Source organism: Chiroxiphia lanceolata, chromosome 18 (assembly GCF_009829145.1).
Source record: "Chiroxiphia lanceolata isolate bChiLan1 chromosome 18, bChiLan1.pri, whole genome shotgun sequence".
Lineage (NCBI taxonomy): Eukaryota > Metazoa > Chordata > Aves > Passeriformes > Pipridae > Chiroxiphia > Chiroxiphia lanceolata.
Window position 1 is genome coordinate 7,945,010 of NC_045654.1, and position 128,066 is coordinate 8,073,075.

Here is a 128,066-nt window from a genome sequence, read left to right on the forward strand (position 1 = left end):
AAGGCTGGGGAGAGGGCGGACACTTACGCCATATAAGGGCAAGGCGTCCCCGTTGCTACGCGACGAGTGCGTGGGGAGAGCTGATTATTCCCATGTTTGTTTCCATGGAAAAACGCCTTTTTTTCTGCTGGATACAGAGTTGTTGTCACCCATTCCAGGCCTTTCTGGTAAAATAATTCTTAATTCTGGCCTTAAGAGTGTCAGTAGCACCGTAACTTGGTGCTCCGCACCCACGGGAGACCATGAATAGGGAGAGACTGGAGACCAGGAATGGGGAGAGATTGGACAAAAACTGAAGGAAAACAGAATATTTTAAGGAATTGCAGGTAACTCCCCCAGATTTCGGCATCTAGCAAAGTCATAAGGCAGTTTTCTACCAGATGCTCACACAGCACATCATCACCAATAGGGAAAAATAACCTGGTTTGTCAGAAATAAATTGGGGCAATTTGAACTGTATTTCAGAGGAGGCTGAGGGGAGACTCATCAGGGTCTGCAGCTTCTCAGGGACAGGGTGGGACTGTTGTGGTGTCCTGGGCGGGGCCAGGAGTTGGACTGGATGATCCCTGTGGGTCCCTTCCAACTCAGGATATTCCATGAAGCTAAACCTTTCAGAGGATGTTGTTTCCATGGTCTCTTTGCCTGGTGCACTTCCAACGATGAGGACAAGCTACCTTTGAGTCCAAATAATCAAGGAACACTCTGCCCGTGCTCAGGTAAGAGCCCAGAGGTGGGAATGCTGTCCCAAAGCATGGCTGCTGCCCATGCACAGCCTCCTGATCCATGTGCTTCTCTTACTCCATTCTGCTTCCTCTGCACATGGAGTCTTCCAGAGAAATCTTCCTTTCCATGCTCAATTTCAGTGGGAAAGGCAGGATCCCTCTCTGGGAGCTGGGGCTCTCTCAGATGTTCACTGATTTTACCGGGACTGACAAAAGCAGCTGGATGGACTCGGCTCAACCAACATCCCAAACACAGCCTGACAGCACCTCAGCTCTGAGATCTCCACAGCAAATGGAGCCCAGGGCCATCCCTGCAGCACTGAATTCCTGCCAATTCCAACCATTCTGAGCCTGCCAGAGCCTGGAAGTGCTGGGAGGGAACTTTGGGGATAATCAGCATTTCAAGGATGAGCAAATCTCTCTTTGCTCCCAGAGGAAGCGTCGTGTGTTTTCCTCAGGCACCTAAACACAATTAGGGAATAATTATGGAGCTGTTGATGTGTTTTCCTGTCAAAAAGGGGGAGAAACACATTTAGAACCTGTTCCCCAATTAAATCTGATCCAACAGAATGGAACAACAGGGATAGCCAGGAGTGCCTGGTGTCTCATCCTGGCTTTGATGCCTCTTTGGTACCCTTGGAATGGTCCAGGCTGAGGTAGAAGCCAATCCCTTGGGAATGCCGATGGCACTGTGAATCCTTGGCATTTCCACAGCTTTTCTTAGCATGGATCCAGGCCAGCTCAAGGGATTCCATAGCCAGCACATCCTACACCAGAGTTATTTTTGATTTTATCAGGGACAGGGAAGGGAGATCCCAACGGCAGGAAGGAGAAGGGCTGTGAAACGCTGAATCTGCAGCCTGGATTGTCCCACTGGGTCACATGGATGCACCAAAGGGATTCCATCTGGAGCCTGAACCTCCAAGGGGAATTTGCATTGGAAGCAGCATTCCAGAGGGATGCTGGAAGTGTTACCATGGGAGAAAGTGTGTAAGAGCCTGAGTTTTATCCCCAATATCTGATGCCGAATCCGGTGGATTTTGGAGCAGCCGGCAGATGGCACTGACTCATCTCCTGCTCCATGGAAACATCCCAGCGGGATGCAGCCTCTCCAGGACCTTTCCACCTTCTGCCTTTAGAGGCACCGATCACGGAAAACATATTTGAAGGTTGAGTAAGGCTCTGGCTGCCTCCTGGAACTGTTTGTACTGGGATAAAAATCGCCTTTCTGTGCTCAGGAGGTTCCTGGGATCTGGTGCTGATGAGATGGAACAGCGGACACGGAGCTCGTGCTTCCCAAAGCTTGTCCTGTGCCGTGGCTGTTGGGCTGATCCTCGGGATAATCTTCCCTGGCATAAATTTGGAAGATGTGATAAGGCAGATACATCAATGTTGTTTCTTTCTGGCTTAAAGGGGAAAAAAATAATTAATTTTTTGCAAAAGGGAGGATATTTCCCCCTTTCCAGCCTCCGGTTTAGCTGAGGCTCTGAAGGTGGAGAGCTGCAGGCCCAGCATCCCTGGGAATTTTTCCATGCTGGGGGTCTTTTTTGTCTCCCCTTGCTTGGATTTCATTCCTTTTATTTCCTGCATTTGGGAAGTATCTTGCCCTTGAGCTGCTGGGTTAAACCGAGACCATGGAATATCCCTTGGGAAAGGCTCCTGGCCTGTAGGAGGGTCTTGTCATCAGGAGAAGCAACTGGATTTAAATGTGGGATTTTAGTGGATGAACAGATGGACAAGGAAGGGATGAACTGCCTGGGAAAAGCTCAGCCAGGTCACAGCAAGGTTGTGAAAAACAGATTTGACATTCCTGGCTGTGACGTTGGTGAGGCAACGGGAAACCACATCCCAAAATCCAAGTGCAAGGCCAGAGGGATTTTTAATTAAAGAGAAAAGGGAAGGATAAGCCAAAATCAGGAGCTGGATTGAGCTGTAATGGTTGTTGCTCCTGACTGCAAACGAGGGGCTTCAAGGCTATGGGAGCCACTTACAGCTCATCTGCAAACACAAAGAGAGGGAACAGAGAGCTCCAAACAAAGCCCCTGGAGGGTGAGGAACGCAGGGCTTTGTTGGATATCCTCAGGAATGATGAGGAACCAGCTTCTCAGACAGATTGGTTTGTGGCACTGGGAATAAACAGACAAAAGGAAGACGTTCAGAGCAGTGCTGGGCTGGGACAGAGCTGCTCTCACATCGCACCAGCAGGGCCCCAGCAAAGCCACTCTGCAGGGTCTGGGTATAATGAGGAAAGCGATTTAGTGGGAAAAAGGGAACAAGGAGTCCCATCTGTGTGGGAGAAAAGCTCTTTCATTATTGCATTTGCGGTCAGAGTGGTTTTCCAGTCAGCCATGTGTGGCTGCTGGTGTGAGGGTCTGGAAGGCGGTGGGACACTCTAAAGGGAGCAGAGAGTCCCCAGGCAGGGACAGAGGTGGAACTGGCAGTGCTTGGAATTCCTCCCTCTTCTCATATTTCATAGAATTACAGAATGGTTTGGGTTGGAGGGGACCTTAAAGCTCATCTCATCTCACCCCTGCCATGGGCAAGGATATCTTCCACTATCCCAGGTTGCTCCAAGCCCCATCTGGCCTGGCCTTGGACACTTCCAGGGATGGGGCAGCTACAGCTTCTCTGGACAACCTGTGCCAGGGCCTCACTCCCCTCACAGGGGAGAATTTATTTGTAATATCTAAGTTAGTGATGAGTTTTCAGTCACAGAGAATGGGGAGCAAACCTAGAAGATCTTGGAAAAAACCCAGCATATTCTGTGGGAGAGAGCACGGTTTCTCGTGGTACATCCTGCCCTTGCTGGCTGTCCTTCCTCATCCATGTGGAAGTTGAGGGCTGGAGAAAGGCACAGTCGTGGATGTTCCCAGGGTTGATGAGGACGTTTCTCAGGGATCTCAGTCCCTCACTATGGGTTTCTCAGCTGTTTTACTCAGAATCCCAAACTCTGTGGGAGTCCTGCCGTCAAAGGGAACCTGAGAGAGGGATGAGCCAAGTGGCTGCACACTCATCTCCTGCCTGTCCTTGAGGCTGAGGTGGAAATGCTGACTCTCCCAGAGTCATTTTGGACTAAGTGCCACGTAGACCCGGCTAATGGGACTCCACGCCAGGCAATCTGGAGATATATTAAACCCAGGAGCTGCTGCAGGAATGATTTGCATGTCAGTGACAGGAGGGAAATTGCCTCATTGTGTCTCTCTGGGTTTTGATCCTGTGAAGTGCTGGGTATCCCAGCTCCAGTCCGTTTAATTGATTCCCCGAGGCAGTGGAGGCCTCCTGGGATAATGAGGGCTCCCGAGGGGAAGATGCTCAGTTATCTCCTGCTTTTACCTCCCTGCTCCTTTGGCTGAGTGAAGAGGGGGAAAATCAGCTAAAAATGAAATGTGATGTTTGTTTGCTAAAATTGAAATGAAAAGTGATGCTTGTTAAGAGGGATTTAGTGGCCATGTAGGCTCCCAGTGTCCACCCCCCTGCACTGAGATTCCTTGATCTCTGACACATTGGAGAGCAGGGAAACCTGCTTAGGATCCCACACAAGGATGAGCCATCTGGGTTTCTAATGGCCACCCAGAGGGAAAGGGCAAGGGGAATGGATTCAAACTGAAAAAGAGGAGGTTTAGATGGGATATTGGGAAGAAATTCCTCCCTGTGAGGGTGGTGAGGCTCTGGCACAGGTTGTCCAGAGAAGCTGTGGCTGCTCCATCCCTGGAACTGTCCAAGGCCAGGCTGGATGGGGCTTGGAGCAACCTGGGATAGTGGAAGGTGTCCCAGCCCATGGAATGAGGTGATCTTTAAGGTCCCTTTCAATCCAAACCATCCTGTGATTCCATTATTCTATGATCTTTTCCAGGTGCCAGAGGAGCAGTGGGATCAAGGCAGCCTGGCAGAGAAGGGTGGAGACCTCTCTTGCAGCAGCCACCCTTTTGGGAGACCCCTTCATGTGAGACATCATTTAACGGTCACAACTCCTCACACTTCCCATCTCCAGGGCTGGAATGTAGGACGAGGAGGCTAAAACAGGCTGAGGGTGGGTGTGCTGTGGGAGCAGATTACAAAAGGAGCTATTTTCCCTTGTAAGCTTCTCAGCTCGCCCCCTGCTTAGGTCCTGGCAGCTGTCAGAGCTCAGCGGGGGTCCCGTGGAGATTCAGGAGGGCAGGGAAGCACACTCAGAGGTGGCACTTCTTGCTGATCCCAGGGTGGCACCGATGCCACTGACCATCCTGGAGTGGAGACAGTGGTGGCTCCAAGGCCACCTGATGGTCTTGGACAACCTCAAGCTCTTCCCTCCTTGGATTTTACTTTAAACCCCGCCCTGTTTAGATCTGGGAATGACTGGATCCTTGTTACTCTTGCCTGTGTTTTTTTTTTTCCTTGGTGATGTTCAGCTGCAGGAGGTTTTTGGCTGCTGGGAATGGATCCAGCGGTGTCCAGCTGGAGCAAATTCCTCATGGGCAGCAGTCCCTGTCCTGCCTGGCTTGGCCTGGGAGACTAGGATATCCTGGGTGTAGGATGAGGCCAGGAGAGAGCCACCTGAGAGTGGTCTGGGTCAGCCTTGTGCTGTGGAGAGATATGGAAGGAAATTCTTCCTTAAAGGAAAGGGATATTTTTCCTGCCAGGAGAGGGGACAATGCTCGGTCACCATGGCAACTGCAGCTCAGGGATGCTGGGTACACACCAGTGCCCTGGCAGAGGTGCTGGGGATGCTGCTGGAGGCCAGGATGTCCTGATCCCGGGCTAATTCCCAACATTTCAGTCAGTGTGGGCTGCCTGTGAGGGGCTCTGCTCCGCCAGGATTTGGTAAAGGGAATACTCCTGAATGCGGCCTTCAATTAAGCTCCTAAATCCCAGGAAGAGAAACAGGAACTTTGGAACAGAGACCTTGGGAACCACCTGCCACTTTAGTTTTGCTTTTCTATGGATCTAATTTTCCAGAGGTTCCCAGAGCCTTGGATATTCAAATGGCTCTTTCTATGTACTGATTGTTAAGAATCCAAACCAAAGCAGGGGGATGATCCTTTAGCAGTCATAAAGCACCTCTGTGGTTGGTAACAGTGAGGAGATCTGATCTCAGAGGCTCTGCACAACTCTTCCTTCAGCACCTGCACTTGGAAAGTTGGAAAACAGAGATTTGTAAAGCAAGTGGAAGAAAAGGATTTGCAAACCTCTGCTGTTCTAGCAGAGCTCAGGCACTGCCTTGGAATTACAAAGATAGAGCATGTGTCGTTCCCAGCTTTCTGTGGTGCTCTGCTAATTTTCCTGCATGCTGAGAGATAAAATGGATCCTCTGGAATTCCTCCAAATTAAACCCAGGCTCCCTCTCCCCCTGCCAGCAGGGAACAGCCCCTCTTTGTCACCAGCAGCGTAGCTCCACCTTTATCAGGTACTTCCAGCATTCCTCAAAACCAGGAGCTGTGAAACATCTCCCTGGATTTCATTACTTTGGAGATGGAATGTTAAATCTCTCAGCTGGGCTTTGTGGCTTCACCAGGCAGAGGCTGAGCTGGAGCAGGAGCTGTGTGTGGATCCCTCTGTGCTGCTGAGGTGAGCACTGTGAGGGAGCTCCGTGTGCTCTCCCTGTGCAGGTGCTGGGCTCCTTGTCCCTCCCTGAGCCTCTGGCTGCCTCTTCCCACAAGGAATGATGCTGGAATGGGCTGCAGCAGGTTCCTGTTTGGGCTAGGTGAAGGGATGGGAGAAGCCAAGTGCTATGTGTTGATGCTCCTGTGCCAAGTCTGTCCAGGCCTCGTGGGAATCCTGTGGGATGTGGGTGCAGCCTTTTCCCAGGAATGCAACACAGAGCTGTGGAAATCAATCCAGCCCAGCTGTAACACACATGCACGGGCTGGTTCCTCCTCTCTCAGCTCAGGTTATCCATCCAAACCTGCAGTGAGGAAACCTTTCACTGTTGCTTCTTCCCTTGTAGCCAACTCATGCCCTGTTTTCTGGCTCTCGGATCACACCCCTGCAGCCTCCCAGGCCAAGTTCCAGGTCTTCCCTCCCTCCTTGGACTTCCTTCTGTGCCTGGTGCTCATCTCCAGGGGCTGCAATTCCAGCTGTTTGTGGGTAAGATCAACTCTTGCCAGGTGAGCCCAAAGCCCAGCCCAGCACGGTGGAACCCGGGTGAGATCAGGCCCTGCTTCTTGGTTCTGCATTCCTGGACTTCCAGCTGATATGTCCAGGGGCTACCAAGGAAGGGAAAACCTGAGGATGGAGGTGGTGGGGAGGTGCCTGCTGATCACCTCACTCATTAGTCCAGCTATCAAATGAGTGACAGCAAACAGCAGCTCCCATGGGAACTTTTGAATGTTGGGACTGTCAGAGCCTCATCTTTCAGGGTTATTTTATGTGCAGGTGTTTCCCTGAGACTCCTCTGCCACCAGAGTTTGGTGTTCCATCAGCCTTGGGCAGCTTGACTTCCCAGAGGATGAGCCTGCTCCCAACCAGCTTCTGCAGAGCCCAAACTTCCCTGTGTTCATTTTCTTGTTGTTGTATTTAGTCTCTGGTGACTACCGAGCTGACAGCTGGTAAGGATGGCATGAAACTGAGTTAATTTTATTGTCTAATTTGTGCAAAGCTGAAATCAGGGTTCTGAAAGCCTTGCTTTGCCTTATAGTGCTGACACACCTGCTGCGTGCATTGGCCTTTGATTCCTGAAAGTCTGTTTTCCCTCTATTTCACTGGGATGAGCAGATCTTTGTGATCTTTTGTAAATGCTTTAACACCAGAGCTCAGAGTGCCAGGCTGTTAGGGAGCTCCCCCAGCCCTCCCTGAATCTCAGAATCATCGAATGGTTTGGGTTGGAAGGGACCTTAAAGATCACCCCATTCCACTCCCTGCCACGGGCAGGGACACCCTCCACTATCCCAAGTTGCTCCAAACCCCAACCTGGCCTTGAACACTTCCAGGGATGGGGCAGCTACAGCTTCTCTGGGCACCCTGTGCCAGGGCCTCACCACCCTCACAGGGAAGAATTCCTTCCCAATATCCCATCTAACTGTGGCCTCCAACTGCGCCACCTTCCTGCCCCTTTCTCTCTCCCGTTCTGATTTTCCTGACAAAGCCCTGAGTTTGAGCAACCCTTGGCTTGTGGAGACATTGGAGAAGTTGTGGTATTTCTTGTTTTGAAGCTTAAAATAGCCTGGAATTGGCTCTTTATGTTTCCCAGAGTCTGCTTTGCTCTCCAAACCAAAGCGAAGCCACCATGACTCGAGCGGGAATTAAAGGCCCTGGCTTGAAGTCCGTGTGTGTTTTACAGGCCCAGGACAGCTCAAGCAGGAGCTGTTCCCCTGATAAGAATTATTCTGGATCACAATAAAAGCCACACCAGCTTAAGGCTTCTCCAAGCCTCATTTTATAGTGGCTATTAAAGACTGGAGTGAATTGCTCGGGATGATTCCCCAGGCACCGCTGGAAATAGGGAAAGTGGAGGAACAAAGAAAATGAAACATGTTTTGGGGCCCTGAAAACCATTTTTAGAAAGAGCTTGGTGTGATTATTATTATTTTCAGACCAATGTTCTCTGCCTAAGTAATACCAGCGAAGTGTCTCAAGCAGCTCCCTAATTTGTGAGGGTCCCAAAGGCACAGCCTTGGGAAGGAATTGGATTTACACTTATGAAAAACAAATTACAGGCTGAGGGCTCGTTAGATGGTTTGGAATTAATTTATTGATCTGAGGCTGGAGTGGGAGGAAATAGAGATGGGAAAACAGCTGAGTGCACTTTATCCCAAAACACACGAGATTCTGTCACCAAAGGAGATCAGGGAGCAGTTTTTTCGTGACTTCTTGGGTTTGAGGAGCTCATGGAGGGACAGAGGTGATGAGTTTGGAGCTCCCATGGATCCTTTGGGATGAAGAGAATTCCCTGGCTTTGGCAGCCTGTGATGGCCTGGGAGCAGTGACAGGCGAAAGGAAGATGGCAGGAGGAAATGTTCCACTGGGAATAAGGAAAAACCCCTTTGCAGTGGAGGAGTCACCCCAGGTCAGGGGTGAGAGCGGTGGTGGGATCTCCATCCTTGGGATGCTCAGATTCATTTGGAGAAGGTCCTGAGCTGTCTGCTCGGACCCAAGGATCTCCAAGGCCCCTTCCAACCTCAATTAATCCATGATTAATCCAAATAGCTCCAAATACAAGTGTGCTTTTACTCAGCCTGAGCTCCAGCTTGTGGCCAACACTCCAAAGCCAGTGCTGGAGCACTGGAGCACAAACCATCCATGTCCTCTTGCAAAAGGCACCCAAATCCAGGCAGCTTCAACAGCAACCTTATTTTTTTGGCCAAATATGTGGAAAATAAATCAGGCATTTGCCATTCAATGTGATATTTTTATTGCTGTTTTCAGCCATCTCTGCCCTCTTTGCTCGCTCCCTATGTGTCCCAGACCTGTCACAGTGGAAAAGTTCCAGTGAAAGCTGGAAACTTGGCAAACTTGTGCAGTATAAAGCAAACCTGGTGTTTCTTTTTAGAGGCTGAAAATAAATACATTAAAACCAAGGATAAGGGAGTCTCTGGGTCCTCTCCTGGCAGGCTGCTTTCCCATGTTTATGTGATAACCTGCTGGCCAGTGCAGAGGCACCGACGGCTAAAAATAGGGAGTGAGCTGCTCCATCGGGTCTGGGATAATCTGGTTTGGAGGGATATGGTCCATCATGCAACCCTGGGAAATCACTATCCTGGTTTTTTAACGTGGAGCAGGATTTGCAGCACTGCATCCATAACTGGGTATTTATCCCAAGGCACATGGTGTGATTGCCCACACGGGTCAGTACTGCTCTTACTGGTGTTACTGGTCCTGCTCTCCCTGGGGTTGGTTCTAATGCTTTTTTTGGGATCCTTCTTGGTGGCATCGCTTGGAGCAGGTCAGTGGAACCCACCCAGCCTTGGCACCTACTGGTTTGTACTGGAAGCAGTGGGAGGGGGCTGCTGGGAGTGGCTGTGCCTGTTACAACCTGGGATGGGGGAAAGGGCTGATCCGCTGAGCCTGGATATACCTGGAGGATTATTTGCCCTGGGAGTCAGTGGCTTTGGCCATGGGCAGGGTGGGCACTACCTGGTACGAGGGGACACATGAGATACTTGGATCTGTTGGGATGAACTCTGGATCCTCCACCCTCCAGCAGCAGCGCCGCTGATTTACCCCCCATTCTCCACAGCACAGACACCCTGACCATCACCCCCAATTAACGCTAATTATCTCATTAACTCCACTCACAGGGAGCTCTGTCCTAAATAATGAAGTGAAATTTCCCTCTGAACTGGGCCAGAAGATTTTCTTCCCTTCTTTTTTTATAAATGTATTTCCCTCTTTCCTTCCTGGAGGCAGCTTTGGGCTTTGTTTGGCAGCAGCAGCCGTGGCTGTGGGATCTCACGCTCTTCCTCAACAGAAATCCTCCCAAAGGAAGAGGAAGGGGAAGGGAAATAAGCTGCTGCCATAAATCCCAGGAAACCAGGGCCATTCCAGGAGCTCTCCCATGGCAAGTGTCGCTGCCAGGGCCATTCCCCAGTCTAAGCCTGGGGGTCCTAAAGGAGGAGCTGCAGTTTGGATTAAAGGATTTGCCAAAGTCTAATGAAGAAAGAGCCTCCAGGCTTCCCTTAATTAACAAATTAGCTCATCAAGAGTCTCCCTAATTTGCCAAATATAAAGCTGCCCTATTAATTAAACAAGAGGACCGATTTTAATTTGCCAAACCTTACATGTAATTGATAAATGACTAATTTAAACCCTTCTTGGTGGAAGTTTCCAGGAGCAGTAATGGGATATGAGCAAGTGGGATCCTCCAAACAAGGAGCACCTGGGATCTGATCCACCAACGGGACATGGGGACCACCAATGATCCCACCACCTCTCCTCTTATTGACCCATCCACTAATTGGGTCTGATTACATCCAACCTCTTTCCTCTTCCCCCTAAATCCCATTAATTCATTGTTTTCCATGAGCAGAAGCTCCTCAACAGCTGAGCTGATGCCAGGCTGGGGGTGATACACTCAAGATGGGATATCCATGGAAATGCTTTACCTCTCCCTCAGGAATTATGATCCTAAATCCCTCATCTCTGGGGATCCTCTTGCCTCTTACTGCTGTGCAGTTTTATGCATCCCCCCAGTCCCACCCAGGATGGATCAGACTCTGAGGAACCTTAATTGAATCTTTAGGATAAAACCTTTCCATCCTCACAGACGATCCGGAACGTTAATCCTGGATAATGTGACATGGAACATTTCCGCGGCTCCTTGGCACAGCTTTCCCTCCTCATGCTCCCTTTGAGTCTGGATTTGTTTGTTTCCCAAGGCAAACTCTGGATCTGGCTCCCATCAACAGCACTCTTTCGACAGATCCCAAAATTTATATATTTATTTCAGTAATTCTCAGATAAGGGGGCTATTTCGGGAATGGGATTCTCGTGGCAGTCCTGGGAGAGGGTTGGATCCAGCACGGGATGAGCTTTAGGCACTGGGATGCTCAAGATGCCTCTGCCCAGAGGAAGATGCTGTGGGGGGACCCTGATGAGGGCACAGGTGCCCCCACATCTCCCTGGCACTGCCCAGCAACTCTCTCCTTCCAGAAATAGCCCCACACTGGCATGAGCTCAGGAATATTTTGCTGTTATTTTTAAAAATTCCAGAGGAATTGGAGCTCAGGGGACCTGCACCAAGGCCACCCCTGGCCAAAAAAGGCCTGAAAATGGCATTGCATTCTCAGAGCTGGCAGGAATGCTGAGGATTCCCGCAAGGAACCAGCCACTTCCCGGTCTGGAGCCGGGCAGCTCCCAAGCCCATCCCAGTGATGGGAAGCAGGATTGGCAAAGCTGGAGGGCACAGTCACCTCCAAAACAGTTGTCTCTGCAAAGCCTTGCAGTGGAGCAGTGATTTGCCTGGATGTTCATTGCAAAGAAGGTGGGTTTATTTGTTATAAAAATCATAAATAAAGCAGGTTTTCTTATGGATGTTTGGGAAGTTGAAGCCTTTTGGTTTTAAGTTTTTGTTATTGAGACAAATCCAGCTGGTGTCTTAAAGAATATTGGGTGTTTCCTGAGGGCTTTATCAGCCAGGACCCATCGATGGGTTTATTGCTTCCAGGAGATTTCAGGAATACTCATCTCTGCCTATGTTTAGTGTCTGCTCACTGTGATCCTGGCACATGGGACACCAGCTGTGGAAAAACATATCCAGAGGGATTTTAGGGTGATGCTGAAGGGTTTTAGGGTGAAGGATGAGCCTGAATTAAGCTCCAGCAGTTTTGTAGCCAGCACAAGGCCTTGGAGACCTCTCAGTATCACCTGACTCCCAGTGGGATGCTCAGCATCCAAACCTGGAGCCCTGCCAGGCTGTTTAACCCTCTTCCATCCTAAATTATCCCCTCTCCATCTGAAATCTCCCCAGGCCCAGGGGTTGGTGCTCACTGTGCCACTGAGTGCAGAGTGGGGAGCTCAGGGATTCTGCCCCCCCACATTCCTGCTCCCATTCTCCAAACCCAGAGCTTGTTTTTTTTTTCCTTGGAGCTGCAGACACCAGCAGTCCTGGCCTCCATGGTTCCCACACAAGCTGTAACGCTAAAAAAACCCACAATGAGTGGGAGAAAAAGAGATGGATGACACATTTGCTGCAGGAAAGGGCTCAGGGTGATGAGAAAACACTCATTTCTGGCAAAACTAACAATCTGGGGGGGGGGGGAACTGGGATGCAGAGCAAGGAATACCTGTGCTGATGTTGGAATCCACCTGATCAGGAACCTCTTTTAAGGATAATAAAGCACAAGAACACACAGAGCATCCCCCATGTGCTGCTTCCTCTGCCCTTTGGAACATTGGCTCCCGCCTCCACCGAGCAGCTGGGGGATAAAATTCCTTAAAATTAGATCAAGCCATGAAATGAAGGTGCAGCACCACACTCAGAAATCCAGCTTTCAGGCCCTCGTGTTTCCAAACCACACTCCATGAGAGGAAGAGAATGAAGGAGTTTGCAGCACTGTACAGACAACCAAAGGGCACCGGGGAAATTTGGGAAGGAATCCCAAAGGATTCAGCCAAACGCTCAGAGTCTGGATATTTATAGGAAAACGCTCAGGTGGGGAAGGTGCTGGGAGGGTGGTTTGGGGCTGAACCAGCAGCTCTGTGTGCAAACCAGGCAGAGGTGTCCTAACCTGCCCCTGCCAGCGGTGGGATGCAGTGGGACATGGTGCCAGCAGCCTCGGGATCACAGTGGGATCTGGCAGCCCCATCCCAGCCATGCTGTGTCCCGGGGACACGGAGCTGTTTATAAGCCCCGAGTTGCACAAGGTTGGGACTGTTTTTTTCCATTATTGTATCAAATCAGCGAAATAGGGAACATGAAATGTCTCTTTGACATCCTGTACGTGGGCTCTTTATTTTTGCAGTGACTTTTCATTTCCACTTGGATCGGGAGGCAGTGACGAGATTCGGAGCTCGGGACCACAGTGGGTGTGAAGCTGGGAGCCAGAGGGATGAGCTCCCTGTGGGAAAGGAAGGGGATAAACCGAGCCCTGAAACACTGGGATATGTGGTAGGAGCCCTGTGTTATGTCCTCTCAGCTCAACTCACCTCCTTTTCCAGCCATTCCCATTTATCCCCACGGCTCTGCCTGGGGCGAGGGAAAGTTCTGCTGGATGACGGACAAAGCTCCCCTGCAGAGGGAAAAGCTTCATGCAGTTTCTTCCCCATTAAGTGTGACATCTGTTTTGGGCTGAGTCAGGCGGGTTCCCAGCGCCCACGGGGGAGGCAGAGGAGGGCGAGCGCCTGTGCCGGCGGGGTCGGGTCTGCCGGGCTCCGTCTGTGCATCCCGGCTCGGCAGGGAGGAGCTCCGGGGGTTTTAATGAGCCTAAATCAATTTAGAGCTCTAATTGCTTTGCTCGGTGTGGGTGGCACTCGGTGTTCGCCAAGGACGGGGCGGCTGCCAAAGGCTCCGCTGGCTCCGGTGCCTGGAACTGCTGCTCCCCACGGCCGCTCCTGCAGTGCCGGGATGGTTCTGCTCCAACACCATCCCTGGGAATGGGGCGTTTGTCCTGGTGCAGGCGCTGCTGTCGGCAGTGTTTTGCTGAGCAGGCGATGCCGGAGGGAAACCCCAAACCACAGCCCAGGGCAAATGCTCGGGAGGCGACATTGAGTCCCCAGTCAGCGTGTTTTTGTTTCACCATCTTGCTAAGCACAGAGATAAGGGCCTGGGGGAAGGATCCTGCATCCTGCCTGGACCAGGGGAAGGGGCAGGTGCCCGGGAAAGGAGTAGTGCCAAGAGGATGGGTCCTGCCCCAGTGCTGTGGGTGTGCAGAGCTCAGCCTTGCTGGGAACACTGGGACTGTGCTGGCCCTTGGCTCAGGACCCCTGGGTGTTAACATGCCCCAAGACCAGCCCTTGGCAAGGCCACATGCAGGAGCATCTGTGCTCAGTCATTCCCAGCCCCACCACACCCTGCAGCGGTTTTGAGGAGCCCCCAGGTCCCACCACGTTTCTCACCCCACACATGGGGATGGTGCCACTCGAAGCTGCCTGGGATGAGCATCCCTTTGTGGCATTGTTTGACTCAGGACACACCAAAGGTGATAACATCAATTGGTGGTTAATTCTCTCCCTTGCTGGCTGGATACAGGATGGTTTGTGGCCTTAATTAACCTTAATTAATCACCTGTAATATATGAACTTCCTTTCTGCTGGGGAGAGGGTTGAACTGGTTGGGGCAAGCCCAGGGCCAGTGTTGCTTGGGCCTGTGCTGGAGCAAATCCTGCCCCTTCTGCAAGTTGGGAGGGGATAAGATGGGGGTGTCACCCCCAAGCTTCCTTGTCTTTCCAAGGTGATGCCTTTGCACCCAAACCCTGCACTGGCTCTTATCTCACTGGGCTGAGCCTGGGACTGGGATGGCTGCAGCTGGAGAGTGCAGGGACTGCGTGGGGAGGGAAGGAATTTTCCCAGTGCCACATCAAGTGTGGAGTTATCCAAACCTCCTGCTCCGTGTGGGTGGGGGCTGTGCTGCTCAGTGCTCCCAAACTGGGGCCTGCCCCAGAAAACCTCCTGTTTGGGGCCAGGCTCCCCCTGAACCCCATTCCTGCATTCAGCCTTGCCCATCCCTCCTGCCCGGGGCAACCCAGTGCCCCTCTCAGCCCGCCCTGTGCCCCCAAAGGACTTTCCTTGCAGGTGTTATTGGGGCTGTGGGGGACAGAGCTGCCACCACAGAGCCCCTGCGGGCTGGGGGTGCTGCCTGGAAGCAGCTACAGCATCCTGGTGCTAATGAAATCCATCGGGAAAGCAGCCTCTGAGCAGCAGCAGCGGTGTTTGGGAGCCAGATTTGCCGAGGGGAAGTGACTCAACGTCTTGGAAGGAGTTGGGGGCGTTGGGGGGGGCAGAGGACAGCGGTTGAACCAGGGTGGGGACAGCACGGGGGGGGGCTGGCAGCCACCTGCCTCCCGCTGGAGGAGCAGCATCCCTGTGGAGAGCTCTGTGCCCTGTTATCCCTCCTTAGGGCGGTGTGATCCCGGCTTGGGGGACGGGACAGGAAAGGAGGCCCCTTGGGAAGCAGTTGTTGCTTCCTCACGCTGGGCCGTGGCAGGATCCGGGCCAGCGTTCCCAGCTCCCGGCGTCACACCCTCTCCCAGCTGTTGCTCGCGGAGCATCCTGCTGCCAAGAAAACCCTGGTGATGGATGCAACCAGGACTCCTTCCCACTCCCCTCGCACTTAAAACCGGCGGGGAGCGGCCCCGTGCCTGCGCCTGATCCTGCCGCACCGGGATCCGCCTGGGAATGGGATCCCGCTGCCACCCTGGACACCTTGGGCACCCTGACCTCGTCCTACCCAACAGGGAACAGTGGGAGAGCCTGGCACCACACGAGGTATTTGGAAAGGTGACTGGAAGGCTTGTTGCGGGAATACTGGGAGCACTGGGGTGTGTTACTGGGGGGACTGGGTGTGTTACTGCAGAGTGGATGGGACAGGACCTGCAGCAGAGCGATGGGGAAGACCCAGCCCTTGTGACCCCTCCCCAGCCCAGGACCACACTTCTCCTGGTTTTTATTACTTTGGGAAGTGAGTGGCATTTTCCACTGTCATGGGGGCACTGCTCCCCCCGGGCAGAGGAGCTGCACCCCACTGGGGACCTGCCACAGATGCCACAAGTGTGGCACATCCTGCAGCACCCCTGGCACCGGCACCCTACGGAGCTGCTGTCCCATCCCAGGGGTCCTGGGAGAGAGGGACCTCAGCGTGCCAGTCACGAGCTGCCCAGTTGGCACATCCCCCCTGGTGCAGACGTCTGGAGTTTTGGGTCTCTTCTCCTTTCCCTGCGCTGGCCCCACTGATCTGGCACATCAGCACTTTTCAGCGCTTTTCCTCCTGATTCAGCCTCGGGGATGTTGCGACACAGCCCCGTTGTGCAAAGTGGGCCCCGGCCCCAATTCCTCTTTTTCAGCTCCTGTGGGAGTTCAGACATGTGCACGGGGGTCGTTGTCCCCACCTGCACGGGACATGATGGCTGTGAGCTCCCACAGGGAATCGCTCTCCACTGGCATCACCTGCTGATTCCAGGTCACGTTGGGCGGCAGTTTTCCAGTTGTGCCGGCGGCTCTGAGGAAACTGGGATATCTCCCTTGTGCGTGTCTGAAATCAGAAATCTCATGGATATTTGTGTTGGGAGCAGGGGCTTGCTGTGGTTGAAGTGATGCTCCGGTGCAGGTGCACAGTGCCGGCTTTTGGTCCAGGCATTGGTATCTCCCTCTGGATGGGCTCTCCTGGCTCAGGGCAGGGGTTTGTGTCCCTTCAGGCTCAGCCTGATCCGGGTCACCAGATGCACCGTGAGCGCCACCAGCAATTCCCACCTTCTCACAGGGTCCAGGTCAGGATGGCCCTTGGCTGGTGACCCTCTGCTTGGGGTCCCAGTGCAAACCAGGACAGGCTGATTCATCACTGGGAACACGCTGCTGGATCCCACCTCAACCCAGCTGGATGAACAGCTGGGAACAGGCAGGACCTGGTGAGGCAGGGACACAGTCCCTGTTTTCCATGCATCCCGGGGATGGTTTTGGGTTACTCCACTCCTGCATGTGTGAGGCCAGGAGCATCCCAGGAGTGGGGAAGGGAGATGGGGGTCCTGGGGAACAGGGATGAGGGGCATCCAGGGATGGAGAAGCCCGAGGGGACCTTCTGGCTGTGCTCAGCAGGAGCAACAAAACCACAGTGAGGGATGGTCAAACCTTTCCTGAGGGATCCTATGGGGCTCCCAAGCCACTGTGGGCAGCACAGGGTGGTGGATGGGACACGTCACTGAGGGCAGCCACTGCCACATCCCCTCTCATGTCCGGCTGAACCCACGGTCCGAATCCCACATCCTCCCACAGAGCTTTGCTTCCCCCTTCCCAGGCTCTCTGTGCTGAGCTCGTTTATCCCACCAGCTGCATGTATTTTCCTCATCCTCCCATTCCCTGTGCATGTCCCCGGAATGAGAAGCTTCCACAATATCCCTGTCAGCTCCGGCTTGGACAGCAACTGACCCAACCCTGGGGTCATTTCCATGCCAGTCCTAATGTGGGTATAGAAGAAGCAGGGATGTCTAATCCAGTCTCCAGATGCTGAAAAATCCTTGGGGATTTATCCATCTCAGGTAAACACCTCTGGATTTATATATGTATTAATTTCTTTATTTTTATAGGGATTTGGGAGGAGGTTTTTGCTGCAGATTTGCAACCAATTGAGGTTTTTTGCTCCCCTGTTGTTATAAAGTGGATTTGAGATGGCACAGGACAGTGGGTGGTAAGGACCTCTGGGATCCCTGCTGTCCTCCACCCCAAACCCCATATTTTCCCTAATTTTCCATAAAATCCCCACCTCTTTTGGAGCTGGGCTTTGCAGCCTGTGGTGATAGAAACCCTTAATGGTGGGAAAACTGCATGGAAGGGAGAGGAGCTGGATGTGAATTTGGGGGGGTGGTGTCCTTACAGTGTAGCAGTGTCACCTCAGTGGGGACAGGGAGAACAGGGGGGCTTTTCTTTCCCGTGCTGATCAGCATTCAGCTGGGAATGCCAAACACAGCTGCAAGGATGCTCCTGCAGATCCGGGGGGACTTTCTCACTCGAGGGGGCTGATTGTGCTGCCCCATCCGTCCCTCTCACAGTCACGTCCGTCCCCCAGCAGACTTATTTCCTTTTTCTTGCTTTCCTTGTTCTTTGTACCCTCCAAATCCGGAGTGATGTCCCCAAGGCTTTGTCCCCATGCAGCCATGATGATGCCCAAGCCACGATCAGGGACATCCCTCCCTGGGCTGGTGGGATGTAGCAGGGAGGATGCTGCAAAAAAGGGAGTTTTATTGCTCTTTTTATTGCCTGAAAAGTGCCAGGAGAGCCTCGGATTATTAGGAAAAAAAAGAGAGGAGATGAAAGAACTTTTATTATCTTGGAAGTCAAGTCATCTTAAGCAGCTCAGAACCACAAACTGCCCTTTTCAAAGAAAATCTTTGCCTGTGTAGGTACAAACGCCCAAGACTTTCCCCTTTAATCCTCAAACCTCCCTAAGAACAGAATGGATGGAGCAAAAGGCTGGGATTTTAGTAACAGGGCGGCTATTAACAACACTTTGTGCCAGGGAAGGATTCCTTTGCCTGGATCCTGCTGGAGTTTCACCCTGGCAAGAGCCTTTCATGACCCGATTTTTGAGGTTAAACACCAGTTTCTGCCTGGACTGGGGTGTGTTCCCTACCGAGGTGACCCCATACCATGGCTGGAGGGTATCCATGGGATCCATCCCATCCCAAGCCATCCCATCCTGCGCAGCCCGGCCGGCGCTGCCCAGATAAACACTGACTCATGTTATTCTGTCCCACCCTGGGCACAGCAACTTTTTTAAGGCTGCCTTTTCCAGCTATTCCTTTTTTTCCTGTGCTGTTCACACGGGGCGGGGGATGAAGCCTTAGCTGAGAAGTCTGGAGCAGCCGGGAATGCTGAAGGCTGCGAGTCCTGGCTCTGTGTTGGTGAAGTGGGATGTGTCTGAGTGCCGTGGATGCAGGTAGGGATCAGGCTTCCCACCCCTCTCAGCCTTGGGGAAGAGCCCTGTGCCTCAGTTTCCCCTGTGGGGACTGGCTGTGCCCCTCCCTTTGCACTGGAGACCCCCAGCTCATCGGGAGAGCTTCCAGCCTGGATTCTCACTGGCAGAAGCCTGTGCTCAACCTGCTGCTGCTTCTCCCATGGCATCCTGCATCCCTTTCAGCCTGTTGGAGCAGGACTGAGGGATCAGGGATGGTGGCAGGGCTGGGACCATGGCCAGGAGCAGCTTTGGGCAGGCCAGGGCTCAGGGTTTTGCACTGGTGAAGTCTAAGCTCCCTTTTGATGGGCTGGTGGTGGATTTACACCCGGGAGCAAATCCCAGTTGGGGCTCCATCCCGGGCATCCCGGTGGGGAGTGGGATGCTGCACAGCATCATCCCTGCAGCAGCTGTTGCCATGGCAATTTCTGGCCAAAATTAGGGGGAGTTGGAGCTGGGTCCCCAGAGTTGCTTTCCCATTCTTTTTGGTGTCTTGCTCCATTGAGCCCTGGCAATTCCCGTGTGGGAGTAGGAGCTGGATCCCGGCAGGGAAGTCCCTCCCATGTAACCCTGGGCTGGAAAAGTGTGGGGATGGACAGGGGTGGCTCCAGGTGCCAGCCTGGGATGGGGCCTGCATCCATCTTCCCTGGAGCATGAGATCTGGCCCATTGAATCCCTAGGGATGCTTGGGAACCAGTCTGCAGGGTGGGACTCAAACTCAACCAGAGCAATCAGCCCCCATGAGACTGAGACCGGCATCCACATGTCCCCAGGGACATCCCTGCCCTCCAGGCACATCCAGGACTGCACCAGGGCTCAGTGGGGGCCGGTACCAGCAGGTTCAGGGGGACATAGAGATCCTTTTTTGCCCCGTGCCCTTCCCAAAACTCCTCAGCTGAGAGACCGCTTGTTCTCCCAAACATCTGCTGGCAATTCCCCTCTCCCGGGGAGTGGGGCTGTGCCGGGGCTGCGTGGGCAGCTCCTGTGCCTCTCACCCGCCGGAGGAAGTGGCTTGGGGTTTTGGGGTGTGCTGGGAGCTCGGAAGCCGCTGCTGGAAGGAGGGAGGGAAGTGCTCGAAGGAGAAACAGGCGGAGCAGCTGCGCGGGAGGGGCGAGCAGAGCCCACCCTGACACCCACCTGCTTCCCAGGGGATTGTTCGTCCTGTCCCCGGGTGTCCCTTGCACCCCGCGGGTGCTGTGGGGGGACAAGCACCAACCCAGGGGCACCCCCAGTTTCCCCAGGGCTGCAGACTCAGCACAGGCAGGTCCCAGCCCGATTTCATTGCATGATGTGGATAAAAGTGTGATGCACTTTGACAGCTCAGGAAGGACTTGATGTGCTCAAAAGCTGCGCTGCTGTTTGATTTGATTTGCTTCTACTTTTATTCCCGCAACCTGTACCGGTTCCTCCAGTAAAAAGTCTGGCCCGCGGGCACTGAGAGGGCAGGAGGCGGTGCTGGCAGCCTGCCCATCCCTGTAAATCCCGGTGCAGGGCTCTGGCACCGCCCGTGCCCGGTGGTCCTTCCCGCCAGGGTGCCGAGCATCCCCTGCCCTCCCTGTGTCCCTGGCAGGCGGATCCAGCCGAGCTCTCCCTGTTTCCCCACTCACATCTGTCCCCCGCCCGTCTGGGCTGGCCACGGAAGAGTTTTCGCCCAGAAAAGCTGGATTTGAACATTTTCTGCTGTGCTCTCCGCTTCCTGTTGCCTTCCCAAGAACAACATCCCTGACCTCATCCGCGGGATGCTGCCCATGTGCCGCCCGTCGGGAATCCCAGCCGGCGCCCCGGCTTGGGCTCGGCCTTCCCTGGGTACCAAGACAAATACAGCTGTGGGAATGTCGGACCAAGAGGCTATTTTGGGTAAATCCTGTGCTCATTTTTGTTGAGGTAGGAGGACACAGATGAATAGACTGAAGGGAGAACAGTGGTTTTGGCTCGAGCTGGGAATTTTCATCCCGCAGAGCAGCGATGAAACACTTGTAGTATTATATGGTTTGGTTTTTTTTTTCCCAGACTTTGGGTTTTTTTGCAGTGAGAAATGAGGAGGTTTCATGCAGCTACCCTTTCCATTTTGGGGAGGATTTCAGGGAGGCAGGTGGGAATTTGCTGGATGATTTTCCAGGGGGCTTGGACTCCTGGTGCCCATCCTGCCCCTGAGCTCTCCAGAGCCATCTGGAACGTTCATGGTGGGGTTGGCAGCTGCCTGCCTGCTGCTGTGGGGTTTGGGATTGCTGCTTGCGAGCCCTGGAGACAAACCCATCCCATGCCAAATCCCATGGGGAAATAGAATCCTGATGTTGATCTCTGTCATCCTCATCCCAGCTGGGGACTGAGACCAACCTGATGCCCAACATGGCGGAGCAAAATAAATAGACAAAATAAATAATCTATTAAACAGAGCTTTGGAATGTCTGAAAGTCTTCAGGCTCAGCAGTTAAAAATAATAATGAAAAGGAGATTTTGTGTTAAAACTATATAAGTGGTCACATTGGGAAGAGGAGCCTGTGAAGCTGAGAAATTGTTCCTGCCCACCTGGAGCAGGGGCTGAACGTGGGGTCTGGGTGACCCTGTGGTGGTGAGGGGTGGTGGTCCAGCCCTGGTCATCTCCCACCCCACAGGTGACACCGTGGTGGAACTGGGGGTGGGTGGCATTTTTGGAGGTTTCTCCACGGTGGTAGAGCAAGTTCTGGGAACTTTGAGGCTCTCTGGGTGATGGGTGGTGGGATGGGACAGGACAGGATGGGATGCGATGCAGTGAAGTGGGGTGGGATGGGATGTGATGCAATGGGGTGTGGTGGGATGGGATGCAATGAAGTGGGACGGGATATGAGGCAATGGGGTGGGGTGGGATGGATGTGTGGTTCTGGGTTCTCCCACCTTTCTTTGGGAAGGTGATGACCTGAAAGCTGCTGTTCCATAAAGTAGCGACTCATTACCCAGGAACATTAACATTAGGAGTCAGTTCTGCTGATTCTGTTCCTTCTACCGGATCATCAACTTTAATTCATCTCTTGACCATCAAGGTTTTGCCAGGACAAGACCTCCTTCCAGCTCCAGCTAATTCCCAAACTTTGCACTAATACTTCATTTATTCTGGCCTCTTATCACCCCCTGTAGTTCAGCAAGCGGGGGGGTGGTGGGGTGGGATTTAACCCCTTGGCCAGGAACTTTGCAGCAGCAATGGCAGGAAGGAACAGAAGGAAAAGCCCAGGGAGAAAACAATAAGTTCCAACACAAACACTATGGGAATTTCAAAGCAGGGCTGGCGGGAGGGTGACGCTGAGGGGACGTTCGAGGTGAAATGCCTTGGGAACAGGGAGTGTCCCTGGGCGGGCAGAGCCACATCCCTCCTCCAGGACACATCCGGGTGCAATGCTCTGTGCTGGGGCTCACACAGATCCTGCTCCTTGTGCCAGGGCTTGCTCAGACTGGTGGCTTTTGGCTTTAGTTCATTGTGATGGTTCACAGGGGGTGGTTGAACCTGTTGAACAAGGGCTCCAAGTACCTGCTGGAGACTGGAGTCTGATGATGGCAAACGACACTGTTGGGTATCACAATTAACATTTGGATACACACAGGACACCAGTTTAATTGGAAAGATAACCATATGAGAGTCCAGGGTGCAAAATAGATAATGCAGGTAATGCACCTCATGCACATTTATGTCTTTATTTATAGTAACGTGGCTGTGGGGTTGATTGTCGGTTCTTTGTGAGCACCTAATGATGCTGCTCCTGTTTGGTGCTTGTACTGAGTGTACAGTACAGGATTTCTGTCCTGGGTTACTCCAAAAGCTGGTGAGAGGAGGACAGGACCCCAGCTTTGCCAGACTGGTGGCGAGGAGAGTCCCCAGGCCAGCACAGCCCTCCCAGAGGAGGCTGCACAGGGTTAAGTTGCAGCGACTGAGTCTGTTTCCTCCCTTAATTCCACATTGGAAGGTTAATGGCCTTTGTTTGATCTTGGCTTTAATGTTACAGCTCCGTCCCTAGGCCTGTGTGGAGGGAGCTGCCTTTGTGCTGTGGGACACTGAACCACTGCCTCTTCCCCGTCCTGCTGGAGCACGACCACCACACCGGAGAGGAGAGGAGAGGGGAGGTGAGAGGTGAGACAGTGCTTGGCATCAATGGGGCAAATGGGGAGGCATCAATGGGGCAAATGGGGAGCTGCCTGCTGGATTTTCAGTCTAATTTACTGCGCACTCAGGAGAAAAAAATATAGAAGAGCCATAACGTGTTGCAGATTGGAAGATCTCAAAGCTCATAATGAGCTGTTAATAAGCGTTATCCTGGATTTTCCGCTGGAAGTAGGCGGGTAATAGACATTTTCTACAGGATGAGGCTGCAGCCACATCCTGGTGGAGATGAGGGGCTGAATCATGTCCTGATGTCTCAGGGTCAGGGGGTGGGAACTTGGTGAGGAGCTGCAGGAACATCTTTCTCTGGGGCCAGTTGTGGGTTTCCCATGGGATCCCCCACACCTGTGTGCTCCCTGTCCCCTCTTGCCCACATGTGTCGGGGGCTGTGACCCTCCCGCTGTGACTGACACCATGTGTTTGCCCAGCAGAGAAACATCACCGGCTGGAGATCCTGGGGCTGCCCAGTCTGTGATTTATCCAGATAATGGCCCTTTCCAATTTGTCCAATTTCTTGGATGATGTCGACAACTACAGTGACTACCAGGATTACATCTACGAGGACGTGACCAGTGTGTGGGTAGACCCGTCCCACGACCCGAAGGACATTGCGAGGATCCTCTCCGTCATCATCTACACCGTGTCCTGCGTACTGGGCATCCTGGGCAACGGCCTCGTCATCGCCATCATCACCCTGAAGATGAAGAAGTCAGTCAATGCTGTCTGGTTCCTCAACTTGGCCGTGGCCGACTTCCTCTTCAACATCTTCCTGCCCATAAACATCGCGTACACGGCCATGCGCTACAACTGGATCTTCGGCACGGTCATGTGCAAGCTCAACTCCTTCCTCCTCATCCTCAACATGTACACGAGCGTCCTGCTGCTCACCACCATCAGCTTCGACCGCTACATCTCGGTGGTTTTCCCCGTGTGGTCCCAAAACCACCGCTCGACCAACCTGGCGTATTTAGTGTGTTTGATCATCTGGACCATCGGCACCATCATGAGCTGCCCCTCCCTTGTCTTCCGAGACACGGCACAAACCCGAAATTCCGTGATTTGTTTCAGCAACTTCTCCCTCTCCAGGAACAAGTCTTACCAAGCCCTGGCACTGATGAGGCACCGCACGGTGAACATCACCAGGTTCCTCGGCGGGTACATCCTCCCCATAACCATCATCACTTTCTGCTACATTGCCATCGTCTTCAACCTGCGTCGGAACCGCCTGGCCAAGTCCAAAAAGCCCTTCAAGATCATCGTCACCATTATAGTCACCTTCTTCCTCTGCTGGAGTCCCTACCACCTGCTGAACCTGCTGGAGACAGAGCCGGGCATGGTCCCGCCCTCCGTGTTTGAGGTCGGCATCCCCATCACCACGGCCCTCGCTGCCTCCAACAGCTGTATGAACCCCGTGCTCTACGTCTTCATGGGCCAGGACTTCAAGAAGTTCAAGGTCACTATCCTTTCCAGGCTGGTGAATGCCCTCAGTGAGGAGACAGGCCACTCCAGCATCGTTCACAGGAGCTTCTCCAAGATCTCTTCCATGACTGAGAAAGAGACGACAGTGCTCTAAATTCAACCTGGTACCTTCAGGGGGGACAAAGTCCTCTGATGTTGGCCATGCCCTCCACTGGGATGCTGGCCACCACTGTGGTGGTCCGTGATGTGGGACAAGCATGGTCCAACGCTGTCCTATAGTCTATTCCTTGACTGGTGTTGCTGCCTGGGGGCTGGAAGAGATTGGAGACCACCACTATGTGCACGTGGAGAAGACACAACCACCCTTAATCTTTGTCATTGCAAAGATTGTTGCACCAAACTATTTAAGGAAACACTTCAGGGTGTTCCTGTCTAACCTTTGCACTCTCTGACCTGGGAAGGACATTCCTGGTGTTTCCAGAGACATTGTGATGGAGTGGGGGACACGTGTGGGAAGGCACCTCCCGAGATGTGTGCTGGGTGGGCACCACCACAGGTAATACCTGCTATGGCCAGACTGGGGACACTCCTCTGTTTGGCTACTTGTGTTAAATCCTGAGGTATTTTGGTACAAGTGCAACGTGTTTGTAGCTGTTGGGAGCACTTTGCACCCTGAGAGGCCCTGGGAAGTGTCCTCATACTAGCTTTGAATATCCCACCTCAATGAACTGGGAAGTCTCAAATGTCTTCTAAGTGATCCAGACCCAGGGGGTGGGGACTGGGCTCGTGCACAGGGTCACTGATGAGGAAAACTGAGAGAAAAAAGAGGGAAGGATCAATTTGAAGTGTATTTTGAACAACTCTCCCTTTGATGGGCGCGTTCCACACGGTACATTTTGCAGAGTGATTTGATGTTTGGGACCAGGAGTCCCTGTGATTCCTTGCAAAGGGCCTGACTGGCACCAGGGAATGGGTCCAGGGGCTGGGAATGAGCTCCTGCAAAGGACCTGCTCTCCTCTCCTGCATCCAGATGTCCTTGGGAACTGGCTCCATTGACAGCAGCTCCCTGGTGGGACTGATTGGTCCTATGGGATGATTTTCTCTCTTCCAACCAGGCAGCAAACCCATCTTGGGAGACTCTGGGAGTCTCGTGGGAGACTCTGCCGCCACACAGCAATCTCTGAGCTGAAGGGTGGGCTAAGCCACTGCCTCCATCCAATTTCACACACAGTTAATCTGGGAGCTCCTTCTCCATTAGGGCTTCTTGACTATGACACTGGTGTCAGGCTTATTTACGTGCTGGTTTCTCCATGTCACCCACAGCCTCTCTCTCCCAGGTAAGTGAGGAGCCCTGGAGCTGGGTTTGGGCAGCCCCAGTGGCACCAGGGACACTTCAGGAGGTCCCCACAGGAGCTTTGTGCAGGGATTGACACGCTGGCAATTGAAAGTCTGCTCACAGGTGCCCACAAAGGCTGAAATATTTATTTATAGCATTTCTAGAAAATCAGAAAACGGAAAAAAACATGAAGAGGCAGCTCCCAGGCAGAGGCAGAGAGATATTTACGGGCTCCTGGTGGCTGCAGATCGTGCCAGACAGGTACAAACTGAACCACAAAGCCCCCGTAATTGAGCTGCTGCCCTGAGCTGCGGGAACGCTGCGGATCAGAGCAGATGCTGCAGCGGGAGCTGGATTTCAGAGGGATTATCAGGCATCCCCTCCACCCTGGCACTGCCTCCCTGCTCTGCCTTGATCTGCATAACCTCGTTAGTGTGATGGGGAGAGGGGAACAGCCACACCACGGGAGCTGGATCTATCCTTCCCTGGGATGAGGCTGCCTGCAGCATCCGTGCCTTGGGACAGGGATCCTGATGGATCTGGTGTGTTTGGATGCAGTTTTGGTGCTGCTGATGGTGTGAGTTGTGCTGGGGCAAGTTTGTTCCCAAAGCCAGGGTAGAGGGGTGACCTCCTTCCCACCACTGTGGATCCAGTCTGCTAAAAGTGGGAGATTTATCCTGAAAATTAAGAATATCCTGCCTGAGCCTCGAAGGTAAATGCAGCACGGGATGAGGTTTATAAAGGAAATTAATGGGACATTAATGTAAAATTAGTGACTTCACCTGTTGGATGCTGCTCTCACTACACAGGGGGCTGTAGGACATGCAGCACCTGGCTCCAGGTGTTTCCATATCTCCTGGGAGCTGGGAAGTAGCTGCTTCCCCAGGGAGCAATGCCACATTCTTAGGCTGCACCGTGTCCTGTGGCCAAGCCCAGGGCTACTCCCAGCCCAAATCCACATGTTTTTTTCCCCTAAAACCAGTGCACAATCCATAACCATGGCAGATGCTGGAGCAGGGATGCTCCTCACTAATTTTGGTGGCTAGATTTTGCAAGCTCATCTATTATTCCTGCAAACAGCTTTCCAAAAAAAGCAGTGACTTGGTACTTAACCTGGGGTTAAATCATCACTATAATGACAGCTTGGGAATCCCAAGTGTCCCAAATGTTTGAGTTCATCCTTGTAGTTGTTTACTTATTTAATAAAAGAACCTGTTTTCCATAAAAATACCCCGGTATGTGCTGGAGATCATTACATGGAGTGGGAAGGGTCCCAGGGTTTTCCACTGAGCAGTCACTTCCCAGTGTGGATTCCTGATCCCTGCCATTGATTTTGGAATTCTCAAAGTGGCCAGGAGCAGGGTTGGTTGGTTGAAGGGCTGGGGGTTGAGTGACTGAGATGGGAGTGTGGTGCTCTGAGCCTCTTGGATGGGAAATGTCCCAAAGATGTTCTCCGGGGGATTCCCACTTTAATTTGTCCCTGAAAAGACCAAATGGCTCTTTAGGGAAAAAAAAAAAAAACACGTGTCTGTGTGTAAAAAGCAGCTGGAAGAGCATAATTTCCCCGTGTCCACATGTGGATCCCTGTTGGATCACATCCAGAAAATGCTCTGTTATTCCAAATTGAACAAGGAATTATTAATGCCAGTGCTCAGTTGGTCCCTGTGTGAGATCTGTCTGTGGGATCTCCCTCCATTCCCCCAGCAGGGGCTTCTTCCCCATCACCTCCTGTACCCCACGACCCCTCAATGCCCACTCCCCCTGGTCCTTGAGGCTGTTTTGGGGGGACAGGGAAGCAGGGAAGGGGTTGGTTCCTGCTTCCCAGTGGGCTCCCAGTTCTCCATCCCAGCATCCACCAGACACCAGTATTGCTGCTCCATCCCCTCCTGCTTCTGGTTCTCCTCATGCTGGCAGGGTTTGGGGTGAGAATGGGGAGAAAAAAGGCAAAAATCCACTGAATTTTTGCAGCTGGGCCCTGTAACCTCCCAGATTTTGAAGAAGCCAGGAAATAGCGATAAATCCCCAGGGAATATAAGTGATTCCTGTTCCTGTGTCACCCACTGATCACAGCAAACAGATCACAAAGGGAACATTAAAAATTTATATATATATATATATATATGAACAGGACAAAAATATTTCTCCAGCAGCTCAAGCCCCTTCAGCCAGTTTTTTTCTTCCCTTTTTTGCAGTGGCAAACAAAAGCAGCTCAATATTATCCCCATTCCTCTGATATTGCCTAAATCCTGCAGGAGCAGGAATCTCACAGGGTACTGGAGGTGTATCCTGTCAGCTTTCCATTTTTTTTTTTGCAGTGCTGGTTATTTTGTTCATGGAGGGGAGGGGGCTCAGGTTGCCGTGTTGGTGAGGGGAAGGTCCAATATATTAAATTGAGGATCCTTGGATGCATCCCAGTGATCCTGATCCCCCTGGGCCGCTCAGATGGAGATGTCCTTAGCTATGAATTAATGAAGTCCTCTATGAATTAACGAAGTGCTCTTGATTAGTGACAGCAGGAGGTTAATGACCAGCTCCAGGGGGACGTGCACAAACTGGAATTAGCATCCAGGGAAGGGGCTCAGTGGGAGCTGCAGCTCCAGGGCTGGTGTCCCAGCTCTGTGCTGGCCTGAGCGTGACCACCCAGCCCCTTTTGGGGCAGAAATTGGTGAAATTGGTAATTAGGGGTGCAGAGGGTTTAGCATCTCAGAGTTTAGGGGTGAGTGGGATGCAGAGCCGCCACTGACCCCGTTAAACCTGCAATTAAGGCAGCTGTGGGGATCATGAGCTTAGGGTAGGTCAGGGCTTGTGGGGGAAGAGCAGCAGGTTTTGGAGCTGGGACACCAACCCCCATCCCAGGACCCTCATCCCAAGCCCTGGGACTCAAACCTTCAGCCCAGGACCCTCATCCTCATCCCAGGACCCCAATCTCCAGGACCCCCCATCCCCAGCCCTGGGACATCCCAGGAACACCCTGACCCTCAGCCCAGAACCCCCATTCACAACCCTGTGACCCCCCCATCCCCAACCCCAGATCCTGTTCCCCAACCATCCCACCCCTCCCTACCCCATGATCCCATGGTGCTGAGGAGCTCAGCACCCCCAGACCCAGATGCTTTTGCAGCCCACCAGGAGCCTGGGCAGGACCAGTCCTCACCGAGCACATCCCAAACCTACTTCATACCTTTCCATGTCCTCTTCCCACCCCTCCAAACCTGGGGCTGGGTCTCATTCCATGTGAGAAATGACTTGGGAATACTCCAATCCCATTTCTGTGGAGCACATTACCGGCCTTAATGACGGCTCTTTTTCACTTGGCTGTCATGGCCCTGAAATAAAGCCATGCTTTACCTCACCCATAAATCACTCCTTTATTTGGAGTTGGAATTAAAAAAAAAAAAAAAAAAAGGAATAAACACGTTACCCTCTCCCTTTCCTCAGAGCCAGGCAGGTTGGAGCCATGTTTAAATAATCTCTGCTGTATTTAGGCAGATTGTCAGCTGTAAATTTGGGGGAAAATAGCAAAGCTGATAAATAAGCATGTTGGGTTTATCAGTGATGGATGTTGCTGCTCTTGGATTTATGACACATCTCCCCATTAAGGGGCTTTTGTGACAGTGCTGCTGGGTGGTGCTGCTGAGGTGGGTGATTTCCCTCTCATTTAAATGCAGCAGTAACTTCATGGGATTTAATTTGGGAGGAAGGGGAGCCCCTTCCTTCCGAGCTGCTCTGAGCCCCCCAGCATCGCTGGGGTCATTGCCCAGAACCCCCTGAATTCACCCCAGAGGGGCTTCCACTGCCTTTGATGAGGGAGGGAACCCCAACCTGAGCTGCTCTGGTCATCATCTCCAGAATCATCTCCTGCACCACAAGGACCACTGAGTACAAAACCCACTCCCCCGGAATTGGGGGCATTGCAGGTGATTCTGCTGCAGCCGCTGTTGCAGGGACCGCTGAGCACAAAACCCACACAGAACTGGGGGAAATGCAGGCGGTTTTGGTGCAGCCGCCGTTGCCACAGCAACCGCTGAGAAACCCATCCAGCCCAGGAGGGAGGACGCTGCAGCCTCCGCCAGCGCAGGACCGGGAGGGAGGGAAACACTCCCAGGGATGAGAGATTGATGGAAATAGATGATTTTCAGTGCAGGAATCCAGGGAGGGGGGTCAGGATCCCCCCAACCCCACATGGGGCCGGGCGAGATGTTTGTGCCCACCCAGGGATTGCTCAGGGCTCGCTGGGGCTGAGTCAAGCAGAAAGATTCCTTGCTTTTCCAGTCCTCATGGAAAGGCTAAGTGTTGCCTACCCCGGGCTAATGGCATTACAGAGGCAGCCGAGCAGGGAGGCTATTAAATGTCAAGAGCTTTGCACAGGAAAATGATGCAGGAAGGATGGTTGGCTCCTCTTTCCAGGGGGAATGGAGATTTTATTAGTGCGTGCCAGTCCCACGTGGTAAAAATATAACCCGGCATTTAATAAATAAATAAAAATAAATGAGAGCATGAAGCTTCGGCTCCGTGCGTGCAGGGACAGCAGCTCCTGGCAGGAGGGAGAAGCTGCTCCTGCGTCAGTGGAATGGAAGGGAAGGAGGGACACCCCCCCTAATCCAGAGGTGCAGCCAGATGTGCAGCACACGCTGACAGGGACCTAATGACTTCCAAGTGCTCCATTTCAGTGCAAATTAAATCTAAAAAAAAGCAATTGCGGTACAATAAAGGCAGGAGGAAAAAAATAAAAGAGGGGAGTTGAATCTGCTGGTGCTCAGGGAGCTCCATCAATCCTTTTGCCGTGGGTTGGGAAGGGGTTTGTGGGGGCGGTGGGGCAGATGTGGGGTCCCCCTCCCCACGCCCCCCCTTCCTCCTGACAAGCTGTAGCCCAGGCTCTGAGCACATTGGCTGCACGCAATGCCAGCTCTTAATTGTTTTATCTCCGAGATTAATTGGCTTTTGGGGTTTAATTATTTCCGAGGGGCGGAAGGGAATGCTGCCCCTTTGGCAGCCACGGCCTGTCAGAACAAATCACGCCTGACGTGTGTCTTCATCACTGCACACCCAGTGCTGCTATAAAAAAAGAGATTTCACCAACTCCTGATCAGAAATAAGGAATAAATTGCACCGAACCTGCTCTTGCTCCAACGCTGAGGAAGGTTGGGAGGCACCAGGAATAAAGCCTGCAGTGAATCTCCCCATGGACCCCAACAAGGTACTGAAGGACACTCTAAAGGTACTAAAGCTCCCAAGAAGGAGCCCTTTTGGTTCTGTTGTCAGTGGTTTAAATACAGAAATCACATTGTTGGGATTAAAGGTGGGGGAGAGGAGCCGTATCCTGTGGGACACTCTGGTCTGGGATGGGTAGGGGGTGCTCAGGTGGCCCCACAAACACACGGGGAGGCAGAATAGCAACAAAATCTCTCCTTTAATAGCTGGATTGACCTGAGGATTTGTTCTGACCGAGGTAAACAGCCCCAGGGCTGCGGTGAGTGAAGGAGCGTGGGCTCAGCTCCATTCCCAAAAAACCTCCAGCCATTTGATAAGGGAAGAGTTAAAATCAGGGCGGTTGCTCCCTCTGAACACATTCACCCACCTCCGTGCAAAAGAAACAGGGAGTAGGAGCCCCCCAGCCCGTGTTTGCTCCTCAAGCACATTAGAAAAATATATTTTTATTTAAATTCTCCTTTTTCTCCATGGAATTTTCTTCTCTCTTTAAATATAGATCGAGTGGTGTGTCTCGATTTGACGTGTGCCTGTGTTTCTATCAAGATCAAGAGTTAAAAGCCAATTGTTCAACATCTAATCTAGAAAAGGCTGCGTACAATATATGGCTTTTGCACCTACACCCAAAAGGAACTCACAGGTTGGGAATATTGGGGGAGCTTGTTTGGGGCAAAGCCAGGACAGGGAGAGGCTGGGAGGGCAGCGTGGGATGAGGGGATGGCTGGGGATCACATGCAGCTCTGCACAAAGCCAGCCTGGAAACGGCACCTTCCTGTGCCCACGGGATCCTTTGGTTTGGGTTGGGGCTCAGGGGGGGCTCAGCCCCAGGGTTTGCTCCCCACTGCAGCTCCTGGCCCCCAAAACTGCTGCTGGGGGGCTGTTCTGGCTCGTGAGCTCCTGAAATGAGGCACAGATGAGCTCCTGGGTTGCAAAAGCTCTTCTGTCCAGGGCCAACGTCCTGCTCTTGAGCATCATCCCCGTGGAAGGGGGAGATCCCACCTTTAGCCACCCAGGTGGGGGTCATGGACTCCTCCAGGGCTGGAGCAGTGATGTCGCCTGGTGCTAGGGCAGCACCGGGGAATGCAGCCTTGCTCCAGGGAGCCAAGGGAGCCAAGGGCTGGCTCATGGGGGCACAGCCACCTTGTTTGGGGACATTACTCTCCCCAACACAGCCTTCCTGATTCCCATCCGGAATGATGGGATCCGTGGGAGCAACACCCACGCAATACCACCCCTTGGCCTAAGGCTGATGGATTCCATGCAGGGACAAGCAGATGCCTCCCAGGGCTGGCCATGGAGTGAGAGGAGTTTGGGGATACCCACCCCTGGGAGCTCAGCTCCAGTGGCACCGGGTCCATCAGGCATGGCCTGTGTCCCTGAGCCAGCCCAAGGAGACCACAAACAACCCAGGGCACTTCCAAGGACCACGGATAAAACCCATTGCACTTCCAAGGAGGGCTGTGGCAGCCGGAACAGGAGTGGGATGGAGCAGGAACCCTGTGGTGGTGAAGGCACCCGTGTCCCCTCGGCGCTGCTGCCTTGCCGGGGTCTGTGATGGCCAAACAAGCTCAGCGCTGGCTGGGGACCACTCGTCGCTCATGCAGGGAGTTGATCAACAGCTATAGCAGCAGATGGAGAATTAAAAGCAGAGCCACCCACTGGGTGGAATTAGGCAGAGGCCGGGAGCAGGGTCAGGTCCCCCCGCCGTCATCACCATCATCTCGGGTAATAATCGTCCGGGACCCCCGACAGGTTCCGGAGCTTCAGAGCCGTGTCCACTGTTTTGATGTAGCCACTGATCATCTTCCTCATCTCGGGGGTGTAGGGGTCGTACTCCAGCTTCCTCAAGCCGGATCGCTTGAAGTTGCCGTCCTTCTGGCCCTCGACGCAGAGCAGCCTGTCCTCGCAGGCAGTGATGCCCAGCAGCCCCACCATCCGCTGCAGCTGCACGAAGAGGTCCCGTTTCAGGTCCTCAAAGTGCACCACCAGCACCTTCTTGCCGTAGCGCAGCCAGTCGAGGGTGTGGGTCGCCCACCACGGCGCATAGTTGGCCACGAACTCCGGCCACTCTGGAAAGAAGGAGCAGAGGACACAGTGGGTGGGTGGGTGTGCCCTGTGCCCTCCCACACCCCTGCTGAGATCTCTCAGTTATCCTGCTGGCTAACTGATCCTCCCATAGAAACCAGGTGGTAAAAGGGGTAATGAAACATCAATAATGAGCCACAACTCTCCCGATGGTGCCACACAGACCCATTCACGACACATAAAAGCTCTGGACATCGGCCTCTTCCTCATGTCCTTCCCACAAAACCAATGCCTGATTAATTGCTGAGCTAGGTTTAATTCCCTGAGGAATCATTAAACACAGGATCTGTTTCATTAAGCAGATCCAGGACAATTCACCTTGTGTAATCATATCACATAAAACTTTGCTTTGGAACCGCTCCAGGGATATCGTAAAATTAACGTCATGGAACCAAACAGGAGTTTGGTCTCTGCAGGGCTGGGAATGGGGGGGAAGGAAATCCCACCTCCCTGCACCAGCACCTGAGGGTGAGGCTGGAGAGAGGTCATGGTGCTTTTTTTCCCAAATTTGCCCCCAAATTAGTTCTTGAGAGAAGGAAATTATTTGGACAGCTGGGCTGCAGGGAAGACTGCGGATGGGACCCTCCTCCTCCATGGCCAAGAATCTACCCAGGCTGAGCCCAGATGAGATCAGCAAAATGGGCCTCACCAACCAAACAATGGAAAATCTCCATCTTTCCCAGCAAGTTCTGACAATTAACCTAGTTATGCTGTACATCCTCCAGAAAGAATTTGGTGATGTATTTTGTTGCACATCCAAATGGGAAGGTGCTGGGCAGAGGGAATGGTCCCCTCTGCCTGGCCTGCCCCTCCCCTTGGAGGCATGAGGCATGGGACAGGCTGGGGAGGGAGCTGGGATTGGGATGAGTCAGGATGGTCCCTGTGGTGCTGGAGTGATGGTCTCACATCCCCTCTCCAGCTCTATGTGCAGTTGGATAGGGATAAAATCTACCAAGAGGCTCCTGGCCCACCATGGTGGGGCAATGGCAGCCCAGGGACTTTCGCAGGGAGACAAGGATTGGGGGATATCACTCCCTCCTGGTTTTATGGGATGGGGAGAGCAGGGCTGGGCTGTCTCTGGCTCTGTGAGCACATGGAGATAACAAAATCCAGACACAAAACAGTCACAGCAGCAAAAGCTCCCCTTAAATAAACTCAGAATTAAGGGTAGCAGATGTTCAATCAAGCTAAATATTTTAACTCTTTCCAATGAAGTCAATCCCACAACAGCAATTTGTAAATTGCTGTAATTAACCAGCCTGCACAACATGCCTGTGCATGGGAAAGGTGGTGGCTCTGGAGCAGCCGGGCACACGGAAATCCCACCCGGATACCACCTTGTCCATAGGGATGGGCTTGTGACAGCCACCACTCCCTCTGATGACACTGGGGAGAGGAGATGCCCACCCCTGCTCTGGCCCCACCCAGGGCAGCGTGGTCCTGCTGTTCCATCCCATTGCGTCCCATCCCATCCCACCCCATTCTAATCTGTTCCATCCCACTGAACCCATCCCACCCCATTCAAATCCATCCCATCCCACCCCATCCCACCCAGTGCGGGAGCCCTCGGCCATGCAAGACAATGCTGTGGGTCACGCAAGGAGATGGACATGGTGACCCCAAAGTGATGGCACAGCCCAGGATTCCCCAATGGAGACCCAATTCAGGCTCTGCTGGGCTTTACCACCAACTTCCCAGCTCTGGTGGCCAGGCTGGAGCTCTCCCATCAGATCCCAACCCCTGGCCTACCTTTGCCCTTCCAGTGGGCGTGAGCGGCGAAGCCGATGTGTCCCCCGTACTTGCGGTTGAACTCGGCCATCAGGGCCTTGTAGGGGTTCCTGATGAGCAGGATGGCAGAGTCGAAGGACTCGATCTCCTTCTGGCCACTCTCGTGGGTCTTGATGCAAATCGTCCTCCCGCTGCGCCAGTGGTCCCGCTCACCCTTGAATCCTGCCGGGACAGAGCCCAGTGGGAATAATAAAAGGGAGCTGGGAGGGCTCAGCCTGGACAAAAGGAGGCTCAGAGGGGACCTTATTGCTCTCCACAGCTCCCTGGGAGGAGGGTGGAGCCAGGTGGGACTCGATCTCTTCTCCCAGGTAACAAGCGATAGGACAAGAGGAAACAGCCCCAAGTTGTGCCAGGGGAGGTTCAGGTTGGATATTAGGGAAAATTCCTTCATGGAAAGGGTTGTCCAGCCCTTCACAGGCTGCCCAAGGCAGTGGTGGTGTCACCATCCCTGGAGGGATTTAAAAGCCATGTGGCTGTGGCACTTGGGGACATGGGTTAGTGGTGGCCTTGGCAGTGCTGGGAGAATAGATCTCAATGATCTCAAGTCCTCTCCAACCCAAATGATCCCAGGATTCTGTGAAAGGGAACGACTCAGAGATATCAGATTGCAGTTGGATAAAAGCAGCTGGGCCGTGAAGGAGGATTTACATCCCTCTCCCAGATGGAAATCATTTATTTGCCCAAGTTATGAGTCATATAAAATTCGTGAGAGGGTGGGTACCAGCACAGGGGCTGCTCAGAGCTGCATCTCCCTGGCCATGCTCAGCTCTCTTGCTTGTTTTGGGGGGGTCAAGAACATATTTTATAGCTATAATCTCCCTGACCACAGCATTTAAACTCTCCCATTAAACTAAGAAGGGGGAAACCCCCCTTTTTGTGGGGCTGTGGAGGAGCCCAGGGCTGTGATGATGCCATGAGGGGTTCACAGAGGGGACCACCACCCCCTGTGCCCTGCATGGAGCATCAGGGCTGAGTCCAGCATCCCTCTCAATCCTTGCAAAGCACAACGACCTGGAGCAGAGCCAAGGGGGAGATGAGCTGGAAGGAGCTGTATGACATCAATTATAGAAGTGTAATTTGCTCTGGGCTGTGCCGGGCGACGTGGGGCTGTGCTGGTTGACCTGCCAGTTGCCTGGATACCTCCTGGCCCCTCTGACATGGAATTAACACATAACCTACGCTTGGGTGGGTGAGCAAAACCCAGACAAGGCTTTTTCCCAGGGTTGCTCCACTCCCTGAAATGTGGCTGCACCCTGGACCGGGTGCCAGGGGCTGGAACAGTCTACGCTCCCTCAATCAGGGCTGAGTATTTCTATCTCTGGAAGTCTGGGTTTGGCAAATTCAAAGGAATTCCTGTGGTGTTGGGCAAACAGGGGTTTAGGGAGTACCCCACCAGCTCTGTGAGTACCCCAGGCACAAATCCCAGCTTCACCACAGCCAAGGAGGAGCAGAGGATTTCCTCTAAAAGGTGGGGGAGGGGGAGGAGGAACAGGAGAAATCTTCAAGGTCCACAAATAAAACTGTTGTAAAAGGTTATAAAACAGGGGAACTGGTGTTTTTCCTTCCCCTTGCAATGAAGTGGGTTATCAGAATCCCAGAATCCCAAAATGGTTTGGGAAGGGACCTTACAGCTTTCATTCCAACCCCCTTGGAAAGTAACACCTTCCACTAGACCAGGTTGCTCCAAGCCCTGTCCAACCTAGCCTGGAACACTTCCAGGGATGGGGCAGCCACAGTTTTTCTGGGCAACCCTTGCCAGAGCCTCACCACCCTCACAATTTCCTCCTAATATCTGACCAGGACACCCTCAGTCCAACCACCCCATGGAGCAGCATCGCTCACACCCAGTCCTGCTTTCCCCTTCCTGCAGACCCACAGGGTGTCACCAGGACCTTTCCCAGCTCAGGTGGGACTGGTGCACTCCCAGCAATGACCCCCCCTCTCACCTTTGTTGTAGAGAGACCCATCAAAGTAGTAGCTGCCGGTGTAGAAGCCGGTGGCCAACTCGATCAGGTGCCGTGCCCAGGTGTTGCCAGCTCCAGGGAAGCTGGCCAGGGCCACCAGCTGTTTGGCTCGGGTGGGGAGAAACCTCCTGTCCATACAACGGTTGTCTGCAGTGAGAACCAGCCATGGCACATCAGGAATGTGTCATGGAAACATGGTTTTCCTATAGGGATGTCCCTCTGCCTCCCGCGAGGATGGAGGGGCAGCAGTGAGGAGGCGGATGCTACAAGGAAAGGTGCCCTGCCCAAAGCACAGAGGGACATCCCAAAAGGTCTTGAACACCTCAAGGAGTCCTAAACACCCCAAAAAATCCCAAGGAGAAGATAGTTCTCTGCCATTACCAGCTCCTTGCTGCCTGCATCCTTAGGGAAGAGTGAGTAACAGGGATGCGTGTGCCTAGCAACGTTCCTGCTTTTTATAGGGATGAATGAACAAACATTTCCAGCATGGCCTCAAACACTGAAGGCGGGATCGTGACAAGACTGACCTGCTCTGAACCAAAACTACCTGAATTTGGGTCCTCACTTGCTCCCTTCAGCCCTTTCCTCTCCCAGTAAAAGTTTTCCCCTTTCCCTGTGCTTCCCTGTCTCCATGGTCCCAGTGCCAGAGGACAGGAGCCCTCTCTGTGCAGCATCCTGGGGAATTTCTGCCCCGTCACAGTTTTTCCCCCCCCCCCATATTATTCCCTGGAGCTCATCCCCTCTGGATGGTGAACCCTCTGTGGGTTCACCAGCCAGTGCCAAGGAGATGGGAAAAGCCCTGGCAAGGAGGGATCCTGCCAGAGGCAGATGGAAAACTGCTCTTCCCTGCAGCTGAGTCAGGCAGTAACTACAGCTGTTTGTTCAGGGGAGGACCGATTTCCCAGGAAATTCAAAGAAATGCTAATTTTTAATGGAAGATGCTGTGAGCTCACACTCCCTTTCCGCTGGCATTCCTAGGAAGGGAGTGGGAAAAGGGTGCTGGAGTGGTCCCTGCCTGTCCCAGCTCACCTTGCACCTGGGTCTGGTACACCAGGAGGAAGTCGGCGGTGCCGCAGCTCTCGAACTCCTCCCCGGGGCATTTCTGGGCACAGAGCTGCTCGTCCTCGCGCTCGTGCAGCGGGAACAGCGTCGTGGGGAATCCGCAGTGGCAGGAGGTCCCTGCCAGGGCCGACAGCGGGTATTCCTGCAGGGATGAGCACGTGGAGGGCAGCCAGTGGCACTGCCCCTGTTCCCTGTGGCAGATCCTTCCTCTGCCCCTCATGCCTGTCCTCGCTGACCTGGTCCCGCTGTGCGGTGTGGGCTGGTTTGCAGCATCCTTCCAGCCCATTCCAGCATCCTTCCAGCCCATTCCAGCATCCTTCCAGCATCCTTCCAAGCCATTCCAGCATCTTTCCAGGCCATTCCAGCATCCTTCCAGCCCATTCCAGCATCCTTCCAGCCCATTCCAGCATCCTTCCAGCCCATTCCAGCATCTTTCCAGCCCATTCCAGCATCCTTCCAGCCCATTCCAGCATCCTTCCAGCCCATTCCAGCATCCTTCCAGCCCATTCCAGCATCCTTCCAGCCCATTCCAGCATCCTTCCAGCACCCTTCCAGCATCATTCCAGCACCCTTCCAGCATCATTCCAGCACCCTTCCAGCATCATTCCAGCACCCTTCCAGCATCATTCCAGCACCCTTACAGCCCATTCCACTGTCCTTCAAGCATCATTCCAGCACCCTTCAAGCATCATTTCAGCATCCTTCTAGCTCACTCCAGCCCTTTCCAGCACGCTTTCAACATCCTTTCAACATCCTTCCAGCATCTTTGCCCCAGTACCTTCTCAGTGCAGAAGTCCACACACTTGTCCACAGACATGTTGAGCATGAGCTGGCTGGCGGGCAGGGCGATGGACACGTTGTCCGGCCGGCGGAAGCACCCCCGGAATATGGCACTGCCATCTACCAGGGAAAGAGGCCACAGTGATCCTGGCACCACTGCCCCCCAAAAATGACACCACCACACCCCAAAAATGACATCACTGCACTCCAAAATGGCACCGCTGCCACCCTGTGTGCCCCAGGCTCGGGAGCAGGAGCCTCTGCGTGACGCAGCATTCCCGTCTCCCGCCGCTCCATCGGCTTTTCCCCGGCTCCCGGCCCCCTCCGGCGGTGCAGCCGCGTTGGCTGACGCGCTCGCCCGGCTGCTTACGGTGCAAAATCAGAGCAAAACCCCGGCAGCAAAGTCGGGTTTATTTTTGCCTCGCTATTTTTATCAACTCTGTGATCCCGAGCTGCAGGAGGGGTGGAAACAGAGGACTGCAGGACTGGGGCTGGGCTGGTCGCCCCGGGATCTGTGCCCTGAGGGGTCCCATCCCACCACTCCCGGTACCTGGGCAACCTCAGCCCCACTGAGGATTCTTGGTGATGGGAGCTCTGATTGCTCCACCCTCTTTCCCACTGTTTGGGAATGAGGAAAGACAAGTAGAAAATGTGGGTAATTATAGAGCTGCCTAATTGGGAGCTAAACGAGCTACTCTGACAGGGAGCACCCTCGGCTCTGTCTGAAGCTCCCGCACATCCTTCATCCCGCAGCACACACTGAATGCACTGATGGTCAGGAAAGAGATCGTGTCCTGAAGTCCCCCAAAATGCCCTGAATTTCCACTGGGGTCCTTGAGGATCCCTGTTCCAACCTGCCCCATCCAGCAGCATTCCTCACAGGGGGATTCCTTTGGTTTGCAGGAGCAAAACTACCCCCCCCCCACACAGACCCAAACCTCTCTCAAACCACTCCTACTGAGCCACGACCCAGCTTACATGGCACAGGGATGTTGGGATCACCCCTCCAGCACCACGAGGGGTTCCCCCATTCCAGGGCTGAGCCAGGAGCTGTGTGGATGCCACCGACTTACATCTCCTGGCGGATTCCTGGGCCAGCTCCAGGCGGTAGATGGAGAGGCGGTTGATCCCACCACAGGTGTTGCTCCGCTCCCCCTTGCACTCCATGTTACACTCGGACTCGCTGGCGTTCGACGCCTGGATCTTGTGCCCACAGTAGCACTCGGCGCCAAATTCCAGTCCTGCATAGAGGTACCCCCTGTGGAGAGGGAGATGGGGGGCTCAGACATTCCTGGGATACCCCCTGTGGAGAGGGGGACAGGGGACTCCCTGGGGATTTTGAAGGAGCATCCGTGCCACAGCCTGCTCATGGCCAGTGCTGGAAGCAGCACTGCATCCCAAGGGTTAATTTTTGGGCTAGTGATTATTGTAGGGCCCTTCCAACTGAAAATATCCTATCCTATCCTATCCTGTTATTCAATCCTATCATATCTTATTCCAATCCATCCTATCCTATCCTATTATTGCATTGCATTCTGTGTGCCGGGAATGACAGAGGTGGTGTACAAGGATTCATGGAGACAGTGTGTAGGGATTGACAGAGATGTTGTGCAGGGATTGATGGACATGTTGTGTAGGGATTCGTGGAGAAGGTGTGCAGGGATTCCTGGAGACACAGTGCCCTGCCCTACCGCTCGGCACAGTTGTCCTGGCAACGGAAGACTGTCATCTTCTTGTAGTCGAAGAAGGACATCCCACGCAGGGTCCGCCGGCGAGTGTTGTCCACGTAGCAGCCGATGTATCGTGCTGGGGGTGGAGAGCGGAGAGGGGGGTAAGAACCCACTGTGGCTGAGCCCACCCATTCCCACCTCCTCTTGATTATTCCCTAAATAGGGATGTGCCGCAATGTTCCCTGTTTGTTTGCTTTGGAAACACGTGCTCTGGGTACGACAAACAGGGAAAGGTGGCTAAAGCCCAGGAGCACCCTCATGGATAGAAGGAATCCTGTGGCTCTGCGCTGAGGGTTCTCCTCTTCCTCCTTTTCCTCCACATTAGCCTCCAAGCTGAGCAAAGCTGCTCCAAAAGATGAGCTACATAGGAAAATAACCCATCCCCTTCACCCTGCCCTGCTGGGAGCACAGGGCTGGGCAGACTGGAGAAATATCATTTAACACACATTTTCCTCAGCCAGCGGCTCATTTTCCCCAGCCCCAGCCTGGGAGCGGAGGATGTTTGTCCAGCACTGACACTTGGCAAAGTAAAGGCTGATGCCTGTGCTGAGAGTAAATGAAGATGCCAGGAGAGAGGGAACAGAGCTGAATGAAGTCACACTAAAATCATTTATTTGACAAATGTATCCTTTCCCAATAACCTGAGCACAAAGAGCCATCTCCTGCGTGCCTGCGGCGACATTCCACGGCGGCTGTAGGCTCTTGTTAGGAGTGAGATGGTCCATGAGCTGTCCCTGCTCAGCCTCCTCGTTAGGTGCCCTCATTAGCACCGTTGTTAGTGCCCTGCTCCTGCTCCCACCCGAGTGTTTGCTGCGGGGAGATGCCTTAGATCAATGCAGGGATGTGGAGCTGGACCAGGGATGTTCAGCGTCCTCACTGCCACTGCTGCTCCGGGAGAACAGGGTATGGGAGCTGTGGGACGAGCCATCAGTAATCAGCTAATGAGGTGTCTATTAACATGTTCTGGCAGAGGATGTTCAGCCAGACACCCAGTGGGTGCTCCAGGGAGAGGGGAGGATGGCACTTGGGACCAGTGGCTGGGTCTTACTGGCCCAGCAGTGATGGTAGAACTGGTGTGGAAGCCCAGGCCAGTCCGGTTCACCTCACTCCCTGTTCCAGGTGTGCAACCTCAGTGAATATAACAACAATAATTCACTTTTTATTCCACTATCCCAGGTTGCTCCAAGCCCCGTCCAACCTGGCCTTGGACACTTCCAGGGATGGGGCAGCTACAGCTTCTCTGGACAACCTGTGCCAGGGCCTCAGCACCCTCACAGGGAATTATTTGTTCCATGTATCTAATCTGTGCCACTCCAATTCAAAACCACACTATGGGATAATACTTTTCACCTCCTCCCTGCATTCCACATCTGACCCAGCTCACCAAGCACACCCCATCCATGGCGTGCCCCATACAGGCCCCCACATTGACTACCAGTGCTGCAACCACCTTCCCAAGCCAGCCTGGGGGAAGGTGGAGGAGGAAGACAGAGAAAAATGTGCCTGATAACTTTAACCACCAAGGCCACAACTCATTGCTCCCAATTACTCCCAGCAGAACGTGGCATTTCCTCAGGGCTGGGCAGGTTGTGGCTGGTCAGCACATTCCAGCCCTGACGGATCCAGCGGGGGCAGGATTTCTCCAGTCACTTGCACCGAGCTGGTGACTGATGTGCATTACCTTCAATCCATTGCTCTTGACATATGTGTGCTGTTACTTATTGGGAAGCCAACTGGAATAATTAGGGACATAAGAGGGCAGAAGTGAAGGGGTTGATGCTGAGAGGCGGGCGGTGGGTTCAGCACAGCTTGCAAGGAGAGGGGGGGCTGCCCCAGCACACGGCTCACATGGCATCAGGAAGAATTTTGGAGCACATTGGAAACAAGGATGTGAACAGACAGATCAACGCAGCAATTGTCATTAAATTCTCCAAACATCCCACTCTTCCAGGAGCCAGGGATATAGGGATGGCTCTGGCTGCGTGCCTGGAGTGGCTGCTCCCCCTTTCCTCATGGCATTGCTTGGTTGCGTGTCATAGCTGGGAATGGCTGGAAATGTCCAGTAAAAGGCAGGGATGGATGTGGCTGAGGGCTGGGGACAGTGCCTGCTTCCCCTGCCTCACTACCTCAAAATTGTCCCGGGTTTGAGGCAGGAGATGCACATTCCCACGGGGATGCTCCTTCCCATGGGGAAGCAGATGAGCTGAAGCCATTCCCTGGCAGGCCTGACGCTGCCGGCAGAGGGAGGAGGAGGAAGAGGAGGAGGAGGAGGGAGAAGGGAGCCGCACATCACACTCAGGAAAGCAGAGCTGACTTTCGGAGCCGTATTCCCTCTGGAACAATCTCACGTGGCAGAGCCTCCACAGCCGCCTTGTTAAGCTGTCCCCTGCCTAATTACCAGCACCATTAAATCCGCCTGCTCCTGCCAGATATCCCGGTGCTTTGGAGAAGAGCAGGGGAACGAGGGGGTGCTCAGCCCATCCCCTGAGGCTCCCCCAGCCCTGCTGGCACACCAGGCACAGCGGGCACGTGGGATTTCTCGAGTTGGAGAATTTCTCCACACCATCCTGCTCGGGAGCTGACGAGATGCTCATGGAGTGATTAAAAAGGGGGAAATGATCAGACCACATGGGAGCAGCTAAATCCATTGAAGCCCAGCCCTGCATCCCGTCACTGTCCCCTGTGGTCGGGCACAGGAGGTGGCGGTGCCAGACGGGGTTAATTGTGGAGGACACGGTGCATATGGCCTGGACTGGAGCCTGCTCGGGGTCCTTATGGTGTCTGACAGCTCAGGGACCATCTGCTTGGGATTCACTAAATGTCAATTTGCATTAAGAGCAACGTGACCACTGAAATGTCCTCAGAGACCCCTCGACACAGGGATACAAGAGGGGAACCATCTTCAGCTCATTTTAGCAGGAGAAAGTCCTGTAAGCACCTCAAGATATTTTTCCTTTGGTTTCCAAGCCTGGATCATGCATGGAGGACTTTACCTGCTGTGGGGCTGGTGGCTGAGGAGGAGCACCTCATGCCCTGGGATCAGCCCAGGTTGGGGGGGACCAAGCCTGGACCCTTGTGAAACCACAGGGTTGGGGGTTCCTGCTTCTCTCCATCCACACCTCCTGCTCCATCAAGAGTCCAGAAAGCTGAATCTCCCAGCCTGGGATGCTCAGAGAATTGTAAGTGCCCAGCCCACGAGGCAACTCTGGAGCAAGCCTGGATTTGGGGTGTGGACTGGTGCAACCATAACAGGAATTAGGGGTCCCCATGGATATGCATTTCCACATCCTGGACCTTGGGAGAGGAGAATGAGCAGCCACAGGCAGAGATGGTCCTTCCCCAGTGCGGCTGCAGAGCAGAGAGGGGACACAGGGGGTGTTTGGGTGACTGGCACCGGGTGCTCATGGGTGCCAGAGGACTGGATAACCTCAGGGATGCCAAACCTGACAGGATGGCAGCTCCCAGCCACCCGAATTCCGTGGGAGTGTGCAGCTCCAGCTGTGTATGGCTGCCTGCAGGATAAATAGATGGCATTTTAAAAATCGATGGGAACGACTACATTCGCTTATCCTTGGTCATTAATAATGGACCCACTTGACAACACCTCAGACACCACAGGCAGCAGCCAGGCAGGGATCTCCTGACTCCACAGTCCAAATCCCAGCCCTGTTTGCACTTCCATGCCTGCATGGGAATCACAGCCAACCTCTGCCTTAACACCCCAACAGTGCAAACAGCCCATAAATCTGGGGTTTGTGTTCATTAGAGCCAACACAATGAAAATCAAATTTGGCCTCTGGCACAGCCAAAGATGGGAGGAAGGTGGGGTGCAGCACCCCGTCAGCTGCAACTCCCAAAAAGCAAGGGATGACTTGGAGCTTGGTAATGTACAAGGGGGAAAGAGTGAAGACGGAAAAATAAAAGTGGATTATTGGCACTTGGGAAGAGAGGGAAGGAGGGAGAAGATCCTTCTGGAAACATCCTCTGAACTGGTGGCCTCCAAAGGGAGGTGCTGCACCCCAGGGAGTCCCTTGGGATGTGGGGGGAAAACCTCAGCGCTCGAGTAGCACATGCACATGGTTTATAAATAAATACACAATTCCTGGTGGTGCGTCCTCGGGAACGTGTTCCTGGCAGGCATACACAGCCAAACCAGCTCAGTGACCACTGCCCCGGCTCATGATGTTCCCTTAGGAAAGGCAAAAAGAAGGGACCACCCCCCACACACGTGTGTCCCCAGCCCTTACCTCTGTCCTCCTCCTTCTCGCGGCCGCTCCTGCCCCTGAGTGCCCGGCTCCGGGTGCCGCCGTTGTCCCTGGCTTTTCCCCTCTCCGCCGGTTCCTTGGAGGTGCTTTTGAACCAGGGGCCGTGTCGCCGGACCCTCCCCGGGATCGTGGCCGCTGCCTTGAAGCCGCGGCTCAGCTGCATCACCCCCAGGTAGGGCAGCCCCGGCCCCTCGCCCCCCGCGGGGCTGCGGGGGCTCCCCGGGACCGTGGGCTCCCCGGAAAAGCCGGAGTGCAGGAAAACCAAGCTGCCGGCCGCCAGGTACAGAGCCAGCAGCGTGAAGAACCGCACGGGTTTCCGCCGAAAGTACCGCTGGAGTTTTACTAATAGCTTGGCCATAGCGTCTTCATCCCTCCCCCGGCAGCCGGCGCCGCGGGGAAGCTGCTCTTCGGCCCCGGGGATTCTCCAAGGAGGGCTTCACCCCCTCTAGATTGGTGCTGGATCCTAGAGAGCAGATGGGTGCCCCGAAATCACAGTGGGGGCTGCAGGGTGAGGCCGTGCAAAGCTACTGCCCGAGTCTAAAAAGTCCTGGAGCGCTGGGAAAGGTGGATTTTGAGCCCCCTCGTCGTGTCCGGGGCTTTTCCAGCGCTGGCTGTCACCGGGTTATTCTCCTCCCGGCAAAGCCCCCCGGCTGTGCCCCGGAGACTGGGCCGATGGAGGGATCATGTTGAGGAAATCGAGGTTTGAAGGTGATTTGAAAGCCGATCGGCTGCCGCAGCTCCTCGCTCGCCGGCGGCACCGGCTCCGTCAGGCATCGCTCTAATGGGAACGGCACCGCTGCCCTTTCAGACAAAGAATGAAAAGTCCCTGGACGCGTCTGGAGCATGGAATGCTGACTGGGACCCTTTGTCTAAGGGAGCCCCATTCAGCTCACTCCCAGGGCAAGAAATCTCCACCTGCAAGTCCAACAGAGAGAGGCACACTCAGGAAAGTGTCCCAGGACACGGGGAGGATGGTGGTCCCTGTCCCTCTGTGGGGTGAGGAAGGACACCCAGGCTCTCCATTGCCTTCCAGCCCTGGAAAGGGGCATTTCCACTTCCCCCAGACAGGTAACTGGGTGCAGTGGGAGCGATGTTGGTGGGTACAGGGGTGTGGGGTTGAACTCAAACCACAAAGCCCACAGGTCTCTCCCTTGTTGTGCAGGAGAGGAGCTACAGGGCAGCTCTGGGACATGTGCAGAATTCCCAGTTTCACCCACAGGAGGATGAGCTCTGCACCCACACTCATGCACATGCACATTTCACCCCTAGATCCAAACATCTCTTCACCAGCACCCCAAGTGAAATCCATGGATGGACAACAGGGTAGGAGGATGCTGCCAGTGGATTCTCCAGCACCTGGCATCCCGGGGCTGGGAGATCCCATGGGAGCATGACATTCATGTGTGACTCTCCCTGTGGCTGTGTTTCAGCCCCTCATGGCCCCAGGGAGGCTTTTGTCATGCCATCCTCTATCCTCCAGCCAGGACCATCCCCATTCCCACCCTGCTAGCTGGGGTGGACTCCCTGCTGCCCTGGGAACACCAGGGCTATCCAGGGCCATCTCTGGTGGCTCTTGGCACAGGAAGGACAGGGAAGGGACAATCTCCTCCAGCTCAGCCAGGCTGGACTTCTCTCATGGGAATCCTCATGGGATTTCTCCAGCTATGGGATTCCTCCATATTTTTCCCCCAGCTATGGAAAATTTGCTCCAGCCCTTCCTGCGATAACACCACATGGGAAATGGCAGTGCCATCACATCCTGCTGACACATCAGTGTGCCAGGGATGGTCTCATGCCCAGGGTGTGCTGCCTGTCACGGTCTCATCTTATTTTAGGAAAGGAGACAGAAATAAATGGAAAGACAAAGTACCATTAGTTTAATGGCCTCCGTATTCCTGCCATCTGTCTTCAGTTGATTAAATGAAAAATATTGGTGGAACATATGGCATGAATTATACATCAATATTTTAATCTGGGTTCCCACAGTGGTTATTCAAATACCTCTGGTTCTGCCTGGTGAACTCAGTGGAGCTCAGGGTCAGGCAGGGTCTGAGCAGTGGTGGGCACAAACCCACACCACCCGCTCCCTTGGAGCCAACACAGCCTGAGTAAAGGCTGAGGAAACTCAGAGTAGCAGCCCAGCAAGGAGATTGGCATTTGGGCTTTTCCATGTGTAGGCACCTCTGTGCAGGACACAGGAGCAGATGGCACCTTGACATGGGCAGAGAGGGTGGTCCAGCCCCATCATGGAGGGCAAACATCCCCAGCCCCGTGGTCCAGTGGACCTGAGGGTACTTGGCCCTGGACAGGAATCTTACAGCTTCCCCTTCCATGACAGAACAAACCCGCCTGCTGGAGCTGAACATGGGGTGGTTTGGGGTGCAAACAGCATGTCTGGGGGGTTGTCCCCACTCCCCAGTGTTTCCACTGCCACCTAACCTCCTCCCCTCCCAGGCTGGAGCCTGCCAGGCTCGGCAAGGAAGAGCAGCATATAAAAAAGGAGCTTAAATGACTCTCCTTAAGCATCTGGAGCTCATCCTTCTCCATCATGAACCGTGGAGTCACAGGTCAATTACTGCACATTTGCATATATTCCATTAATGCTCCTGCTAATTGTCTGTGGGAGATAATGGGCTTGGCTCCGAGGCTGCCTCACAGGCAGTGAGGGTGGCAAATACAGCTGGCACTAGTGCTCCCAGTATCACCATCAACACTCCCAGCATCAGCATCAGCACTCCCCAGATTGGCACCAGTGCTCCCAGTATCAGCACTGATGCTCCCAGTATCAACAACAGTGCTCCCAGTATCGGCACCAGCAGTACCAGTATCATCATCAATGCTCCCAATATTGGCACTAACACTCCCAGTGTCAGCAACAGTGCTCCCAGTATGGGCACCAGCGCTCCCAATATCAGTGTTAATGCTCCCAGGATCATCATCAATGTTCCCAGTATCAGCACCAATGCTCCTAATAGCACCAACACCCCCAGTACTGGCACCAATCCCAGGAGGGGCTGGGCATATTGGGAGTTGATGGATGTGGATGCTGGAAGCTCCGCACAACACCACTCCCTGCCTCCCACCTGCGCTCCCTGTGTTGTAGGGATGGATCCATCCCTGAGTGCAGCAGCTTTGGGGTGAAGGATCAGCCACTCTGGGTCCCCATCACCACTGTCACCTGTCGCAGGGAGTGTCCCCAGGGGTTCCATCCTGTCCCCCACTGCCTGCATCCCACTCGGGTTGTGTTCGGGAGCAGCGCTGGTGCCAGCCCAGCCCGTGGCATGGCCAGGGGACAGTGGTGACACACTTTGGCATCCAAACTAATGAAGTAAACGGGGACATTCCTGAGCCAGCGTGGCATGATGTCCTCAGCATGGCCTTCCGTCGGCTGCTGCAAAGGTTGTCTGGAAAACTGCTGGGACAGCCAGGCCAGGGAGGGATTTATTCCCAAGTCCTCGCTTGGTTGTGACCCTCTGTCCCTGTCATGGGGCTCTGGTTGGATCCCGCGGGATGGATCCAGCCCTGGGGAGCTGTGTGGCTGGAAAACTCTCCCAGCTGGCAGTGCCAGGATTGGGGTGTCCCTCCCAGCTGCCCCAGACCCCCTTGGCACCCAGAACCAAAGCACAGCAGAGCTGAGGGCGAACATTTCTCGGGCAGTGGGTCCAGCCGGGATGAGGGGCTGCTTCCTCACTGACCCCCATCACCACACTCCTACCAAGAGCCAGAATCCTCATCCCAGCAGTGGCATTAAACAGCTGAGCATTGCTCCACACCCAAATCCTCATCCCAGCAGTGGCATAAATAGCTGAGCATTGCTCCACACCCAAATCCTCATCCCAGCAGTGGGATGCCTAGTTTGGCATCGCTGCACACTCATATCCTCATCCCAGCAATGGGATGCCCAGTTCAGCATCGCTCCACACCCAAATCCTCATGCCAGCAGTGGGATGCCCGGTTCAGCGTCACTCCACACCCAAATCCTCATCCCAGCAATGGGATGCCCAGTTCAGCGTCACTCCACACCCAAATCCTCATCCCAGCAGTGAGATACCAGACTATGCATCGCTCCACACCCAACCCACCTCCCTCTGCGGTGTCAGCAGTCCTGAGGCCAAGGAGGCAAGGAAATCCTCCTGAATTTTCCAGGTTTATCCCTCCCTCCCATGCACAGGGAGGTGGGTACAGGTCCAGGGAGGCTGTGATGAGTGAGGGAGAGTCTCTGCCACTGCGAGTGACTGGGATGAGCAAGGCACCAATAAATTATACATTTAGGTCTTGTCTTCAAATTGCTCTGCAATTATTGGGCACCAAGGTTCAGTTGTCTTCAAGCACCACCTCACATCTGACCACAGCCAAACTCGCCACCGGCTCACGTGGTTCCCCCAGGGCAGGAGAACAATCAGCCCATTAAAAACAGCAAATTAACCAACACAAGAATTCCATTAGAAGGAGAAGGCGATGGAACTATCCAATTTCATCACATCATTAGCATTTCTTATCAGAGAGACAAGTAAAGAATAGGGCTTTAAAACACAGGGGGATGGGATGGAGTCTGATGACAACAATGGGGGCCCCTGTCCCACGGGAAGGTTGTGACGCAGGTACCAGCCTCAGTCCTACACCTCAGGGAGTGGAGGGAGAAGGGTCCTGCACTCAGCTGAGCATCTTTGGGTGCACAGCACAGTATCCCCCCAAAATTCTTCTGCTGAGACCTGGAAATGGGATGATGTGAAGACCCAGAGCATGGGATGCAAGGACCAATTCATGGGATACAGGACCCAGTCCATGGGATATAGGACCTTGTCCACAGGGCTTGCCTTGACCTGCTGTCACCCAACAGCCACCCAGTTTGGTGCAGGGACCACCAGAAAGCCCCACGTCCCTCCATCCCCACCCTCAGTTCCACAACACAGAGCAGTTCCCGTGGCCTCACACCCTCGTGCCTCCCTGGTGTGATGGCACCAACCAGTAACACCAGTATGAAACCCCAGGGACACTGGGCACCTTGTGCTGGCATCCCTGAAGCCTTTCAGCCTCCCTCCCTAGGACTGTCCTGCAGTGAGAGCTTGGAATTGCTGCTGGGCAGAAACTGGGCAGCCCGAGCTCCCAGACAAAGCTGCCACCGTCTACTCCAACCCCATGGAAATGGATTTTCACCCTTTCTCACTCTCTAAAGCAGAAGCAGCAAATGAGATGCATCAGGCAGAATTTAAGTACTCTTTACATTTAAATATGTTATGGCTGGGAATGAAACCATTGGATGTGGAGGTTTCCACTGCAGCAGGGAACACCTGGACCATCTGAGGTATCTCCCTTGGAGCCTCCAGTACTCTCCGATGCCTCTCCCAGGGCCAGCAGAGCACACTGAGCCTTCCAATCAAAGCAAAGTTTATTTACTCAGCTCCTCTCTGCCTTAATTTTGCTGAGAAATTGGTTTGTGCATCCCCTCTGCCGGGGGAAGGCTTAAGAACAGTTGACTCAGCAGCTTTCGGGTGTCACGGCTCATCCCAAGGAGCTGTGCCGGGATCAGATCCTGTTCCTCAGCAGTCAGACATCCCCAGGCATGTGCTTCCCTGTGGAGCTTCTAAATCCCTTCCATAGGCCAAACCGCCAAGGAAAACCCTCTTATTTGGGACTTATTGGCCTGATTTGTAAATCCAGGGCAGGACTTGCCTATCTGCCAATGGATTTTTGTGCAGGATTTCCAAGCATGTTGGAGGGGTTTGTAAATCTTCCTCCTTGCTGGGAATCCATGGAAGGGTTTGGTCTGGAATTAGGCGGCTGATTTTCATTTATAGGCAAAACCTGAATTTTAAATATTCTGCAGAAGATTTATTGAAGGTCTCAGCACTTGCCCAGGGCCAGGGGAAGCCATGGTCACAAGTCCAGATGGGAATGAGGCCCCAGCTCCGGAGAGATCACAGATCATTCATCCAGAGGGACAGGGCTGCCCCAGACTAATTGATTAATGGCTGCAAAAGGCCTGGAGCTCCTCAGAAATGAGGTCGTGCTGATTGCACAGCCTTCTATTCGTGTTGCCTCCGCTCTCCAGGGGATGGAACCCACAGGGCACCAGCCCCGTTTCTGCAAGGGCTGAGTTATAAATAAATCCAGGAACACGGGGCTGGATCCTGCCCTGGGTTATTCCAACGCACCAAGGTGACTGGACAGTGCTGCACAAGCCCAGGGCCTGCAGCACATCCCAGAGGGGCAATTTTGTTTAATCAAGCTGATTTAAGCAACTTCAACTCCATTTTTAAACACGGCATTGAGCTGGCATTGTAAATTCCCACAGGTATCCCAGACCCCAGCCCAAGGGATGCTGAGCCCTACAGAAAGGATGCTGATTCCTGCCCAAGGGATGCTCATCCCAGACCCCACAGCCATTAGATGACATGGGGTAGGGGATTTACTCAGGGGCAGGTGAATGCCTCCCAAAACAAATCAAATCCAGGGTGTTTCCAGCCCCTGGAAGCACAGAAATGCTGTCACCTTCAGGCCACTGATTCCCAGGTAATCCCACCTCCCTGACTCTGCTGCTTTCTCTGTGTATTTTGCTCCAAAATGGTCCAAGCAGAGCCAAAAAGAGTGTTTTTTGCTTCACACTCTGTTCCTCCACCTGCAATTCCATCCAAACACGTTCCAGCCTCTTGGAGGCTGAATTCCCTCACACGTGTGAAAGCAGCTCATAAAGAAAACTGGTTTAAGCCATGAATCATTTAAAAAGCCAAAGGTAGGGAAGGAAATAGCCAAGTATTGCACATATTTGGGCAGGGGGAGGATATAGGGAGTCATGGAATGGTGTAAATTAGCCAGCACAGCAGAGGTCCACAGCCCTGGTACCCAGGATCCCCATCCCAGCTGCTGAAATGCACCCAAATTCACAACATCATTTTCGCTTTAATTAATTCATCTGCAACAACTCCAATTGTGTCCGTTATCTGATTCTCTCCATCAGCATTATCCCATCTGCTGGGTTTCTTTTGGAAGAATGTTTGTGGAAGGAGCAGGGAGCTCCTTTGTTTAGTACCAGGGCTGATTGAATTTGGGTGCTGGGAGCAGAATTCCACACTGCTGTCAGCAATAAGAATGAATAATCAGCCCAACCTTCACCCCCAGCATCCCTCCCTGAGCATCCCTGCTGCCGGCATCAACTCCATCCCCACGTGCAAGGCTGAGAAACCTCCATTTCCCTATGATTTCCCTGTTTTTCCTTTCAAGGCCAGAACAGGAAATCTGCTTGGATGGGGGTGACATACAGTGGTATTTGGGAGAGGTCACCCCAGAGCTGGGGGTCTCAGGGACATAAATCCTGACTCCCTAGTCTCCCTCTCCCCCTTTTTCCCACCCTTGCATGTCCCTTTGGACATTTAAACCCTGTGAAAAAGGTGATTTAATTCACTCAGACGATTCTGAGTGTCTGTGAAAGGGCTTAACCTAATGAGTTTTAATGTGTCTTATGTTCTGGGTATTTTATGCCCAGGCTACAAAATCCAGTTACGGTTTTCAGTCAGACTTAGTGAGCCGAGCCCTGCATGGGAGGGGGTGTGCTCACATGGGGAGAGGAGGAGGAGGATGGGAGGAAGGCCAGGGCTGTCCCTCAGGGAGACACAGCTGGATCCCAGCCAGCTGCTGGCTCAGCAAAACTCCCCCCAGACTAAGTGCAGCCTCAATCCCGCGGGAGGAGGTTTAGGATCTAAGGGCTGGCCTCTTCCAGAGGTGGTGCCAGGACTGGCAGCCATCCCTGGAGGATGCTCATCATTCCCAAATTCTCTGGTCACTCCATCATTGGCACTCATGGACACCTGCACCATCCCTGTGACAGTGGCAGAGCAGCCCTGAGCTGCAGCCACCGGCACATCCAGAGCCTGACAGCTCTTTATTCCAGGGAAAGCCACGATGCTGCTGTTTTTCTCCTTGTGCTTAATGATGAGGAACAAACCCCGTAGCCAAACCAGAGCAGCCGAGTGGTTTTATCCCAAGGTTTTGAGCACCGGAGCCACTCCTGGCTCTGGGATTCAGAAAGGTGATGAGATGCATCAAAAGGATACTTCCCAAAGGGAAATCCAGGTGCACCCCACCAGCAGCACCTACAAGACCACCTCTTGTGGTACTTATAGCAGCACAAATCCCACAGAGACCATGATGGGATCCGTGGGGACATCACTGGGGAGCTGGGAAGTGTGACCCCCCCCATGGGGCTCAGTTCCACCGAAACATCTTCCACGGGCACTGAGGGAGCACCCACCACATTCAGTCCATGATGAACCCCCCAAGGACCCCCCGGGTGGGGCAGAACCAAACCAAATCTGCCTGCTAAGCCCACACTCAGGTCTCCTCCATGGAGATTTCCCTCAGCCCTCATTAATCCAGGATTAGAGGTAGCTCTGGGGCAATTAACAAACGAGCTTTTCAGGCAGCAGACAATGCCTTCGCAGCCCATTAATAGAGTAAGAAGGATGATTTCTTACAGCCCTTGCTTTAAAACCTCCTTTCCCAGGAGGGCTGATTCCTTTCTTTTCCTGCATCCTGCTGCATGGAAGAGATGGAAGGCCCAGTTTGGGGAGAGATCTGCCATTCCCATGAGTGCTGCAGGCTCACCCCTGGCTGAGCAGCACAGAGCAGGTTCTCCTGCCCCACACTCCTTCCCTGCTCCCAGGCTGAGCCCCTGGCTCCAGAGGGGGCCAACACACTGTGACAGAGGTACCAAAGCACAGAGATTCCTATCCCAGAGCAGAACCAGCTCCCTGAACAGCTCAGAGAGACTGAGGATTTGGCAGTCCCAAGAGAGATGGAGGTTAGGAGAAGCAGAGATTTTCCTGGGATCTGGACCGAGCTGGGAGAGATGCCCATGGAGGCTGTACCTTGCAGAAGGGGATCCTGCCTCAGCCATGGGAAGTGTGACTCTGGATGGGAGCCTGGAGGTGCTGAGGGGTGGCCCCCCTCAGTGGCAACAGAGATTTGGCTCCAGTGAAGTTGGAGTGAACAGGGAAAGGAAATCATGGAGAAGGAAACCTCAGAGGACAGTGATGGGGAGGGAGCATTCCAGGCTGACTGGAGGCCACGGTGAGAGCGAGGGCTGGTGGCCCCCAGTCTGCTGCCAGGGTTGGAGAAGAGATCTTCCAGGAAGGACAAACCTCTTATTTCTGGGAGAGGAAAACCACCAACGTGCCCCAGCTGGACTGTGAGGGGACAAGGGCTCCAAGGGGACTTTCCTGTCCCCTGAGCATCAGGAAGCCTAAAGCACAGGGAGACCTGGGAACTGCTGTGTTGGACACAGGCACCTGCAGCCCTGATGCTGCAGCTGGACTCGACTCCTTGGGCTCCAGAATCTGGGAAAGGCATCAAAAAATTCTACCTGGGCACCCCAGGCCCATGCATGAGCAGCATAACTAATAGTATCTAGAATATTGTAATATAATGTATATAACACTTACAGTGACTAATATATAGAATACAATACTATATATAAAGCCATAATACCTGCTAATAATATAGAGAATATAATATAATGTATATAAACCCCACAATAACTGCTAACAAAATATATTAAATAGAACAATATATAACAAACATAATACTTGCTAATAATATATAGAATATTATAATATAATGTATATAAAAACTACAAAACCTGCTAATAATATATAAAATATAACATATATAAAAAAATCTAATAACTACTAACGAACCCCATCTCAGAGGAGCCCCTCGTGCTCAACAGTGTTGGACATTCCAAGGGCCAACTCAGTCAGGAGAGAGCTTTCCCAAGCCCAGGGAAGGGACAGCTCCTTATAAAGGATAACTGGACACAAATCCCCCCAGAGGAGAAGGTTGCAACACTCACAGGATGAGAAGGTGCAAGGTGGGTCAGGGCCAAGCTGGGTGGGGACACCCTGGGGCTGGGGGCTCCCCCCCGCCAGGCTGTGATTCCCAGCTCTGGATTGCCAGGAAAGTTTATTTAATCCTGCCTTCACGGAGGAAAGGGTTTATAAGGCTCAGCTCAAGGTTACCTTCACGCCACTCTGCAACAGCCTCTGCTCTCCCTGCACATATGGTTTGCTTAACTTTATATTAAAATATTCCCTTAAGTTGCCAGCTTGGATACGGAAAGAAGAAAATGAACAGAGGAGAGGTTTTTGAACAGATTATATTTGCTCTCCATTTCCCTTGCAGAGATATTCCCGCACAAAGTCTCGGGAGGAGGAGGAGGAGGAAGAGGGGAGCTCTCTCCCGCCTCTCTCCCTCTCCAAAGCAAAACCCTCCCGAAACCAGCAGAAAACAGTGAAAAATCCCTGCCGGAATGAGGCAGGAATCATCAGCTCCCGCACATCAGCGGGGGTCTCGGTCCTCCCTCTCCACCTCAACTTCCCACACACGCAGCCGCGATTTCCCTTTCCCACGCACATTCCCGCCGGGCCGGGGTCCCACCGCCCCGGGCTAGGGGCTCCCCCTGACCCCCCCCCCCCGTCCCTTCCCCCCAGTCCCGCCGCTTCGTGTTGCGCTTTTCTCCCTTCTTTTTTTTTTTTAATCTTTTTTTTATTTCCCGGGGTGGGGGTGTTTTTTGGTTCGTCCTCTCTTTTTCTGGTTGTTATTTTGTTGGGGGTTTTTTTCCGCAATTCCCGCGGTTTTACCGCGGTGTCCCTTCCCCGCACCCCAGCCCCGAGCGCAGAGCCCCCTTTATCCGCCCCCCCTCCACACCTCCTCCTTACCCTCCGCGGGCCCAGCCCGGCCCGGCCGCCGCCGCTCCATCCGTCCCTCCATCCGTCCGTCCCTCCATCCATCCCTCCGTCCCTCCATCCGCGGCCGCCCCCGGGAGCGGCGGGGCCGGGGGGGCTCCGGGCGCGCACTGCGGGCCGGCCCCGCGGTCGGGGGGGCTGCGGTGCCTCTCGGGGGGGCTCCGGGGGTGCCGGTGCCGGCCGGGGGGGGCCCGGCCCGGCGGCTGCCGCTCGGCTCTGCCCGCAGCCGCTGCCGGGCGCCGGTACTTAACGTCTCCATCCAGCGGCTCCGCTCCCTCCGCCGCCCGCCTGCCTTTTAACCCCGTCCCTCCCGCCCCCGCACCACCTCGTTTGGAATTTTTTTTAAATTTATTTATATTTTTTCCTCTTTTTTTAGGGAGGCGAGATGTGCCAGGAAGCGGCTCCCGGGCAGGGACGCTGAGGATGCGGGCGGTGGGTGACGCTGGACCCCCCACGAGGACCCGGCTCCATCCCCAGCGTCGTCCCAGTCTTGGCACTCGGGATCGGTGGGAGAGTTATTGAGCGGGGCCAACAAGGAGAAAAAAGACATTCAACAAATAAATGAATAAATAAATAAATAAATATTAATGTAAATATTAATATAACTATATATATATAAATACAAAAATATAGAGATATGGAAATATATAGATAGACATATAGAAATATATAGAGATATAGAAATGTAGAGATGTCTGGATGAAATGTGTATAAATAATATTAATAAGCACTATAAATAAACGTATTAGAGCTAAATAAAATTAATATATAACGGGATATATATGCGTAAGTATGCATATATGTTGGGTTTGGGGAGGTTTTTTGTGTGTCAGATCAATGAAAAATTAATTTGTAAACGGTTAAGATCTGGGAATAAGAAAAATTACAACTCTAAAGAGATTAAGGTGAGAGGGGATTTTTTCCTCATCCCTTTTATTGGCTGCTTTAAGCACTGGGGAGGATTTTTAGGGGTGCTGGGGGAGCTGGGAGCCCCATCTCCTGCTCAGTGCTGGGGATTCCTCTCCCTCAGTATTCCAGGGCTGTGGCACACACCGAGTCCCTCCAAGTCAGGAGATAATTAAAAAAGGATCCAGAGGAAAACCTTGTGCTGAACATGATTAAGGCAGCACCTTCCATGGCCATGGACTCTTCTCCCACATTCAGCTTTGCTGCAAACAGGGATATGGGTTTGGAGGGGGCATTTTCCAGGTGCCAGTGGAGCGGGAGGACCCTGAGGAACGTGCCCACGGTGGTTCACGAATCCCACTGGGAGCCCCCAGCCCTGGAGCCCAAGGCGGGAGTTTTGGGAAAGCAGCAGCTGAGGAGAGGCTGGATCCTGCTGCTGTCCCTGCTGAGGGACCCTGCATCCTCAGCTCTATCCATGCTGGATGCAGGAGCATCCATGTGCAAGGAGGATCCCAAACCCCTCCAGGCAGGCGCAGGCGGATGGACCACGGCTCGTTTCCATAGGAAACCAGGCTGGGAGTGCTGCCTCAGCTCCAGGCTGGGGGCTGAGGAGCTCTTTGTACTATTTTAATCCTCCTGGCACTTGTTTCCTTGGGTTGGCCATACAGAGCCCCAGCAGCATTCCCTCCCTCCGGACAAGGCTGCGGGAGACTGCTGGGAATGAGGGGAGATGAGACCTGCCATCAGCTGGATCAGTGGGTCCCACACCCAGGGGCCTTCCCTGCTTCCGAACAGTCCCACATTCCCCCCCAAACCAGCAATTCTGTCCTGTATGTTATAAAAACAGGGGTGTCTTCTCCCTCTGCAGCTCCCCAAAGGGGTGCTTGCAATTCCAGGTCTCCTAATGGGATGCACAGTTCCCCCTGAGACCAACATCCACTGGAAAACAGTTTGGCTTCTCAGGATCCTCCTGAGACATCAAATCTATTTTCCTTATTGACTGTGGTGCAAAGGAAGTGACTCCAAATCACTTCTCCCAGCGATGCCGCACCAGAAAGACACAGTTCTGCAGGGCTTCCAGGGTGGTTTTGACCCTAAAATCCTTTTGGTTGTTGATAAGGGGCTTTTGACATCAGCCTTAAGTGTTCCCAGATAAATCCCTACGTCAGGGGTGTTGGATCTTGAGCCAAAAGTGATTGTGGAGGTTCCTGGCGACAGCCTTATCCAGGGGAGTGGAGCTGGTGGCTCCCAGTGCCCTGGCACTGGAGTGGCTTTCCTTGGATAAGGGCAAATTCTGGGTCCCCATTCCAATGGGGACACTGGAGTCACCGTCCCCTCCTCCCCACCACAGCAGGAGGCTGCAGCCCTCATTTATGGTCTTTTTAGAAACTCCTAATTACAAAGCTGGCTCGGGAGGGCTGGAAAAAAGAGGATGAGGTGCATTATAATATTAAAAAAGCTGCATCAAATCTCATTTTGAGGATTATGAAGTGCCAGCATAAAAAAAAAAAAAAGCTGTAAACAGAATGTCTGAAAAGATCTTAAGCAGAAAGGTCAGAATCTAAAATTTAAATGGGTCGCTCGGTGCTTTCTTGCTCTGCTCCACTAATGAGTGGGGATGTGGAAAAACAAGTTTGGGTTTGAAGTCCCAGTTTGGGCCTTTTGTGACTTGAAATGTCAATTTTTTAATAGCTAACTTCTTCCTGGTGGGGGGGTGCAGGTGAAGCTGAAAGAGGGTTTTCTCCCACTGGCCCCCAGGAACCAGCAGTGTTCCAGCTGGGAGTCTCCTGGAGGCTTTGCCTTCCTTCCAGGGTGAGGCTGGTGCCTGCAGACTGGATCCCTAAGGAGTGACATCCAGGGAAAGGCAGGACAAGAAGCCTCATTTGAGTAATTTACTTATTCCCATCCTCTCTGACCCCCTGGTGTGTTTCTCTGTGTTTTTCCACCTCCCAGGGAGTGGAAAATGTCCCTGCAATCCTGGCTCTCCTGGACTGGGGAGCTGGGCCAGGTTATCGTGGAGCAGCTGATTAAAAGTCAATAATTAGCAAATCCCATGCTCTTGGTGCCTGTCTCTGCTCCACCTCAGCTGTGTGGGGCAGGAAAAGGGGATAATGCCCAGAAATGAGGAATGCTGTGGAATAATCAGCTCCTGCTGGCCATGCTGGTGCCTTTCCCACTCTTCTTTTTCATACACATTTCCCATTGTTACGACTTTGCTGGGAATGAGCTGAAATCACTGAAATGAGGGCAAGCAGGGTTGTTCTGATGGGGTTTAATTGCTTGTAGGGGTGAATTTTGGACTCTGGAGAGGTTGGAGGCAGGGGGTGTGTGTGAGTCTCAGAGCCCTGAGTATCACTGGCATCCCTGGCACCATCCCCAGTGCTGAAAAGGATTGACCAGCCCTTGGCAGCTGCCGGGGAATGTTGGGAAGTGGCTCTTTGGAATGGGAATCCACCCATGACCCTGCTCCAACCGCCGTGAGGTGCTCAAGAGTTCTCCTCAATTCTGGTATTTCCCTGGGAAGCAGGTGGTGGCCATGGTCCTCTGGGAATAACACGAGCCTCTCCTGGAGATTCATCTCCCAGAAAGCATCCCCCAGAGGGCTCACACCTCTCCTGCCCTGGTTTTCCTTAATTAACTCATTAGGATGTCAGGACAGGGGCGTGAGTCCCTGGGGAGGGACCTGGAGGTGATGGATGGCCAAGCTCAAGAAACGCCCCACGGCTGCAAATCGAGGGTCATTTTAGGGTGAGAAAAGGGAAAAAATAGGAACTGGGATGATGTAACGCTGACCCAGGCTTTTGTGGATGCTCCCTGGAGCAGCAGGGCTGAGAGGATGGACACAGTGCCTTGCTGTTGGTTTTGTGATTATTTGGAGTTGGAGGAATTGATAAAAAACCCACCCAAACAAGAAAGAGGCAACTGTGTGGATTAAAGCTGGAAAGAAGAGGATTAAGAGATTGAAGGGAAAAGAAGTGCAGAGAATGCAGATGGAGGGGATCTTTCCCCTTTCAGCCACTCTGCCAGTGGAAAAAGGGGGGAAAAAACAGATTTTGATAAGCTCTTTAAAAAATTCATGAGGTTTCCATCACTCTGTTTATTTATTTGTTCTCCTGGGATAAACTCCTGAAATACAACATCCCATTTGTCAGCAGGGCATAAATCAGATTGTCGTACTAATAAATTCTAAAACCCAACACTCTGGGACTGTGTTGCTGTGCTGGAATGGGGGGGGGGCATTTTGGGGCAGGAGGGGATGGTTTGGGGCAGGAGGAGATGGCTCAGGGAAGGAGGGAATGCTGCATCCAACCTGGCCTGGAACACTCCCAGGGATGGGGCAGCCACAGCTTCTCTGGGCAATATGTACCAGGACCTCACCATCCTTACAGGAAAGAATTGCTTCCTAAAAAACAATTTAAATCTCCTCTCTTTTAGTTTAAAGCTCCTTGTTCTCCGTGAGAGCTATTTGCCCTTTGAATACAAAGCATTGAGCCATGCAGGAATTCACCAGGAATGGGCATTTTGCAATCCATGGGGCTACTATAGGGTGACCTTGGGCTCAGTGCTTAACTTTTCAGGGCTGCTGAGGTCTAAAATGTGATGAAGATTCCTCCCAGGGGTGTCCTGAGTATCTCCTGGTGCTCCATGAGTGTCAGAAGCACGTCCTGAGCTGCAGCCTCCACTCCCACAGCCTCTGTCACACACAGCCAGCTCAGCACCTTCCCTTAAACTTCAAAAGGAGATTTAATTTCCATTTATTTCCACTAATTGATGGATCTGGGTTTGTCTTTCATGTGTTTTTGTAGTTTGCAAGCTGCCTGTTGGAGCACAGCGGGCACCAGGATGTGACTGTGCCCTGTTGCCATGAATGGTATCACCAAACCATCACCAAACCCTTCCCCACAGCCCCCAGAATTTCCTCCTGCCCTGAAAACTTCAGGCTTTTGGAGAAAAAGTGTCTGAAGGAGGGAATTTTCGTGCCTGATGGAGGATTTGCCCAGATCTAGCTGGGATCCACCAGGACCCACTCTGGGAGGGCAGCATGCCCAGGACTGGAGCATCTGGGATTCAGGGAAATAAATCCTTGATACCTGCAGCAAATCCATGGGTCATGCATGATTAAATGCCAGGGATAATGGTGATGGATGTAGGGAAATGCTGTGGCTGGAGTCGGGGTGATGCTCTGCCCTCCGACCCAGGCAGAGGCAGCTCCACAGACCTTCAGCCACGGATGGAGAAGATGGAAAGGCTGTACATTTCCTTGGGACCATTTGTCCCCCCTCCAGTGCCTCTGGGGCTCAGCCTGAGGCTGTGGCTGCTCCTGGCCATGGCCCTGGGAGTGATTTTGGTCCAGGTGGACCAGGACATCCCCAAGTAGAGCAGGTCCCCAAATCCTCCCAGCAGCAGCTGCTCTGGGAGGCAGCGCAGGTGTTTGGCTGGGGGAGGAACAGACAAACCATCTGTGTGCACGGGTTCGTCCCAATGCTTCAGTGGAGGAGCAAATTCAGAGGCAAAACTGCTTCCCGTGGCTTTGCTGTGGGATTTTGGCATCATCCCTTAGCGCTGGCTGATAAATGAGCTGCTCCCCCTGCTGTGCTGGGCACTGCCGAGCACTGCTGCTGCAGCTGGAGATGCTCCTTCCTCACCCTCCCGGAGTCTGGTTTGTGCTCAGGGTGGGGAAAAGATGGGGCACAGTGAGGCAGGTCCAGCCTTATTCCTGCTTGAAATGGGGAAACTCATGAAAACCTTAAAAAATGCCCATTTCCCCTAGTTTTCTCATCCTCCTGCCTGGTCAGTGCTGCTGGCAGAGGGATTTGCTCTGAGCTTCTCTGAGGATGAGGAGCATCCAAGGGCTGGGATGAGGGCAGTGGGATGGCTGGCCAGAGCATCACGGTGGGAGAGAGGAAGGGCCACATGGCCAGCACTGCCTGGTGGTCCCCAGGCACAGGTGACACAAGGTCCCACAAAACCCCAGCCTCCACAAGCAGGACGGGATCCAAGGGGCTCCCCAGGGGTGTCCATCCCCTCCAGCCCCCCCCTTGCTGCAGCTGAGCCGTGGCAGTGCCGGATCCAGTGCCCGTGGATCCCTCAGGCATCCAGCAAACCCTGCTCCTGGCCAGAGTGCTGCCAGCCCCAGCCCAGCCCATGGCAGGAGATTATGTAGCTTTGGAGCAGACACGTGGAATGGCTGTGTCCTACTTTTTGAGAGCAGAATCGAGCAGAAAAAAAAAAAAAAAAGCCACAGTTGTGGTGAGAGCAAATATAGTAACTGGCTCCCACCCTAGCTCTGCTGGAGTGTTAAGAGCTGCAGAGCCAGGCCAGGGTGACATCCCACAGCCTGGAGTGCCCCCTGGGAATGGGAAAAAGTGCTTGTTTGTCCCCCACTTTCTCCTCCTCCCCACTGGAAAAGCACCTCCAGGCACGTTTTAGGCTGTGTCTGACACAACCAGATACTCATCTCCCTCCCCGCGGAGTCAGCAGCCAAGTGGCTTCTTGGCAGTGGCCTTGTCTCTGTCCCTGTGCCCTTCCTGTCCCCATCCCTGTTCCTATTCCTATTCCTATTCCTATTCCTATTCCTATTCCTATTCCTATTCCTATTCCTATTCCTATTCCTATTTCTGCTCTTGTCCCCATCTCCATCCCCATTTGTTCTCCTGTCCTTGTCCCAGTCCCTATTCCCACCCTGTTCCCATCCCTCATTCCCCATTTCCCATTCAATCACATCCCATCTCCATTCTCATTCCCATTGCATCCCATTTTCCTTTCACCATTCCCCATCCCCACTCCATCCCATCCCATCAAATCCCATCCCCATTCCTTATCCCTATCCCATCCTATCCCATCCCATCTCATTCTCCTTTCACCATTCCCCATGCCCATCCCATCCCAACCCACTCCATTTCCATCCTCATCCCCGTTCCAATTCCCGTTTCCATCCCATCTCCATTTCATCCCCATACTCTCCCATCCCCATCCCATTTCCATCCCATCCCATCCAGGGAAATGATTCCACCTTCATCACTGATCCCTAACTGGGAGCCCTCCCTTTCCAGTGGATGCCCAAATTGAAAGAACCAATTAAAGCCACTTAATCAATGACTTAATGGGATGGGGATGAGGATGGGGATGGGATGGGTTGGAATGGGATGGGCATGGGGAATGGTGAAAGAGGAATGAGATGGGATGAGGAATGGGGATGGGATTTGATGGGATGGGGAATGGTGCTGCTGGGGTGCATTCCCAGCATTCCCCCTGGAATACCTGCCTCTGGATTTACTGCCTCTTCTCCATTATCACCAATCAATAGAACAGTTATCACTTAATGGGCTAAAATTGTCATTCTAATGTCCCAGATCTGCATGTTCTGGGTGGCTAATTGGTGCAGAGTTGATTTTGGGGGCTTAATGAAAATGTAAATTCAGGCCCATTAATCAAACAATTATTTCGGAACCACGAGACAGACGGAGCTAAATCTAATTAAGGAATAAACAAAGTTAATCAGCGAACAGAAAACACTTACTAATCATAGAAATTCATTGCAAGAAAGAAATCTTAGGCAAAAATTTATTAAAGATTCCCAAACCTGCTCCTCTTCTTAATAATCCACTGCTCTGGCTTCCAGGAAGCCCCATCTTGGGTTTATTAAAGCATTTTTCTGCTTTAAGGTCCGCTGGGCACCAGAGAACTAAAATATATTACTCTGCAAGATGAATAATTGCATCAATTTAAAATAATAGGGCCAGGGACCAAATGGGGAGGGAGGGGGGGCACCTGATGTTGAGGCTGATGTGTTTTGGGCTTAATTATCGGCGGTTAGAGCTTGCCCAGCTCCAAAGTTAATTCTGATTCAGGCAGAAAAATTGCACAGAGACTTAAAGATTAAACTGGTGGCCTTTCCTTTCCCTCTGCCTGTTCAGAGCTTCTTGGCAAAACCTGCTTGTCTGGCACAATTCTGTACATAAATGGGAATATTCACTCCTAACTCCCTTCTGACTGGTGCCACTTCCCACTATCTCCAATATTTGTGGCCACAAAGCTGCTTTTTTTTTTCTTTTTTACTCCAGAGCAGCACCGTGATGTGGTCCTGAGGCTTTATCCATAAATCCCATGGCTTGGCAGGATTCTGGTGCTCACACTCTATTCCTGCTCCTTTCCATCTCCAGGATGGAGAGAGGTGGGATGGGACACAGAATCACTGGGCTTAGGGGGCTGGGAGGGGACCCCAGTCTTGGTGCTCTCTGAGCCTCCCACCACTCATTCCGATTCCTTTTCCCCTCTTTCTCTCCAGATCCATCACTAAGCCCATTTTCCCACAGCCAGGCTAAGCTGTTTATCAAAAACCTCCATCATTAGGTTAACGATTCTCAGCAAATTATTTCACCCACAGCCTGGTTCATCCAGAAAATGGAGCAGGAATGTTGACAGCTCCACCAGCTGTGGGAGGGATGGACACCAGAACCACAGGGTGCTCAGCACTGTTATCCCCCCTTTGATATCCTACAATGTGCAACATGCCAGGTGCTGCTCAGGACCCCAGTCCCAGCTCCATCAGCACAAAAACAGACCCAGAGAGGAGTAGGGGTGGTTTCTATCTCTCTCCATCCCAACTGGCATCCATTCATCCATCCATCCCATCAGTGGGACACCGTGAAATGGGGGGCACGAAGCTGCGGCCTCCATGCTCCTGCTTCCCAGTTTGGGGATCAGCTCACCTGCTCTCCACCTATTTCTGCATCATGTGATGCCAGGAACATCCCCCCAGCAAAGCCCCAGCCCAGGAGCAACCCCCAGAGAGCAGGAGGAGGCAAAGGGCAGGGACAGGAGGGATGAAGGACAGGGATGCTGCGAGGACAGCCCAGGGTGTCTCAGCTCTGCTCCAGCCTCAGGACCACCTCCTGGAGTGCAGTGACCAGGACCTGGGAACAAGGTTTATTTTCCCACCAGCCCCCGGGTTCTCCTTGTCCTGAAGCCACCTCGTGTCCTCACTTGTGTCCCCGAGGCCACGACATCACCTGCATCTCGAAGTGGAGCCAGAAGCAGATTTGCTGCACCAGCGCTGCATCCTGAACCATCCAACTCGGCTCCAGGGCTTCAAAGTGCAGGTGGGTCCTCCCGGGAAGGGGGCTTGCCCTGGGGGCCGGGGTGGCACCTCTTAGAGGGGGGCAAAGGATTCATTTCCAGCTTTCTGAGCCCAGACGGCCGCTGCCGTGCGGCTCCGCAGCGCCCGCCTCATTGGCATTCCCCGCTCACCCGGCGGGACCAGCAGCGCTGCAGAGCCTGAATTATTCAGCTCAAGGAAGGACCATTTGCTGATGGAGCAAGGGAGGACTCGTGAGCAGGACTCGGGAGGCTACTCCTCAAAGCAGCTCCTGCGGCACTGCCCTGCCTCGGGGCTGGAACACATCCCGAGCTGCTCTAAAACGTGGGATTTCTCCCATGGACCTGCTGCCTGGATGCTGTTGTCATGTGCTCAGCAGCAATAGATCCACAGCACTGGTCAGACCTGACCTGAGGAGCATTTGTCTAAAAACTATGAATAAAAAGCTGGGGGAAAAAGACCTCACATCAATTAATCGCTGTGTTTCAAAATGTCCCTTTCCTCGCTGAGGCAAAAAGTCATCTCTTGATATGTTTAAAATGCTCCTTTCCACACTAGTGCTTAAGAATTCCCCCCAGTGCAGATGTGCCCCTTGCACAAATTCATTGGTATTTAAGGATTTCAGGAGGTGCAGTTTTGGGTCATCACAATTCCGATCAGGCAGGGACAGACCTTTCCATGAGCTGAAGAGAGCGATGAGTTTCCACCCCATCGTCCCCCTGCCAGGGCAAAAAATAAGATGAACTGGAGGGAGCTGCTTGTTAAGTACCAGTGGTAACTGAGGATAAAGGGAGGTGTCAGTTCAGGAGGTGTCTGTGGGGTGATGTGGGATCCTTAATGATGGGGGGGAAGCAGGGATGGTGCAGGATGGAATGTGCTGGTTGGGTCAGGGAAGGACGTGTGACAGACGGCTGAGTGACCAAGGTGACCTGTCACGTCTCCTTGCCCTGCAATTTGATGATTAAACCAACCTGCTGCCAAGGCTTCAAAGCCTCATCCTGCTGGGTGCCAGGGGCCAGTCCCACACTTGGCACAGTGCAACCCCGGGCTGGAAACACTCACGAGGCTTTTTATCAAGCTTTAGGCTTGACCACTGACACCTATGTCACCTTTTCTCCCCCTGTGCCCCTGTGGCTTTACTAAAGCAGGTCCTGGCTGGGAATACCCCCCCCCCCGGGTGCACATCCTCCCCCATCCCAGGGACAAAGCAGATCCCTGTGCCCACAGCTCTCCTATGCTCTTGGCTGCAGCTGTTTTGCACCAGGACAGTAATTTTTAACTCTATTTTAGCATAAATCCTTGTCTGAATTAAATGTCAGCACCACCCAGCTCCACCTCCCTCTTCATGCTGCCTTTCTCCCCAGCTCCTGTGTAGGATGCTGTTAAGTGTTTCAAGTTGATTAGGAGAAGAAGACATGGAAACTAAACTGGGATGAATAAATGCTGTGCTGTCACCACCAGCAGCTGTTCTGTGGATGGGTGGCCCTGCTGCCCCCACCTCCCCACGCTGATCCCATCACACTCTGCCCCAGGGACAGCAGCCAAAGCTCCATCTGCCACTGGCCACTTGCATGAGCACAGGAGATTTTCCAGCACCTTTGGTCACTGCTGCAGGACAGAGAGATGCCAGGAACTGGGAAGGCACGGGGTGACCAACACTGTCCCCTCTGCGGTGCTGGCACCGTGCTGGTCCCCAGCCTGTGGATCAGCACCTTCCCCACAGCACTGGCAGAGAGGGATGGAGATTTCCAGGGCACCAACACCGTGGCCGTGTCATTTTTCACACAATTAAATATAAAGCGGCCCAAGTGCAGCTCATATTTCAGGGTTAATGTTGCTGCCAAATATTATCACGGCAGCGCCGCTTGTAAAACAAAAGCGATCGATGAGGTTCCGTCTCCAGGAGAGCAGCTCCAGCTCAGCATGATCCTCGTGCATCAGACACACTCCCTGTGCACCAGAACATCCCTGGGCACCCCTCCCAGGGACCTTCTAGGGTTTATTTTCCCTTTTACTGGGTTTTTAGTTCAACAACGCTTTGCTTCGTGCTTCTGTTTCCTCATGGAATCCCAGGACAATTTAGTTGGAAGGGACCTTAAAACTCATCCCATTCCACTCCCTGCCATGGGCAGGGACATATTCCACTAGACCAGGTTGCTCCAAGCCCTGTCCAACCTGGCCTTGGACACTTCCAGGGCTGGAAGGAGTCTATTCTCCAGTGATATAACCCACCTTGACCTATAGTCCTCTGGCCTGGCAGGATACCTTTTCCCTTAGGCAGGTTTTCATGCCCAGTTTTCCTGCCTGGCTGTCTCCAAAGGCTTTTTTTCTCTGAAAACTTTCCAACCACTTGATCACAGCCAGTTTGCAAGTCTGGGCTATTAAATACACCCTGAGAGCAGTGGCTGGGGTTGAAAGCTGTGTGAGCTTCAGCGAGGGGAGAGCTTAAGAACCCTTGTCCTTGGGGAGAGCTTTGGAGATAAGGCACAGACTGAATTCAGCCCCTGGAGATCCCACCTGCCTCCCACAACGGAGTAGGAGTCACAGGGAGCTGAATAATTCAAATTTTAAAAGGAAAACGCTCTTTGTCTTCAGGCTGAATAAAGCCCTGATTTGCTGAGGCTCTTGAGATCTTGGCTGTAACACTCAGGGTTTCCATGACAAGGTTCTTATCAGGTAGATACCCATCAGCTCTGCAGCTCTGCCTGGCTGGCCCTTAATTAATAATGCTGACCTTCATCAGGCAACAAAGAGGAGTGATAGAGACACCTACAAATTTCTCAGGCTCCTTCCCTCTCAAATTCAGCCCATCCTGGCTACAAACAACCTGAAGGCTTCTCAGTAGCAATTCCCTTTCACACAACTGTAAATTTATTTCTTTTGTTCCTTTTTATCTGCCACTGCTTTTATTTTCCAGTTTGACCAGATCAAGGCGAGTCCTTTTGCTTGGACAGTTTTTGAAAGGAGACAGTTTGTGGGATTTTTTTTATAGTGCTGCCAGAAAACCTGAGAAATCAGTTATCTCTAATGGATTCAGAGAGCTCTCAGATCTCTAAAAGCAGAAAACTGCAGTTTCCATCTCGACTCCAGCTGCTTAATTCAGGTTTGGAGGCAGGAGCCAACCTCCCGCTGCCTGATCTTCCCAGTTCACCTGCTCCCTGCCCATGACCCTCATTGAGGGGCATTGATTCATCGCCCAGCACCCCCAAAATGTCCCCAAGAGGTGCCTCCCCGTGCAGAAACGAGACAATCCAAACCTCAGTTTCCCCCAGGCAGGTCTTTGTGGCCTCTCCAGACCCCACCACAGACCTTCACCTCTCCTAACTGGTTCTGCAGGAGCCCAGAGGAGTTTGTAGCCCCAACTCTGCACCTGAGTGAAAGAACAACAGTTTATTTTAGGCTGAGGACCCGACGAGATGAAAGCCATTGATCTGAGCTCATAATTACATTGTTATCTGTGCCCTGTGAGATAAAGAGATTTTGAGCTGCTGGCTTTTTGAAAAGCCGGCCTTGAAAGCGGATAGAAAAGGGATTTATTTAGTTGAGCTCCTCTATTTTTTAAGTGAAATGTTAAATAGTAAAAGCTTGCTTTTTTTAATTTTATTTTTTCCCCCAGAAGATGAAAAGCCATGGAAGGTTTCTGTCCTGCTCAGTGAAGCAGGAGAACCTCAATGATGCCCCAGAATCATGTAAGACACTGAGAGCTTCCTAACACATTCTTTTAATGAAGGATACCCCAAGGACGTAGACAAAAAACAGCACTAGGGGATTCTGGCATGAGCTGGGTCATTGGGTGCTGCCATGACCTCATGCAGCAACATGCACCTTGGAGAGGAGCCATTTGGCCACGTTGTGCTCTGCATCTCCTGCTCCAGGGCTCCAGGGGCAAAGCAACACTTTGTCAGTGTCTTCAGCCCAGTGCTTGCTCAACATTCCTGTAGCTTTTCCTCTCTGATTTTCCTGGCCCCTCTCCAAGATCAGCAAGGGACCTGCTTCCACGTCAGTTGCTTAGTGCTGCTGTCACCCATATTTTACATCCCTCTCAATGAAGAGCAAATCTATATTGATTTCAGAACTACCGGAGCTGTAAATTACTGGCCAGGACTGGCCTGGCCCGGACCAAGACGAGAATCTATTGATTGTACCAAAGGTCTAAATCTAATTAGCACACAAGGAAACTGGTGGGAACAGCAGAACAATTCATATGTTCTCAGGTGTAATTAAAACTGGAAACCCACCTACAAAAGCAAGAGAGGTAAAGAATGGTCCTGTTCAAGTGCAAATTGCAATCCAAGGGTTTCTTTTTCAGAGCAGCTGACGGGAAAATGAGGAAGGACAAATAAAAATCAGGGGGGACAATAGAGGAATCTCTATTTCTCTATTTGGAAGCCTTTTCCATTCAGGACTTCACAACCAATCACAGCTGGTGCTCTGTCACCTGCAGTGGAACACAGCACAGGGAATAGGGGGGATGATCATCCCAGTCTTCAGCTGGAGTTGGGTGACCTCTCTGCTGGGACCTCTAGGGTGGGATTTCTTGGCTGGGAGCTCTTGGATGAGACCTATCTGCTGGGAGCTTTTGGATAGGATCTCTCGCCTGAGACCTCTTGGATGGGACCTCCTTGCTGGGAGTTCTTGAATGAAACCTCTCAGCTGGAACCTCTTGGATGGGACCTCTCCACTGGGACCTCTCCTCTGGCTACTTTCTGGGCAGCAGCAGAGAGGAAAAATCAGTGGGAAGAAGGCTGAAAAAAAGCTAATGAAAGGAATTTGAAGTTCAATTTTAAGGCTGATAGACTTCCCTGGGAACACCCCTTCCAGCGGACAAAGGCCCAAGTCTTCCCTGCCACCAGAGCTCCGGAAGAGAACAAGCTTTAGCAGCAGTGCAAGGGAGGGGAGGGGTGAGGTTGGCCCCGAAGTTCTCGACATGCCTGGAAATAGCGGGATATCCTTCTGACATTTCCTTCCCGCTTCATCTTTGGAGCTCCAGTGACATCTGCTGCTGTCTCTGGGCATCGCCACCAGCCCGGCCACCCGCCACCTCCCCGGCTCGGCCTCACGCTCCCCTTCCGGGCACACGGAGGGTACGATGTCACCAACCCAGGGCTGGGGCATCACCCTGTGGAGCTGCATCCTAAGGGGCTTCCCCCGGCCCAGCGTGCCCATCCCTGGAAACTGAGCTTAAAAATGCCCAAATGAAAACCGAAAATGGAGGAAATCATTGTTTGGGTTGTGCAGGTCCTGGTGGGATGTTCTTTTGCAGTGGAGCAACAGGAGCTGCAGCCAGAGGACGGAAAGGCTCATGCTCTCCAAACTGGGGAGGTTGGTTTCTCATGGGATGGGTTTGCTCTCAGAGGGAGCATCAGAAGGAAGCCACCTTCTGAAGGAAGCCATGGTCTTTCCCATGGCATTCACCCCCAGGAACGAAGTGAGTGGGAGCCCGTGGATGCCTTGGATGTGCACAAAGGATCGACCCCCACAACATCCCCAAGATTTAACCCAGATATTCCCAACACCATCCCTGCTATCCCCCAGGAGCAGAGGAGCCAAACCAAGCTCTGCAGAATTATGATCTCTTCCCTCATAGAAAAACCTGCACCCACCATCCCAAACTCAATATCCTAAACCCAATCCAATGTCCCAGCACCTCCAAGCCCACCACAAATGCCCACATATGAACCCATGGGGTTCATATTCCCACAGGGAATGAAAGAAGCCAAAACCCACATTTATTTTTTTCTTTTCCAATAGTCTCACTTTATTAGATACCACATCAAGAGAGGATGTTGTGCTGCATGCAGCGGAAGACTGGAGTATTTCTAGTTCCTGTGTAACATTTTCTTTTTCTCTTAATAGTTGTAAACTGATATTTTGCTGTAAAATCACTGCATGCGACTTTGAATGCAAACAGCAGTAGAAGAGGCTTTTATTTTTATTTTGTTGTTGTTTTTCACCATTCCCAATCCAGATGTGCATGCTTTATTTACAAAGAAAAGAAGTCATTCAGGGCAGAAATTACTATCAGAAAAACTGAGAAGGTGGCAAGACACCAGGACCGTGGTTTGCACAATACTGGGGAGATTGGCAAGTTGCACTTGATTTTTGTGAGTGTAAAAAGATGATTTGAGTATCCTTTGTTCGAAGGGAAAGCAGGCTGGACAGAGAATGGCAATACAGGACAGGGTAATGGCAACCTTAATTGAGTTGTTCTGCACATACAAAGGAGGCTGGGCTGCTGCAGGGCTGGGGGACATTGAGGAATTCCTTAAATACTGTTTTTCAAAGGTAATTTTACCCCAGTTACCCACTTCCCCAGCATAGCTCTGGGCCCAACGGCTCTGAGATGAGCAGGGAGGTTTTGGCCAGATTTGATCACTCTGGAAGGGACAGGGCAGTATAGAATAATTAAGGTTGGAAAAGACCTCTAAGATCAAGTCCAACCATTGATCCTGGAGTCCAACCATCCCACAGCTGAACCAGCTGGGCAGAGCAGTGAGATTTCAGCACAGGACACAGAGGGAAACCACTCCAAAGAATAGATTCATTTCAGTCTGGGTTGTGGACAGTCTGGTTCAGAGATCTCACTCTACTGGTGCAGAGTCAAGAACTCCATGAAAGAAGGGCAAAATTTTCAAGTATCCTCTTCCATTAAACTCTCTGTGCCATAGGATGAGTCTGGGATGATGGAAGAGGTCTCCCAGCTCAGGCCAGACAAAGCAGAGGATGCACAGGGTGGTTTAGGTTGGTTTTCCCCACCTGGTGGTCCAAGGATGGGGAGCATGGGGGCTGTGGGAGGCAACACAGACCTCCTTGGATGTGTAGAACCCTGGGCTGGGCTGGGGCAGGGCTGCTCTGCAGCAGCATCGCTCCACACACGGGGGTTTTTGTCACCCAGAGCCGGTGACATTACTTGGCACAGAGCTAGGGGGACGGTCACAGAGTGTCAGCATTCAGAGGAAGTTCTGCTGGGGGAAAAAGACAATTTAAAGAAAATATCAAGAAAACAACTCATCCAACTGAAAGAGCTGCCCAGGCCACAGGACAGTTCCCCACCCGACTGCAGCAGCGGGTGCACGGGGAGTCATGGACTGAAAGGGTTGAGGTTTCATACAACATGCTCAGTGTGTAGCCCACTGACAATATATTCCATAGTGCTTATTGTGCTACTATCAACTATGCTTGAGGTTGTCCAGAGCCAGCAAATGGTACCAAACCTGACCAGTATCAGTCTGAGAATGTCTTTGCTCTCCTGCTATTGAGGACAGATTGAACAGCTCCAGGAGATAACTAAAGCGCAGGTTGAAGACAGTGGTTCTTGTGCAGAATAGGAAAAAAAAAAACCAAAACCAAAACAACCAGAGTTTGGAAGACCTCTAACTGTCCCAGCTAATTTCAGTAGTTATGGTGTTTTGAAGCAATTCAAAGCAATAATCCTTGCACACAGCTACTTGGTGGGAAGTGTCATCTCCCTCGGCTTCCCTCCTGAGCGTGGCACGGCAAACGCTCGGCAGCAGGAGGGGTGGTCTGAGGGGGCCCAGGGACTGCCCTCAGGGCTCAGTCACTACTACACAGCTCAGAGGTGAAGAGGAGGTAGTCACAACCTTGAAACACGGGTGGGCTCCTACAGCAACAGCGTGTGAGTTCCTCAGGCAAAAGGAACCACATGAACCAACCCAAACCTGCTTCCCTGCGAGCACAGAGTTCCCTATTCCTCATAACTGTTATTGTGTTATTGGTGGATCTTCTCAGCAAAGGATGTACCACAATATTGCTCAGGTGGACCAAACCAGAAGTAAAGCTCAAGCAGGACTCGCAAGATTACATCAGTGACACAGGCTTTGGCCTAATCATGACAACACAGACACCAGGAGACGGTGACGACCCACACCAAAGCCAAAGAGCTTTTTCATTATTGCAACTGAGGTATCGATATCACACAAGCAGAACAGGCCGATGCTCCAACACCAGCACTCCACACCCCCAGTGCCTGACAGGAGCACGGCCAGACTGGTGGCTGCACATCCCACTGGGAGATACCAGAGCCACAAGCCAGTGGCAATGGGATGAGCCAGAGGAGCAGAGGCTGGAGGAACACAGAGCATCGGACACACAACGGGAACGCTACCACGGGGTGTGTGAGACCAGTGAGAGAGAGGAACAGTCAGAAGGGAACTATTGCTTGACAAAATTACACACCAGGGGAACTCAATAACCTCCCTCCCAAAACAAAAAATAAACAGAGGAAGAGAATATGAAGGATCTGGGTTGGTTTTCAGGTGGAGGTGAGGACAGAGGATGCTCAGAGGAGGCAGAAGAGCATCACTGCCCTGGGACCAGAGGCTGTAGCAAGGCATGACTGCGCTGGAAGACAGACATCAGAGATCTACAAGGGCTTGGCAGAAGATGGGCTGTTGGGGAGCGTGAGGCAGCAGCTCCCTTTAATCACTGGCAACGTGGTTCTCGTTTTGGAGGGTGTGCCAGCGCTCAATCTTCTTGTCCTTGTTCTTCAAACATTCATACCAGTGTTTCAAGCGCTCACCCTTGGCCGTAATGCCGAGCTGGCAACCGCCTGGGAGACAGGGAGAGAGGAGACATGGCATTCAGAGGGGATGCTGATGTTACAGTAAATCCCTCCATAGGGACAGAACTCGCATTTGCAACACCTTTTTCACCTCTTGGATCAAAAATCTCATGGAAACACCCTGAGATGCTTTGCTTGCCCAGAAGGGCCCCCTGGGACGCAGGAGCTGGGGCAGCACAGTGGGTGCAGTGTATGTGGTGTCTGATACCAGCACCCCACCAGCTTCCATGGTCCCACCTGTGGTTCCTCACAGGGCAGGTGACCAGTACACCCCTCCCATACAGCAAACACTGTCTTGGGCACCAAAAAACACACCCCAGAGTGCAAAGACTTTCAGCTCACCAATGTAGTCATTGGATTTTCCGATGTCGTAATCCCAGACTGAAATGTCCAGTGACTTCTTGGCCAGATCACTGTGTTTTATGTCATAGAAGAACTCCTGCAGAAGGAGAAAAACACGTAAAACACTCCAGGAAAACACCCCCCAAAACCCTGCAGCTAAGGGATTGCACATGTTCTCTGTACAGCCTGGATTCAAAATCCAGTGAGAGAAGAGTTAAAATTAATTAAGAGAAAATGGTCCTTCCCTGTAGCACCTCTTCTCTCAGGATGACAGGAGCTGAGCTCACTCCCTGTACCTACGTGAGCTCTTTCCAGGTGTCCCATCAAAGCAGAACCAGTGGTGGGACCCCAGGGGCATCCATCCCACCCACACCCCCCAGCCAGGGAGACACAGAGTCAGCAGCACCAGCAGCAGGGAGGTTTCAGGGTGTATGTGCTGCCTGGCCCCGTGGCAAAGTCATTCCCAAAATACTGCTGGAAACAGAAGTGGGAAAGGAGACTGAGCAAGGAATCAATCCTCAGAGAGTTTGTCTTCCACCTCCTCCACACAACACAGTAATTAGCTAAATTGATTTATTAATATAAAAAACCAGATCCATCCCTACCTCGTTAAACTCAGGATTCAACGTTTTCTTCTTAATCTGTGTCTTGTGCTTGGCCTTTTTTCCCATATCAGGTTTCAGCCAACTGGGGGTAAGAGAAAACAGTTCAAAACTCAAGTGCAAGAACAGTGGGAGCTTATAAGCTTAAAAAGTGAGTTTCTGTGCTAGAAAAAAAAGGCACTGACTATATTTATTTAAGGCCAGTCTCCTCATCTTCTAGAGGATGTGGGAAAAATGCGGGGCTGGGGCTGTGCAGCCTGGATGGAGATCCAGAACTCAGTTGTAGAGTTGAAATAATTTAAATCTATGTTCAAAGTTGATTTTAAAATGCAAGTTCACCATCTTATGTTTGTGGATATTGAAAATACAAAAAAAATAGAGACTGAGAAGGAAAACTGCTCAGTTCCACCTCAGCTATAAAGAGATGTGCAAAGTGTTCAACACGAGAGTTATTGAAGGAGTTTTAGGGAGAACAGAGGTTTTTTCTGAAGGCAAAGAGAAAACAGCAATGATAACCTCACCAGCAATGACTGCAGGGTCCTCACTGTGTCACAGTTTATGAGGTTGGAGTTAAAACAACTTTATTCTCCCACGTTCCCAGGAGCCACCCAACCATTGGAGACAGAGATAGACAAGGTGATCCCTGGGCTCCCAGCTTCACCTAGCACATGGGATTATGAGGTAGGAAGTGGGGCATGGAGGGACATCAAGCCACCCCTGCCCTGCAGCCACAGTGGGTCAGAGATGGAGAGAAGAAGGACTCCTTGTTCTCCTTGACATGAGGTCAAAGGTTGGACTCAATGGTCTTGGAGGTCTTTTCCAGTGATTCACTGATTCTACATGAGGTGACCATTGGATCTGGGCATTTGGGGACCTACAGGGAGCGATGGAGCCAAGCGCTGAGTCAGTCTCATAGAGCTTCAGCCACACTGGGGGCACTTCCACCGTGCACAGTCACTGCTGCTGGACACCTCCTCCTGCACGAGGTCTGCAGGGGCTTTGAAAGGAATTCCCAGCCCCCCAGCTGCTGCCCGAGGACAGCAGGTGGCTCCATGCCCATGGGTTACAACCCCGAGCCATCCCCAGGGCTCACTCACAGCTTCACGAAGGGGTCCGAGTACCCGTTGGCGTCCATGGCTGCCAAGTGCACGCAGCGCACGATGCCCACGATGAGCCCGCCCTGCTGGGTGCTGTACATGAGGGACACCAGGATCTTCCCACGCTCCTCCACGTCCCCACCACGATCTACCTGCAGGAGGAACGGACCAGAGATGGGGACAAGGGGGTTGAGCCAGGAAAACGTCAGCGGCAGAGCAGATGAGACAGGGTGGTCAGAAGGGAACCTCATTCTCCATGAGGGGTGGGAAAACAGGCTCACACACAAGAGACGGTGGGTGAAACATGCAGGGAGCGTGTTGTCCTCCAAGGACTTACCTCCTCTTCATACAGAGCCATCCCACGGGATGCACCGGTTGTTCCAGCACGTTTTGTCTTGGATGGGAAAGGGAAAAAGAGACTGCCATGAGTGACCACAGCTGGGATAGAGCTCTGGGGGCTCAGCCCAGCTCCTTTGCTGGGCTGAGGAACGTCCATCTGCTCCATCAACCTTCACACCTCAGCAGATCCAACACCAGGGAGCAGAGCTCAGGGATGGAGCAATCTGCCCTCTCCTCTGCAGTGACAGCGCCACCAGGAATGGTCTCCAGAGTCACTTCCCTTGGATTCCCACCACACTCTTATCTCCTGGCCTGGATGTGTCATATCAGCCCAGACACAGGTGGGAATCCAGCTCCTGAAGGCGCCAGTGAAGTTGGGCACTTCCAGCTCCAACCCCAAACCCACCCCAACCTCCCTCACATGCCACTTGTTTGCAGCCCAAACACGAAGGGCAGCAGAAGGAAATCTCTCAGACACTCACTGGTATTACTCTCTCCAGGCAGATGTTGAAGTTCTTTTTCTGATTCGCTTTGAGTTTTTTCAAGGAAACTCGAGTTTCTCCAATAAACTCGTTGTGGCCAAATTTGTCTTCATCACACACTGAGATCCTGAAGGGAAGAGGAAAAGGTGGAACGTCAGCCAGGCTGGAGCAGCACCTCACTCTAGAGCTAAACCCACCTCTGCAGGGGCACTGCTGGAGGGGTGGACTGAGCAAAGCCCCCCTAAAACCACCCTCCATCTATCTCTCCTCTGATAAGAGGAGGAAGAAAATCAATCTTCTGGTTGGCCAAAAAAAAAAAAAAAATCAACATTTTTAATATCTGCTCTGTGATAGGGCAAGAAATCAACAGTGGAAAGGTGGGAATTTTCTGCAGGAAGGAAAACATCAAAAATTTTTAGAGATTATTTAAATAGACATCTTAATATTTTGCTGGGATATTGTTTGATCAGCACAGATACACAATATGCACATCTCCACACTGATAAGAATTAAAGTGATGCCAATAATTTAATATTAAATTACAGGGCCAAAATGCTTTTTCTCCGCTTAAAAGGACCATCCAAATCAGAAAGTTCATGGTGATTTTTAACCAAAACCTCTGCGTTTCCAGGTGCCCCGTCACCCCCTGTACTTTGCTGCCAGTGCTCTCCTCCACGTGAGGAGCCCCACAGTCCCCATCCCACCCCTCCACGGGATCCCAGGCTCCTCTGCTTGCCTGAGGGTTTTCCTCTGCATGTCCTCATCTGTGATGCCGTGGTACACCAGGGTCTCGTTCCACACGGGGTTGCGGGTGTTGCGCAGCGTCTTCGTCCTCAGCTTGTTCGACTGCAATGGCAAACAAACAAACCACGGCATAACTACACCCCTGAACTCCCCCCCACTGAAATCCCACCTCCTGGCAGAGATGCTCTATCCCATCTGGTTCATGAGAGGTGTTTTGACTGGGTTGTGCTGGTGAGGCATCAACTCCAGCTGAGCATCCCCAACCCAACAAGGTGGACCTTTACAGGAGCACCGGGGACTCGGTGACACGTGGTGTCCAGGGCAGCCTTCACTGCCTGGTTTTTGTCACTCCCTGGGATCTATTCCCTCAAGGACACTTGTAAAAGGAAGAAGGTGCACCAGACAGGTTTTGGGGGTTCAAGTCACAGCCCTCATGGTCTAAAGGAGGTGGCAGCTGGGAAATCGAGGAGCTCTGCTACTTGATCGTGTGTCTTTCACAAACACATGTTAAACATTAAAAAAATTAAAAAAAAAAAATCAGCAAAGGAGAGCAACAGAAATCAAAGTAATTCCCAAGATCACAACACCTTGATTTACTCTGCACAAGATCAGAAACCCCATATACATAAAAGCAAACCTGTAAATATCAATCCAAAGGCTTTATTTTCTGTTTCCCCCTTGTTTTATACTTAGTTACTCTGAGCAAAAATCTGCAGCAGGGAAAAAACTCTGCACCCCCTGAGCAAAGAGTCAGCACTGCTGGGCCAGTTCTGGTCATCCCTTCCTCCAAGGCTGCCCCACTAAGATCAGCTTAGCTGGGCTGGGGAGAGAGATTTCCAGGGATTTCCATGATGGAGCGAGTTTCCTCAACAGTTCTCTCCTCACAGCTCTAACAAGAACATGTTGCAGCTTCAAAGCAAATGGGTAATTCAAATTTTGGCAATAAATAGATTCTTGGTCAGATGTTTTGTGATGCATTAACAGTGTTGCCTCCTCTGGAGCATCCCTTCATCCCTGAGCAGATTCCTGCCTGCAGGATGAGCTGTTCCTTGGGTCTGGGAGAGCATCTGTGAACATCATCACTGTTCAGAGACACCCCCAGGGTAAAACAGCAGCAGTGAGCAAGAAATCAAAGGGGGAAGTCTGATACAAGGAAGGGGCCTGAAGGGGTTCTGAGAAACCTCTGCTCCATCCCAGCCCAAAATGCACCAAACCAGGCAAAGCCTCACCTTGCTGGCTCCAGGCAGGAGGTGCAGCTTCACGTAGGGATCAGCCAGGCCATTGGAGTCCATCGGTTTTAAGCCCTAAAAGATGATTAAGAGAACATGGCACGTGAATCCTCCTTCAGCTGAGCCCGGGAAGAGAAAAAGCTGCCCATGAAGCAACTCAGCAAAGAGAAAACGTGTTCAGTGAACCAAGAGCCTCGTTCTCCGCCCCGAGCAGTCGTGGGTGCCACGATGTGCTGAAACATCAGACTTAACTCGAGGAAAAATCATAGAATTATAGAACCACAGGATGGTTTGAGGTAAAAGACACCCCAAATATCACCAAGTTCCAACTCCCTGCCATGGGCAGGGACACCTTTCACCAGACTTGTCTGACCTGGCCTTGAACAGTTCCAGGTATGCAGCAGCCATAGCTTCTCTGGGAAGCCATCCCAGTGCCTCACCGTCCTCACAGATCTCTTGGATCTACTCAAGGAAAAGCCCCCCAGCTTTCCACAGCTAGAAGCAGTTGTGCCAACAGGGTCAGGTCGAGTCTCCCAAGGGAGCAGCCTCTGTCAGCAGCCACATGGCTTCCATCTCATCACACCGAAGAAACTGGAAGCCAGATGGACTTAAATTGGAGACAAAATGGGAAAAAAGAGGAGCACTTACCTTGGCCTTGATGAGGGTGCAGTGCAGGGAGCTGTTCTCCTGGTCGTAGAGCAGGTTGAACTCCAGAGCTCCCAGCGTGGCTGATGGAGAGGGAGGAGGAGTTGGAAACAGAATCTTGTTAAAACCTCAGCCAATAACTGCATTTAGTCAGCCCCGATTAGTAATAATTAGAAAGATTTGTGGCTCAAATGTAGAAGCTGTTTAACGCACACGAGACTGTGCTGGCACCGGCCAAACTGCCACAGATCCAGCTGGACTCAGGAGCTCTGGTCAAAGCCTTACAGAGGAGGGACTGCCCAGGGAGGGCAGCCTGGGACTTTGGAGCTGGATTCAATATTCACCAGGCAGAGCAGGAGTAACCCTACAAACCAGCTCAGGGACAGCATCTTCTCCCAAGGTTGAGAGTCAGTGCTTGGCCCCAAAAATGGGAGAAACCAACTCAGGCTTGTCTTCATGTGATCATCAGGAAAACACAACAGGGATGAAGAGAAGGCACAGAACCTCAGCTGGGTCCAGCTGCTCCTACCTGAGCACCTGCTCCTGGCCCCGAGCAGCTCTTCCCACCCAGGAGGTTCTCCCACAGATGCTCAGCCTCCTGCAGCAAATTCCCTTTCTTTTAGGGGAGCAAATGGCTGAACACCAAGATCTCAGGGTGCAAAGGGATTGCAGCCACCAAGCCCTTCCTAGACAGGCCAGTGGTGTTTCTCAGAGCAAAGGATGCTCAGATGGAAAGAGGCAGATGCCTTAGGGACTCCAGTACGGAAACAGGAAGGTAATGTAGGCTCAGAGCCTGAATCATCACATCAGAGCTCAGCGTTTGGTGCAAAACCAACTGAAGATCCTGTGGGCTGCACGAACTGCACTGAGCAGGGACAGCCTGCAAGACCCTGCCCCAATCACAGGGAAGCAGAGTTCCCCAAGGATTCTCCCAGTCAGAGACCCACCACCTTACCATACGCGTCAGGCTCCCCCAGCGATCATCTCCTCAAACTCTCATGTATCCCAAAGAACAGCTCCCTCCCTTCCGTGCACCCTGGGTACGTACTGCCTTCATCAGAGTCATAGCTGTTGGCATCCTCCTCCTCCTCCTGGGGCTGCTGCTGCTGCGGCTGCCGCTGCGGGGCTGCGGATGCGGGTGTGGCGGCGGGGGGTTGCTGGAAGGCGGGGGGCTGCCAGGCCGGCCTCTCCTCCCTGGCGGGGGGCGCAGCGTAGCCCCCTCCTCGTTCCTCCCTGGCGGCAGCGCGGGCCGGCTCTGAGGGTCCCAGCGGTGGGCTCGCTGCGGGAGGGACCCCGTTAGCCCCCCGTGGGCTCTGCCCCCCAGCCCCTCACAGACAGCTCGATCTCACCTTGTCTCTCCGGGAACCTCCCGCCCGCCCCGGGGCCCGGCCTCGCTGCTGCTGGTGGCGCTGGGGACAAACGCAGCATCACCAGGGAGTTCACTGAGAGGTGCTTCCAGCCCTCTCCCCGACCCCAGCACCGCAATTCCACAAACAAGGCATTGGGGGTCCCCAGGCACTGTTCCTGGCTGCATCCCTGTCACATCCTACCTGCGGGTGCTGCTGCCGGAGCGGGACCCGCAGCGGGTCCGGCAGTGGCTGCTGGGGGCGGCCGTGAGGCTTGAACGGAGTTGGTTCTCTTCACACCTGTAAGGAGGGGGCAGAATCAGCACAGACAACCCTTAGACAGCTGTCAGCCTTGTGCCCCCCAGCCCTCTCCTCCCAAGGGTGCAGAAGCAGGCACAGGGATGCAGGAGCACAGTTCTCACCAGGGCTCCTGCTGACCCCGCTCTCGGCACCGTAGTCCCGGCTCTCGGTGTCCCCACCGGTGTCCTCACTGCCACATGGACCCGCCCGGCCCTCGGCCGGCCTGCGGCTCCCCCTGGGGGATGCCGTCGTGTCGCTGCCTGCGGGAGAGGGATAAAGGCAGCTGTGAGGCTGGAAAACCAACCTCCCACCCCTGGGTGAAGCCCAGTCTGGGTGTCAGCAGGAGGAGGAGAAAGAGGATAGGCACAGCCACTACAGCATCACCCCCAGAGTTTTGGGGACTGCAACAGGAGGGCTCTGCAACACCAAACCTTCACACAGCGGTCAGGAAAGCCCAAAGGACACACCAAACCATGGGAACACCAAGAGATGCAGGAATCCCATGGGAAAACAAGGCCAGAGGCATCCATCACCCAGTCCTCAGCACCCATCAAACCCCTAAGGCATCACAGCTCCACAGTCCCCAGGACAGGGGGATCATATTTTCCTTTTGTTGATCATCTTCCGTTTATTAACAAGACAAGGGTGGCAGCTGCCTCTGCCTCTCGCTTCCATCACCCAGCAGATAAATCCCAGCCACACGCTCCAGGGTGCCCAGAGCGCTCCGTGGTGACAAATTGCAACCCACAGATGTGATGGAAAAGGTCCCGGCGCTCACCTGGCTGGCACTGGAGATGCCAGGTATAAATCTTGGCTGTGACATAAATGGGATGTTTCTCCTTGGTTGGGCTCTCAGGGTCACCGGAGAAAGCGAAACGCAACCGATTGTAGGTGGGGGAGAGGAGGGAGGGAAAAACACCGGGATGCTGAAGAGCAGAGAGGAATGGAAACGAGCATCCAGGCCCAGGAGCCCCATGGTGCAGAAATAGCAGTACAATAAATAATTTTCCAAGGGAGCTTTAGGAAAATCATGGGCACGACGTGAGCATGCTGAGCACCGGGAGGGACCTGCAGAGTTGGCAAAGCCTCCCGGACTTGCAGGAGCCAGAGCTCAATAAAAGCTGCCTGTTGTGGGGCTGGGAAGTTCAACAGCACCAGCTACTGTTGCAATTAAATCACCTTAATTCAGTGGTTTCCCCAAGTGCTGCTACATGGGAAGGGGAAGATCATCAGCTGGGAGCACCAGGCTGGGCACAGGCTCATCTGGAGCTCCCCACAGGGCTGTGACTAATCCCAGGTACCCACAGTGGGTGCCCCCCCATGGGGCTCACCCCAAAACACCACCCAGACACACAGGATGTGTCTCCATCGTGTGGGCTGGAGGGAGCACAGCTCAGAAAAAGGCTGTGCCACCAACGTGGAGCCACAACTGGGAACTCGAGCACGGCCACTGTCACAACAGACCCTGAGCTAAAGGATGGGTGGGATGGAGGGGACCACACCAGGGGAAATGTCCTCTCAAACCCCTACTGCCTTCTTTGTAAGGAAGGAGAGGAAGAGGAGGGTTTGCAGCCACTGTGCTGCTCTCGTCTTAATGACTGTCCAGCCAGGGGCAGGTGGTGTTGAGGGGGGTCTGTAATCCTTAGCACCTCAGCATTCTGATGTGGAACTGTGAAAATGGGGGATATTACTCAAAATTAAATTCCAGTGAGACCTTCTCAGTCTCTCCAACTCCCTTACAGGAGGGTGGAGTCAGGTGGGGGTCAGACTCTGCTCCTGGAGAACAAGGGACAGGACAAGAGGAAACAGCCTCAGGTTGTGCCAGGGGAGGTTTAGGTCGGATATTAGGGAACATTGCTTCACTGAAAGGGTTGTCTAGCCCTGGCACAGGTGCCCAGGGCAGGAGCCACAATCCCTGAAGGGATTTAAAAGCCATGTAAATGTGACACCTGGGGACATGGGTTAATGGTGGCCTTGGCATTGCTGGGGGAACGGTTGGACTCAACGGTGTTAGAGGGTTTTTCCAAACTAAATTATTCCGTGATTCTAAGTGGTGGAGGGGGCAAGGTATTACCACAAAAAAACCCCAGTGCATCCTCCCCCTGCTCTGCCTCCCGTGCACGGCACAAGCCTGGGCACAGCTCTGTGCTGGTGCCCTTCGGTGGGGGAAACCAGAGCAGAGCAGCTCAGCTGCTCCATCCCTTGCAGACATGCACAAGCCCCCACAAACCTCCAGGAGTTTCTCCGGGAGGTTTTCCAAGGACTGCCATTAAATAAGCAGAAAATCTCCTGCCCCTCACAGCAGGACCCACCACCCACAGAGGCAGCTCCGCTCAGCGCTGGAATCGCAGCCGCTCAGCCCCGGCGTGTGCAGGGGGTGGGGAAGCCCAGGAATAACTCAATCCCCGCGTGGTGGGCGGCAGCAGCAAGGAGAGGTCCTGCTGCAGCCTCCCATGGGAAACTCTGCAGGAAAACGTCATGGGAATGGAGGGAGGGAGAGAGGGGACTCAGCACAGGCGGCACCAGGGCAGTGGCACGGGGAGAGGGTGAAGGCCGGTGCTTACCCTCGGCGTCCGGTTCGGCTGGGGGGGGCCCGGCCTCCGCCTGGCCTTGGAGGCACAAACAGAGCGAGAAGGGGTGAAGCTGCAGCCCACACTCCCCCCAACACCAACCCTTACTTCCCTTTTTATTCTTATTTTTCCCAGGCTTCTCCATCACCGTGTTCATACCCAGGCACTGCCCAAACCCCTGATCCCCACCCGGGGCTGCTTTGCTGAAGGACGCTCCTGCAATCCCATCCACCCCCGACTTGGACAGCCTGGATAAAGCCTCCGCAGGCAGGGAGGGCAGCAGGACCATTTCTATGCTCTTTAGGACACAGGCAGCAGCCACAGGACTGCTCTGGTGCTTTTTCCCAGAGTTTTCCCATGCCAACAATGTGGAGAGACCCAATACCACGCTGGCAGTACCCCCCCAATGTTGGGGGGGTCAGCACCCGCTGTCACCTACCTCGAGTGGGTGCCCGGGAGGACAGTTTGGGGTCCGGGGTGGGCGGTTCTGCCGGGCTGGGCTCGCTCGGGGCTTGGGGTCCCTTGTTCTTGCTGACGGGCATCGGCTGGGGCAACATCTGCTTGGGCAAACCCTTGAAGAACCAGGCACCAGAGCGCTTCCACACCTGGGGGAGCAGGGATAAGGCTGGCATCCATGTCTTGGGAGGGGTCCTGGGGACTTCATCCCCCTGCACCAGCAGGTGGAGGACACGCAACTCCATATCCCTACCCTGCAGCCCATGCTGTTAATTAATTAACTCTTTGGCTCATGCTGCAGGCAGCAGACAGGCAATCTCTGCCCACAACAGCCCCTGCGACACCAAGACTTTGTTTTGGACTAATAAACGTCATTTTATGTAGAAAACAAGACCATGTTGTAAGAACCAGACTCGAGCAGCTGGGCAAGGCTTAGTGGTGCTGAAAATCCCTGGGAGCTTGAGTTGGTCCCATCTGGGAGGTCTGGGGTGGGGACAGTGCACAGGGTGACACCAAGGGCAGGGACAATATCCATGGGGCAGGGGGAACCCCGGGGGGGCCACACTCACCTCCCGCTGCTCACTGCAGATCTTGCAGAGCCAGATGGCGTGGGGCCGGTTGTTGGTGGTCTGCACCCCACACTTGGTGCAGACGTTCTGCAGGGAAAACAAAGTTCTGGCCACCGCAAGGTCCCACCACACCAGCACCACCAGTGGGAGGTTAATGAGGGCTGGTTAACGAGAGCTCTCCCAGCACAAGCACCAATGAGCACAGAAACCCTCGGAGATGTCCTCTCATGCCACGTGTGGAGGGATGTGGGGCTACAGAAACATGCCCCCAAAGACTGAGGTTCCCCCTGGGCTGAGATGCTCTCCCAGATTTGTCAATAAAACCCTCCCCAAGGATCGCCCTGATGCTCTGTGTGAGCCATGTGTGGCAAAGCAAACTCCTCCTTTCTCCCTGCTCAGAGCTACAGGAGCTCCACTCTGCTGGACCTCCTCGCTCACAAGCACCAACCTCATTCGAAATTATAATTTCCAACTGCTAAAAGCCTGAAATTACAAAATAAATTGAATTAAAAATCCCTGAGCCAGCCTGGCATCCCTGCAGCAGGTTCCTGCAGTCAGGAATGATTGCTGGGGGATTCCTTGGGGGCCACAGGCTGTGAGGATCAGGGATGAGCTCTGAGGGTCTGGAGGGTGCTGTGGGACTCCGGGGAGGTGCAGGGCACAGGGAAGGGCCTCACCTTCTTGCAGTCCTCACACACGACACAGGCAGACCCACGCGGCCCCAGCTGCTCCCCACACAGGATGCAGCGGTTCACCCCGTCCCCCAGCACGCTCCGGCGCATGTCCTCCAGCCTGGTCATCAGCCTCCTGGCAAAGAGGGGACAGGGAATGTCAGGAAAGGCTCAGGATATTGGGGTCAGGGTCCTGCTCCTGCAGGGCAGCCACTGCCTTTGGTCCAGCCGCTCCTTTTCCTTGGGCAGCTCCCAGTAGAGAATCTCCCCTTCCAACTGTGGGAGTGCAACCAGGGGAAAAGACGTCCCAGTGGGATATAATACTCCAGCATGTCCTTTATACTTCATATTGCACAATATTAACTTCCACTGATGCAGCCAGAGAGCTGACACCAGCCCCAGCTCCACGTACACACATGTGGAAATCCATCCAAGGCAGCATCTCCACAGAGAGCAGTTTGGCATCAGTGAAGCAGCTTTGTCCCCAAATGGAAACTTTTCCACCCAGTGACTGCTCACGAAGAGCTCCAAGAAATCTTGGAAGGGGGCTCTAGTAAGGACTGACTGAATTAATTAGTTTTCTTATTAATTAAGGAAAAATGTTGCCTATAGTGGAAATTATGGAAATTCTTTAAATGAAATGCTAAAAGCCCACTAGAGAAGAGGTTATAAAAACACACCTTTGGTTCCTGCAAAGGTAGAAAAAAAAAAATGAACAGTTAGGGAAGTTCTGGAAAACCAGCATTGGCAAAAGGAGTTTGGGAAGCAGGAGGGAGCTGCCAGCATCGTACGCTCAGTTAACCCAGAATCCTGGCCCTAAAAATAGCATGAGAAGGGAAAAAGGATGCATTATTTATGCCATTCAGTGAGGAAGGAGCAGGAATGAAGGAAGGGAGGAGGAGATCCAAGCCCACCGGAGAGAGCAGCCCCCGAGGCCGCCATCCCCCCCGGCAGCCTGACCCAAATCCGACAGAGTTGCGAACACGGCGCGGCAGGAAAAACAGCCAGCATTGCAAAGACATTTTGCCACATGTCTGATGACACCTTTGGATTTATGGTGACTCGGCTGCCAACACCTCTGAAAGGCTCATAAAGCTTCCGTCCACACAAGGTGCCTCTGGTTTGGTGTCCAGCCACTTGCAGGGTGGCTGGTATTCCATGGGCTCCATGGGGAAAAGCTTGATGAAGGAACAGCAGCAAGAGGGAGAAAAATCACGCAATCATAGAATGAGTTGGGTTGGAAGAGACCTTAAAGATTATTTAGTCCACCCCCTGCCACGGGCAGGGATACCTTCCACTAGCCCAGGTTGCTCCAAGCCCTGTCCAACCTGCCCTTGGACACTTGCAGGGATGAGGCAGCCACAGCTTCTCTGGGCAACCTGTGCCAGGGCCTCACCACCCTCACAGGGAAGGATTTCTTCCTAAAATAAAGCACTGTGGGACGTGCAGCCTAGCACAGCTCAGAAATTCCTCACTGCAGTCAACAGGAGCATCTCAAAGCACTTCACCAGCCACCACATCAAGTCCAATGTGGGGATGCAGCTCTGTGACTCTGCAGACATTATCCAACCAAAGCCATCTTATCACATCATCTCAGTCAGGTGGGAGACAACAGCTCTGCTAAAACCCACTGGGGAATCTCCCACTCCTCCCCATGGGCTCCAGGCTGCCAGTGTGGAGGTGCCTCCTGACAGTTCTTAATGAACCTGCACAGCCCGTTCCCAGCAGGGAGATGGGACTGCTGGGCTGGGTGGGCAGCAGCAGAGCCAGACGGAGCCAGCAGCGGGGAGAAATCGCTGTTTTCACAGTTGCAGTGTCACCAGACAGCAGATGGAGGAGTTCACAAGTTCCTTCAGTCTCCATCGCCCGCAGCTCTGGCAGCAACAGGACCACGGGGGCTCTAAAAACAGCAATTCTGGTTTGCAGCCTTTTGCTAAAAAATAACATCCTTGGACCATGGTGAGGGGATTTTGTGCTTTTCCACTTCATGGGGAAGGTGCTCCAGCGCTGGATGGACCTTGGAGCAACCTGGTCTAGCGGAAGGTGCCTCTGCCCTTGGCAGGGGGTGGAATGAGATGAGTTTTAAGGCCCCTTCTAGCCCAAACCATTCTGGGATTTACTCAAGAGATGTGACTGTCCATCCCTACCCATCAGCACCCACCTTTGGTGCCTTTCCCGAGTTCCATGGCCAGCACATTTTGCTGCAAACACGGAGCTCCCAGCGACTTCAGCAGAGCTGCCTCATCCCATAGCCCCAGCCAGCACTATTCCAACAAAAACCTGGAAACTGGCTGTTCCCCAAACGTTTCTTATTTAAATGAAATGAATCTCAGCCCATGCAATGCAGGGTCCCCACCAAGAGCCCCCAACAGCAACCAACCAACAACCTCCAGCTTTTGTGGCAGCACATCATTCCCACCTCACCAGGGGGAATATTCTGGGGGAAAAAACCTTTCTTTTCCAAGCAGCAAAGCACAAGTACCTCCTGCAATCCCCCCCCCAAGCTGTGCTGCAAGAGCTCCAAGCAAAGCAGCTTCCCGTTGGAAATCTGCAAGCCCAAACAAACTTATTATAGAAACTAGAACAAATGGCACAATCAAAGGGATAAAAAAAAAAAGGAAAAAGCCTTTGCATTTCAAGAGATTCATTATTTAGCTGCAAAATCTCTCCCAGTCTCTCATTTAGCACAAGCGGCTCCTTAAGTGGTTTTTTAACCAGTGGAAGAGCTCAGCAGCCAGAACACACACCTGTGGCACCCGCTGCAAGCCAAGCACATTTCCTTAATTAAAACATCCCTTCAAGAAGGAAAAATTGGGCTTTCTTTTTTTTTTTCTCCACGATTCAAATGCTGCTGGGAGAGAAGTGGATAAAAAGTTAAAGTCCTGGGGTGAGCTTGGCAGAAAGAGCCCTGGGAAAGGGGGTGTCATGTTGAGACCCCTGGGCTGGGAAGCTCCTGATTAAGTAATAACTGGGAGCAAATAGTCCAGGTTTCTTTCCAGCTCCATCCAGCACCTCCAGAGCCCCATTTCCACACAGTCTCCCACCAATAACTAAGGGAAGCCCCGCTCTTGCCAAGCTTTCTGCCTTTCCCAAAGCTTTTCTCTCCCCTAGATATGATTTCTTTATAATTTTTATTGTCCTCCAGTTCATCCCTCTCCCTCACACATCTCCAGGGCTACACACCTTCCTCACCATTATCTGCCCTTCCAAATGCCCATCCCTTTGGCCTCTGTAGGACTGCCCTTAAAGAGCAGGAAATATCCTTCAAATTGTTAAAATAGGGGGGGAAAAAGCCAAGAGAAGAGTAATTGAAGCTGGTGGCAGGGAGCTGGCTCAGCCCAGCACCCGGAGCCAGCCCTGTGGAGCGGGAGAACATCCATCACCCGCCAAAGAAATACGGATTAGTCACTGATGGGAGTGAGATAGGAGCAGCTGCATCTGAAATGCTCCACGTGCACCTGAGATAACAGCAATAAAACATATTAATGATAACATATTAACGACCCAGCCCCATAAATATGGTTTGGAAGAGGAAGGTGAGCAGCCCCAAGGCGGTGAGCCCTCCCCGGGCATTCCTGCCCACACTCCAGAGCCCTGGAGTGGGCAGGGAAGGGCTCATGGTCACAGGAGACCTGCAAACATCTCCCATGGTCTGTGGCATCCCCACAGGGATGAGGGACCACCTTAGGCTGGGCTCAATCCTAGACAGGATGGAACTGGTGATGGGTTTGGCAGTGTTGGGTTAACGCTTGGATTTGATGATCTTGGAGGTCTTTTCCAACCTAAATGATCTGATGGAACTCTCAGTGCTGCAGCATCAGCGTCTTCTCTTGCACCAGGACCAGAGGGATGCAGAGAAGGACAGAGAGACACTGGAATTAAGTGCTGATGATCCTGGAAAACAAGACTTAACAGAGGGGCAGGCACACAAGAGTTTGTTGTGTTTAAATATTCATTGCCACTCAGAAGTTAATGGTAAAGATGTGCTTAATGGCTTTTGTGTCAGGGAGGACATTTAATGCTGTAAAGGGGGTAGGAGAAGGACCTGATCCATGAGGAATGACCTGATCCAGGGCATGATGAGCCAGGTGCTCCCCAGCACCACATGGGAACCAGCAGGGACAGACTCAGTCACCAAAAAACCAAATCCATGGCGAAAAGAAACTCCAGTAGAACACAAAGGAGGTCACAAAGTGCCTCCAGAATTAAGCACTGCTTTGCCTCCATGGGGAAATCATGTGCCTTAAAGGGCTGAATATTAAATTAAGGCTAATTTTAATGGCATAAAAGAGACAAGAAAAGCAGCCAAGCTACAGATTAAAGAAAACATAATTAAAATTGGGATGGGAAATGAGAAGCAATTTTCCTCCCCTACAAGTTTGCAGGTAACTAAAGGTAAAGCACCATTTGAGCTTTTCCAGGCTGAGCCCTCACCATGGAGAGGAGATGCCCACAGAGGCCATAGGGACCTGTGTTTTTCCAGATATCCCATTCCATGCTCATGTGCTTGCTGCCTCCCAGGATGTGTTACAGGAGGGCTGTTACTTTACAGGGACATCCCAGCCTTGGAAATAAGAAAGGAGGATTTTTTTAGGGAAAAAATCCAACCAAAATCCCACAAAAACTCAAGCAGCATGAGTTGTCTCCCAGCCATGAATCAACCTCATCTCCTTTAGAAGTTGGCATCTCGGGAGACATTCCTGCCTGTTTCCAGCAACCTCCCTGCCCTTCCTTGACCCCTAATTTTATTTTTATGTTGTCTGCACACAAAGAAGAAGAGCTGAGGCTGTGGTCCCCAGAGAGTGGTCACCAAGGTTAATGACTTAATCCCCTGTGATTTCAGCCATCTGCTCCAGCATTATCTATGTGTCATCCCAGCAATAAGCAGCCAAATTAAAATGCAATCCTGCTCCAGAGCTGGTCCTCTCAGAGGAAAGGTGAGAGGCTGTGACCCATGGGGAGACAGTTAAGCCACAGCACTTTTGGAGGGGATCCAGGAGCCATATGTCACCTCACCCCTGGGAGAACCAGCTCCATGCAAGGCACTCTCCAGAAATATCAATTTCTGACTTTGGATGGTTTGAGATCTTTCCTTCAATGCCAAGAGCAGGCTGGAACTCATTAGGCAGCAGAGCAGACTCGGTGTGTTATTGATGGCACCCAATTATAGATGCATAATGGAGTCAATTAGTGCCTGCAGGTGCTCCTGTGCCAGCTGGGAAGAACAGGCTCCTCCTGGAGTGCAGCTGGAGCATCATCACCACCACCACCATCACTGGAGTATCACCAGAGCCGGCACAGGGACCTCCTGAGCATGAGCCAGGTCAAGCAGGGAGTGAAAGGGGACAGCAGCAGATTCATCCCTGCCATTGTGGACCTCTGATCCCTCTGCCCAACAGCTTTCAGCCCCTGTGTCCCTCAACCAGCCCACAGGATTATCCTCCTCACCCAGCAGTTGTAAAGTCCTTCATCAACTCCAGCCGGACGTGCTCTTGCTGTGTCATGTTTAAGATGATTTCAGCTCCTATTTATCCTTCTCTGTGCCATGAGACAAGGATCCAGCCAAAAAAAGCCCCACACAAAGTGTCCCTGTCCTACAATCCTCATCAGCATCCAGCTCATGCATCCCACGGGCTCTATCCACCCTTGCAGCTAAAAATACTCTTTCACTGGATTAATTTGAGCTGGGTTTGACACAAAGTCCAATTCCACAAACAACATCTCAACAAGCAGCATCGATTCGTTCCCAACCTGGCTGAGGTAAGGGGCTGGTGGGACAGAGGGTAAAGGAGAGGGAGGGAACTAAATTGGGAGAGACATCAGGCACAAGGAGGTTCATCTGCAGCCAGCACCAGCTGTGGGATTCATGATTGCTCAAGTATCAGATGTAAAGCTCAAATGAACCCCTCAAAAACATCCACTTAACTCCAAATATTTACCACATATTCCCTCTTTGGAAGGCATGCTCATTCCACGTGAGCTGTTCCTTATATTAACCAGAGTTTTCATGGAACAATAGAATGGTTGGGTTGGAAGGGACCTTAGAGCCCATCCAGTTCCACCCCCTGCCTTGGGCAGGGACACCTTCCTCTAGACCAGGTTGCTCCAACCTGGCCTTGAACACTTCCAGGGATGGAGCAGCCACAGCTTCTCTGGACAAGTTTTAATGGGTCTTTTTTTTTTTTCCTCCCTTACAGGAAGAGAAAATACCAGTAAATCCCAGAAACTCAGGCTTTCCAGGAGCAGCATCCTGGAGCAGCCTGTCGGACCAAGGTACATCCATATCCGCTGCCTCCCTGCCAGAGGCCAGCCTGGCAAACCCGGATTATTTTGTAATATAAGGAGCTCTCCTGGATAAGGTCCGAGCAGCTCCTGAACGGATGATTCCGTACGAGACTGATCCAGGCGCTGTCCCATATTTCTGGAGCTGAACATCCCACAGCTCTTGTTGTGCAAGCCAACAAACACAAAGGGGCTGGCACGGCTCCCGCTGCGCCTCCACGCAGGGGGGGATCAGCTGCGGCAGCACATCCGCCAGCATTCCCGGCTCCCAGTCCTCCGCCCGGCTTTTCATGAATGAGAATGAGCAAACCTCCTCCTCCTCGGCTCACGAAGGCGAAAGGGAGGCTTTCTGCAGGCTGGCAAACAGCTGCATGATGCAAAATAAATCTCTCCCCCCTCTCTGCTGAAGATGATTTATGCCTGATCCAAAGAGCATCACGTTTGAGAGTAGTTCTTACAGGGCTGCAAATGGGCAAAGCCGGGGAAACGCTGCTTGTAAGCACTTTTGGGGAATGAATCACCACCATTCACAGCCTCTTTCACCTGGTTTCTGCCAAAAAGCCGGGAGAGGAAAGTGCTACCTGTTGTAAAGTGAGGTGATGCCAAGCTGGGGAGGCATCTTGAGCCTGGGGGACCAGCACATCCAAGGGGCATATGCCAAGCCCTGGCAGTGAGAACAACCTCTGTCAAGGCAAAACCTGTCCAGGCTGTTAACAGACCACTCCTAACAAAGGATTTCTGCAAGTGAGTAAATAAATCCACCAGTTCGGAGGCCACAGGGTGCAGCCAGAGCACACCACAGCTGTACCACAAACACTCAATATTTAAGTGTTATTAAGGGACAGCAAAGCTTCCCCAAGCTACAAGATGGGCTTTGGCATTCCCAGAGCAGTGGAGGGCACAATTCCTGCCTGGACCTGAGTATGTTCCCTCCAAGGAAAAAAAAAAAAAAGCTAAATGCTTAAGCTCAGCAAGAAGAAACTGTTCCTCTGTAAGGAAAACAGGTGTGATGCCTGACAAATGGGATTATGGAGATCCCACCGGAAAACCAGCCCCAGCAGAGCAAGTTGATACCTCATTACCATTATTTCACCTGACACCTTCGCCCAGGAAGGGCAGAGGGGCAGGAAAGGAAACACAGGCTCTTCTCACCCTCTAAATGGGTGCCAGGGATGACCCCAGTACCCTTCAGTGGTCATGGGTACCCCAGAATCCCCAGGAGCTGGTCCCAGCACGTACCAGCCCTGAGCATCACTCAGACCTACTGGGCCTCAGAGACAGCTCATTTCAGGGTGGCAGAAGAGACTAACCACAGGGACGGATCCATCACCACTCCAGCCCCACATCTGTTTTCCCAAAACAAGACAAAGCCCCTCTCGGTGAGCCGTGACTTTGCCCACACTCACGGGGGCTCAGGCTCCTGGACAAGCAGCTTCATGAAATGACATGTTATTAATGATCCCTTTTAGACTGAAAAAACCGGCTGACACCATAAATCCTTGGCCCAAACTCCGTGGCACACAGACCAGGAGCAGCACACGGAGCAGATCCCTCCCCTGCGCACAGGTTCCTCCTGGCTGAGAACCAAAGATCCCCCGCAGGCTCCTTTCAGGAGAAACACTGCAGTGCAGTAGCTGCTTCTCAGGAAAGCAGCCAAGCAGGAGCTTCCTCCCATGTCCCTCTGGACCTCCAATGCCACCAGTGCCCCCAGCACTGCCTTACCCGATGCGCTCCTGCTCCATCTCCTCCATCTTCTCGGCGCGGGCGATGACCCTGTTGATGATCTCCTTCTCCTCATCCGTCAGCTCCTCGCCCTTGCGCTGCCGGTCGGCTTGGCCACCCCAGCTGGAGGGGAGCCTGTGGGAACAGGGATTCATCCATGGACCACACGTGTGATTCATACCATGGATCATGCATGTGTGCGGGAACAGCCAGGCACCAATCCCCAAACCCAAAAGCAGGGCTATGATATCACCCCACCCCTCAAATCCCTTCTAGCTGCAAATGGCCCCCCACCCCGGTTGGAAGCTCTTATCTCCATTTTTTGAGGGTTTCATATGGAAACGCTTGTTTTATATGGATTAAAAAATTCCTTTATAAAAATATTCTCATTATTTCCACGTTTCAGCCAACACAGTTCACTTTGCAGCCTCCTCTCCACTGTGGAACACCAGGTTTGCCAGTGAGCCACAGCACCGGGGTGATGGAGCAGGAGTGGGTGGGGTTTTTGGGAACATTTCAGCAAACATGGGAGTGTTTCCTCTTCTAACATCATTTCCAAGGATCCTTTTGCCCAGCCTGGGTGTCAGGCAGCAATAACCTGGTGACAGGGTAACGTCTGCCACTCAGACTGGAACAACAAAGGATGCAAAAGACAAATGTCCCTCACCTTCATCTTTCTGCTCATCTAAAGACCTTTCCTGTGTATTTTTCTTCCTGGACTGAATGCAACTGCATGGTCTTGAACCTTAAATGCATCAAAACCGCATGCAACACTTCCCAAACTCAATTTTTATTTTTTTTTTTTTTTGGCATCTAAGCCAAGGCTTCTCATATTTTCTCAAAACCATCAGAGGAATAAGTTAAAAACAAAAACAAAAAAAGTAAGGGAGATACTTACTGCTCCTTCTCGCTGCTGGGAGGCACAAGAAAGAGAGAGAATAAGGATTAGGTGAGAGCAGGGACAAGGGCAGCTCAGCCTGGCACAGCCGGTGCTCTCCCCAGAGCAGTTCCAAACATAAGCTTTGCCCAGCCCCTGCATCCTCCAGGCTCCCAAAACCTGTACCCAACCATGGCTGCTGCCACCACCCACCCAGCCAGGACAGAGATGGATGGAGCACCTCCCTGCATGGTGACCACACTGGAGAACATCAGGACAGACAGATGGGGCTCCTCATCAGCACCACGTTCATGCCCACCCACGGGTCTGTCCCCATCACCCGCTCAGGGGGTCTGGGGGGTAACACCGCAAAACATCCTCATCCAACTGGCACAAACTCAGTTCCTGACATTCCCAGAGGAAGACCCTGTGTCACCTCCCACCCTGGGGACTCTCCTCCTTCCCACAGCCCCAGTCCCCTCCTCTCACCTGGCTCGGACAGACATGGTCCTGTCGCTGGGGCACATCCACCGGTCGGAGCTGCCGCCCACCACGGCGTCGGTCATCGCCCGCTCCCGGGGCACTCGGGGACTGACTTCAGGGACACCAGCGCCCTGATGAAAAGCACCAACGTGGCACACTGGGCAAGTCAATCACCTCACTTGCAGACAGCAGCGATGCCAATGACGGTAACCCAGAGCTTTCAGCCAGGCTGGAGGGGAAAAAAAAAAAACCAAACAAGAAAAATCCCCAAAATCATACCGGGAAAGGCTTTACGTTTGGCATTAAGAGGATTTGGAGCAGGAACGTTACTTTGGTGACTGTCTTGATATTGTGCATGAGACACAGGATCCTACCACCACCCCCCTCCCAGGAGGCAGCGCAGCCGCGCTCGGCACAGTTGTAATTAATGAGATACCCGACCTCGCATTAATTATGAGGCTTCAGAGCTGGGAGGGAAGAGGGTGTTCCATTTCAGAGAAACATCTACAAACCACAGAACTTTCTCCCCAAAACCCAGCACGTCTTGCTGTCCTTCCCCAAACCACCTTCCCTCTTGAACAAAACTCCTTTTTTATTTTTGTTTACTAAAGGTTTTGCTAAATGGATCCATGTGAGGCACTGAGGGAGGACATGGGAACAGGACCCAAACACAATGGTCTGTTCACTCATCTCCAAGAGGTTCGTCAAGAAAGGGTTCTTCAAACCCTCCTCCTTTCAGCAGAACTGATACTATTATTAAAATACAAATTGATGTCAAATCCACAGCCTGAGTGTTTTATATTCCCATATTTTGGAGGTGTTTTACCCCTTCACCCACCACCCCTAATCCCTGCATGGGGATAGCAAAGCCCAAACTGATAGTGACCAGCATCACTCACAGAGCGGGGATGGATCCATCCATCCCATCATCTCTTCTGAGTGAAAACCAGTGATTTTACGGAAGGTGATCACCTTGGGCAGAGCAATGTCCCCCAAACCCAGCCCAGGGCAGGATCCATCCCCCTGCACAGCCCCTCACCCCTGCACGGTGCCAGGGATGATGACACTGCCAGTCACTGTTCCACCTGGACGACTCCCAGGATGGTCCCCAAGGGCAGCTGGTGTGTCCAGGGGTGGCATCACCCAAAAGACACCACTTGCAAAGGGAGAAGCTCAGGCTGAGCCTCCCTTTACAGCCCTTAAGGTGGGAATGAAAGCACAAACAATCCCTCCAGGAAGGGCTTTGCTGCAGCACTGACCGAAGCACAAGGCTCTGGATAAAACCTCTCCTTCCTTAGGGCTTCCTGCTGATTGAGGCAATTTTTTTAGCTCAGCTGCTTCCCACCCCCAGGTTTCCCCCCACCCATCTCCTCCATGGATGGGGGACCTGCAGAGACACCCCAGCAACAGCCTCCCACCTGCACCACTCACAGCACCTGCATTCGAATTGCTTCCTCTGCCTGCAGAAGAACTAAAAATACACACAAAATAACCCCTAAAACCCTCTGCAGAGCCTGGTTGTGGATGATGAATGGCCCAGAGGCTGGGAGAACCTCATCTCCCCACCCTGCTGCCCTGGGATGATGTTGCTGTGGATTCCTCCCTGCCTGGGAGGGACCCCCAGCACCAACCCCAGCATCCCAGAGGTGCCGGTGCAGCCCAGCAGCACCAGAATTCAGCCCAAATGGGTAAATGCACCTTTGCAGGGCATGAAGCAACTCCAGAAAAACTCCAGCAGAGGCACTGGGGAGGTTTTCCCAAGGAGAAGAGGGAAAACAAGAGGTTATAAACTTGCCCTGCTGAAATCACAAACTCCAAGCCACGAAAACCATAAAACTTTCCCCAAAAGGAGGAAAAAACATAATTTCCGTCATCCTCTTCTTGCACTGCAGTTATCTCTGAGGAGTCAGAGATTTGAGGCTCACCTTGGCTTCACTGAAAACTTACATATACATGAAAATATTTTTGGAAAAAAAGGAGAAGTGAAGCACGTGGGTAATTAGTGCTCCGCTGGTTTCACACAGTGCCTATTCCTGTGCCAAACCAGAAGGCTCTGATTAACAAGGTCAGTTAAATAAGCAAATTGTTCATTTAAGTCCCCATTGCCACCTCCACAATCCGCAGTGCAGCAGCAAATTCCCACTGGGAATGAAGGGTTCCAGCACAGCCTGGGGGTTTTGTGGGGTGGGCACACATTTAATAGGGTGCTCTGGGAGGAAGGGCACCACCCATTTTTGTGGAGATGTGAGTGGATAAGGGACCTGCCTAAGGTCACATGGAGCAGGAGTGTCCAGCCCAGCCCTGCAACAGGGGAAAATAAGCAGAAAATCCCTGGTTTTTTCCTAGCAAAGAGGATAAAGTGACCACCAGCACTCAGCACTGGGGAGGAAAACTTCTTCCCCCAACTAGAACTTTCTGCTAATAATAGAGAGGCCACGAGTGTTTCGCTTTGTTGCGGATGGAGTGGAGCTCAGGGACAGTTCCTGAAGGAATTCACAATCCGTTCCTTCGCCTATAAATAATAGATTTGGAAAATCTACTTTGCATTACTTCCAGCAACTACCCTCACTTGCCCTAATGCTTGGTTCTGCATTTTTAGCACATGGTAGAGAACAAAATAACAGCTTACAGTGGCTTTTCCCCCCCCACACCAAATCCTTGCTCCCAAGCCAAAGGACGTGGCCTATCCAAGTGGTGATCGATGGGACACAGCAGCATTTAGTTAATGAAATGGAAACATCCCAACCTAAGAGGTGGCCAAGACCTTCCAGGGTTTGGCTGACCCCAGAGGGTCCCAGGCTTGCTCCCCCTGGTCTGAGATGAGCAGGGATGTGAGCAGGTCTCCAGCTGCTCGAGGTTCTCCAGTGGATGCTGGAAGGAGGCGGCAGCTCCCGCCAGTGCCAACGTGTCCAGGGCAGAGCCAGGAATAGCAGTGAGGTCTTAATTTCTGGCCTTAAGGAAGGGCCACATGACTCCAATCACACCGCTCCATTACTTCTGTGTGACGGAGCCCATGAATGTGATCATGCCCTGATAAAATGGGATTGAACGCCTTCCGTGGATCCCTCGGCCTCTCCCGTCATCGCCACTCGCTCCGAGCCAGGAGGTGCCAACTCGTGGGCGCTTCTCCAGCACCCAAAACCTGGCAGACGCAGCATCAGTGACCAGCATTCCTGGGCAGGCAGGGAAAGGCAGCAGGAGCCCCATGGCATGAGCCCATCCCACCCCATGGTACCAGGAAGGACACGGAGCTGCTGCTTCCCCGGGCAGGACCCAAAGCCACCCACAAACTGGGCACCTGAAAAGAGAGACCTTCCCACAGCTGCCCGAACTCACCCCTTCAGCCACCTGGAAATAACAACCCAGGGTAGAAAACAGACAATTCAGTATTTCACAGGCTCCCAGTGCAACGATCAGGTTTTTACGATGAGCTCAACAGTCCACACTCGATGCCTGCAGAGATTGTCTCCACCAGCAAAGACACTGACACAGGCAACCTATTTCTCCAGCCTTCTCAGCTCTGCAATGCAGCTTTCTTAAATATTGAATAAGTCTGCTGCTCTCCACCACCTGCCAGTGCCAATGATGAGGTAATTTTTGCATTGACAAAGCCTAATGTGATTAATCTGGTCTGAAAGGAGCAGGTTTTAGGGCTCGTCCATTCACTCGGAACACACTCGCAGACGGAGCGTCGGCAGCAGCCAGACCCCAACCAACCAACCCAAACTGCTGCTCCGCTGCCAAGTGGGAGATTATTCCTGTGTGTCATCACCGAACAGGAGGCTTTGAACTTGAATGGATCCCAACGTGATCCTCTGGAGGGCTGGTGGGGTTTGCACACTGGCATGGGAGTGGATTTACGCTCCGCGGATGGGGACGGAATAATAGGATATGAGGATGGGTTCACCTGATGGGGCTCCCCAGTCTCTTTCCCAGGGAGAAGAGGAACTATTTTGGGGTGACAAGTACCCACTGGGACCCCCCAGATGAGCAGGGGAGGAGCAAATGCAGGAGCCGGGATGCGCCAGGACGGAACCGTCTCCTCATCACTCAGCGTCCCCACATACTGTGTTTGGCAGGAAATCTCTCCCAGCTCAGGAGGATGTTCACTGCCATCTCACAACTCCATCAGGGCCAGTTCCTGCCTTGTCCAGCTCCAGAGCCCACACCTGGCACTCAGAAAGGTCTGCAAACCACAGGGGACCCCTAAGTCCTCACCAGACACTGGGCACAGATGCTGCACCCCATGTCCAGCTCTGCCCTGAGCATCTCTCAACATCCAGGCTTTTCCTTTCCCAAGAAAAGGGGGTTGCCCAGTGCAGGTGCCACGCACACCCCACACCATTCTCTACAGCACAGGGGACCCATGGCATGGCATTCCCATGGCTATAGGGGCCACAGAGCTGCCCAAACAGGCAGCGGGTGCTCACTGTCCTCCAGTGTCGGGTGGGATTTGGTACTGCTGGATTTACCTGCAGGAGGGCAAGAAAAAAGGTGGAAATAGCCCCAAAATATCTGCTGGAACTGCTGTGTAACACTGCAAGAGAATCAGCAGATCACATGGGGGGCCAGGAGGGCAGCCCAGCCCCATAGGGTTCCACACACCGAAACTCCTTCAAATCCTGACATTCCATCATTTGGCTCATCTCACATGCAAATTGGTTTAGGAAGTTCAGGCAAAATTGGGCATCTGCACTATGGAACAGCCCACTTTGGAGGCTTTTCTTTCAAAACAGAATGGAGGGAGGCAGAGCTCACCGGCACAGAAGCTGCTTGGCCTGGAGCTCCCCTGGACATCTAGACCAGGACTGGGGCATGGGACAGCAGGACAGTCCCACATGAAGCATGAGGTGACACACTGGCATGGCAGCACACACTGCCAGTGCTCCCACAAGGACCTGCATCCTCCAATAGCCCAGTAATGCCACGAGGTGGGATCAGACCCTGGACACTGAACCCCCTCAACCACCCCATGGCAAAGCGAGGGCAAGGAGTCCTGGGAATCCAGCTTTGGGAAAGACCCAGAACCAGCAGATTGTAGACCTGGGGTCATCACACCAAACCCTTGCAGGGAACAACAGCCCTGCAATTCCTGAGCCAGCTTTAACTGAATAATTAAAGCTAAATGTGATGACCACTTTCCCAGGTGAGTGACCCACAGACAGGAAACACAAAGCAATGGAAATCTTGGCCATTCCACAGCACCCCAATACCACAACCACTCCTGCAAGCCTACCCAGCAGCACCCACCCACCCCCAGCCCCGTGGCACGCCAGGATGGCACCACCACAACCTGGCACACTGCATTGCCCCATTGAACACACAGGAGCCCCCGGGGCTGCTCCTGCCTCCCCTGCCCTCCAGCTAAATCCACACCACAGCACCTGGGAGCCCTCCTTAAGGCAATGTCTGTGCTGCCTTTAAATTCCCACAAGGTGCTGAGAAATGCCTTCTTTCCCCTCCCCCTTAATTCCCAGCTCCCCGTCATCCTCCAGACAAAGCTCCATCCCAAGGCAGCCAAGCAGCATCACACAGTCAATTTTATTTAAGCAGCACATTGACATTTCCTCCAGCAGCTCCTTCACAAACCAAACACTGTTATGATACTGTCAGAGGGATTTACTCCTCTTGATTAATTATAGGAAAGACAATAGTAAAAAAAAAAATACATCATTCCTGGGTTTATCTGACTTCCCCATGGCTGTCGGAGCTGGGGGTCCCAGAGATGCCTGAGCCCACCTGGTGCTGCCATCGCTCCTTGTGCCACACAGAGCTGCTCCAAAGCTGCTTAGCAACAGATAAATCCCTGCATGGCTCCAGCACACGGATCACACCCTCGATGCCTGGGACAGGGAGCATGGCCAGAGCCACCAGGATGGACCAGCCTCACCAGGGATGTTGGTGCAGGGACCCCCATGCACCAAGAGCAGCTGCAAGAAGTTTAACAATGGGGAGAAGGCTGGGAAGTACCAACCAGGTGTGCTTGGAAGTGGCAGGTCCTGTTCGCTGCCAGGGAAGGTTTCCCAAAGGTGATGACAGTCCCCACGAGATGCCCCAGGGGTGCTTGAGGGCCACAGTGTCACACCACAGGACAGTAGCAGTGGTGGCACCCCCAGAGCATGACCCTGGCTGGGGGATGCTCAGGGGTGTAGCCCCACCCTCCTCATGGGATGCCAGGCTGGGGCAGAGGAGCCACCCAGAGCCAGGCCTCCCACACCAGACCTGTGTAGAGGGGTCCCAGTGGTGTGGAGGGGATCCCCCAGCACCACAGCCCCTCCCCAAGGGCCATGGGCAGCCCAGCCACCAGCAGAGAGGAGCACGGGGCCACCCAGCTCAACCTTTGCACCACCCTGGGCTCCCAGTTTGCCCAGTTACCAAGCACAACCCCTCTCCCTCCCCACACACCCTCAATATCTGGTCTCATGTAGCCAGACCTGCTCCCCATCACCAGCACACCAGGTCCAAAGCAGAGAGTCCATCCTCACCTCCCGGGGCCGGAGAAAGGAAATGCTGCTTCTAACACGTGAACCTTATAAACCATCCCATCCTCACCCCCGGCCACTCCCCAGCTTAACGAGGACGTGGGAATTAATCAGCCCGGCCTTGGGGAGCAGAGCCCTCCTCCCTTCCTAGACCTTGAGTGCTCTGCTGGGACCACCTGGAGCGATTCATTACCGTTATCACTAATTGGCAGCGACTGCAGTGACATCGTCACCGGGCTGTGGGCAGGAGGAGGGCACTGAGCCAGGGCCACCAGCGAGCTGGCAAAGGGTCACCGCTGCCAGCACAGCCCCCGGGACGCGCGGGGCACAGGGGGGGCCATCTCGTTTTCATCTCCCAGAGAAAGCCCCTAAAAACTTAAGCACAAAAAGGGGCTCGGGAGCTGTGAGCCCCCTCACCCTCCCTCAGCAGTTTTCCTCCCCTCGCCTTTCCCCAGCCAGGGAATGTTTAACAGCAGCACACACGTACCACGCGGCCACGGAGGCGCAGCAGAGTCCTGCAATGGGCTCCTGGGTTTCACCCTCGCTGCAAAGGGTGCTCCACACGACAAACGGGCTTTTCCCCCATTCGGCACGTTTTTTGGCTCTCCTGCGGAGCCAGGGCAGCGCCAAGGCAAGTCTGCGAAGGAGGAGGAAGCAGAGGGGTGGGCTGGAGGCAGCGGCGAGCTGGGCACGGGGTTTGCACCCAGGTGGGGTGCTCTGAGCAGGGTTGGTGGGCGTGGGGTGTCCCGGGAAGCCCACCCTGCAGGTGGCGAACGGCTCCCACCGCATCGCCTGGCGATGGCTCAGCGCCGCCGGAGCCTGCGGGGCTGCTGCGGGCGAGCAGCGCCCACCCAGCGCTGCCCTCCCGGGGGATCCCAGCAAAGTGCCCACGGGAGGCTACAGCAATTCCCAGCCCCAAGGCTCTACATCCCCAGGCTGATGCCCACGGAACCCCTGAAGCAGATCTCCTGAGTCAGCCCTCCAGCAGCAGCGAGCAGCTCGTTCAGTCCCTGCCGGATGAATGATGCATCATCAAATAAAGCCCAGTGTCACAACATTAACAATATTTATTTTCAGGCTAAGCTGCAGCCTGGGCTTTTGATACCAGTAATTAAAGCAAATGGTTCATCTGTTATCAGCTCTGCATCCCTGGAGCCAACTGTCCATGTTTTGAAGCCCTGTATTATCTTTTTTTCTTGCAGCCTTATGGGAAGGGGGGGATAAGACTGATTCACACACACTTCCAGGATGCCGGGAGGAATGTGGCATGGCCCGAGCCCAAAGCAGAGCCATGGCCGGGGCAGCCACCTAGCTCAAAGCTTTTTTAGTAGTGAAATGAAGGAGTGTTAATCGCACAAAGAAAAATTGCTGCTCCAGCTTATACCTGAAACCAGAATTATTAGAAGGACAGCAGCAAGAGAAATAATCAGGTCCCTTTCCTGAAGGAGCCCGTCCCTGGGAGCGGCAGCATCCAGCAGCCTCAGCCTAATTTCCGAGGTGGCTGGTTTTGCCTCCCGGAGGTTCCAGGCTACTCCAGAAAGGTTTTTAATGCCTTTTGCACCACTTTTGTCCATCGTGGGAAAGGAGCAGCGAAGGCACCTGCCAAAGCCCTTGGACCAGCCCTGAGCTGGGCAGTGATGCTCTTCCAGAGCCCCAGCAGGGAGCAGAGTACCCCAAGTGCCCCACAGCAGGGACAGGTCGTTCTCTGCATCCCGCAGCTCTCAGGTGCCTCGGAAGGGGCTCAGCCCTTGGTGCCACCGCAGCTCCTACTGGGCACACTCCGGGGACAGGGACAAGAGCCAATTCTGAGGGCTTGAACCCCCCCAAATGCTCAACACACTTCAAAGTTGTCCACACACCGGGAAAACCAGCAGCAGCACCCAGAGCCCCCCTGCACCCGCACCCACGGGCAATGCCACCACTCGCACCCCCAGGGAGCCCCCACCCGCACTCACGGGTGATGCAGCCCCACGCACACCGAGGGACCTGCTCCAGCCTCTGCCACCGGCCACCCACGGGGTGGGAGGTGTCACCCACAGACCGCACCGCTCCGAGATGCTGCAACTTTCCGCGGGCCGGGAGCGGGGCTGGGGGGAACGAGCATCCCTGGATCTGCATCCCGATCCCTGTCCCTGCGGAGCCTTGGGGCACCCCCGGCACCTCCTGCCCGCCCCGGGGGAGATGCGGTGAGACCCCCCTCCGCTGCCGCTCTCCCGCTCCCACGCTTGGCTGCAGCGCGGGGAACCCCCGACCCCCCCTTACCTGGGCCAGGGTCCCGGGGTGCCGGGGCCGCTCCCCGCGCACGGCCGGGCTGGCGCTGCGCGGCTCCGGCGGCAGCACTGCGGAGCAGCGCGGGGCGGTGCGAGGAGGGGACACGGGAGGGGACACGGCCGGGGCCGCCCCGCTCCGTGCCCGCCCCGGGGAGCCGCCCCCGCCCTCCCCCAGCCCCCCCCGGTATCCCCTCCCGCAGTCGGCTGGAGAGGGGGGCGGCGGTGGGACCCCTCTGCTCATCCTCTCCTCCATCCCGCTCTCATTCTTCCTCCTGCTCCTCAACTCTGTCTCGCCCTTTTCTTCCATACCCTCTCAAATCCCATCCCATCCCATCCTTCCCCAGCCTTGACCACTGCAGGGCGAGGGAGAGGATTCTCCCCCTCTTCTCTGCTCTGGTGAGATCCCAACCTGCAGTGCTGCATCCAGCTCTGGAAACCTCAGCACAGGAAGGACATGGAGCTCCTGGAGTAAGTCCAGAGAGACACAAGGGTGCTCCAAGGGCTGGATCCCCTCTGCTTTGGGGCTAGGCTGGGAGAGCTAGGGGTGTTCATCTGGAGAAGAGAAGGCTCCAGGGAGACCTGAGAGCCCCTCCAGTGCTTAAAGAGGCTCCAGGAGAGCTGGAGAGGGACTTTGGACAAGGGATGGAGTGATAGGATAAGGGGGAATGGCTTCCCACTGCCAGGGGGCAAGATTAGATGGGATATTGGGAAGAAATTCTCCCCTGTGAGGGTGGTGAGGCCCTGGCACAGATTGCCCAGAGCACCTGTGGCTGTCCTATCCCTGCAAGTGTCCAAGGCCAGGTTGGACAGGGCTTGGAGCAACATGGGATAGTGAAATGTGTCCCTGCCTATGGCAGGGGGTGGAATGGGATGAACTTTAAGATCCCACACAGCTGCAGCATTCCCCAAAAGCTGTGGGAGCTTCCTGTTGCTCGCAGTTCCCAGTTACTGGGGATCCCACAATCCTGGCAGCCCTAAAGATCATCCTAAAGACCACTCTGAGCCTCAGGCACAAGAGGGGCCCACACTACCTCCAGTCCAGACTTCAGAGGAAGGAAAATTCCTCATTCCTCCAGCTGGATTTCCCCGCTTTTATATAAATGATTTTTACCCAGCTGCACGTAAGCCTCTCATGAAAACCCTACTTTTTGGGGGATTTAAAAAGAAATCCCTAAAGAGACAGAAATCCTTGAAGGATGGAGCATGTTCTTGCCTTCAGCAAGGAAAGTATTCCACCACTCAAGGCTGAGTGTTGATTGGCATCATGTAAATGCTTGATGGACACCTCCTTCCCTTCCAGGCCCAACTCTGTGTTTTTATTTAGCAAAAGAATTCCTCGCTTATGCAAAATAGCTGGAGAGAGAAGCACAGGACTTTCAAGCTGATCTGTCTTGACACCTTCCTCAGAGATTCATAAAAAGCAGCAGAAATTTGAAAATCAGATCTAAAACTGGCTTTCCAGAAAGGAAAAAAGCAACACCTGCCATTCTCTGTTCTGAATACCTGGCACTTCCACACTCCTTTTTATAGCCCCTCTTCTAAAATAAAAGAACCAGTTTGATTTTTTTGTGGAATTAGAAATCCATTTTGGCAGTCTGGCAGATCCTGCAGCAGATCAAAGCAGGAGGGGTTATTTATTTATTTCCTCCCTGGTTTATTTTTATGCTCACCAGCCCTCTGGTTCTCCAGGAATTGCTGTGTTTCCCTTGGGATCTGACTGAGCATGGGGTTACCCTCTCTGTTTGACCCCAGAGCCATCCTGACTGGACTTGGATGGAGCACATGGACCAGCAGATCCTACCTGCATGCTCAAGTTAAGTGCAGAGGCAAAAATCCTGGAAGTTATCTGGGCAGTGCAGCATTTCCCTGTCCAGGTTGGAGCTCAGACCGGATGCAGCTCCATGCCATGGTACCAACAGTCTTGGGTTTATCCCCATTGGCAGCTGATTTCAGCAGGAATAACTGAGGAATAAAACCAAGTTCATGGCTACAGACAGCCCTGGGGGTCAAATCAGCACCCGCTGCAGACCTGGAGGCTCTGCCTCACCTCCAGCTGACTCCTGTGCTTGGATTCAGCCAGTGCTGGGGATGGAGTAGATGATGGAGCTGGGGAGGGAGCCAAGGGTTGAGCCAAGGATGGAGCCGGGGATGGAGACATGGACGAGGCTGGGGATGGAGCCAAGGATGGATCTGGAGACAGAGATGTGGATGAGGCTGGGAATGAATTCAGGGATGGAGCCAAGGATTGAGCCAAGGATGGAGCTGGGGATGGCATCACAGATGAGGCGGGGGATGGAGCTGAGATGGAGCCAAGGATGGAGCCAGGGACAAGGCTGGGAAGGGAGCAATCCCCCCAGGGCGGCACTGGCAATGAAACACAAGTACTGCTGACTCAGCATTGCCAACCCTGCACCTCTGATCAGATGCTCTGGGAGGAAACCTCTCCCCTCATTTACAGCACAATTAGTCACATCTAATTGGAGCACAGGACAGGAGACAGGGAGCAATGAGCCAGTGCCAGGCCCGGATTATCCCTCTGATACCTGCAGAGTCGGGCAGTCCAATGGAAAAAGGAATATGAGCTTTATAAAACAATTCTTCCTCTACGTTTTTAATTAAGATTAAAAGTGGTCCAGTGGAAATCTATAAACTCTCAGAGCTCAAGCACACAAAAACTCTGAATAACAGCTGACTCTGATACAGGGGAAAATAAATCAGGAGCACGTCAGGCCCTCCCCACACAGCTCCAAGCACGGGTGCATGGAGTTAAATTAAAAGGATTTATGGCAGCTTGAATGCCCAGGGGAGCATTTTTCCACTCCTGTAAATCACTTAAAGCTGAGCTGCTCCACCCCAAGCTGGCCTGGCCACAGATCCCAATGGATGCCCCCAGGAGCATCCTGGGATGAGACAGCAGGAATCGTGTGGCTGCACCGTAACTCAGCACGTGCGGCTCATCACACCCCACCCAAGGGATTTAGGGTGACTTAGTTATTTGACATGTGAAAGAGATGGGAAAGGACTCACCACCCACCACCCAAAATCCATAAACCGCTGCCCAGGGCAGCTCCTTGCTGGGGATTATGCTTTGGAAAAGAGGTGGAGGAGAAAAGAAGGAGAGGAGGATGGAGAAGGGATGATGGGCACCAGCCTGAGCTTTCCGAGCAGCAGGACAGAGCCTGGCAGCTGAATCCAGGGAGGTTGGGGACCTACTTTTTCAAGGAGAGAAAACCCCAAGCCAATATTTTGGCTGGAGCAGCAGAAAACCATCCCTCAGACTCTCCCTCAGCACCTGCCGGGATGCAGCCGGATCCACATCATTTCATTAACACCTTGAGCCCCTCCAGCTCACCCTCCTGCCAGCTCTGAAAATAACAAACAAGGCACAAACCAGAGGAGACAGCCTTGATTAATCCCTCCCGTTGAAGTGCTGGATTTAAAAAAAAGACATGGAAGAGAAAAGGAAAGAAAAGGAAATTTTCCCCCTTGTCACTTGATTCAGGTGCTGGGATGTCACAGGGAAAACAGCTGCTCCAAGGGCTGGTGAAGGGGTGGAGGAGGAACAGCACCTTGTGAGGATGCCAGGACATTTTTAACCACCCACAGTGTGTCAGCCCTCTGGTCCCATCCCTGCCAGAGATACCAAAAAGCATCCGCAGCAAGGGGGCTTTAGGGTCCCAACCCACTCTCACCCATCCCAGGTGAAAACCCCCCTCCTCAGCCCACTTCCCTCCTCACTCCGGAGACAGAAAATCCCACAGGGATCCCAAATCCCTCGGGAGATCCCCCATGTCCCATTCCTGTGGTGGCACAGGCAGGATCTGGCCCAGCAGGGTCCCAGCAGCGCCGCAGAGCCCCGAGCTCAGCACACTCATGTCGGCAGCTCATTACACTCTTTTAATAAGATATGTGCTAGTTTTACATTCATTTCTCATTCCTGATAACGTTCTGTCCTATATAACTGCACTATTATCCTTGGCGAGGTGAGGGGAAGAATATATTTCCTAAAAGACTACCTGCATTAATTTTGCAGTAAGTGCCATAAAAGATTTAATCTGCAGCTCCTCTTTTGTTAATGGGATTAGTATAACTTATTTACTGATTTAATTAATTGGCATGCCTTCCACTCAGCTGAACACGGCATTTCACAAACTTACGGGTTCCAGCTGAGGAGAACTGGGTGTCGTTTCATTTTGGAGGCTGCGGAGAGCACGTACCTGTGAGCCTTAAATAATTGAAATGATTTCCGACAGCACATTAAAAAGAGGGGAGGAAGGAGCTTTATCTTCTCTCCTACCTGTGAATGTAGAGAATCATCTGTGCTACACCGTTGCTGATATATATTCAATACCAGTTGTCACTGGTGACGCCCTCCAGCACCATGAGGGACCCGCAGAGATGGTTGGAGGGACCTCCTTCATCCCACCCGCTGCCTCCTCACAAACACAGGGATTTATTCATTTATCCATCTCTCATCCCTCGGAAGCCCAGGGTGATGGCACTGGGGTGCACATGGGAGGGTCCTGAGCTGTCACCCCAGGACTGGGGGAGCAGCACCCCCCGACACCTCTTGCATGGCTTTATTTAGGTCACCCTGTGCTCGGCAGCCCCGCTCGCAGCGGGGGAGGTTGGACTTCACACTCTTGCTCTCGGAGCTGCTTTTCTAGGTCACCAACCCACAGCGGTGTATTAAAATAGAGCCTCTCCCCTCCCCATCCCCACGGCCGTAGGCTGCTGCGGTGCCCGGGCTGTGCCAGCCGCCAGCCGGAGGGGAAGGGGTGTGACAGGGCGGCTGCGATCCCTGCCCCTCCACGGGAACACTGCGGGGGGGGCAACTCTGCACCCCCAGAACAACCAGCTCCGAGGGCATTTGGGGTGGGCACGGCAAAATGACCCCATGCTTGGGGACATATGGATCCGGCAGCCCCACTCCTGGCTTCCCGTCCAGGCAAATCCCAGCCCGGACAGGGAGTCCTGGAGGGGGCAGAGGGTCCAGGCGCTGTGATTTGGGTCCCCAGCCCAGCACCCCTCGCACCCGTCGGACACACTCAAAGCCACCAGCAACCACCTCATACAAAGGGCTGTTTTCCAGCTTATTTCCCAGCAAGTCCTGCAGGATATTGATACCTGGAGGTGCTGCTGACTGCAAACTCGGCACCCCATGTCACTGGGTGTCACCTCCGAGCTCTAGCCGGTGACCAGGGACAACCACCCCGTGCCAGACTTTATATAAAGAAATCCCAGCTCCCAGCCCTCAGCTCAGCCCAGGAGGTGCCGCCTCCAGCAGCGGTTTTTGGTCGATCTGCAGTAATTAACTCCCAGCCAACGGCGATGTCCAGGCAGGCGACCGCATTCCCAGCCGGCAGAGAACCCTGGAAGCATTTCTCCCGTGGAGAGGTGGGCGGCTCCACTCTGAAGCAGAGAAGCATCATCCCGCTCTTATCTCACTCCGCAGCAGCTTCCAAATGGAAATTTTACACTGGGAAAGAAAAGCCCAGCCCGGCAGGTGTCTGCTGGCTCCCCAGCCTGACTCCAAGAATATCTCCCTGTTCTGCCAACACACGGAGGCAGATTTCAGCTGGCGGCTCCCCTGTCCCTCCCCAGCCAGAGCATCGCACGCGGATCCACAGAAAGGCTGCTTGGGTGGGGACAGGAGCACCAGCTCACCGTGACACTGCTCACCAGGGATGCCAGGGCTGGCCTGGAGCTGGGTCAATGGAATTAATAACCTCCTGGTCTTTCCAAGTAGTGGTGACCAGCCACAGGTCATTACCCCACCCAGGGACTCCCTGGCAGCACACGGTGGGTCTTTGGGGTCCATTTGTTATTATTTCTCTTCTCTCTGATTTTTAGAGTGCTCCTTTCCCACGCCCTGGGAATGATGCTCTGCCCCTGCTTTGCCTGGAAAAGCTGTGGCTGCCCCATCCCTGGAAGTGTCCAAGGCCAGGCAGGATGGGGCTTGGAACATAGTGGGATAGTGGAAGGTGTCCCTGCCCAAGGAGGTGGAACTGGATGAGCTTTAAGATCCCTTCCAACCCAAACCATTCTGGGAATCTGTTATTCTTTCCAGATGTCATCCCAGGCCAAAGGTTCCTCTCACAAGAAAGGAGATCAATAATATTGATCATCCTCTGCCCCACCAGACCTGCCATGGTCAGGGCCTGAGGTCACTTCCCAGTGCTGGCACCAGGGACAGGACTGTGCAGGTTCATGGGGACCTGTCTCCCTGCTGTACGTGCTCCCTTTTCCATACGAATCCACAGCAAAAGCCTTGGCAAGTCTGAACTTCCCAAAATCTCCGTTGGGATCAGGATGTTGCAGCAGCACACGTTGTGCTCCCATGGGAGGGAGCAGAGACACCTTTTCCAGCCACGGCGCTTGTTTAACAAGCTCAGGGATCAATACTGTCATCAAGTCCTGTCCAAGTGACAGCACGAGCGACGCTCAGCTGCAAAGGGATTTGGCTGCAAAGGGATTTGGCTGCCAAGTCTTCCCAGCATGGAGTGATTTGCTGGATGTTGATCCCAGGGGCAAAGCCCAGCCTGGACAGGGAGCCTTGGAGGAGGCAGAGGGTCCAGGTGCTGTGATTTGGGTCCCCAGCTCAGCACCCCTCGTACCCATGGGACACCCTCAGAGCCACCAGCAACCATCTCATACAAAGGGCTGTTTTCCACCTGGTTTTATTTCCCAGCCAATCCTGCAGGATATCTATTGATCTCTGCCCAGGCTGCTGCCTTGAGAGGAATGATTTTCTTGTGGAAATTAAAGCAGCAGCAGCAGCTGAGTTTCTCACATGAGAGTGGAAAGGTTGCTGGGCTGGTAGCACAAGGCACAATTTGGGAGTTGGAAACTGTCTGGTTGGAGCCCCCAGGATCTGGGATGGTGTATTTCCAGCTGCCAGCGTGCCTTGTTTTGGGAAGAAACTCAGCAGATATCCCTCATCCTGGGCAGCACAATAATCCACTAGCCCAGGGAGGACAAGCAGCTCCTCACAGCCAGCCCTGGAGCCTCTGCAATCCCTTGGGAAGGGTTAAACATGGAGTATCACAGCATGAATATTCTCTCCAACACCTGCATCTCCTCCGCAGGGAGAGAGAGGAGAGGTTTTGAGATATGCCAGAACCGTTGCTTTGATCTTCAGTGGAGGCTTCTTACTGCTGTTTAAAGGAAAAACAACCTCAGAGGGCTTTGATATTCCTGAATACACAAACACTGGGAGAAAATATTCCTTAATACACAAACAATAGGAGAAAACAGAAATGCTCTGGAGTAGTTAATGTGTATTCATGCTGGATTCTGTTAACCTGGATAAGGAAGGTCTTAGGGAACAGCCTCCTGAGCATCCTCCCAGGAGGGTGTTTGTACAGATCCTTATTCCAGGAGAAATGTGCAGAAGGTCAGAGAAAGTCACCCAGATCAGCCCAATAAATACAAGTCACCCATCGCTGGGCAGCTGCGGCCGCTTAGTGCAGATTTATGGCTCCGAGGGTTCCCACTGAAGATGAAGTGCTGTTCCTGGACCTGTGACCCAGGAAAGCGGCACAGCATGGAAACCACACACTGAAATGTATTGCTGGGCATTCACTGGATGGACAGATGGACATGCTGGGCCAAGATCCCTTCTGGACACAACAGCCAGTGATTGATTTTTGTGTTGCTGCCCAGAAACCATCTCCCGCGGGGGGATTTCCAGGCTTTGCCCTGGCTCTGGGCAGAATCTCCTGCTGCAAATGTAGGTTTTCCCAGCTCCCTGGCAGCAGGGAGGATTGTAGGGAGAGGGTTAAGGCAGGATGGAGACAGTTCAGTGACAGACAGACAGTGATTGACAGACTCAATCGATCCCACTCCACAAAGGATGATCCAGTGTGATTACACTGGAGCTGGGCTGAGGCTGCAGGATCATGGGCAGCGCCTTCCCACCCTGCACTCCAAGAAATGCATCTACAAACCCTGACCTGAATTTCCATGCAAAACCTGACCACAATTGGCAGTTCTTCCCCAGAGGATCAGATCTGGGGGGCTGGTGAATTCGATCTTTGCTCCAGCAGGCACAGCCAGGATGCTGCACAGACGGATGCTCCGCTCCAACTACTGCACTGGGATATTATAGGATATAATGGAGACATTCTATTTGGACCTAGAGATAACTAAGGAAGAGGAAATGACTTGGCAAGAGCTGAGCCCTCATCCAGCCACAGAGATTTGGCTGGAGGCAGAGCCAGGAGAAGGCACCTGGTCAGCGCCAGCACCACTCTGGCTGATGGATTGGGAGCGACAGCCCAGAGCCCTGTGGCTGTGACTCTCTGCACAACCACAGAAGCGAGCAGAGACCCACGAGCCAGAGCTTCCTGGTAAGAAACTGACCCATCCCTGTATCCCTGCATCCCTGCATTCCTGCATTCCTGCATTCCTGCTCAGGAAGTGAGATACATGAAGTTTAACATGAAGTGCTTCCAGCAAGACCCCAACAACCCCAGGGGTTGGCACTGATAAAGGAACGGCAAGGATTGGTCTTGTTGCAAGGAAAACTACCTCCATCCTGATTATTTTCTCCTTACAGAAAGCCAGCACAGCAAGACACCATCCAGGTGTGCATGGGGCAGGATGGAGAAGGCATCTCCACTGGTAAGGAATGTTGGCACTGCCAAGAGTGTAGGAACTGGCACAGGGAGTGGGATGCAGCCCCTTGTGCCTGGACCACCCCCAGCAGCATCACCGTGGCCAGGAGGGATTTCTAGGGTGCCTCCCCACCTGGAGAAGTGACAGTCAGGACTGGCCTCTCAATTAGCAGAGCAAATGTCTCCATTGCAAGGTGCTCCATCCTCTGTCCCATCCTGCACAGCCCACCCGGAACACGCCCCGTCACAGCTCCTGCTGCCTCTGGCTGCTCCAGTCGCCCTCCCAGCTGCTGATCTCAGAAACATCTGTTAAAGCTCCTTTTTCTTCCAGGAACAGATTGAAGTGACCCGATTTCCAGGACTGCTCATATGCACCTGCATCCATTGAGCAGACTCGGCTCTTATTTCCTAAACTGCCTCTCCCCTCGCTGGGATCTGCACAGCCACTGCTCCCACATCCCACTGACCTGCAGCCCCTCCTCTCCTCTGCTTGTCCTCGTGGATGGTCTGACAGCACTCACAGAAAGAAGAGTGGGATTCCTAGTTATGGCTGGATGTGGTCACCTCTTGCCAGTGATCACTGGAGCAAGAGCTGAGCGGCCTCATCCCTGCTTGGGAAGCAAAGGAAGTTCCACATCCTCCTCATCTGCCTTCAGCCCAAAGCAGTGGCTGCAAATCCCTGGCCATGCTGCAGCCCTGGTGTCCCAGTGACATCCCAGGGACACCTCAGGCACAGCTCTGGCACAACTGGTGCATCCTGTGGATGGCCTAAATCTCTCTCCACGTCCCCCTCCAGTGCCAACACACCCCTGGCCATGGCTGGGAGGTGACCCAATTGGGGACACCACATTCCCCAGAGCCCAGTGCCCATTCCTGCATCTGTGCCTGTCTGTGGCCCTGTCCAGGTGGGAAGGGCAGGAACCACATCACAGCTCCAGCACAGCACGAGGCTGTGTCCAGCCAGCATCCCTTGGGAAGAGACCATCCACCAACAGAACCAGCCTGTCCCAGAGCTCCTCCTCTTAAAACAGCAGGAAAAAAAGACCAAACCCCAGGATGAGCTTATCCCCCTGGACACCTCCTGCCACAACCCAAGTCTGAATTTCCATCAAAAACTTGACCGTGGTTTGGAGTTCAGAGGATCAGATCCAGGTTTTTGGTGAATTCAACCCTTTCTTTGGCAGCATTGCTTTTCCTCATCCTCTCCCACAGTCCACACCCTCCAGGTGGCTCCCTGTCCCCGTGTCCTGGCACCCCAGGGTGGCACTGGGGACAGCGGGACAGAGCACGAAGCCGCTGCCGGCACCGACGGATCAATAACTTTTATCTGCATCATTATGTGCCTTTGCAGGGAAATAAATCAGATGTGTAGGACACTGAGCAGCCAGAGCTATGGGACAAAACACCTCCTGATCCATCCCAACATATCAAGGCTCAAATCCAAGCTGAATCCATGAGAATGCACACCAAGAACTGGAAATCAACCCCGGTCCTGCACAGTTCTGTGCTTTCCTTTCTGGATTTCTTCATCTCCTTTGCTTTCTCTGACTCCTGGACACCATGTAGAATGTGCATGGAGAGCTTTCCTCGTGGAGCAGACAGAGAAATCCCTTTCCAGGACCCTCCCTGGAGCTGCAGGCAGCCTGAAAGCAGCTTCTCTTTCTCCTTTTCCCAAATCTCTGCCCCAGGAGGGCAGCCGGGGACTGTGCCAGACCCTTCCCGCTTGCCCAAGCTGAGCCTGTTCTTTTCCAGGGCTGTAAATCCTGACACAGAGCTTTTTTTTCCTGCTTTTTACCATTTGGCAGCCGTTCAGGTTGTATTTGTGTTTTGGCTGCCAGCAATGCAGCATTTACAAACCTGCCCTGGATTTATCCGCTGCAGCGTCGGGCGCTACGTTAACAAACACAAAAGTTGGGGATGTTTTGGAAATGGCAACTTCTGACACTCAAAATGCACCTCCAGCCTTTTCCCACCCCCACCCTCCCCCCTTCTCCTGTCTCAGTTCATTCCTCCTCACAGCATCAATCCTCTTTGGTTTCCCCCAAAATGAATTAAACACACACTTTGCTTTTCTTCCCACCCTCCCAGCTGAGTTTGCCCCATGTGACATCTCCAGGAGTGCTTCCCCATAGGTCAGGGTTCCCCCTCCCTCCTAATTTTGGGGTTCCTCTGGGAGAAACATGTGGTGCCACAGACTTTCCCCCGCAAGGGCCATTTCTGTGGGGTACTGAATAGATCCTCTGGTGTCACAGCAGCCTCTGGATGCACCAACACCCTCTTGGGAAAAGCATTAACGTGCTGGGGTGCATGGTCCCCACTCCTGGCAGTCCCCATCCCTGGAATTCCCCTGGAGAGGGTGGAAGGCCCCACTGTGCCATGTCCCTGGAGGACAGCACTGAGGGATGCTCACCCGGTCCACTTAGCAAGTGGAAAAGCAAAAGTGTGATGACACCCAAGGCAGGTGCTGCTGTGAGGTGCTAAAGCTCTTCCCAAGGGCTTTTCCCATGACAGAGACACTCTGCTCTGCTTCTCAAAACAGCAGAAAGCAAAGATGGCTTTGGAGACATCACACCTTCCCAGACATCCCAGTTTGGATGTGCTCCAGGCCCTGCACCTAGGGAACAGATCCCAGAGGGATCCAGCACCAAAGGACCAAGAAGCACAGCTGGAGCAGAGGTGATCTTGGCACCATCAGGGCTGTCTCCAGATCCTGGAGCATGGCTCTCCCTGCCACCAGCTGTGCTGAGCCTGTGGGTTAAACACCAACTCCTCAACCACCCACACTCAACCTCTTCCACTGACTTAGTCCTGTGCTATCAAAGCTGGCTGATAAAGAGGCTTCTTTTCCAGAACTATAAAAATTCACTAAAGCAGTGACTGGTTACTGCCAAGCTAGAGGATTCTCCAGTGCTTGGGGCAGAGCCAACGGTGCCATGAGGATCTTGTGTCCAACCTGCCCCTGCATTGACATTTAGGGGTTTACTTGCTGCACAAGAGAAAAGAGCAGCACTATTAAACTTCATAAAGACAAAAATCAAGATCAAATGCAAAGAGTGAAGCTGAAATTTAGGCAGGTGAAATGCCCCTCAGCTCCTGAACAACCAGGACAAATGTGCCATCAATAACCCCAATGGAGCTGGCACGAGGCAGGATTCTCACAAGGAAAATTGGCACCTCTTTTTTTCTAATCAGTTGATGGGGACTTTGCAGGAAAGATCAGGATTTTGGTGCATTAACCTGCAGGATGCAGACCCAGCCAGGTCCACTCTGAGCCAGAGAGACTGGCACAGCAGGATGAAGCAGTGAGACAATTTAGGGAACAATGAGATGCCAGCACAGCCAGAACACGATGGTCCAAGCAGGATCTGATCCTCAACTTCCCCAGCCCAGGGGACCAGAGACCTCCTGCATCTCCAGCTAATCTAGTTTTTAACTCCTCCCTGAGCTTCCAGCTCCCTCTCTCCCCCTCCAGGGTTTAATTGTTCTGGCTCCCTCTGCACAGCCATGATTCTGAGGGCTGGAAGAAGAGGAAAATGAGTTTAATTCTGCCCCCGTCACGCAGCAGGTCCTGATCTTTCACCACCAACATCAACCCAAAGCCACCATTTACTTCCCTGGAGCTACTCCTCATTTACATCAACATAATTGATATTCTGGCTCGTTAGGTTTTAATGCACAGCTTCGAGAACTTATTTAAAATTCACCGAAGCTTCCGCGCTCAAAAGGATTTAAGGCCCGGGAAAAAAAAAAAAAAAGGGTGTTGGTGGAATTCTGCAAAGCCCCAGAGGCAGAGGGATGGGAGCAGATCCATCTGCTCCGCAGTGCAGCGGGAGCAGGGCTGTAGGAAATCAGGAGGGGGTGACACAGTGATCCCTTGGGCAGCCACTGGTGCTCCTCTCCTGCCAAGCACGTGGAGAAACCCCCTCCAGGTGCTGGAAGAGTCAAAATCCCCCAGTTTTGAGGTGGCAGACACTCCCTGCACCACTTCCCCGAAAAAGGGGCAGGGCAGCCTCAGGATGGTGAGGTGGGCACTGTCCTGGTTAAAGGCAGGGAGATGGAGGGGACAAGTGGCCACTTGTCAGAGCATTCCTCGGGCAGGGCTGAGTTTGGAATCACAGAATCCCAGAATGTGCTGAGTTGGAAGGAACCCAGAAGGATCATCAAGTCCATCCTTGATCAATGGAGAGTGAGCACCACCAGAGCTGTGAGCCATCCAGTTAAAACACGTGAGGGAATGAGAGATCCTGGGGATTTTCCACACTTTTTCCCTAATTCCCATTGAGTCCAAAACCACGTTCCAGGAGAAGCTGCGAAATGTTCTGGAATCAAGAAAGATGAGACAAGAGGCAAGAGGGGAAAGCAAACTGAGTTCTTCAGCTGTTTGATTTTTCTTTTTTTCCTTTTTACTTTTTTTCTTCCGTTTCTTCTTCTATTTTCTCTTCTTTTTTCCTCCTCCCCCCCCCCCCCCGTCCTTCCTCTTTCCTTTCTTCTTTTTTCATAGAATTATTGGGGTTGGAAAAGACCTCTATACGATCATAAGGTCCAAATTCCCTTTCTTCTTTTTTTTCTCTTCTTTTTCCTTCCCTTTCTCTTTTTCCCTTTCTTTACTCCAGTTGCCTCCCAGCACCCAGCGACGAGCAGCTCCCACAAAGAAGGTTAACACAGCTCACATGGTTATTTGTTGCCTCATCAACCTGAGGACAAGGAAAAAATATTCCTCATCTATCAATGCTGGATAGAGTCGGGTCCCTTCAAATGGGGCATTACAGGGGACATTTCTCCTTTGTCACTGGGGTTATTTTGGGGACAAGTATCAGGCACTGGCACTTCACAGCCCGTTCCCAGCGCATGGGGAGCAGAAGTCGCACCTCCCAACCATCCTGGGCCCCTCTCACCCCGCACAGCCACGAACTGGGGGTTAAACGTGGTGGGAGAGAGGATGGAAAGAGAAATTTAAAGGATATTAAAACCCTCAAGGACAGTCACGAATTGTGCATCTCCTTCCCTAAGCCGCCCCGCGAGGCTGAAACGTTTCTTCCTCCTCTTCTTGCTTCTTCCACCCCAAAAGGAAAGAAAAATAAGCAGGGAACAAACCGAGTGCACATTTCCGAGCAAATCCCTTTTCAGAGCCCACTCGGAGCTCTCCCGGCGCAGTTTAAGGAATATAACACGTCCTCTCAAAGGAGATGGGTTTTTTCCCCCCCATAAAAAGATCCGCTAATGGCTTTCCAAATGCAAGGCAGGAGGATAATCTAAAGGCATAAAAACTCTTGCCAGAGGCAGATTCTGTGGGATGTGTTTGTCAGCAGCTCCCCTGCTGTGCCCCCATCCCCCTAGAATGGGGAAGCACAGGGGGGTCAAGGCAGAGCAGCTGCCCCTCAAAACCTCTGGACACAAGGTCAGATTGTTGTACTGTTCCTCATCCTAAAATCTGCACAACCATCAGCTTTCCAGAGAGTCCAAAGGGATGATGAGGTCCAGCCCTTGCTCCATCCCCTCATGCCTCTCCTGGGTCTGCTCCCCAAAAACGCAGCCACTGGAAGTAAAAACAGATCCAAAAGGCAGAATTAAACCAAGGAACCAAAGAGGGAATCAAGGAGCAGCAAAGAGACACCGTTTACATATTAGAACCCAAGAACTGTTTGAGTTGGAAGGGACCTTCAAACCCATTTTGTTCCACCTCTGCCATGGCCACGGAACCTTCCACTGGACCAGGTTGTTCCGAGCCCCAAGAATTTTTTTAAGACCAAGATGAGCTCAGGATCACTTGGCTCTCTCACCTCTCTCAAGGCAAATAAAGCAGCAAACAGCTACTCAAAGCCTCTCCACAAAGATCCCAAAGGATTCTGCCTTGGGAATCACTTTTTTGAGTTGCACTTGGGCACAATAGAGGCTGGATTGGCAAAGTCTCAGACACTCACATCCTCTCTCTGCTTTGAAAGGGCTGAGAACACAAAAACTGGAGGTGCAGGTAAGGCCAGTCAGCTTGGGGAAAGAATTTAATGAAGAACAGAGAGAATTGGATGCTGCTTAGGGACAATTAATTATTTTAAAAGCTTCAGAAAAAGATTCATAAAAGCCTCACTCGGGAGACGTAATCAGGCTTAACAAGATTTATTCTAAAAAATACAATATATAGGACTAGATTGTTTCTACCAGGTAAATTATAAAAGGAGCAAAATGAATGAGAGCAAGAAGAGCTTGGAAGAAATCCTGGTCCCTGTCCAGCCCCACCAGGTCAGGTCCAGGTCCACCTGAGCAGAGGGGTCAGCCTGGAACCAACAGGTGGGTGGAAATGCTGCTGATGACACAGAGGAATTGGGCTTATTTAATACAGAGGATAAAGAATGAGATGATGCATTTGTGCCATGGTACGGTGGGATATTTTGTGTCGCAACACAAACTAAAATAAACCAATAAATTCAGATTATTAACACCAAGTTTTTCAAAAATCAGCAAGATCTGGAGCAAGTGAAGCAAAGAGGTTTAAATGTGCTGGCCAAGGAGTTAATTCTAGGTATTATTTTAATTTTTTTTTTTTTGCTTTATAAGGCCTTTTTAAAAGGCTACTTTGAATTCCAGTGGTGTTATTTATTTCCTTGTGCATTAAAACAATCCACGTCACCTTCCAGATTGTTGGGCTGACATTGAAAACAAGGGAATATCTGAAACGGGACTCGCTTAATGGAGAAGTGAGATTTAATTAGTGCCAATCAGCACACATTTTGGAAAAGCAGATTTCATTAACCCAAGCCCAGCTTTCCCTGAGATTCCAAAATGAGTTTCCCAACGTGCCTGGTCCTTGGATTTGACTGCGGGGGGTGTTTTGATGAAGGAGCTGGAACAATAGAAAAATCAACAGCAGAACCTGCTAAAGCTCTAAACAGCTTGTTCCACCCGGGAATGTCAGGGAAGGGAGCGATGGATGGTGAAGGGAATGCTCTGATGGATGTTGATGGGAATGCTTTGCCCGCTGACAGCTCCTGGAATAACGAGGGTTATTCTAAGGGTTATTCCTGTTAACAAGCAGAGGGAAAGCAGGTTTACAGAAGGAGTAAGAGCAAAGCTCAGGCAAAAGTATTCCTTAGAAGCCATTAAATGACGGGCTGGGAAATGGGGAAACATCTGGGGAGAACAGAGCTGGAGGCTCTCTCTCCTCCCATCCCATCTGGATGGACACACACATCCCATTTGGGATATTCCATGAGCACTGCAGCTTCAGTCAGAGCTCCATCCCAGTGTGATGGATCTGCCTGCTGGCGGTGATTTTCCAGGCTGGATCTGTGCTCTGGCTTTTATTCCTCTCCTGGGAAATCAGGAGCAAGCTCTGCAACAGGCAGCCAAAAAAGAGAAACGGGGAAAAAAAAAATCACTTACTAGGACAATCCAAAAAGGGAAGAGCTGGGAATTGGGATGGATCCAGGCTGGAAGCGAGGGCAGCACAGGGGCAGAGATGCTGCTGGTGCCACCCATGTGGGAAACAGGGATCAAGGGTAGCAACGCAGGAGGATCCCAGAGCCAGGATTTTTTAAAGGGGGCTTATAAAAACCAGGAAGAGGGACTTTTTACACCAGCAGATAATAATAAGAACAAGGGGAAAGGTTTTAAACTAAAAAAAGGGAGATTTAGATAGAATATTAGGAGGAAATTCTTCCTTGTGAGGCTGGGGAGGCCCTGGCACAGGTTGTCCAGAGAAGCTGTGGCTGCCCCATTTCTGGAAGTGTTCCAGGCCTGGTTGGATGGGGCTTGGATCAGCTTGGGGTAGTAGAAGGTGTCCCTGAAACAGCATCACAGGGAGCAAAAACAAGCAGGTCTGTGGTTCTGGATGTGCAGAGGCACCTTCCTCCTCTGCAAAACCTTCACGTCTCCGCTCAGGCGAACACCAAACCCTCCTCCCAATGTCTCCGAGCCCTTCTGTCCCCAGCCCCTGCTCCAGTACCTTTGGGAGGGATCACAGGACACCCCGAGCCAGGCGGCTGCTGCAATGTCACCTCTGTGCAGAGGAGGGCGGGGTTGGCTCCTCAGGGCTCCTGTCTCGACAGAGCTGTGACAGGAGGAGAATTAATCCTGAAGGCTCAGCTGTACCTTGGATTTTGGGGCCCTGGAGCATCCACACACACACACACACACACACACTGTGCAAGGTCTGGGAGCAGCAGGGACACACCAGCATCCCCATCCTGTCATCCTCCCTCGGGTCTGCCCAGACACTGATTCCCGTCCCAGAGATCTCTCCCAAACTGGGATTGATTTCTGCTCATCAACAAGCCTGTCGGTGACAACTCAAGGCTGTTAACTTCCAGCTCAGGAGCACTTCTCCAAACCACAACCAGCCTCTCACAAAGCTCAAACGCTCTCATCACACCTCCCCAGAGAGTCTGACACTCAGACGTGATGTTCTGGTTCACCTCCAGGCCGTGGCCATCGGTGTCCTCCCCTGCTCCCTCCTCCTCCAGGCAAAAGCAGGAGAGAGGAGCACGAAGGACACATCACATCAAGCACTGTGTCATGCTCAGAGACACGGAGGCTCCAGAGTGAGGGTGTGAGAAGGACCTGGTTGGATGAAGCCTCTGGAGGTGACTCAGGCCCAGGGAGGACACTGAGAGATGCACATTGTGGGTGTCCATCCGAGCGCTCCGGCTGCAGTGACCTGTGGATGTGCCATTTGCTCTGGCACTGCTGCATGTCTGTGCCCTGCTTTCCCAGAGGGATGTTCCCCAGGAGAAGGTGACCTGACAGCTGCAATACAGCAAGTCCCAGCAGAGGATGTGGCACTGGAGCAGAAAGCCAGGTGAGACTGGCCAGGAACTGGGGAGGGATGGATGACACACCCAGTGCCACCCCACAAAGTGGAGGGTCTCAATTCCTAAAAGTAGGAGCATCCTTTCCATTAGCTCTAATTCCTCTGGATTTGGACTTGGTGGGACCCAAAGCAGAGACCAGATGAGCCACATTTCCATCCACTGATAACAGAACCATCACAGAATCCTAGAGTGGTTTGAGTTGGAAGGACCTTAAAGCTCATCCATTCCCACCCCCTGCTATGGGCAGGAACACCTTCCACTAGACCAGGTTGCTCCAAGCCCTGTCCAACCTGGCCTTGGACACTTCCAGGAAGGGGTGTTATTGATTCATTACACAAACACTTTGGATGTTTTGCTGCCAAGGCCTTCTGCCAGAGATGGTTCTCCATGAAAGCCCTTCAGATATGCTCTCAGCTGGTCCTGACTTGGGGTCTTCCTGCCCACAAGCTCCTGCCTGGGATGGATTTCAGAAGAGCCAAGTGTTTCGCTGTAAGGATGATGGGTAAAGCCCAAGGCTGCTCTCAACAGTGTCTCCACACTGTGAACTGGAGAGCAGCCAGGTGAGATGTGACTCAACACGTCTCCACTCATCCAGAGCTCCACGACCAACAGAGGGAAACCCCAAACCCATCCCCAGCCCCACGGGAGTCCAGTCAGCATCACCGGAGATCCATCACCCACCCAGGAAGGCTCAGGCAGCACAGTGGGAAGAGCAAACCTGCCTTTGCAGATCCCATCATGGAGCAGACAGTGAGACATGCTGGAACATTGTTCTGGAACACCCTGCTGACCTTTACAAACCTGATTTTTCCCCCATCTCCTGCTCTCGAGTCCCTGCTGCAGCTGGAGTGGGACATTCATCATCATTTACCACCAGGACTGAGGAGAGGAAGCGGAAGGGAGCTGGGATGAGACAGCCACGCTTGGCATTCCCAGTCCCATCTCCGCTTCCCTTTGTCATGGCAGAAATAATAAGAAAGCGAAGCCACCCGTAACGATCCAGCCTCTCCCTGAAAACACGGATCACTGGCAGCAGTTTTATTGCTGCTGGTTCAAAGGCAAGCCAGGACAGTCTCTGCTTCCCTGAGCTTCCCGAGGACATGCCAGATGAATGTATGGAGGGGTCACAGGGAGGTTCCACCTGGCAGCACAGAGCCCACCATGGCACTCGTGGAGAGGGATCCCACCAGGATCTCTGCTGGAGAGGGCAGGGACAATTATCTGCTCCCCCCAACAGGGGAGGATAATTACTGGTATCAAAAATAGCCAGGGGGGAAATGGCTACACCAGATATTACCAATTAACCCATAAATCTAAACATGACAATTAACAGGATCCTACACTTGCACTAATTACCAGTCTGTGGGAGGAGGATGTGCAGGAGGCAGGTGGGAGCCTGTGGACCTGCCGAAGCAGCAGATCCAGACTCCAGCTAGGGATGTTACCGGGGACCCCACCATGCCAAAATGGAATTGTCAGGGTGACTGGAGGGCTCGAGGGGGTCTCCTGCCTTCCAGGCTCCACCAGGTATTCAGGGCCTTCAACAAATCTCATTAAACCTCCAGCAAAAAAAACAAACTTGTGGTGGCACCGTGGCATGTCCCCAGTTCCACGTGGATATGCTGGTTGGCAGCACAGCCAGCACACAGGATTTTCTGGGAGAGGAGCTGATCCCAGCATCAGCCTCACCCTCCCTGGTTTGGGGACCACACCCAGGGTGTCACTGTGTGCCAGGAGGGCCCCAGATGTGCAGAGGACACTGTGTCTGCTCCACATCTCTGGTGGCCAGAGGAAAAATTGCACCATCTCCTTGTTTTGGGAATGTCAAAAGCACAGAGACACTGAGCACAGCTGGATAAAACAACCACACAACACCTTTTCCTTCATGCCCTGTGAGCTCAGCCCCATCCATTCCATCCCATCCCTTCCATCCCCATGGGATAGCAAAGCCTCCTCTCCTCGTGCCGGCAGGTTTGAGCAGGAGGGGGAATCCTGCTTCCTCACCAGCACTTTTACAACTTTTATCTCCTTTAAAAAGGAATTTCTCCCTTTGCTGAGATCAAAGGCTCCCTCTGACAGCCACTTTGCTCCTTGAGTAACCTGTTGGGCCGTACTCCCGGCATACAAAGTGGGCTGTCGAGGGCAAGGCGATGGAACATAACGGATGGGATGTCAAGAAAAATTAAATCAAGTGTCAGGATAAAATTCCAGGGGGGAAGCTACTTTTATGATTCATATTGCCAACCAATTATCCGGTGACAGGCCGGACGGTGGCGTTTCCTCATGGCTCGCAGCTCGGGAAGGGAATTGTGCAAATCAGCTCATCTAAAGCTCCTTCCCCAAAGCCAGAGGACTCTGAGATGATCACCAGCACACACTACATCTTCCAGCCCCAGATGACACTCGGCGTGTGCCAGAGCTGATGGATTCCCAAGAAAAAGCAGCTCTGCCAGGGAAACGCTCCAGGCTTGAGATCTCTCCCACCAGCACGAGCAGGGCTCAGCCATCCAGCCTGAAAACACTGCGGATCTTTTCCCTTTGAACAGCTCCATCCAGCCTGAAAACACTCTGGATCTCTTCCTTTTGAACAGCTGACGTGCTCTGGGCACTGAGACGGAAAGCCAAGGTCGTGTTTCCATCAGAAACACGGAGTAACTCAATATCCCCACCAGGTAGGAAATATGGCCCTGGGGGGTGGCTGCCCCCCAAGTGACACCGGGCGGCACCGGAGCGGCACTAACAGAGTCTGTCAAGGCCGAATGGATTTTGCTTATCCACAATACTTATCCCTGGTGCCTCAGCAGCCGCTGGAGCGGAGGGAGGTGGCAGCAGCCGTCAGTTTGATGGGAAGCCACGGCTCCGAGAGCAGCTCGGGAAGCCCACGCAGCCTCCGGGTCAGGCTCAACGCCCTCAGAACACCCCCAGGCACGGAGAGCTGAGGGGGAAAATGCAGCTCTCGGTGCAAAGGAGCGTGTGGGGAGTCGGGGCATCAAAGCCCAACGTCAGTGGTATTTTTAATCCCCGGCACAACCACGCAGAAAAGCAAAGGGAAAGCTCAGGAGGTAAAAAAGCTGCTGGAGAAGAGAAGGTTGTGTGGAGACCTCACAGCACCTTCCAGGATCTGAAGGGGATACAGGGAAGCCAGAAAGGGACAGTTCATCAGGCACTGGAGTGACAGGGCAAGGGGAATGGGTTCACAATGAGAGTGGGTTTAGATTAGAAATTGGGAAGAAATTCCTCCCTGTGAGGGTGGTGAGGCCCTGGCACAGGTTGCCCAGAGAAGCTGTGGCTGCCCCATCCCTGGAAGTGTCCAAGGTCAGGTTGGACAAGGCTTGGAGCAATCCGGGATAGTAGAAGGTGTCCCTGCCCATGGCAGGGGGTGGGACTGGATGAGCCTTAAAATCTCTTCCACTTATTAAGCCAGACTCATGGACACTCTCAGCAGCTGCTCTTCCCAAAATACAGTGGGATTTTTTCCAAGGTGTGCTCAGGACAATGCTCTGCACTGGGACAGGGAGCCAGTGACCCTCCAGGGGTTTGGGGTCTGCCTGGTTGGGGGACACAAAGAGCCTCGTGGACTTTCCCTCACCTGGCCTTTGTTCCCACTACGTGGACCTTTTCCAAGTGAGCAGCTTAAATATTTGCATCCTGGAGATCCAAAAGACAAACCAAGCCACCACCAGCTGGGTCCCCAAGGGAGAGCTTTCTGATTCGTTCCATCCCTGCTCATAAAATATAATACCTGGCTGGTCCAGGATCATTTTGGAGAGGCGTTTCATTGGCACTCACTGTGGTAGTTTTCCAGCCCCCTGCCAAGATGGGATGGTTAATGGAGCAGGAAGCAGCTGCTCCTGCTCTACTTCCAATAACAACAGGGTGGTGGGAGGCAGCACTAAGCCACGGGCTCCTCTCAGACACCCACCAGCTCCCCCACAGCCACAGGTCTTATGGCAAAGGGATTTTTACCCTGTTTGTTCCCAGCCTGTGCCAAAACACTGCAGCGCTTCCCTTGCTGAGCCTGTGGAGGATGGCAAAGCTGCTGGAGCAGAAGCAGAGCCCAGATGGTGACAGGCTGCCATTCTCACCTCTGCTCCATCCAACAGGGCCAGGAACATCCCTCCTGCCTCACAGGGCCACTTCCACCTGGGCCATTCCTCCAGGAGAAGCCAAAGACATGGAGAGCACAGGGCCAAGTGCTGTGCTCACAGAGCCCTGTTCCACACCAGGACAGGCACCCCACGGCATAAACCAGTTTCTCAGCAGGTTTTACCACCATTCCCAACCTTTTGGCCATCCATACACCTCCAGAGGTGCTCCAATCATCACAACCCCCCAGAGATGGACCTAGCTGTCCTTCCCACTCTCCCAAACATGCATGCATCCCCTTCCAAGTGCTCCCGCTCCCAAGGGAGTCTCAGCATTCTCTGGCTGCAGCAGAGGAGCCTCCATGGACCCTGCACAGGCAGGTCGGGACAGGACATGATGCCACATGACACAGCATCCAAACAGCCTTAAAATAAACTTCCCCTCCTTCCTCATGCATGATTAACTCCCACTGGAAAGCTCCTGTGCCTGAGCCTGCACGTGTGTGCACACGCTCACACGTGTGCTCCCACCACGGGCAGCAGAACCCTTGTTAGGTCTTAAAAAAAAAAAAAAAAAGCATTTTTAAAATCTCTCGGAATTTAGCAACAATCTCCATGGATACCAATGACTGAAATCCCTCTGTTACCATGGCAACACGTTCCCCATCCTGCCTGTTTCTCCTGGAACTGACACGCCGTTTATCGGGAGTGATAGGGAGAGAATTTGAAAGCAACCTTCCCTAAGTGCACGGAAGCAGAAAAATCCTCAGTGAGGAAATAACTATTAATAGAGATAAAAGAGCTCCAGCGCGGCTCAGCCCCGGCCTGATGGAACATGGGCTCTGTGCCTGTGCTGAGCTCCAAAACCCCCAGGAAACCACCAGGAGAACACAACCCTCAGCCACAGGGAAGGCAGTCGGGGCACAAAGGCTCAGAGCACAAACTCCCTCTGATTTTTGTGTGTTTAAAGCACAAATATTTAACGGCAGAGCTGTAAGAGCAGGGCTGTGGGGCAAAGGGATACTGGTGCTGCTGTGGTGGCACAGGGATGGTTTGGGAAATGCTGCTGGCAGCACCCTCAGAGCCTGTGGGGGATGACTGGGGCTCTCACTGAGACCTCCCCAGGGCTGGTGGCACCAGAGCCTAAAATTACCTCCTTTTTCTAGCAAAGGGGCTTACAAGGGGAGTGGATTTGGCAATCCAGCCCAGTGAACTACACCTGGATGTCACACAAGGTGCCCACCAGGGTAATTCACTCTACTGGGGTCAAATATATTTACCACCAGGATAAAGAGAGAAGGTTTAGATGGGACATTGGGAAGGAATTCTTCCCTGTGAGGGTAATGAGGCCCTGGCACAATTGCCCAGAGATTCCCCAACCCTGGAAGTGTTCAAGGCTGGGTTGGATGGGGCTTGAAGCAACCTGGTCTAGTGGAAGTTGTCCCTGCTCATGGCAAGGGGTGGGACTGGATGAGCTGTAAGGTCCCTTCCAACCCAAACCACTCTGTGATTCCATGATTCAAGAGGCCTGAAGTCCCCTCAGTGTTCTCTCTCAGGACACACCTGCTCAGTCAGCACAGTCCATTATTCCTCATGTCTCCAAGGGTCCAGCTCAGCAGAGCTGGAGCTGCCGGGGAATTGTTTCCCTCTCCCTCTGCCCCAAAGCCCAGAGGAATGGAATGTGCTCAGCACAAAGTGAGTTCTGCTGTGGCTACAAACACTTACAGGCAAGAGCCCCTGGGCTCTCCCACACCAGCCCAGTTTGCAGCACAGACTGGAACAAACCCTCTCCCAGTGTCTCTGATCCCGAGTGTGCCACGTGTCAGAAACACTCAGTAACCAGCTGAGAAAAGGGAATCAAGCCTGGCAGGAAAAACCCACCACCACCACAGCCCTTCTTCCTTCAGCTTTCACAAAATAGGGGGGAAAATGCTCCAAGCCCCTGGGAGGGAGGTACCTCCCAACATCAGTCCTGCTGTGGCCTCCTGTCCCACAGCCCAAGGGCACAGCAATGCTGACTGGGAGGAAAGACAGCAAACATGAGGTGAGTCCAGAGTCCATCCCCAGTTCCATTTCCCAATTCATCCTAAAGAGTTCAGGTTCGAAGGGTAAGACATAACTATGGGGAGTGGGATTCCAAACACTCCTTTGGGAAGCTGGAGGCACAGATGCCCCAGCTCACCCCCCTGAAGACACACTTACTTGTCCTGCAGGGTGACAGCACCACACTGGCTCCATCCTTCGAACATCAGGCATCAATTATTTGGGAGAGCAGCTCCATATTTTTCTCGTGCCTCTGATAAAAGCACTACGATCCAGACTGAGTCCATCCATGAGCTGTGTCTGGGAAGGGCAATTTGAGTAACAGAAGCTTTTCCATGCTTTGCAGAAACCCATCCTTGTGATGGAAGTCACCACTCAAGGCCCTTTGATTGACTCAGCTGAATTTCAGGAGCAGTTTCCCAGACACCAACATTACCATGTGGATCTTGGCCTGGGAAATGGACCAAAGGAATTCAGGGCAGCTGCTGATGATTTGGGCAATTATGAGCAGCTGTGAATCAATAAGGTTTAACTTGCAGGGAGATCCTCGTGGGAGAACCCTTAGGGGCTGATCTCAGGCAGGATTTAGTCAAAGCTTTTCATTAGGGACAAGAGCAGCCTCCAAAGCACAAGCTGGGAAGGGTGGGGGCTCTGCTGAGGTGGGTGCAGGGCACCAGAGGTCCAGCAGGGAGGCTCCAAGTGCTGCCTTTCCCTGAGCTCGTGAGCCACGAGGAAGGGGAATGGACTGAAACGTGCAGAAAGGTCCTTAATTACAACATCCCAGCTCACTGCAAACACCTGTGATGAACAGGAGGAGGCCAGAAGCCTGAAGGATGGGGAGCACATGGAGCACATCCCACACCCACCGACCACCACAATAAGGGTGAACACCCAAAGTAAGGGCTTGGCACTGCTGGGGGACAGACTTGCACAGAATCCCAGGAAAGTTCACTGTTTGCACAAAAGCCAACCCCAAACCCACCCCAATTAGAGCAGCTTCCTGCTCTGCTCAATTAGGACAGTGCTACAGGTCCCATGAGCTGCCAAAGCTGCCAGCAGCACTGGGAAGGCAGCAGGACACGTCCCTGTGCAGGTTTAGAGGCTCCCCGGGGACACTGATTCTCACAGGGAGGCCAAACAGGTATAAACCAAGCTGGGATTGCTGCAGTCAGGCAGGAGCTGAGGTCAGGCTTATTTGAAACAGCGACACAATCAATCTGGACCAGCCAGGCTTGGACCTGCTCCACAAAACTACAGCCATAGGAAGGACAGAGCCATTCCCTCCCTTCCAAGGGACACTCAGCCACTCCACAAATACAGACCCTTAAATGCACAACGAGAAGTGAGATCAAGCAGTTTGAAAAAGCCACCACTTGTACATATTTCTCTCTCCTGTTTTTTATGCAGCACTTTCTATCCCCTCAGCCAAGCCCAGCTGTAAATAAACACGAGGCTTCCACAGGGCTGTAAAATTAAAGATGGGGACAAGAAAATGAGAGATAAACTATAGCTCAGACATAACACTGTTAAATAAAAAGACCAGAAGGAATCACAGCACTTTCCAGCCTGATTTCCAGCACAAGAGAGATGAGGGAGTTCCTCCCCCCCTCCCATTTCCAATGACACAGATAAGGAGACGGAGAAAAGCGCCAGAGTAGAATCCAAAAATCTTCCCTCTGTCAGGAGCAGACCTGCACATAGCCCTGAAAAATGAGTTGTCAAAATGAGAGGCACTGAAAACATCGCAGCCCCTCCAACACTTGAGGCATTCCTTGGGAGAGCTGCGTTTTTTCACATCCAAGGTTTTGATCTCAGAATTGTTCTGCTCTCTGGCTCTGTGGGGAAAATGGGAATCGAGCAGCATGTTAAGAATCCTTTGAAGGTATCCTTCCCAAGCATTCCAAAAGACAAAGGGAAAAAATAGATACACACTTGAGCCTCAGGCGCTGGTTAAAGGCAAAGGAAGATTTCAGAGAGTTGAGGCACAAATCCCACGTGCTGAGCTCAAGGATGATCCCAAGAAAAGGGATGGGCACGTGAAGACTGAAAAGGCACAACCAGATGCAATACACAGAGACATGGAACTGGGATTGCCACCCTGGAAACAGAACCTGGTTTGCACCAGCTCTGCCAAGAGAGGGGCTGGAAAAACAATTCCTTTGGACAGAGCAAATAGGTTGAGTGAA

At 52.9% G+C, this 128,066-nt stretch overlaps 3 protein-coding genes across 14 annotated transcripts; 1 reads left to right on the forward strand and 2 right to left on the reverse strand.

The window, feature by feature from the left end:
* Positions 1 to 13,186: 13,186 nt before the first annotated feature.
* On the forward strand, positions 13,187 to 26,862 carry CMKLR1 (chemerin chemokine-like receptor 1). Of its 8 annotated transcripts, none has more exons than XM_032705807.1 (3): positions 13,187 to 13,242; positions 22,707 to 22,831; positions 23,293 to 26,862. In XM_032705807.1, the coding sequence occupies exon 3, from the start codon at positions 23,349 to 23,351 to the stop codon at positions 24,432 to 24,434; it is 1,086 nt and encodes a 361-aa protein (XP_032561698.1). In that variant the 5' UTR covers positions 13,187 to 13,242; positions 22,707 to 22,831; positions 23,293 to 23,348; the 3' UTR covers positions 24,435 to 26,862. The 8 variants fall into 8 exon arrangements, with proteins under 8 accessions (XP_032561698.1, XP_032561692.1, XP_032561691.1 ...); XM_032705801.1 differs by lacking the exon at positions 13,187 to 13,242 and adding an exon at positions 15,362 to 15,569; XM_032705800.1 differs by lacking the exon at positions 13,187 to 13,242 and adding an exon at positions 15,362 to 15,557.
* Positions 26,863 to 31,007: 4,145 nt separating this feature from the next.
* On the reverse strand, positions 31,008 to 55,447 carry WSCD2 (WSC domain containing 2). Its single transcript, XM_032705799.1, has 9 exons — positions 55,211 to 55,447; positions 44,481 to 45,413; positions 40,195 to 40,309; positions 39,577 to 39,761; positions 38,502 to 38,623; positions 37,691 to 37,865; positions 36,644 to 36,808; positions 34,659 to 34,859; positions 31,008 to 32,893 (listed from the first exon to the last, which is right to left on the reverse strand). The coding sequence occupies exons 2-9, from the start codon at positions 44,854 to 44,856 to the stop codon at positions 32,541 to 32,543; spliced, it is 1,692 nt and encodes a 563-aa protein (XP_032561690.1). The 5' UTR covers positions 44,857 to 45,413; positions 55,211 to 55,447; the 3' UTR covers positions 31,008 to 32,540.
* Positions 55,448 to 70,687: 15,240 nt separating this feature from the next.
* Positions 70,688 to 102,410, reverse strand: RPH3A (rabphilin 3A). Of its 5 annotated transcripts, none has more exons than XM_032706019.1 (22): positions 102,323 to 102,393; positions 100,548 to 100,697; positions 93,585 to 93,807; positions 93,117 to 93,128; positions 92,219 to 92,353; positions 84,221 to 84,350; positions 83,544 to 83,630; positions 82,958 to 83,123; positions 82,513 to 82,557; positions 80,071 to 80,208; positions 79,853 to 79,948; positions 79,652 to 79,711; positions 79,351 to 79,581; positions 78,306 to 78,385; positions 77,658 to 77,732; positions 76,421 to 76,530; positions 75,685 to 75,811; positions 75,201 to 75,257; positions 74,864 to 75,015; positions 73,770 to 73,851; positions 73,165 to 73,261; positions 70,688 to 72,810 (listed from the first exon to the last, which is right to left on the reverse strand). In XM_032706019.1, exons 3-22 carry the CDS (start codon positions 93,659 to 93,661, stop codon positions 72,680 to 72,682), a joined length of 2,088 nt encoding a protein of 695 aa, XP_032561910.1. In that variant the 5' UTR covers positions 93,662 to 93,807; positions 100,548 to 100,697; positions 102,323 to 102,393; the 3' UTR covers positions 70,688 to 72,679. The 5 variants fall into 5 exon arrangements, with proteins under 5 accessions (XP_032561910.1, XP_032561908.1, XP_032561909.1 ...); XM_032706017.1 differs by having other exon boundaries at positions 93,117 to 93,131; XM_032706018.1 differs by lacking the exon at positions 100,548 to 100,697 and having other exon boundaries at positions 93,117 to 93,131; positions 102,323 to 102,410.
* Positions 102,411 to 128,066: the final 25,656 nt, after the last annotated feature.

Bases quoted from the DNA above. Each gene is read 5' to 3' on its own strand.
- CMKLR1 (XM_032705807.1), top strand. From the start codon at position 23,349: ATGGCCCTTTCCAATTTGTCCAATTTCTTGGATGATGTCGACAACTAC.
- WSCD2 (XM_032705799.1), bottom strand. From the start codon at position 44,856: ATGGCCAAGCTATTAGTAAAACTCCAGCGGTACTTTCGGCGGAAACCC. The intron at 39,762-40,194 runs GTAGGGCAGGGC...CCCTCTCCACAG, and splicing joins CAGGACAACTGTGCCGAGCG to GGGGTACCTCTATGCAGGAC. The intron at 34,860-36,643 runs GTGAGAGGGGGG...CTGTCCCGGCAG, and splicing joins TGGGTCTCTCTACAACAAAG to GATTCAAGGGTGAGCGGGAC.
- RPH3A (XM_032706018.1), bottom strand. From the start codon at position 93,661: ATGACCGACGCCGTGGTGGGCGGCAGCTCCGACCGGTGGATGTGCCCC. The intron at 79,582-79,651 runs GTGAGATCGAGC...TCCCTCCCGCAG, and splicing joins GAGGTTCCCGGAGAGACAAG to CGAGCCCACCGCTGGGACCC. The intron at 73,852-74,863 runs GTGAGTGAGCCC...TCTTACCCCCAG, and splicing joins TCGGACCCCTTCGTGAAGCT to TTGGCTGAAACCTGATATGG.